Source organism: Cyanistes caeruleus, chromosome 6, assembly GCF_971803275.1.
Source record: "Cyanistes caeruleus chromosome 6, bCyaCae1.hap1.1, whole genome shotgun sequence".
In the NCBI taxonomy this organism is placed as follows: domain Eukaryota; kingdom Metazoa; phylum Chordata; class Aves; order Passeriformes; family Paridae; genus Cyanistes; species Cyanistes caeruleus.
In genome coordinates, this window is record NC_141706.1 from 67,685,938 (window position 1) to 67,807,471 (window position 121,534).

Below are 121,534 nucleotides of genomic sequence, written 5' to 3' on the forward strand. Positions count from 1 at the left end.
AAACTTTTCCCCCTGCGTGGATCATTTTTTAATTAAGTTTAAAATAAGGTAATTGCCCACCTCGGTTGTTTGGATTCCCCAGGGGGCACTGTCAGTGCTAACAGTGATTATCAGCACAGGGAATTCCAAAGGCAGCATTCCAGAGTGACCCGGGATGGGCTGGAGCTCCTTGGCCAGTGTCACATCCTGGAATGTCTCTTTGGGAATCTTAAAAACGAGATTCACTTAATAAATTATAAAAAGAATTTAATATAAACAAAAGACAATTAGGAGACAAAAGAAATAAAGCAAAGGGTTAAAACGGCCGGGTGCCCTGGCAGGTTGCCAGGAACACACCTGGTATCTCAGGAACACTCCTTTTATCCCATCCTTGCTGTGAGAGGTTGATGCATATTCAAGCATGTCCCCTCCCTGGTTCCACCTTCTTGAATCATGTTTTTTTACAATTTGATTTTCTTCTGGTCAGCATAATTTTTGCTGGTCATCATTATTCTAGCTGGTCAGCATTATTTTGGAGTTTGGTTTCCTTTTTGCTGCAGATGGTCACTTGTTGATAACAGCCTGGGCCCCTCATCCTTCCCCTGAGGGCAGCTGGTCTTCATATCTTCCACTGATAACAGTTTGGGCTCTATTGTTCTCCTGATAACAACTTGGGCCCCAGTGTCCTTCCCTCTGGGGTTCCCTTGCCTTGTACCTAGGAAATTCTTTTAAACTTAAGACTTGTTAGCATAGCTAAAAAGTATTTAATATATATATTCATCTGTGAAAGCCAATATCACGATACAAATTTATAACAGGAAGATTCAGAGGCAGAAAGAGACACAAATGTTGTGGCTGGGGAAGTGAAAACTGAGGGAAGGAGCAGGGAAAAGCACCTGGATCGTGCTCCTGGCCAGGAGAGGCCAGGGATGAGGGATCCCTCCAAGGTCACCTGTCTGTGCTTGGGCTTGTCCCCAGCCCAGAGCTCCGAGTGCCACCTCCAGCAATTCCTGGGGCACCTCCAGGGATGGGCACTGCAAATTTCCGTGGGCACTTCCAAGGCCTGAGCGCCCTTTTTTAAAGAATTTTTAGAGGCATTTTTAAGGAATTTTAGAGGAATTTTAAAGGGATTTTAGAGGTATTTTAAAGGAATTTTAGAGGAATTTTAAAGGAATTTTAGAGGTATTTAAAAGGAATTTTAGAGGCATTTTTAAGGAATTTTAGAGGAATTTTAAAGGGATTTTAGAGGTATTTTAAAGGAATTTTAGAGGCATTTTAAAGGAATTTTAGAGGTATTTTAAAGGAATTTTAGAGGTATTTTAAAGGAATTTTAGAGGCATTTTTAAGGAATTTTAGAGGAATTTTAAAGGGATTTTAGGGGTATTTTAAAGGGATTTTAGAGGTATTTTAAAGGAATTTTAGAGGTATTTTAAAGGAATTTTAGTCAACCTGCTCTGTGGCTTTTCTGTCCAAAATAATTGAACTTTTTTGCTGCGCTTTTAGATTTTCATATTCCTTAAGCTTTCCTTCTGTAATTCCTTGTTTGAAACTCAATCCACCTGCAGCACTTCCATCACTGCAGAGCCCAGAGCCAGGATTTGTCACCCAAACCTTCCCTGTCCTCCAGCACAGCTCCAAAGCTGCCACAGAATCCCAGAATTCCAGGATGGGCCAGGCTGGGAGGGACCCAGAGGGTCACTGGTGCTCCAGCAGATCCCAGAGCATGGAATTGTGGCTCTGGAATATCCCAGGGAGAAGATTCCAGATTATTGTGGCCCTATTTCCACAAGCTTTGCTCCTGCTGCTATCACAAAGAGTTCCACCAGCATCTCCATAACAAACTCCACCAGCATTTCCATTATAAACTTCATTTTCTGGAGTTTTTAAGTGAGGCAGAACAATTCACCGTGTGCTGGAAGTTCTCATGTTCACACCACAGAGGAATCTGCTTCAGCATCAACCCTGAAAAACAACAGCACAAACGATTTTTGCTGCTCCAGCAGGGCCATCCCAGAGCCCAGGGCATGGAATTGTGGCTCTGGAATATCCCAGGGAGGATTCCAGCCCTTCCCTGGGCTCTGGAGCAGAAATTCTCTGGAATTCCTGGGATCAGCCCCTGCTCCATCCTTTCAGATCCCGTGGGGATCAGAGGTATTTAAAGCATGGATATAAAATGGAAATCTGTGTTTGTCCCGTAAAGGCCGAGCTCACAAACTCCTGCTCATCTGGAGTTCATCTGGAGATCTCCAGGGAAAGCTCTCCCACTGTTCCCAGCCTATGGGAAACGTTTCATTACACCAGACATCATCATCATCATCATCATCATCATCATCATCATCATCAACAACACCAAAACCACCAGATGCAAATTCCCCCATGTGTCTGAAATGGAACAAAAAGATGGCAAAAAACGTTGGCTTTGTTCTGCTGCAATCCAGGCTGCACCTCCACAGCCAGAGGGGCAAAAACACAACCAAGGGAGCGGCAAATGTCACCTGCCAGGAGGAATTTCATTTTTCCAGCCCTGGAATTGCAAGAGAACAGTGCCCCATCCAAACCTAGCTGTGGAAATGGAAGTTTAACTCCATTATTTTGGAATTAACTCGTGGTCACCCAGGAGTCCAGAGGAGGATCCAGGGTGATCCAAGGGATGGAGCAGCTCTGCTGTGGGAAAGGCTGGGAGAGCTGGGAATGTTCTCCTGGGATGAGCTCAGGGTGGCCTGGAGGAGCTGACAGGAAAGATGGAGAGAGGATTTCCAAGGGAGGGAGGGACAGGAGCCAGGGAATGGCTCCCAGTGCCAGAGGGCAGGGATGGATGGGAGATTGGGAATTGGGAATTGCTGGCTGGGCTGGAATTGCCAGAGCAGCTGTGGCTGCCCCTGGATCCCTGGCAGTGCCCAAGGCCAGGCTGGACATTGGGGCTGGACACTGGGACAGTGGGAGCTGTCCCTGCCATGGCTGGGGTGGCACTGGGAGGTTTTTAATGTCCCTTCCCACCCAATCCAATCTGGGATTTTAGGATATTTTTTGCCTTTTGGCCTTCTGGAACGCACAGAGGCCGGGACCCAGCGGCTCCCACGGCTGCAGCCCCTGGCCAGGGGTTTAAAGCTGGGGGTGGCACAGACCCTGCCCTCACTGCAGGCCTCTCTCTGAAAATCACTCGAGGTATAAATTCCATTTCAGGGCTGCTCCTCCCGATTGCTGCTTGCAGAAAACCATAAATAATTAATTGCATTAGAGAAATGCCACTCAAGCCTGGTTTTGCTTCACCTGATGTGAAAAATGACCACTTGAAAGACAAAAAAATCGTCAGGCTCTTCATCTTCCTGCCCCTCTGTCTGTTCCCCTGCTTTATCAAAACCCAGTGTCTCCACCTCACCAAGTAATTATGTTGGAAGCCATCCTCAGGCACGGTGATTTATCCATGGCAGGAGGATTTATCCCAGCCTGACCCTGCAGAGGAGGAGGAGGAGGTCATGGATTCTCTTAGGAGCGATGTCAGCTCCCTGAAGATCTACAGAACTTTTGCCAGGACTCACCCACTCCCAGAACAGCTTCGACCGTTTTTGGAGGGCACAGAAAAGCTTCAAGCATCAAGAAAGCCCCAGGATCTGGAGGTTTGGTTAAGTGCAACCCCATCCCCATCTCCAGGGGTTCCTTGGGATCATTCCTGGAGCATCAGTGATGGGATCCAACCCTCCCCACGAGGGTGAAGAGTTCCCAGGAACCGGGAGGAAATTCCTGGTTTTATGTTCCAACAGCTTTGGTGTGTCACCCCTGTGAGGAACACACCCTGCTGGGGTCTCCTACTCGAGAAAATTGAGTTTTACACCCAAAATTTGCAGATTTAAACCCAAAGAAGAGCAGAGCTAAAGTGAAAAGCTGGAGATGGCTGTGCTGAGCTCAGCTCTTGTGGCTCAAGGAGCCTCTTGGAGCAGCAGGAGGAGGTTTCTCCTCCAGGGAGAGCTCAGGGATGGACTCACAGCTGCTTTTTTTGGGTGGAGGAAGAGCTGTTGGGCTGGAAAGGGAATAATTCCCATGAAAATGCCGTGCCAAGAGACCCCAAAGCGCCGGTGCTTTGCTCTGTAAGCGCAGCCTGGGCTTTACTCCATGTATTAAACCCCTCTAAAATCCATATTTTTCACCTCAGCAGCATCCTAAACATTCTGCTACTTTCTACTTAATTTTTTATAAATCCTGGTTGACCATGGGATATTTGGAAGCCTTTCTGTCAATGGCAAATAGGATTGATACTTTTTTTGGGAGGACAATCAGAGAAATGTCTCTCCATTTCTGGATTCCAGCAGGAACTGGAGACACTTTCAAATGAGGATCTTTTCCATCTCAGCCCAGTTTTGAAGGTGGCTGGAACTTCATGGGAAAATCTTTCCATTTCCAGCCAGTTCCTGCAGGAATCCAGAAATGGAGAGACATTTCTCTGATTGTCCTCCCAAAAAAAGTATCAATCCTATTTGCCATTGACAGAAAGGCTTCCAAATATCCCATGGTCAACCAGGATTTATAAAAAATTAAGTAGAAAGTAGCAGAATGTTTAATATGCTGCTGAGGTGAAAAATATGGATTTTAGAGGGGTTTAATACATGGAGTAAAGATGGAGGAAAAAAGGTGTTGTTTTTAGTTTTTCTTCTTCTTCTCCTGCAGTTTTTGGGAGCACAAAGAATGTTTGGTTGAAAGTTAGTCACAGTTTTAGTTACATAAGTAGATATAGAAAACTTATTTGTTAAAATTTAAAAATACATATAAATAAAATAAAATAAATACAATAATAATATTATAATGTTATTATTTAATAATTATTATAATAATTATAAATATATGATATATAATAGATAAGAATTATTATATAATAAAAATACATATAAATAAAATAAAATAAATACAATAATAATATAATAATATTATAATAATTATTAGAATAATATTATTATTATAATATTGTTATTTAATAATTATTATAATTATTATAATATATAATAGTATAATATATAATAATTATTTATATTATATAATTATATAATAAAAATACATATAAATAAAATAAGTAAAATAATGATATTACAATATTATTATTATTTAATAATTATTATAATAATTATAATATATGATAATATAATATATAATAATTATTATATAATAAAAATACATATAAATAAAATAAAATAAATACAATAATAATATTATAATGTTATTATTATTTAATAATTATTATAATTATTATAATATATTATAATATATTATAATATATAATAATTATTAATATTATATAATAAAAATACATATAAATAAAATAAAATTAATATAAAAATACACATGAATATAGTTAATAGGGTAAAAATGGATATAAAGGTGAAGTAGCTGCGTGGTTTGGGGTCATTTTGTACCCTCAGAGCAAAACAAGCCAGGTTGTGGTGAATTGAACTTGTGCAGATAGTCTGGAGGTGATAGCAAAAGATTTTAAAATCATAGAAAATTCGGGGATTTAAGAAGAAATTTGGGCTTGGCAAGCCCTGGAAAAGTGTTAAAGGTAGGTCCTGGAAATGTTAGGCCTTGTGCTTGCTAAAGATCAGGTGAAACTGCACCTGTGTAGTCAGTTATATCTTATATTAGATATATTATATCTAATATATATAATATATTAGATATAATTATAATATATAATAATAGTATATAATTACATCAGTTATATCAGATATATTATATCTAAATGATATAATTGTTAGATGTGATTCATTATTGTTTAAAGAACATGAATTATAGTTTAAAGAACATGAGGAACAATGTTAGGGGTTTGGGGGAATCATGAGAAATCCATGCTTGGGTAAAAACAATGCATACAACAAAACAATGTAAGTTTAATAATTAATATGTAAGTTGTATAATGATAGAGTATAAATAAAACATGTTGAACTGAAAACCAAATCGGGGTCAGATTTGGGTCTGTGTACCCCTGACATCCAGAGCTCCTTCAAATAATCTTAATAATGATTAATAACGCTTAATAATGCTGAATAACGCTTAATAAAGCACCTTCATGTAATCATTCTGTGATTATGTGTTCCTGAACTCTAACAGAGTTCTAACAGACCTGCCAAGTTTTGTGATGACACCTTAATAAACACGAGAAACGAGATTCCAACGAGTTTGGGAGTTTCTTTCAAACCCAGAGAACTGAGATAAGAGGGACTCCCCACGAGGGAGGATCCCAAAGGAGCTCAGCCCAAAGGGAAATCCAGGAGGAAAGAAAAATAAAGGAGAAATATGGAAAAAGCGAGGGAAGAAAAAGAATAAGAGAAGTTTCAGTTCCCTGTGCTGCCCCTGTGACCACAAGCCTTAAACCAGGTGAGGAAGATGCTCCAAGGAGCTTTGGCCCAGCCTGGCATCACTTCTGCTGCCTGACCTGATAAATGGGGCTCCTCACACCTCCCATCCGCACTGGAATTAAACTCTTCAGCCTCTCTGCGCTGCCACGAATAAATTACACGTTTGTTTGAAGGGAAATTTCCCTCTGACAAATTCTGAAGGTATAAATAACCCCTGCAGCCTCGCAGGAAGATGAACAGCCCCGTTTTATCCATCATAACTCACCCAGAAAACGGAGCCCGCGTTTAAATCCCGGCCCAGAGGAGCGGGAGCAGCGCTGGGTTGATGCTGGCCTAAGCAAGCCGGGCTCAGCTGGGTGCCAGGGTGCAGCACTACTCTGAGAGCTCTGGATCCATTCAAAATTCCCAGAGGAAGATCCTCGGGCTCTTCCCCTCATGCCTTTGCATCCCAGCTCAAGGGACAGAGCCCCACCCTGGATTGCTCAGCCTGGGGTCAGAGCCAGCCAGGCAAAACCCAGATTCCCACCAGGAACCATCCCTGTGGCTCTGGGGTTCTGGGATTGTGGAATGGTTCCTCTCTCTTGGAAACCCTGAGCGAGCTCCCTGCCCACCTGCAGCCTCCTCTGGCTGGGGAGAAGGACCAGCTGCTCTAAAGGGTCAGAGTTTCTTGGCCAAGGAGCAAAGCAGGGCACCCACAGCAGCAGCCCTGGGCTTTATCCCCCTCCTGCATGGAGCAGGAATGAGGATTGAGACTGGGAACTGCAGAACTGAAACCTCAGCAATGTCAGTCAGGGGCCAGGGGTAAAAAAACAAACCCAGCAATTCCATCATCAGTTTCCTTGTCCTGAGTCTCCCACCGGTCTTTTCTCTCTCTTCCATCCCTGAACAACTTGTGAGCGGCCAAAATCAACCTTTGGCTTCAGTGAGAATAGGTCAGTCTCGCTAACAAAGGCAGGCTCACATTCCAGAGCAAATAAAAGCATTCATATTTCAACTGGCAATAAATTCAATTTCCCTGAAGGACTGATTTTCACCAACTTATGAGATCTGACACTTGTGCTATTAGATAACTCTGTTGCCTTTTATTTCTGGGTTTGAGACATCAAGTGGCAAAAGGGGAAATAAAAATGGCAGGAAAGACAAATTGTTCCGAGGACAGAACGGTCCATTAAGCAAAAATTTAAACCAACTCATCTTTGGCTCTCTGTGGCTCAAATGCAATCATGCTCCTTCCCTTCAGGCTGTTATTAACACTGTTATAATGAGTAACTAAAATCAAACTCCAGTGAATAAATATGCTCAAAGGCATTTTGGTATTTGTGCAATTAGAGACAAACTGCCACGGTGGAGCTAAAAGCTTTTGGGAAATCACATCCAAGGAAACCGTGCCAGGACTGCAGCCCTTGGGCTGCTCATAGAACATAGAGAAATTCCTGGGAAAGAGCTGGAACCCCAACCCCAAAGCCATTTATTCCTTGTGTCTGCTCAGGTGGGAAGTGGTTCTGGAAGGGGAGAACCCAGTGCTGCCAGGTCACCTGTGTGTCCTGGGGAAATTCCCACTGGATGTGTCCAGGGCAGGGAGCGGAGCTGGGACAGGGCTGGGAGGGGCTGAGGGAGCTGGGAAGGGGCTGGAGAATTGCTGAGGGAGCTGGGAAGGGGCTGGAGAATTGCTGAGGGAGCTGGGAAGGGGCTGAGGCTGGAGCAAAGGAGGCTCAGGGGGCCCTTGTGGCTCTGCACAAGTCCCTGGCAGGAGGGGACAGCCGGGGGGGTCGGGATTTCTCCCAGGGATCAGGGACAGCACAAAGATGGTTTCTGTTGGATATTGGGGAAATTTCTTCACTAGAAGGGTGGTTAAGCAGGGGCTGCCCAGGCCAGGGCTGCAGTGTCATCCCTGGAGGGATTTCAGAGCCCTGGGGATGTGGCTCTTGGGGACATGGTCAGTGTGGCCTTGGCAGGGCTGGGCACAGCCGGACTCAGCCTTGCAGGGCTGTTCCAACAAAAACCCAGCCGTGATCCCAAGGAGCCTCAAGCTGCTGGAGGACAGGGCTGAGCCTGGCCTGGGCCTGGGAGCTCTCGGGGATCCCCAGCAGTGCTGGCCTGGGTTGGGATCGGGGGGCAGAGCTGGCTCGGAGCTCAGCACCCCCTGCCACAGGGCCCCGTGCCCAGCGCCGCAGACAACAATTACATTGACTTAGCAGTCATTTATCCCAGCAAAACCCAAAGGGGATTTATCCTTGCAAGAGACATGGTAATAAAAGGGAAAGGATCAGGCAGGCAGGGTTTAAAAAACCCTCATTTCCTCCTGTGACTGGCTAACAGGCTTTTGGAAAGCAGGAGACAGTAAATGTCATTTATTTTGACTTTAATAATGCTTCTGAGGCTCTTTGGCGTGACATTTCCGAGCGAGCCGGGGCAACAGGGATAAAACAAAGCCGAGGTAGGAAGCCAGAACATCCTACTGAGAGAGCAGCTGCCCGTGACCAGGGGACAGCTGAGTGTGCCCCTGCATCTCCCTGGCCTTTCCCTGGGCAAGGAAAAGCACCACAGGCACAGCCCAGACTGACCCAGGCTGGTCTCTGAGCAGCTGGGGCAGCCAGGCTGAGAATTCAAAGGGTTCCTGACAACTGGAAAAGAGATTGGAGAAAATAATTTCAGTTTCTGTTGGGAAGAGGCAAGTGTTGCACGGAGCAGGACCCGCTGCACAAGCACAGGCTGGGGACACAGGAAGGCAAAATGGGGTTGAGGCTGCCCCTGGATCCCTGGCAGTGCCCAAAGCCAGGCTGGACACTGGGGTTGGAGCAGCCTGGGACAGTGGGAGCTGTCCCTGCCATGGCTGGGGTGACACTGGGTGGGATTTAAGGTCCCTTCCAATCCAAATCCTTCTGGAATTCTGGGATTAAAACTGATGCACACAGGTCTAAGACACGTGGAGAGGAATTGAGCTGCTTCTTCCCACTGAACTTCCACAAGTGACCAGAGTGAGCCACCCCCAGCTGGCAGCAGGACAGGGTTGGAGCAGCTGTGACAAAATCATGGAATATCCTGAGCTGGAGGGACCCCCAGGGATCATCCCAGCCCCTCCCAGCCCCCCCAACATCCCCCCAGGGATCATCCCAGCCTGGGCATCCCTGGCAGCGCTGCCCAAACGCTCCTGGAGCTCCGGCAGCCTCGGGGCCGTGCCCATTCCCTGGGGAGCTTTTCCAGAGCTCATTCCACCCTCTGGGGGAAGAACCTTCCCTGATCTCCAGCCTGAGCCCCATCCCTGGCCCAGCTGCAGCATTAATTTCCCGATGTACCGTTAATTCCATTAACAAATCCATCACTGCTGGGTTTGGTGATTGCTCTGGGCCATGGGCAGGGTGTAACCGGTCCCTGCTGCACAGCCAGGTTTGGTTTGTGGCTTTCAGCGGGGCTGGGACAGGCACTGCTGTGACCTGTGCGCTGTCAGGGATGCAGATCCATCCTGCAGCATTCCCACAGCAGAACAGGCTGCTCCAGGCTCTGTTTCCAGTCCCCCTCTCCTCCCAGGCTGGAATTTGCAGGGAGTCACTGCAAGGTGTCCGTGGGTGCTGCAGAGGCAGCTCTGCTCCGATGCGATGTGACACATCAGCTGACACCTTCTGTTGGGGCTGGCACGGCCCAGCCTGAGGAGCCACAAATGAAATCCCAGCTGCCAAGCACCCAAATTAAAAATAAATCACTGCACTGACCCCTGAACCCTGGCTGACAACTCATCCCTCCCAGGATCCCATCCCTCTCCCGCGCCGCTCTCTGCCATCATTCCTGACTGCAGCTATTTCCAGGCCTGGCTTGGCAAAGCTCTGCCCTCCTTAAACTGCTGGGGCTGGGGGTGGGGTGGGGAGAGATGGGATGGGATGGGATGGGATGGGATGGGATGGGATGGGATGGGATGGGATGGGATGGGATGGATGGATGATGGATGGATGGATGGATGGATGGATGGATGATGGATGGATGATGGATGGATGGATGGATGGATGGATGATGGATGGATGATGGATGGATGATGGATGGATGGATGATGGATGATGGATGGATGATGGATGGATGATGGATGATGGATGGATGATGGATGGATGATGGATGGATGGATGGATGGATGGATGGATGATGGATGGATGATGGATGGATGGATGATGGATGGATGGATGGATGATGGATGGATGGATGGATGATGGATGGATGGATGGATGATGGATGGATGGATGGATGGATGGATGGATGATGGATGGATGGATGGATGATGGATGGATGATGGATGGATGAAGGATGGATGGATGGATGGATGGATGGATCTATGGATGGATCCATGGATGGACAGATGTCCCACTGTCCCAGGCTGCTCCAGCCCCAATGTCTAGCCTGGCCTTGGGCACTTCCAGGGATCCAGGGGCAGCCCCAGTTGCTCTGTGCAGCCTCTGCCAGGCTATCCCAGGTGATCCAGGGGATTTCCAGGGCGTGTAAAGATGATTTATTGATGATTTTTGATGATTATTAAATCATTAAAGATGATTTATTGATGCAGGTGATTGCTGAGCTGAGCAGGGGAGATGCTGTGTTGGACCTGTGTTCACAGCAGGAAGAAAACTCCTGGATGATGCAGGATGGATCAGTGACCGTGGGAAATGTGGAGTTCAAGAGGAGAGAGCAAGATAAGCAGTGGAAATGCATCTGTGGGCTCAGAAGGGAATCATTTTAGCCTCTCTGTGGGTTTGACTGATGAAAAGACATCCGTGGGGGGTGAAGGAGAGCTGGGAGATGCCCAGGACAGCTCCTGGGGTGCCATGTCCAGCTCTGGGCTCCTTGCAGGTGAGGGATGAGGATGTCCCTGCTGCCTGACCTGCCCCAAGCTCACTTTCAGTTCTCTCTCTTTTCCTGCTGAACCGAGGACAGATCTCTCCATAAATCCCACGGTCAGAATCCCCCTGAAATCACAGCAAGAAGCAGCAGTGCTGGAACAGAACTCAGCCTGTACCCACTGACCGCGGGATCGTGGCCCCAGCCGAGAGCTCTGAGCTGTGCTTTCCATTTCAGACACATCCTCTGAGCAAGAAAAGCAACTCCTTTAGATATATATTAATAATGAAGCTCATTGAGAACTCCTGTTTCCAGGTAAATTCTGTTAGGATGTTTGGCAGCATCAAAAAGACCTTCAAACAGCCTATTTAGCAAATAGCCTTGTCTATGAGAGCTGAAAGATTTGGCAACGCTTCGTAATTTATGTCCTGCTTTTCTTAAGGGGAGCTAATAAATCACAGAGGGTGTTTTACCTGGGGAGAGGGAGAGAGAGGGTGCTCTCTGCTCTGCACCTTCATTATTTGTCTTCAGCTTCAAAGCCTGGAGCTGCTGAGAGCTCTGAGAGGGACAGATAATGATGCCCCGTAATCAGCAGAGTAATCACGAGATGGCTCTGTTACATTCCTCTCCCCGGAATATTAATGGAGTGAGGAGGCTGCAGACTGATGTGCAACAGGGCTTTCAAATCCTTCCAAATGGCTCCTCAGACCATTACTTCTGCTGCTGTTCTCCTGGGGGAGGGAGGTGCAGCCTCGGCTCCCTTCTCCACAGAGAGGCAGAGCTGTGTGCTGGAAACGACGCAGCTTTAACCTCCAGAACTGACCCTGGCCTCACCCAAGCAGCCAGAAAATGCAATTCCTCCAGCTGGGGTCACAGCAGCCGTGCTCTGCTGTGTCCTGTGGGCACCCCCTGCCCCCCTCAGCACCCCCAGAGGGACCCGGAGCAGCAGGGCTGTGCTGTTGTCCCCTTGTCCCAGGGTCTGTCCCCCCACCAGGACAGCACACGGGGACTGAGGGGCTCACACTGCCCTGACTGCCAGGGGGGCACTGCCAGAAAATCCCACAGGATCCTGGAGCTTGGAAAAGCCCTCCCAGATGGAATCCAACCATTCCCTGAGAGCTCCCACGGCCCAGGCCAGGCTCAGCCCTGTCCTCCAGCAGCTTGAGGCTCCTTGGGATCACGGCTGGGTTTTTGTTGGAACAGCCCTGCAAGGCTGAGTCCGGCTGTGCCCAGCCCTGCCAAGGCCACACTGACCATGTCCCCAAGTGCCACATCCCCAGGGCTCCGAAATCCCTCCAGGGATGGCACTGCAGCCCTGGCCTGGGCAGCCCCTGCTTAACCACCCTTCCAGTGAAGAAATTTCCCCAATATCCAACAGAAACCATCTTTGTGCTGTCCCTGATCCCTGGGAGAAATCCCGACCCCCCCGGCTGTCCCCTCCTGCCAGGGACTTGTGCAGAGCCACAAGGGCCCCCTGAGCCTCCTTTGCTCCAGGCTCAGCCCCTTCCCAGCTCCCTCAGCAATTCTCCAGCCCCTTCCCAGCTCCCTCAGCAATTCTCCAGCCCCTTCCCAGCTCCCTCAGCAATTCTCCAGCCCCTTCCCAGCTCCCTCAGCAATTCTCCAGCCCCTTCCCAGCTCCCTCAGCAATTCTCCAGCCCCTTCCCAGCTCCCTCAGCAATTCTCCAGCCCCTTCCCAGCTCCCTCATCCGCTCCTCCCAGGATTTGTGCTCGGAGCAGGGTGATTCTCAGGCCAGGGAATCTCTTGGGAAACACCAGTGCTTTCCCAGAGGATTTCAGGTGCAGGGATCCACAGGACTCTGCTGGGAGCATTCCCAGGTCTGGGCTGCTCAGGGATGCAGGATGGGCACACAGGACCTGGCAGGAAGGGATCTGTGCCATCCCAATGGGAGATTGAACACCCTGGGATGAGCATTCCAACCTAAATTAATTAATACCCTTAATCATGGAATATTAATTAATTCCCATGGGTGGGAAGGGGCCCCCAAGGATCACCCAGCCCAGCTGGATCTGCACAGACACCCCAACAATCCCCCCTGAGAGCCTTGTTCAAACACTCAGCGTGCCCTGGCAGCATTTCCAGCCTTATCCAAACCTCTCCATTTTCCCAGGAAGTGTTGAGGTCATCCCTTGCCACACTCTGCAAAAAATGTTATTTCCAATTTCCCCCCAGAGTAACCACAGAAATTATTCAGTTATTCCTGTAGCTTAATTCAAATTAATTTGGCCAAGAGAGGTTTGTTGGGTTCAGTCTGGTTATTTATCTCAGTTCAACTGAGTAACTCCAGTTTTTAGCGGCTTCCTCCTCCCCTGAGGTCAGGCAGGGCTGTGAGCAGGTACCAGGGACCTGAAGGGACAGTCCCTGACCTCTTTATCTTCCCTGCAGCCACATCTCCTACCCGAGCTAATTTATTCTCCACAGACTGATAAAAAAATACAGAAAACAGCAAATCTATCACAGGAGAGGTTTAATGCAGCTGAAAACTCCAAGGAGTCCCTGGCAACTCATCCTTCCAGTGTCTGAAGGGGCTGCAAAGAGCCTGGAGAGGGATTTTGGACAAGTGATGAAGGGACAGGAGAAGGGAGGATGGGTTCAAAGTGACAGAGGGGAAATTTGAGTGAGATATTGGGAATTGCTGGCTGGGCTGGAATTGCCAGAGCAGCTGTGGCTGCCCCTGGATCCCTGGCAGTGCCCAAGGCCAGGCTGGACACTGGGGCTGGAGCAGCCTGGGACAGTGGGAGGTGTCCCTGCCATGGCAGGGGGGGATGAGATTTAAGGTCCCTTCCAGCCCAAACTCTTGGATTCTGTGAATTCCTGCCCCAGACTTTGGGGCACGAGGTGAAACAGCTGGAGCAGAGCACCCATGGGAACCTCCCAGCTCAGCTGAGGAGCTCAGCAGCCGCTGCCTGCACTGACTTCAATCCGTGGCTGCCCTGGGATGTTCCCTCCAGGATGGAGAAGGTTGGGAAGGCTGTTCAGAGGGACAAAGCCCAGGAGAGCGCTGGCAGCAGGAGCACAGGAGGAGCTGTCCCACCGGGACAGACACAGCTGGAACAGCAGCTCCAGGGCTGCTCCCGGCTCATTCCTGCGGCTGGGAATGAAATCTGGGAACGGGAGTGAAATCCGGGCTGGGAACGGGAGTGAAATCCGGGAATGGGAATGAAATCCGGGAATGGGAATGAAATCTGGGAACGGGAATGAAATCTGGGAACGGGAGTGAAATCCGGGCTGGGAACGGGAGTGAAATCCGGGCTGGGAACGGGAATGAAATCCGGGCTGGGAATGGGAATGAAATCTGGGAATGGGAATGAAATCTGGGAATGGGAATGGAATCCGGGCTGGGAACGGGAATGAAATCTGGGAATGGGAATGAAATCCGGGCTGGGAATGGGAATGAAATCCGGGCTGGGAATGGGAATGAAATCCGGGCTGGGAATGGAAATGAAATCCGGGAATGGGAATGAAATCCAGGCTGGGAATGGGAATGAAATCCAGGCTGGGAATGGGAATGAAATCCGGGAATGGGAATGAAATCCAGGCTGGGCCCGCCACCTGCTGCTCCTGCTGGCAATTACAGGAGAAGGGAAAGTGTTCAGGATTCCCTGATCCACACGGGAATGGAGAGAGAACAACCCTGCTCCAGGGCAGTCCTGGCAGAGGACACAGAGCATTCCTGCTCCTTGGGACGGAGGGAATGGCAGGGACAGCTCCCACTGTCCCAGTGTCCAGCCCCAGTGTCCAGCCTGGCCTTGGGCACTGCCAGGGATCCAGGGGCAGCCACAGCTGCTCTGGCAATTCCAGCCCAGCCAGCAATTCCCAATTCCCAATCTCCCATCCATCCCTGCCCTCTGGCACTGGGAGCCATTCCTGTGTCCGTGGCCTCACAAAGTCCCCGTGTCCCGTCCCCGTGTCCCTGTCCCCAGCTGCAGTGCCCACACACCCAGAGATCTGCACGGGGGTCCCTGTGGCAGTGACATCCCCAGGGTTTCACCAGTTCTGTTTCCAGGAATGTCTTCGTTCCAGCGTCCATCTGTGTGACTGCACAGCTGGGACGTGACCCTGTTCCACACATTCCAGAGGGCTGGGAGCTGGGAATGCTGCCCCAGCTGTGGCCTCAGGCCCCTCTCTGTCCATGTGGGATCTGCAGCTTTCACCACCAAACCCACACCAGGAGCATCCCTGGGCCTGGGCACCGGCCCCTGCTCGGCTCTGACAGCAACAAAGCAGCAGCCAGCCAGGAGGGCAGAACCAGCATCTGGAGCAATTCAATCTGAAATTAATTACATAAATGATGTAATGAGAAAAGATGAGCTGAATTAGTGTTCCAGCATGAACCCGGAGAGCGCGCGCAGAGCCTGAGCCGCGAGCCCACGGCTCCTGTGCTGCGGCGGCTGGGAAACATTTCAGCTTCCAGCCAGGGAATTTCTGTGTGCAGGCTCCTGCTGGAATCGCTGCTGGCTCCTGGGGGAGGCCAGGCTGGCAGTGCCAGCCCCAGCAGGGCTCTGGGAACAGCCAGGGCCAGCCTGGGGCACGGCCGACCTTGGGCTCTGCCCGCGGGGGCAGCCGAGCGGAAAGCTGAAACCATCATTTTCCAAAGAGACTGGAGGTAAAAAAAAGCCTCAGGGACAATCTTTTGTCAGCTGGTGAGACTTGATTAACTGCCTTAATTCCACATGATTAATGGCTCTCGGATCTCGGGAGGCTCCGTGCACGTGCTGGGACTGGAGAGTCTTCCATCCCAAGCTGCTCCAGAGGCGCATTCCCGGATTCCCTGGTGCTGCTCCCGTTCCTTCTGCTCTGCAGAGGGAATCGCTGCAGGTGTGAGCACGGTGCTCAGGGCATGGCTCTGGGTTTCCACATCCCTGAGTCCTCCAGCAGCGCCACAAAAACCACCCAGAAATTTCATCTCCGCAAAAACCCACCCAGAAATTTCATCTCCACAAAAACCACACAGAAATTTCATCTCCACAAAAACCACCCAGAAATTTCATCTCCTGTGGTCACAAAGTTCCACAAAAACCACCCAGAAATTTAATCTCCACAAAAACCACACAGAAATTTCATCTCCACCAAACCCACCCAGAAATTTCATCTCCGCAAAAACCACCCAGAAATTTCATCTCCACAAAAACCACCCAGAAATTTCATCTCCACCAAACCCACACAGAAATTTTATCTCCACAAAAACCACCCAGAAATCTCATCTCCACAAAAACCACCCAGAAATTTCTTCTCCAAAAAATCCACCCAGAAATTTCATCTCCACAAAACCCACCCAGAAATTTCATCTCCACAAAACCCACACAGAAATTTCTTCTCCAAAAAATCCACCCAGAAATTTCATCTCCTTTGGTCACAAAGTGCCACAAAAATCTCCCACCCTGCCCACAAACCCTCCTGAGGGTTGTGGCCGGGGTGGCTCCTGGCAGCGTGGACACTGGGATGGGAAAAGATGGAAAAAGGTGGAAAAAGATGGGAAAAGATGACTGAAAAAGATGGGAAAAGATGGAAAAGATGGAAGAGGATGGAAAAAGATGGAAAAAAGATGGAAAAGGATGGAAGAAGATGATGGAAAAAGATGGGAAAAGCTGATGAAAAATGATGGGAAAAGATGGAAAAAGATGGAAAAGATGGACGAGGATGGAAAAAGATGGGAAAAGATAGAAAAAAATGGAAAAAGATGGAAAAAGATGGGAAAAGATGATGAGAAAAGATGGGAAAAGATGGAAAAAAATGAAAAAGATGGGAAAAGATGATGGAAAATGATAGAAAAAATGGCAAAAAATGGGAAAAGCTGATGGAAAGTGATGGAAAAAGATGGAAAAAATGGAAAAGGATGGAAGAAGATGATGGAAAAAGATGGGAAAGGCTGATGGAAAATGATGGAAAAGGATGGAAAAAGATGGGAAAAGATGTCACCATTTCAGCACCACCTTTCTGTCACACGAGGACAAGAGTTTGCCCTGTTTTTTTTTTCTTATTTATATTCTTATTTATTTATTTATATTTATTTTTATTTACTTTTATTTTTTTATTTTTATACTTATATATTTCTTTCTATATAATTTATATTTATTATATATTATATTATATTAGATTAGATTAGATTACATATAATAATATATATAATATATATTTATTTATATATATATTTATATATATATATTTATTTCTATATAATATATAACTCCACACCTGACACTAAATTTCTGCAGCTATTTCTATTTCTATTTCTATTTATTTTTATTTTTATACTTATATTTATATATTTATTTATATTTATATTTATATGTATATTTCTATTTCTATTTATATATTTATTTCTATTTCTATTTATATATTTATTTCTATTTCTATTTATATATTTATATTTATAATATGTATATGTATATGTATATTTATAATATGTATATGTATATGTATATGTATTGTATATTTATATTTATATTTATAGTTATTTTTATTTTATATTTATATTTATATTTATTATATTTCTATTTATTTATATTTTTATTGTTTCTATTTATTATTTTTATATAAATCAATGGGGTTTGGATTCTCAGAGTGAAACCCCAAACCAGGCTCTGTGCAAACAACTGAACTGCACCGGGCAGCCTCTCCCACGTTCACTTCCACCAGTTTCCATTAAATGTCTCCAGGTTTTCCTTGGATTGCTGCTCAGGCCAGGAGCAGTCAGGTCTGGCTGACACCTCTGCAGTGTCCCAGTGTTCTCCCCATGCCTCAGGGCTGGCAGGATCCTGGCAAAAAGAGTTTAAATTGGAATTTGGGATCCCTGCCTGGGCATTCCCACAGCGCCTGGCCCCGCTCCCTGCAAGGCAGAATGGCTGAAAAAAGGAGGATACCATTGGATTTCAGGAAATTTCCTGGTGTTTCTCACTGCAGGACCTGTCCAGTGCTTATAAACTGGACAAGGTTTACATTTTCTGTGCCAGGTCAGCCCAGGCTGATCCTCCTGGAACATTTTCCCCACAATCCTCAGGCTGATTCCCATCCCTGGCAGTGCCCAGGGCCAGGCTGGACCCTGGGACGGTGGGAGGTGTCCCTGCCATGGCTGGGGTGGGATGGGAGGGATCTGAGGTCCTTTCCAAACCAAACCAGTCTGGGATCCTGGGATTCTATTTCTAAAAACAACTGCAGGTAAAAAAATCAAGGGAAGGTGAAGGGAGGGTGGGTGTGGGACCTGCACACACTCAGGGTCTGCATTCCAGAGCTCTCCCAGCAATAAATTGGGAATTTCCTTGTGCCATTCCCAAAATCACTCCCATTTTCCAGGCAATATGGAAGAGAGAGATGCCAGGGAATGTCCATTTACAGCCTGGAGTTCTCACAGGCTTTTTATGATCCTTGTTTCATTGGGAATTTTAGTGCCTGCCCAAATTAAATTCATTTTACAATATGTATTTATTTCTCAGCTTCTTAACAGAATAATTTGGAAACATCCCAGAGCCTTTAAACAACAAAACTGTTTTTCCTTTATGGCAAAAAAAAAAAAGTGGTTTTGCCTTTCTTTTCCCAGGGAGAGCAGCCAGCAAAGGCCCCCTTCCAGCTTGCACAAGGATGGATTTTTTTCCATACAAAACTTCAGCAGTTTAGCACTTCCAAGCTGTCATTGTCACACCACAGTCAGTTAATTACATTTACAATTCCAGAAACATGGGTGGTAAAAATTGAATTTCAAGTAAAAGACTTTGTCTCCCAGACAGTGGGCAAATAAAACTTTGCTTATCTCGCTGTAATTTCACGATGCACAGCATGAGGTGGTGAAAAATCCCTCAATAATGTAACTTATCACTAACAGGGAGTGCTGAACTCTTTCTTCCTTTCATATTTCTCGTTGGCAAGGCTGTGAAAGGCTCCAGCAGCTCCTCATTCCCTCTCCCCACACCACCAGCCAACCTGTGGCTCCTCTTCCCAAGCTGTTCTCCAGCTGCTTCCCCATCCTACGTGTGCCAGCCATCTCCTCCAGGCACCCCAAGTGATTTGGGAAGGGAAAACACCCTGAGATGAGGGGAATATAAAGATGAAATGAACTCCTTGTCCTGCTGTCCTCCTGTCACCGTGAGTGAAGAGCTCGAAGTGCCATCAATCCTGCAGGAGTTGGGGATTCCGTGGGGAAGGTTGGTTTTCCCTGCTGGTGGAAGGATTGCCAGGAGATCCTGTGGAAATTCACATCCTGTTTAGTTTGGAAAAGGTTCTGTTCCCTCGGGAGCAGCTCAGAGCCTGGCATGGCTCGGACAGCTCAACAAGGCACGACTCCAGAGCTGAGTGGAGATAAAAAAGGCAGGGATTTGTCCTGGGATCGTTATCCCAGCCCAAGGAACATTTCCTGTCACACAGGGACGGCTCAGCCACAGCTCTGGGGCGCTGGGAACACACAAACAAAGCCAGGATCGAAGAGCAAAAATAAAAAATGGGGTTCTTGGCTTGGGTTTACAGAGAGGACCAACACAGAAAGGCAGGAATCATCCCAAATTGGGTTCTTGCTTTAGGTTCCTGCCCCTTGCAGGGTGCACTGAGCATATCCCAAGCTCTGTCCACTCCCACAAAAACAGGGAATGGGCTCCAAGGTGCCACAGCTGCCCTGGGAGCAGTCACAGAACCACGGGGATGGTTTGGATTGGCAGGGAAGTGTCCGAGGGCAGGGCTGGGAGCAGCCTGGGACAGTGGGAGGTGTCCCAGAGTGGCACTGGGGCGGATTTAAGGTCATTTCCCAGCCCAAAGCATTCCAGGACGGTAAGGAATGGAAGTTATCCTCAGGAGGATCAGCAACACCCACCCAGTGTCAAACCCTGCCAGTGCACTGTGAGAGGAAATAAAAATCACCTCCTTGGCACTGCCCAGGTGAAGCAGTGCCTGGATCCCACATTTTGGAGCTGGCAGTGGGGAAAATGTCACATTTCTGCTTCCTCAGCTCTGCTCCTGCTGCTCTCTGTGATCCAGAGGAACCCTGCCAGTGGGAGCTGAGGTAAATACATCCCAGGGGTGACAGAGCAGTAATTCCAGTGAACAGCACAGACCATGAAGCTGTAACGCTCTGAAATCCTTCACAGCTCCCGAGGAAAGGAGCTGCTTGCCCAATTTAACCCATCAACCCTGAGGAAAGAGACCTTCCAAGGGCTGCTTTCCCTTCAGCAGGCAAACAGAGATTTGATCTGGCAGCATCTGTATCAATCAAGAGCTCGTGCCCTGCTGTGGCCAGGAGAGATCAGCAGCAGGAACTCAAAGGGCAGCACCAGGCGAGGTGTGAGTGTCTGTGAGAAGGAAGGGCTCGGCTTTATTGCACCTGACACCTCGAGAGAATAAAAGCACTTAGCAAGGAGCACCATCCATCACTTCCTAACACAGAAACCTCCCCTTCTGCAGCCTCTGAAAGGCGAAAATGTCAGAGTGTCTTTTTAGACCTGGTGCTAATGCTTCAAAAAGAAGACAGAATATTCTAGTAATTTCCTAGTTAGCCTGTAATCCAAATTCTGCTCCTTCCCTTTTCTTGATTGGGAAAAATCCCTCTTCTTCATTGGCAAAGCTGATTTTCATCAAGTCCCAGAAAGGTTTGGGATGGAAAGGATGTTAAATCCCCCCCAGTGCCACCCCTGGATATGCAGGGACAGCTCCCACTGTCCCAATGTCCAGCCCCAATGTCCAGCCTGGCCTTGGGCACTGCCAGGGATCCAGAGACAGCCACAGCTGCTCTGGCAATTCCAGCCCAGCCCCTCCCCACCCTCCCAGCCAGCAATTTATTCCTAATATCCCATCTAAACTCCTATTCTGTCAAATCACTCCAGCTCCCACGAACATCTCTTCCCAAGCTTCTTTAGCACCAGACCCTGGTGGAGGCCCCAGGATTCTCTCATGGAGCACAGGGATCCCTGCAGGAACAGGGAAGGGGGATCAGGGACAGCACCACTGCAGTAACAGATTGTACAAATCCTGCATGAGGCATGCTGGAAGGGAACTGAATTCCTGAAAATTGAGGGTTCCAGGTGTCACCCCTCCTTCCCGAGGGAAATGTGCTGGGCAGCAGCCCCAGAGACCCTTCCCACGTCCCACTGAGCTGCTCCTCATCCTCACGAGCATCTCCAAAGCCCACCCTGCCCTCCTGGACACCCCCAGTGGTGGCACTGAGGGTGCCTGGAGCTGGTGGCTCAGCTCTGGAATGAAGCCATCCAAAGGGACACGGCAGCCACACCATGGAGTAGCCATGGCAACCCACGGTGGCTCCCTGCTTCCCTCCTCTCTGCATCACCGCTTCCCTCTCAGCTCCTGGTTTTCCAGCCTCCTGGATAATTCCCAGGCCCAGCTGGGACACCAATGCTCTTGGAAAATAATTTTATTAACAGGCTTTTCTTCTTTCTGTCTTGAAAGTGCTGCAGTAAAATCAGATTTTATCAAAACAGGAGAGAGGTGATGGAAAAAGATGTTACCAGTGCTGAGGCTCCGTGGATGGAAAGCTGGGATAGCCATAAAAGAGTGCAGTAAAAACTCCACACTAAATTCCAGCATAAATGGACTGATGAACTTCAGCCTCACAGGAGAAAGGGCAGATTTGGCTGCCCCCCACAGAGTTTTAATGGCTTATTTATTTGTTCATGACTATTTTTGCGGGATGTGAAGAAGAAAAGCAGGAAATGTATTTGAAATCAATAATAACGTGTACTCCCTGTAACCCTGCATGGAAATTCTGCCAGGAGAAAATTGAATTGGGAATGTTGGAATCACTCAGGTTGGAAAAGCCCTTCAAGGTCACCGAGTCCCAGCTGTGCCCAGTGCCCACCCTGTCCCCAGAGCTCCGAGTGCCACCTCCAGCAATTCCTGGGACACCTCCAGGGATGGGCACTGCAAACCTCCCTGGGCACTTCCAAGGCCTGAGCGCCCTTTCCATGGGGAAATTCCTGCTGCTGTCCCCCCTGAGCCTCCCCTGGCCCAGCCTGAGGCTGTTCCCTCTCCTCCTGTCCCTGTTCCCTGGCAGCAGAGCCCGACCCCCCCGGCTGTCCCCTCCTGCCAGGGACTTGTGCAGAGCCACAAGGGCCCCTGAGCCTCCTTTGCTCCAGCCTCAGCCCCTTCCCAGCTCCCTCAGCAATTCTCCAGCCCCTTCCCAGCTCCCTCAGCAATTCTCCAGCCCCTTCCCAGCTCCTTCAGCAATTCTCCAGCCCCTTTCCAGCTCCCTCAGCAATTCTCCAGCCCCTTCCCAGCTTCCTCAGCTGCTCCTCCTCATGTCCTGAACAGATCATGAGTTCCCTTTGGGACCTTGTCAAACCTTCCCACTCTTTGTGATTTTAGGAGAGGAGAAGTCTGGAATTTCCTTAAATTCCAACAGGAAGGTAAAGGTTCACCTCTCCAGTCCAGAATCACCACCTTGGTGTCCCCAATGGGTTGGTGACTGCAACCTACACAATTTGGGATAATCCATTACTGAGCTTCTCCTTGTAAACAGCAAATCACCCTCTGGAACCTCATCAATCCAAACCCCAAACACATCCATGCTGCCTGACGTCCCTGCTTCATGCACAGTAACCCTCTGTGCCCAAGAACCCTTCCATGCAGCCAGTTTAAAAGCCTTGTTTGCAGGGAATTCTTGCAGGAATCTGAACGTGTTCCCTCTCCTTTCCCTTGGAATTAGTATGCCATTGTGAGGATCAAGGCCATTTGCAGGAATATAAAATATTCAATTAATAAGGCTCTGGAATATTTAATCATGGCATTGAAATGCTAAGGAGTGCATTAACATTTATTATTCCCTATAAAGGATGGATCTCCAGCTCTGTGCCTGTTCCAGAACAGCCCTGTGGAGCTCCAGGTGGGGTTTTGGGCTCCTTCCTAAACCGATGCTAAAAGGCAGCATTAATGCAGATTAGGCTAAATCTCATCACCACTGGAGTAACACTCCAGGAGAGAATGAAATTACCAGCTCTTGCTCTAAAGAACAGACAGGAACTTTGTTTTCCCCATTTCCAGTTAGCAGGGAATCACACAGGGAGTCTTTCCAGCAGTGGCTTAGGCCTTGGTGAAGAAAATCCAGACAGGAAAAGCAGAGGGCTCTGCCTTAAGCACTGTCCCATTTTACACCATTTTAGTTCAGGGCTTGCTCAGATGCACGAGTTTGAATTATTTGTTATTTCTGAGGTGATTTCTCTTCCATGAATGGAAACACTGCAATTTCACTGCTGGGAAATGACCACCAGAGAAAGAATCCTCTTTAAAACAGCCTGAGTTATGAGCCAGGAGAGTTTTTTATTTCCTTTGTTACTTCTGTGTGACTTCTTGCCAAATCTTGGCACTGGGAGAACATCTCACCTTGCAGGGAAATAATGTCAGCCTCTGGTGGTTTAACCCCAGCTCCTCGCTCATTATCCTCATCCTGAACCCAAATCACTGTCCCAGCTCCTGGGAAGGAATTGAACTCTGTCCCAGCCCAAACCAGGACTCTCCATCATCACAATGTGCTCTGTATTAATAACAGGCACAAAAAAAATCTGTGTTTTAAAAAATCAGCCTTGCAACCAATGGAGATCAGAGGGATCACTTAGCAAAAACACTCAAAAGTTACAGAGATGAGTAAAAATACAACTTTACTAATAAGAGAAAGGACAACAAGGATGTTTTAAAAGAATAACAGGGGAAATGATTGTAATAGCTTGAATCTGTTATTGGGAATCAAAACAGTAACTCTTAGAAAATGATAAAACAAATATTTATATTTTGTGCTTGTAAAGATGCTGAGGGGAATATTCATTTTTGGTGATAGTAACTAAGTATTTTCATTCAATCACTGGTTAAATAAGATTATTAACTGACCACAACCTGAGCTTATCACAGAGAACTTTCACAAAACTTGTGAGCAGCCCCAGAAAGCTCCAGAAGGTTTAAAAGGACAGACCAACACGAGGCAGGCTGCTAGTATATATATAATATATAGTGAGGGAGCTTGGCTGGCAGATTAATTACCAGGATGGTGATTAGAAAAACGACACCTGAATGCCCCATAGAAACATCTTGAGCCAGAATTATAATTAATAACCAAACTGGAAATTCTCATTCTGAGGCGGTGCAGGGGAAGATGCTCCCCAGGAGGACAGGGAATTCCTCCTGCTCCTGTGCAGGCACAGCTCCAAATCCCAAACTCAGGGAGAAACTGGTCCAGAAGCAGTGCCTGGCTCAGTGCTTCCAGCTGGGACAGGCTGGGATTGTTCTCCAGGGACAACCTGGGAAAGGAGAGAATCAGTGGGCTAAAGGAACCAGGAGTGTGTGGACACTGAAACAAGAAAGCAGCAGCCAAGCAGTGCAAGGAATGTTAAGGAATGCACTCCAGGAAATGAGGTGGGTTAAAAATGAGCTCAGGTTATGACAAGTGTGGGGCAGGACTGAGGGCAGTGCTCAGGAGCCCTTGGGGTACAAGCTCCTAAGGAAGGTGCTCCTCACTCCAGCTGGAAACTCAGAAAGCAAAACCACTCCAGGCAGGAGGGAAGGAAGGCAGAGTTTTCTCACTGAGGTGACAGCCACCAGAACAGCTGCCTAAGAGCTGGGGCTGGTTCCTTTTCAAATCAGAGATCACTCGGAGAACCCCAGAATATCCTGAGCTGGGACCCCCAGGGATCATCCCAGCCCCTCCCAGACCCCCCAACAATCCCAGCCTGGGCATCCCTGGCAGCGCTGCCCAAACGCTCCTGGAGCTCCGGCAGCCTCGGGGCCGTGCCCATTCCCTGGGGAGCTTTTCCAGAGCTCATTCCACCCTCTGGGGGAAGAACCTTTCCTGATCTCCAGCCTGAGCCCCATCCCTGGCCCAGCTGCAGCTGCTCCCTGGCTCCTGTCATGCCAAAGTCATTTCTGTGCCCCACGTGGCAGCAAAACCCAGCCAAAACGCTCCTGTGGTGCGGGATCCGCGAGCAGGGGAGCAGCCGCAGTTTTCCCGCCCCACATCCAGGGAATGCTCGGCTCACCTGTGCCGCACACCGCCCCTTTCCCGCCCCACATCCAGGGAATGCTCGGCTCACCTGTGCCCCACATCCAGGGAATGCTCGGCTCACCTGTGCCCCACACCGCCCCTTTCCCGCTGCTGTTCCCGAGCATCCCGGGCTGCCGTGGGTAACCATGGACAGCGGCGCGGAGCGTGCGGGAAGGCGGCTCCTGCCACCTGCTGGGGACAGCGCTCCTCTCCCACCGCACCTCCGAGCTCTTCCTAACCTCTGGAATCCTGGGCAGCTTCTCTCGGGGTGCAGAAATGTTCCTTCACAAGGGGAACCCCAGCCCGGGCACAGCCGCTCATTAGTCATCGTTTTCTTCATTATTTTTCTGCTATCCCTAAAGCACGGCTGAAAACAGAAATAATCCTGAACCAGAGGAGGAAAATAAGAAATAAGAATAAAACACCACAAGTGCAGTGTGGGGTGTTCTGTCAGTCCGAGATACAATAAAATCCAGCAGGAAAAGGTTTCCTTAGGTTTAATGAAGATTATTCTGTATTTCTGCATTTTAAAGCCACTAATAAACCAAGCCTTTATATATATAAATATATGAAATACAAGTATTTTCTTCCAGCTGCCCCAAACAAAAGAAGCATTAGTGTTTTGCTTCTAGACATGCAATTAATTGATTTAAGGCCTTTGCAGTAACTCCTGATATCCACGTGGATAAATCCAAATAAAATCCACTTTTCTCCTTTTAAACCCACAGCACAAGCAGCTGATGAGGCTGAGCAGTCACTTTAGAGGCCTTGAGCTAAATTTGCATTTATTGTCTCCAGGTGCACCTGCTCTGCCCCAGAACCACCCACAGTTGCTGGGCCAACCACACTCAACAAAAATCAAATTAACTCTTTTATCCTCAACAGCTTTTCCCACTCTGGGTTGGTCTTTCTTCTCTGAGTAATGGACCTGATCTCTTCCTTTGTGGAACAAACAGCAAACAAGCTTAAAAATCATTCAAGAAATGCTGCTTATTAAAAGAGAGTATTTCTGCCAGAGAGGAAATTTAGATGGGATGTTGGGAATTGGGAATTGCTGGCTGGGCTGGAATTGCCAGAGCAGCTGAGACTGCCCCTGGATCCCTGGCAGTGCCCAAGGCCAGGCTGGACATTGGGAGGTGTCCCTGCCATGGCAAGGCTGGAAATGGGATTTAAGGTCCCTTCCCACCCAAACCAGTTTTGGATTCCATTTGGGAAGCTCCACCGGCATCTGGTAACACAAACAAGATGGGATCTGCTCAGCCATGCTAACAAATCCTAGGAATTCTAACAAAACTTGCATGAATTCCACAGCTCTCCAAATTACATCCACAAATTTCACACACACACATTTGTTCCTGGAAGGAAGGAATTTCCCCTCGACTTCCTGGGGATTCTATTTTGTTCCTGAAAGGAGGCACAATGGTGGCTTCTGCAAGTAACTGGAACAGAACGAATTTTCTTTGCTTTTAATGATTTAGGCAAAAACTGAGCAGCTGAGGAGTTAAGAAACTATGGGAACACTAAGACATCATTAAATATGAGGGGTAAATTATGGCTTGAATGGGTTTTTCTGTGGTTTTTAAGGACAAATAAACCAAATGAAGCTGTGCCATCTGTATGAAGTCACTACATCAGAAACCACAATGAGACCTTGAAGTGATGTAACACCTGAACACCGCTGTTCCTTGTTATCCCTGTTGTAACTTTCCCACCTTCTCCTTCCCTCTTTCAGCCACAGGAAGGAATCTGCCAGCCCCATTCCTTCCCTGGAAGGCTCCAGCAGAACCAGCACAGAGGTTAAGGACAGAAATCCAGAGCCACCTTCTGTTTTCTGAGCAGCTCATGGCCCCCTCCCCTGGCACTCACCTGCCTCTGATGCTCACACTGCATCCCTGCGTTCCTTCTCCTGAGGTTTTGGAAATCCGGGGAGCAGCAAGCACAGCTCCCAGTCTGCCCTATTAACTGGGCTGCTAATTAGCACATGCATCTCCTGTAATGAACCTAAAGTCTTTCATTACTGTAACAACCTGCGAAGTAGCAAACAGGAGCCCGAAATAACAACTTGTTTTTTGACGCAGCTGTTTATTATTAGCAGGCACACACTGAAGTCAGTCCTGACCCAGAGCCGAGTTTCTAACCCACCTGCTGGGACTAATTTAGACACACCTGATCCCACTGCGGCTGCTTGTTAGCACGGAGAGCCAGGCTGCTGGGTACACCTGCGATTGAGATTTATTGTTTATTTTTTATGCATTGTTCAAGTAACTTCCCGTTTCCCACTTGAATTATGAACCCCTACTACAGAATCTTCCAGCCAGGACAGACCAGAGCCTGCTAGGCCGCCAGAACTCCAACTAAATCCGCTATTTATCAGTTAATAGCGTGCATTTAAGGCGCTTTTCACAGCCCCGCACGCTCACTCCAGCCAGGACACCGCTCAGCCGTGTTCAGCCCCTCGCAGCTCTCATTATTCACCTGCGGCGGCTCCTTCGAGCCCGTCCGGCCGCGCTCGGGGCTGGGGCAGCCGGGCTCTGCCTCAGCCCGGCCTCCGCCCGCCCGCCTGCCCAAGGCCCCAGGGAGCGCCGGGCTCTTTATGAGCTCCGGCCTTTCCGGCGGAGCCCTTCCCTGGCCCGCCCCGATCCTGTCTCGCCCCGCCCCGGCCCCACCTCAGCCCGGCTCCGTCTCATCCCGCCCCAGTCCCGCCTCAGCCCGCCCCGGCTCCGCCTCAGCCCGCCCCGGTCCTGCATTAGCCCTCCCGCCTCAGCCCCTCCCGCCTCAGCGCCAACGGCCGCGGATCCCGCCCACGGGCGGGCCGAACCACTACGCCGAGGAGAGGGGAGCTCGGGCGTAGCCGCGGCCTGCTGCTGTCTGCCACAACGCCGCCCGGTAACGGCTGTTTCTGGACACCCCCCGCACCCGCGCGCGATGGTCTCGGCCCGCAGTTGCGCTCTCTTCCGCCAATCGGCGCGCGCGGAGGCTGCGCTCGAATCTGCGCGCGGGGCGCCGTGAGGGGAGCGGGGCCGGCCCGGGAGCGCCGCCGGAGTGGCGGGGCCGATCCGTAGCCATGAGGGGACCGGGACCCGCCCGCGGCTGCTGCGGGGGAGCCTGCGACATCATCACAACCCCCAGCCGCCGCCCTGCCGCGGGAGAGCCGCCGCTCCGCTCGGTGTCCCTCAACAGCATCCCTGCGGGGACGCTCACCCCGCTGAAGCAGCTCCTGCGGGGCCAGGACACCGTCGCGGCTGCGGGGAGCCGTGTGCCGGGCCCGCAGCTCGCGGGACCGAACCGCCGGGCTGGCCCCGACACCCGGCCCGGGCCCATGGGCGAGCAGTGCCCGATCCTCCGGGCTGGCCCCGACACCCGGCCCGGGCCCATCGGCGAGCAGTGCCCGATCCTCCGGGCTGGCCCCGACACCCGGCCCGGGCCCATCGGCGAGCAGTGCCCGATCCTCCGGGCTGGCCCCGACACCCGGCCCGGGCCCATGGGCGAGCAGTGCCCGGTCCTCCGGGCTGGCCCCGACACCCGGCCCGGGCCCATGGGCGAGCAGTGCCCGGTCCTCCGGGCTGGCCCCGACACCCGGCCCGGGCCCATGGGCGAGCAGTGCCCGATCCTCCGGGCTGGCCCCGACACCCGGCCCGGGCCCATGGGCGAGCGGCCGCAGAAGCGCCGCGCTCCGGGGCCGCCCGGGCAGGAGTCACCGGCCAAGATCTTCCAGCGGATGAAGGCGCGGGCGGAGCAGCGGCGCAGGGTCGGCACCGATGTGATCCTGAGCCCCGCGGCCGGGCAGCACTGGCCCGGCACGGCCTGGACGGGGGGCAGCGCCCAGGCGAGACCAGGTGAGTTCCGCGGACCTTCGGTGACTCTGTGGGAATGGTTTGTTTGCCTTCAGAATAGCCGGAATAAAAAGCACAGGGATGTAAATCTGAGTTTAGTTCATGGAACTTTCAGGCATCTTGTGCTGCAGTAAGTGACGTCCCTGATTTTCACACATTCTCCTAAGCCTTTTAGTTCTTTGTTTGTACCATTCCACAATCCCAAATGACAGGAGTTATTAATAGTTCCTTTTCCCAAGCGGTTATTTTGGGACACTCTGGAGTCACCTGTTGATAGGAAAGAGCTCTCAGCTGCAGCCAATTGCCTTAATCCTTCTTTCTTGGAAGGCCCACAGAGAGGACAAAGCCCCTTGACCAGCACCCATCAGTCCAGAGCCTGGGCATAATTTGGAAGCAATGACTGTTCCACAGCTTCTCTTGGAGAGCTGTCTCAGGTGTGAACGTTTTCCCTCTTTGTCCCACTCATGGCTCTTTCAGGATCTGGAAACAGCAGCCAGAGCACCTTGGTGGGTGTAAAAAACACTGGCACCAGCCCTGTGGGGGTGACACCTGGAACCCTCAATTTTCAGGAATTCAGTTCCCTTCCAGCATGCCTCATGCAGGATTTGTACAATCTGTTACTGCAGTGGTGCTGTCCCTGATCCCCCTTCCCTGTTCCTGCAGGGATCCCTGTGCTCCAGGAGAGAATCCTGGGGCCTCCACCAGGGTCTGGTGCTAAAGAAGCTTGGGAAGAGATGTTCGTGGGAGCTGGAGTGATTTGACAGAATAGGAGTTTAGATGGGATATTAGGAATAAATTGCTGGCTGGGAGGGTGGGGAGGGGCTGGGCTGGAATTGCCAGAGCAGCTGTGGCTGTCTCTGGATCCCAGGCCGTGCCCAAGGCCAGGCTGGACATTGGGACAGTGGGAGGTGTTCCTGCCATGGCTGGGTGGGATGTGATTTAAGGTCCCTTCTCACCCAAACCTTTCTGGGATTCTCGGGGGGTTTTTTAAATAAAATGTATATTAAAAAATCACATTGCTTACTCCCAATGAAAATGTTTTTCTTCCCCAGATTGAAAGATGGTTTTGGGCTTTTTTTGTCTGTTTATTTTGCAGAGCCAGTTTGGCCCCAGGCTCCCAGGATGGAGCCCCTGGCAGTGCTCCCTGCAGAGCCTCCCGTGCTGGAAACCCCCCAGAAGTTCTTCCTGAGAGTGAAGTGCCAACTGCAGCAGCAGCACAAAGGTACTGGGGTTGCTCTGGAGAGCACAAAGCTCCTCCAGCCAGAGAACCGTGGGATTGCTGAGCTTGGGAAAGCCCTGAGACCATCACTTGTTCTCCCAGCACTGCCCCATGACCCCAAGCCACATGCACAGGGCTTGAAATCCCTCCTGGCACAGGGGGCTCCCCCTCACCCCAGGCAGCCTTGCTCCTATGCTTAAATATCCCTAATTTCTTTGGGTTTTGTTTTGTTTTGTATTTTTCCTTTAAATGGACAGCTACACCACCTTTAACCCAAACCCAGCAGAATATTCCTCCTTCCACAACTGCAGAGAATCCTTTTGTCCAGCCTGCTTGTGCTGAGCAGCCAGGGAACGAGCCTGCAGAGGATGTGGACACTGGGAATGATGATGTGGATGTTTTCCTTGTGGAATCTGTAGAAACAGATGCTGATGAAGAAATATCTCAAAGTGTACTGGCTACTCCTGTGCAAGTAAACTCCACCCCTTGGGGAAGCGGGGATTGGGTAAAAGGAAGGCGGGGAAATGGAGAAGAAAAACACGCAGAGCTTCATGAGGACAGGAGAGAGCTGCAGCCTAGTAAAAAACCAGCTGCTCCAGCAGTGGAAAAGGCACCAGAGACTGATCCTGACAAGCCCTCCCAGCAGTTCTGTAGCATCATGCTCTCCTCTCCAGTCCACATTCCAAGGAAGCAGAAGCGGGCAGAAGACCCCAAGGTCCCTTTGGATAAACCTCCTGCTGATCAACCGGCTGGCAAAGCACACAAAGAGGTGGGAGAAATAAAAAATCCTTTAGGGAAAATGAGAAATTCCTCTGGGCTGATAGCTCAAAGTTATTCTTTCTCTTGTCAAAAGCAAGGAACACTCAGAAGAGAATAAACTGTTCCAAAAGAAAGGAACACTCAGAAAAGAATAAAAGAGGTTTTATCAGTAAATTTTCCCATGCAAAGGGTTCCTTTTTTTCCATACTCCAAGATGATGAATGTTCAGGCTTTGGGGTTTTTTGTCTAAAAGAAGCACTTTTGGTTTAGTGTGCACCTGCCATGGTGTGATCATGGCCCTGCCAGCTCCTGCCTGCCTGCTCAGGTCCAGGGAGGAGAGACTTTTCCCAGCTGGGCATGAATCCATCCAGGAATGTGCCCTGCTGATGGGGAGGTGAAAGGCTTGGCTTTCCTGTGGAACATCCACATTCCTGTTCAATTTAACTGGAGCAGAATCTTCTCCTAGGAGAGCAGCGTGCAGCCTGCAGCATTCCTCCCTTTCTGAATAAATCCTAGGAGAGCAGTGCTGCATCCCTGGGGCCCCCTGGGAGCCTGGCACAACCACACCTGCCCAAGGCTTGGGTTTGTTCCCTGGGGAATCTGGGATTGCAAGGCACTTGTTCTTTTCTCCCTCACCGTGGCCAAGAGTGTTTGTTGTGTTTCCTGAATTAAACCAAGTTACCTTTAGGACTGAGCCAGGGGTCAGATATCCTCTGGTATTGGAGATTTGTAGCTTAGAAGGTGCTGAAAGAGCTGGTTTTTTTATTGGATCTGGATGGCAATAAATACTTCTAAATTATTTTTTTATTTTTTTGTTTTCTGGAACAGAAAAGCATCTGCCTGAGCAGCTGGAGGATTAAAGTGCTGGCTGGAGACAAGGAAATCTGTGTGGAAGGGAAAAGGAAGTAAGAACCAGTTTGTTATTTAATTGCAAGGTAAAGCATGGACACCAAACACCAGGTTGTGGTGCAGAGCCTAAACTGCTTTATCAAGGAAGAGAAGTTCCTTTGTGTGGGCAGGAGGGGGAGAGCCAGCACACAGGGAACTGCTGCTGAAATCATTCCAGAGTGCTGTGCTACCATAACCAGAAAGCTTCAGAGAAAGAAATATCAGATAGCTCTGGACAGTTTGGGTTGGGAGGGACCTTAGGGCCCGTCCAGCCCCAGCCCTGCCATGGGCAGGGACACCTCCCACTGTCCCAGGCTGTACTGAGCTGCCCTCAGCCCAGCTGATGTCCCATGAGTGACACCAACAACAGTGACACGTTCAGTTTGTCCCTGCCCCAGTGCGAGGCTGAGAGAGGAAAACCCAGAGCACATCCTGCCAGCGCCTGACTCCTTCAGAAAACAGGGGTCACCCCCTCTCCCTGATGGAGTGTCAGCATTCCAGACTGGAATCCCTTCTGGAAGTGATTCCTGTGGTTGCTGCTGTGTCTTTTTCCAGGGACATGAGGCAGCTGCTGTGGCACAGCAGCGCCATCACGGAGCGCGTCAGCCACAACCAGGTGAGGACCTCCTCGGGCACTGTCTACCTGCTGCAGGGCAAGATAGACTCAGCTGTCATGAGGAAGGAAGGTGAGCTGCTCATTCTGAATGCCTTACAAATTACAGACTCTTTCAGCTTGCTTTGGAGCATGTGGGATATGTAGGGAAATGGGATTTCCACGCAGATGGAAATACAGGATTTGTTCTTGCTCCGTGTGCTCCACTGGCACGTTTGCTGGGAATGAGCTGATTGTCACAGACAGCTCTGAGGACACAAAGATACTCTGTGGCATAGGTGGGATAAATACTTGGAATCATGGAATATCCTGAGCTGGGAGGGACCCACAGGATCATCCAGTCCATCCCCTGTCCCTGCCCCGCTGCTCAAATGCTCCTGGAGCTCTGGCAGCCTCAGGAATGTCACTGTTCCCTGGGGAGCTTTTCTAGAGCTCATTCCGCCCTCTGGGGGAAATAACCTGCCCTGATCTCCAGCCTGAACCCCCATTCCCATTCCAGCTCCAGCCATTCCCTCAGCATCACTTCCCCTAACACAGGTGTGCCCCAGGTGTGCTACACCGTTTTTTACCCAACACACCTTCACTGTTGGCTCTTTCAGGCCCAAAGATGTGTCTGTGGCTTCAGTGTTTCCTTCTCCCTTGCAGCACTGGGCTCCCTGCTGATCAATACCTGATCTGGCTGCTCTCCGACTTGAAAATTTTATTGCTTCCTTTGCTAAGAACTTACATTTGTTTCCATTTTAATATTCTGAGAAGGAAAAGTAGCAGCATAAGGCTTGTGAGCAGAGTGGCTCTAGTGCTGCAGAGCTTTCCTAGGCCTAAGAGTGACAGAAGTGTGGTGGACAGAATTGTCTGGGTCAGTTGCTGTGATGTTTGGGTTGAAGAGGCTGCAGGGGGTTCTTGTGTCCCCTGAGGGAGTGCCAGCCCTGCTGAGCTGCTGCTGATGCCCCCTGTGCTCCCCGCAGGGTTCCCCTTCCGCTTCATCAAGAGATTCACCTACGGCTTCTCCCGAAGGTGGAAGGAGTATGTGAAGGAGCTTCTGGAGGGAAGGAGGAGGTAATGTCTTTGGAGATTCTCTTTCATTGCAGGGTTCTAAGTGTTCATGGAGACTTTGCTTTTCAAGGATATTACACCAGAGGAGTGTGAAATGTTTTAGATGTGGGAATGAAGCCACTCTGCTGCTCTGGGCCACCGGGCTTCTGCCCTCCAGGGCTTCACACCTTCACTGTTTGGCAACAAACAGCTTCCTCAGTGGTTGCTGTTTCTTGTCTCAAACTCCAAACCATCAGGAAAGAACGAATTCAAGATAGTGGTGTGGAAGAAAATGAGGAGAATGGCTCTGTGGGGGGAACTGATGTGCTGGAAACCGCTGGAGGCTCAGCAAGGGCGGCAAGGAAAGCCACGCTGAGGAACTCCACCTATGAGGTATCACCAGGGAATGATGAGAACATCTGTGAGTATTTTTTATCAATCCTTTCCTTTGGAAAAGACACCTGGGGGTGGCTGGAGTGGGCTGTGGAAAGGTTTATAATGTTGGTTGTGTTCCCAGGAAATGGCTGTAAAGCCGTAAAGGCCCCCTGGTTTGGCTCAGCCTTCGAGTGCAGTCCCTGCCTTGCCACGGGCATTGACAGCTTTGGGGTTTAGCTCAGAGTTTTGCTGGGGTCTTTGTCCAGTGGGCCTTTCCCAAACCCCTCTGTGCAGTTTGTTACTGCTGGAATCAGATCTCCTTGCTACCACTATAAAAGCTTTTACATTTTCCTCTCATCGCTCCCATTTATTTTTCACTCTCATCTGTCTCAGTGAGCAGCTGTTCCATGTGAGAGCTTTTCTTTATCATTCTCCCTCCTCAGATGACTTTCACAGTATTAAAAACATTCTAAACAAAATAAAACATTCTCCACAGTAAATTTTATAATTTGTGAAGATTCTTACTTCAGCCCTGTTATTTCTATCACAATGCTTTGAAAAGAACAACTTTGGGTATGTTTTACATTTCCCTTGTAGTCTGGTTTAAACACAGCATTGTTCCTCTGCTTGTGAAATCTGAAAAACTGAATTTTCCATGCAATATTTGGGACAAAACTCTTCTTTCTTTGGGCTTTTTTCCCCCCTTGCAGTCATAACACCAGATCACAGCTCCAGGAATGACTTGAGCAAGGTCTACACTCGCAGCGGGCGCCTTGTCAAACCCCCCATGAACTTCTGGTGTGGGCAGAGGGAGTTTGTGGATCAGAACCTGAATGTCACCATAGAAAATGGAGGGGTGGATTATCTGAGCCTGGTAAGATCCTCTGAAATGTGACTTAAATAGAATCATTAAGCTTGGCCAGGGGAACAGAACAGGTGCAGACACACGTGAAGAGGAGGGAATCTTGGAAAAGTTATCAAAACATTAGAAAACACACCAAAAAATAGTCTTATGTCCATATTGCCAGATAATTGTGGCCTCTAAATCTGACATAATGGGGAATTGTTTCTGGGGAAAAAACTGGGTTTTTTTTTTAAGATAATTGTAGCAGACAGGAATTTGGTGAGGTCCCACCTCAGATCCTGGGGTCAGTTCTGGGCCTTTCCCTGCAAGGGAGACTCTGAGGGGTTGGAGCATTTCCAGGGAAGGGAACAGGGCTGGGAAGGGCCTGGGGCCCCAGGAGCAGCTGAGGGAGCTGGGAAAGGGGCTCAGCCTGGAGAAAAGGAGATTGAATTAATTTTAGAGCCAATTGTTTTATTTTGAAGATGCTTAGTAGTGAAAAATTAAAAAGAAAGACCAGTTTCATCTCCAAGAAGAATAAACCAAAGGAAGACATGAAGACAACAGAGGAAATGCCAAAAAACCAAAGTGAAGGTAAAAACTAAATTTTTTTTTCTATTTCCAAGTTATTGATGGAATCAGTGGGATTGTGAGTGGGTGCTGGAGCAGTAGGGTTGGGTCTGTTAATGCAAAGAAATTATTCAAATATTTTAATGGTCAGCTGCTTTTTCTTTGAAGAATCAGCAGAGTAGCATTTGTGTGGAGTTTCACAGCTCCAAACAAGAACTTTGTTTGTAAATCACTTTGTTAATTGCATAAGAGGAACACAGGGATTTCATTCTGGAAATTGAAATGAAGGGATTTGGACTTTTTAGAGTTCACCAATCCAGTGACCTGGGGGCCTGGCTTTGCTTTTTAATGTGGATGAAAGAAATGAAATATTGGCAAAAAAAAAAAATAAATCTATTAACAGAGTTTTAAATAAAAATTTGGTTGCAGTAGAATCTGGGAGGTGCTAGTAGCCTGAGAAGAATGTGCAATATAAAGCAGAAGTTTCTCTCTTAAAGCAGCTGCAATGTTTCCTGCAGAAAAGCTCTCTGGAGCACGAGCAGAGCTTGGGGGATGTGCCTGCTCAGTCAGTAGAGTTTCGGAGAGCCCCTGAGAGCAGCTCTGAGTTTGTAGTTTGGCAGGTAAAGCTCTGGCAGGGGGTGCAGATCCCTGTGCTGCAAGCACAGCAGGACCCACCCTGCACCCCCTGACGGGCTCTGGCTCCGCCTCTTCCAGGGAAAAGCAGCGGGAGAGGAGCCGCCTCCAGAGGGGACTCCAGGTCTGCCCGCAGCAGGGACGGCAGGCGCTTCCCTTCGGACGAGGAGGAGGATGAGCTTGGCATCACGAGAACCAAATCCCAGCTCCGTGCCAGGGGGAATTCCTTAAACAGCACGGAGCAGAGCAAGCCCAGCAGGGCAGCCCCGGAGGCGCAGCGAGCAGCAGGCTCTGCAGGGCTGAGCATGTACGAGCAGGGCTACAGGAACTCCCTCAGGTCAGCCAGACAGCGCCTCCCGGGAAAGGAGAGCATTGTCCTCAACCAGGAGCCCTCAGAGGATGAGGGGGAGCAGTCCAGCGAGGACACCCCACTGCTGATCAAGAGGAAAAAGAAAACTATAATAAAACCAGAATCTCGAAGCTGGAAACCTTCCTCTGGCTCCAGAAGTTCCCAGGATAGTGCAGACAAGTCCTGTGGCCAAAGGACAGGAAAGCCCTCCCAGAAAGTGCTGGTGAGGCTGAGTGGGCCCGAGTCCAGCGAGGAGGCTGAGCTCTCTCCTGAAGGGAAAACATCCCGTGAGTCCAGTGCTTCCCTCCTGCCTGCCCGGACCAGGAGGGCACAGGGCAGAATCAGCCCTCCCCGGGGCTTGCTCGATTCCAACACCGAGCCCGAAAGCGGGAAGGAGGAACTGCACAGAAGGGACAGGAATGCCAGAGCATCCCAGATGGAAACAAGCAATGGAGTCTCCACCAGGGCCAGGACTTCAGCAGACAAGCTGAGAGAGCACAAGAGGCCAAAGGGGCAGAAACCTCTGGAACTTTTTCCAAGAGAAGCTGATGGTTGGTCTGAGAAGGAATTGCAGAAGCTTCACAGGTAAGGGCTCTTTCTGTGTTCAGAGGAAAAGTTTCCCTCAGGAAATCGGGAGGGGTTGAATGGTCTGGATTGGGTGTTTTCAGATCCTGATTTCCCAGGTCTCCTTTGTTTTCCTTTCCTTTGTTTTAATTCCCTATTAGAAATATTCAATATTTAATTCCCTATTTTTATTCCCTAATAATGATTAGAATTATTATTCCCTATTAATTTTCTTCACAAGTGAAACATCAGTACAATGTGGTGAAGGCCACAGGTGAGAGAGGGAGCAGGTTCCCTGCCCAGATTGCAGTAACAAGTTAAACATGACAGGTTTCTGTGAGCAGGTTTGGTAAGGGGACCTTAACTGCAAGACTGTTTAATTAATCCATCATCCAATTAATTAAACTATTTAATAGACACTTGGAGTGAAAAATGGCTGTGTTTGGGTTTAGCTCTTTTAGATGAGCAGGAGCTCAGATCTGAGGGATCTGTGCAAGTGAGCAGGAAATTTATCTTGGGACACATCTGGAAGGTGTTTAAATAAATTTGCCTGTTCTGAAAACACCACAGGATCCCAGAGGGGTTTGTGGTGAGGGACCTTAAATCCCACCCATCCCCCCCTGCCATGGCAGGGACAGCTCCCACTGTCCCAGGCTGCTCCAGCTCCGATGTCCAGCCTGGCCTTGGGCACTGCCAGGGATCCAGGGGCAGCCACAGCTGCTCTGGGCAGCGAGAGATTCCCTCCAGCCCATTCCACGGCCCAGGCCCATCCCAGGTGGGTTCCAGGGCTGTGCCCCACGGGTGACACTGTGCCCGTGCTGTCCTGGCAGGGCCATCGCGGCGTTCCCGAAGCACAGGAGCGGCTTCTGGCAGAACGTGGCTGTGGCCGTGGGGTCCCGCTCGGCCCAGGAGTGCCAGGGGAAGTACCTGGAGGAGCAGCAGGGGAAGGGCTCCAAACAGCAGCACAAGAAAAACACGTCAGGAAAATCGAAGCAGAAAGGTACCGGAGTCTTGTTTCTGGGAGTTGTGGGGTTGGTAAATGATTTGGATTCAGACACTGAGGGGCTGGAGCGTGTCCAGAGCAGGGAAGGGAGCTGGGAAGGGGCTGGAGAATTGCTGAGGGAGCTGGGAAGGGGCTGGAGAATTGCTGAGGGAGCTGGGAAGGGGCTGGAGAATTGCTGAGGGAGCTGGGAAGGGGCTGGAGAATTGCTGAGGGAGCTGGGAAGGGGCTGGAGAATTGCTGAGGGAGCTGGGAAGGGGCTGAGCCTGGAGCAAAGGAGGCTCAGGGGGCCCTTGTGGCTCTGCACAAGTCCCTGTCAGGAGGGGACAGCCGGGGGGGTCGGGCTCTGCTGCCAGGGAACAGGGACAGGAGGAGAGCTCAGGCCTCAGGCTGGGCCAGGGGAGGCTCAGGGGGGACAGCAGCAGGAATTTGCCCATGGAAAGGGCGCTCAGGCCTTGGAAGTGCCCAGGGAGGTTTGCAGTGCCCATCCCTGGAGGGATTTCAGGCCCTGTGCTTGTGGCACATGGGGACAGGGGTCAGTGGTGGCCTGGGCAGTGCTGGGGAAGGGCTGGACTCGATTGGCTCTGGGGGCTTTTCCAGCCTCACCAATTCTGGTTCCATGGGATAAATCCACAAGTGCACATCAGGGTGTGCCAGTGAGCCAGGTCACCTTTTGGTGTGCAGGTTGGAGCATGTCATGAATGACTGAGGTGATGAGAAGGGCTCTTTGTAGAGTTTTCCAGTTGTTGGCATGAGGGGAAGACTTTAACTGCCCTTGACCCCTCAGGGCAAAGAGCTCTTGACATCCTGAGGGGCTCCTGGAGGCCCAGCAGGTCAGGGGCTCCTTGCTGAGCTCTGGCCAGATGGGATTTTGGCAGAGTGGAGTCAGCACAGCCGATTCCCATTCCCTGGTGTTTGCCAGCCCCACACTGCAGCTCCATCTGGGGCTGGGCTGCACTGAGCTTTGCCAGGGGTACAGGTGGAGCTGAGCATTCCCTGAGCCTGGCTTCACTCAAAGTGTCTGAGCAGCAGAGACTTGGTCTGAGCCTGGCTGCTCCTGCCATGGGGCTGCAGCTGTGGCCTGGCTCTCTGCAAGGCACACGTGAGCATGGCATTGTCACAGTGAGCATGGCATTGTCACAGTGAGCATGGCATTGTCACACTGAGCACAGCCCTGTCACACTGAGCACAGCCCTGTCACAGTGAGCACAGCCCTGTCACACTGAGCACAGCTGTGTCACACTGAGCACAGCCCTGTCACAGTGAGCACAGCTGTGTCACACTGAGCACAGCCATGTCACACTGAGCACAGCCCTGTCACAGTGAGCACAGCCGTGTCACACTGAGCACAGCCCTGTCACAGTGAGCACAGCCGTGTCACAGTGAGCACAGCCCTGTCACACTGAGCACAGCTGTGTCACAATGAGCACAGCTGTGTCACTGAGCACAGCCCTGTCACACTGAGCACAGCTCTGTCACACTGAGCACAGCTCTGTCACACTGAGCACAGCCATGTCACACTGAGCACAGCCCTGTCACACTGAGCACAGCTCTGTCACACTGAGCACAGCCATGTCACACTGAGCACAGCCCTGTCACACTGAGCACAGCCCTGTCACAGTGAGCACAGCCCTGTCACAATGAGCACAGCCCTGTCACACTGAGCACAGCCCTGTCACAGTGAGCACAGCTCTGTCACACTGAGCACAGCCCTGTCACAGTGAGCACAGCTGTGTCACAGTGAGCACAGCCCTGTCACAGTGAGCACAGCTGTGTCACACTGAGCACAGCCCTGTCACACTGAGCACAGCTGTGTCACAGTGAGCACAGCCCTGTCACAGTGAGCACAGCCGTGTCGCAGTGAGCACAGCCATGTCACACTGAGCACAGCCCTGTCACAGTGAGCACAGCTGTGTCACAGTGATCACAGCCGTGTCACACTGAGCACAGCCCTGTCACACTGAGCACAGCCCTGTCACAGTGAGCACAGCTGTGTCACACTGAGCACAGCCCTGTCACAGTGAGCACAGCTGTGTCACACTGAGCACAGCTGTGTCACAGTGAGCACAGCCCTGTCACACTGAGCACAGCTGTTTCACAGTGAGCACAGCTGTGTCACAGTGAGCACAGCCCTGTCACACTGAGCACAGCTGTGTCACACTGAGCACAGCTGTGTCACACTGAGCACAGCCCTGTCACAGTGAGCACAGCCCTGTCACACTGAGCACAGCCCTGTCACACTGAGCACTGCTCTGTCACAGTGAGCACAGCTCTGTCACACTGAGCACAGCCCTGTCACACTGAGCACAGCTGTGTCACAGTGAGCACAGCTCTGTCACACTGAGCACAGCCCTGTCACACTGAGCACAGCTCTGTCACACTGAGCACAGCTGTGTCACACTGAGCACAGCCCTGTCACAGTGAGCACAGCTGTGTCACACTGAGCACAGCCATGTCACACTGAGCACAGCCCTGTCACAGTGAGCACAGCCGTGTCACAGTGAGCACAGCCCTGTCACAATGAGCACAGCCCTGTCACACTGAGCACAGCTGTGTCACACTGAGCACAGCCCTGTCACACTGAGCACAGCTCTGTCACTGAGCACAGCCCTGTCACAGTGAGCACAGCTCTGTCACACTGAGCACAGCTCTGTCACAGTGAGCACAGCTGTGTCACACTGAGCACAGCCCTGTCACACTGAGCACAGCTGTGTCACAGCACAGCCCTGTCACAGTGAGCACAGCTCTGTCACACTGAGCACAGCTCTGTCACTGAGCACAGCTGTGTCACACTGAGCACAGCCCTGTCACAGTGAGCACAGCTGTGTCACACTGAGCACAGCCCTGTCACAGTGAGCACAGCTCTGTCACACTGAGCACTGCCCTGTCACAGTGAGCACAGCTGTGTCACACTGAGCACAGCCCTGTCACACTGAGCACAGCCCTGTCACAGTGAGCACAGCTGTGTCACACTGAGCACAGCTCTGTCACACTGAGCACAGCTGTGTCACACTGAGCACAGCCCTGTCACACTGAGCACAGCCCTGTCACTGTGAGCCTGCAGTGGCTGTGGGGGCTCTGCAGTGACCCTCCCCCTGAGGATGGCCTGGGGAAACTGCTCTGGAAAGCAAAAATTGTCTGAGAACTCACCAGGATCCTAAAGAAGCTGTAAGAGATTTCACCAGGGGAGGGACTGGGCTGTGGCACTGATGGCAGGCAGTGAATTTTAACCCCATAGCTGCTGTCTCAGACAATTCCTGTTTAGATCCTGCAGGTAAGAAGGAGGCAGTGATCACTGCCAAGGTGGGCACCCTCCAAAGGAAGCAGCAGATGAGGGAGTTCCTGGAGCAGCTGCCCAAGGACAACCACGACGACGTCTTCACCACAACGCCCTTCCAGAGAAGGAGGGTCCAGGTAAACCTGTGGGACTGCTCTGCAGCTGGGTGTGCCTGGGGGCTGCTCCAGTTCCACCACTGAAATCCTGGGAATCTCTGGGAAGAGGCTTCTTCCCTTCACGTGCTGTTGGCTGGTGGCAGTGAGAAGGTTGGACAGGGTGGGAGGAGCCTCTGAATGGTGACAGCACCCCCTGAGTAACCTTCCTGAGCAGTGCTGGGCAGCTTGGAGCTTGCCATTGTAACCAGAAAGGATTTTCTGAAGGTGTGGCAGCTCAAAACCCCTCAGCCAAGTGCTGGGCAGGGTCTGGAGTGCAGACACTTGGAGCAAGGTGGAGGTGTGGGGTCATGTCCAGCTCTGGGTACGGGGCTGGGGCTTTGTCCAGCTCAGGGGCTGTGTCCAGCTCAGGGGCTGTGTCCAGCTCTGGGGCTGTGTCCAGCTCTGGGGCTGTGTCCAGCTCAGGGGCTGTGTCCAGCTCTGGGGCTGTGTCCAGCTCAGGGGCTGTGTCCAGCTCTGGGGCTGTGTCCAGCTCAGGGGCTGTGTCCAGCTCAGGGGCTGTGCCTCAGCAGGGCCAGGGGGAGTTGGATCCAAGGCAGGGAGGAATGCAGGGAGTGCTGAGAGGGGGAGAGGCACTCCAGGCTCGGGTGACTGATGCTCTGGGGTGTCTCTGCAGCTGCCAGCGCTGCGAGGGAGCCACGACGAGGACACTGAGGCTTTCACCCTCTCCGAGTTCCCGCTCACCCCCGCCTCAGGCCTCTTCTCCCCTCTGAAAACCCCGCAGTGTGAGCACATCAGCCCGGGAATGCTGGCCCCCATCAACAGGTAGGAGCTCCTCCAGCAGCCCTCCTTGAGCCTTGGCAGTGGCCCAGGATCCCTTTTGCTCTGAGGAAGGTGCTGGGACAGCAGCTCCCTTCCAGCCCCTCCTGCAGCCTTGGTTTGCTTGGGGATAGCTTTCTGTGTGCTGCTGGAGCTGCTCAGCTCCGTGTGGGCAGCAGAGGCAGCAATAGCAGCTCCTGCTCCAGCCCTGGGAATGGCCCTGGCTTGGGCTTCAGCCTCAGCAGAGCCTTCAGTGCTGGGCTCAGCTCCCAGGGCTTCAGCTGTGCCCGAGTGACTGGAGCCACCAGGAGCCTGGAGCCAGCGGGGATCAGAGCCAGTCTGATGGACATGGGCTGGCCCTGGGAAGGGAATGAGGCTTTGTGTGATCCCTGGGATCTGCAGCCCGTGACCCAGCCCAGCTCCTCCTTGTGCTCCCAGGGCAGCTGCTGTGTTCAGTTGTCCAACAGCAGTTCCTCCTGGTTTCCCACTTTTCTCCAAGGAAATCTTTTCCTGAACCAGGTGGGGAAGGGGCCACTTGAATCTGCATTCTAGAGGGACCCCTTTGGAAGTTTCCTCCCAGATTTGCCCTGAAGCAGGAGCCCCTGCTCATTCCCTGTGGGAGCTGTGGTGTGTGTGGCTGCACCCAGAGGGTGCCATGGCAGCGTTCCAGCCCTGCTGAGCCCTGCTCCCCTGTGTCCCAGGAAGGACTGCGACCGACACATGTTCCACATGCAGAAGAACTCTCGGGGCAGCAGAGGCACCTGGGACAAGGTCAAGAAGAAGTCGGTAATGCTGCTTTCCTTGCACTCTGCCACTTCCACCTGAGCCAGGGACAATCCTGGGATCACAGCCCCCTGTGAGCAGGGCATGGAAAACGGGAACCCTCCCTGGGGTTGGTGTCTGCTGCTGGGGAGAGAAGTTCCTTTGTGAAGAGGGAGCCCTTTATTGTCAGGATTAACTCCACTGCTTTTGGTCAGCATTTGGAATTGCTTTGGAATTCCGTGATCTTTAGGTTCTTGTTAAATTCTTCTGAGCAGTGGGAAAAGGAACAATAACCACAGAGCCATAGAATATCCTGAGGTACCCATAAGGGCCCCACAGGGATCATCCAGTCCAGCTCCCAGCAGTGACCAGAAGTCACCTTGTGTCCCAGTCCCTGATTCCTCCACTCTCCCAGGCTCTGCAGCTCCTTTGGCTTTTCCACAAAACCCTGTGATCCCAGGAGCAGCTTGTGCCTGTGCCTCAGGGACAGCAGTTGTGGAAATTGTGGGAAATGGGGACCCTGACCTCTTTCCTTCCTTCCCTCCGTCAGGCCGGAGCTGTGCTGGAGACGCCGGCTTCCTGCAGAACCAAGAGTGAGTATTCCTGGCTCCTTCTCCTCATTTCCAGCTCCTTCCCTTCCTTCCCCATCACCATGAGCTGTGTCCCATCAGCCCTTTGCTCTCTGAGCCTTCCCTGCTGCCGTTCCCACTGGGGCAGCCCCTGCTGACCCCTGGTTTATTGCAGGAGTGACGGCGGCCGCGGTGGTGGGGAAACTCTTCACAGCTGAGACTCGAGACTCATCCAGTGAGGAGCAGGAGGATTCCTACTTTTCCATGTGATGGATTTGGTGGATGTGTTGCTCAGCACTTGTTCAGAGCACGGGGGTTCTGCTGTCCCTGGCCCTCTTGGAGGGAATGCTGGAATGATGAGTTCAGTTTGGAAAAGCTGCCCTGCCATGGTTTTATGTGTTTTAACCCCATTCCCACCCTGCCAGCAGTGCTTGGCGTTTCCGTGTGTACAAAGTGGCACTTCCTTCTCCAGGCTCCTCCTCTCCATGTCCCGTTTCTCCTGGGGAGGAGAAATGTACATAGAGACCGATGACTGCCAAGCTGTGTTTCATTTTAAGCTAAAATATCTTCCGGGATATGGCTGTGGAATAAACTCAGGTGCAGTCTGGAAGGAACTGAAATTGCTTTTTAATTTACTCTAGAGAGGGCTTGAATTTTTACATTTCCATAATGTAATAAACAAAGACAAGCGTTTTTTATTCACAGATTACTCGGATTTGTTGTGGGGCAGCAGAATCCAGGAGCTGTCCAGCTTGGAATGGTGCCTGCAAGGCTTCATCCTCTTGGTTTGGAATCCTGGAACACTTTGGGTTGGAAGGGACCTCAAATCCCACCCATCCCACCCCTGGATGTGCAGGGACAGCTCCCACTGTCCCAGGCTGCTCCAGCCCCAATGTCCAGCCTGGCCTTGGGCACTGCCAGGGATCCAGGGGCAGCCACAGCTGCTCTGGCAATTCCAGCCCAGCCAGCAATTCCCAATTCCCAATCTCCCATCCATCCCTGCCCTCTGGCACTGGGAGCCATTCCCTGTGTCCTGTCCCTCCATCCCTTGTCCCCAGTCCCTCTCCAGCTCTCCTGGAGCCCCTGCAGGCCCTGCCAGGGGCTCTGAGCTCTCCCTGGATCCTTCCCTTCTCCAGGGGAACATTCCCAGCTCTCCCAGCCCTGGAGCAGCTCCGTGGCTCCTCTGGGCTCTCCGGGGCTGGGGCAGCTCTGCAGGTGGGGCTGGCCCCAGCTGCCCAGGACAGCTCCTGTTCCAGCGCTTGGTTTCTCCCTGTCCCAGCCTTCTCCCGGGAAGTGCTGCTGCCCGAAGGGACAGGAATTCCCATCCCGATCCTTTTCCAGCTGGTGGCAGCAGAGGCTGCGGCGGCGGGGCTGGGGAAGGCTCCGGCGCCTGAGCCCGGGCAGAGGCACCGGGAGAGGCAGCGGGGGCCGGGGCCCCCAGAGCCCCGTCCTGTCCCGGGAGCAATTCCCGATTTACCCTGGAACCGCGGGCTCGGTGCGGGTCCCTCGCCCTCGAGCCATCATTGTGGATTTTACAGGAATTTCGGGGTGATCACCCCCAGAGCCGCGCCCTCCCCGGCCCAGGGACCCTGCAGACACACGGGACAGAACCGGGGCAGAACCGGGGCAGGGCCGGGGCAGAACCGGGGCAGAACCGGGGCAGAGCCGGGGCAGGGCCGGGGCAGAACCGGGGCAGAACCGGGGCAGGGCAGCTCCCACAGCCCGAGGTTTGCCGAGTGTTTGTTTATTTACATCATTTACATCCGATCCCGAGCGGGTAAAGTGCAGTGCAGGGCCCGGAGTGCCAGCTCAGCTCTTGCCCCTGGCGGGCAGCGGCAGCAGCTGCGGGTCAAAGTCGTGGTGCAGGAACCGATGGAGCTCCTCGGCCTGGAACCGGCTCAGCCGCGCTCCCGCCGCCAGCGCCGGCACCGAGCTGCAAGAGACGGAACGGGAGGAGCCCGGGATGGGACAGCACCGGGAGGAGCCCAGGACACACTGCCCGGGATGGGGCAAGGAACGGGAACAGCCCGGGATGGGACAGGAATGCTGCGGTCAGCTCTGTACAGGTGCCCGAGGGCTGGCAGCACACCTGAGCAGTGAAAACAGGGAATGGCAGAGGGAAAGAGAGGGTGGGGCAGCAGGAGAGGGGATGGAAGCAGAGCCCGTACCAGTGCCCCGGGCTGCTCAGCCGGGAGAGACTGGAATGTGTAAAGAGCTGAGATGGGACAGGAAAGCTCCTGGGAGAGAGTGGGAAAGGCTCTTCCCGGGCAGCGATCCCGGCAGGAAAGGTGCAGGAAGGAATTCCCTGAGCAGGGATCCCGGCAGGAAAGGTGCAGGAAGGAATTCCCTGAGCAGGGATCCCGGCAGGAAAGGTGCAGGAAGGAATTCCCTGAGCAGGGATCCCGGCAGGAAAGGTGCAGGAGGGAGGCTCTCCCTGGCTCCAGGGGAGGAGGAGGAGCGGCTGGCCGGGCTCCGGAGGCCCTGCCGGGCCCTGTGCTGGCGTTACCTGTTGGCCACGGCGGCGATGGAGCCGAAGGAGTGGCAGAGGTTGAGGGCAGCTCCGTAGCTGAGGTTGGGAATGCTCAGGTAGAAGTTGAGGATGTCCCGCCGGTGCCCCTCCGGCTCGGTTGGCACCTGGATGGCAGCGTCCTTCCTGTGCTCCAGCAGAGCCAGGTCCTTCAGCAGAGCTGCAGTTTCCTCCTGGCAGGAGCTGAAGAGGATCCTTATCCCAGCCTGGACCAAGGCCGAGAGCACTCCATCGTAGTACTGAGTCCTCTGGAAAAACCGGGATGTTTCTCCTGAGGAGTGGAAGAACAGCAAAGCAAGAGCCTGTTACTGTCTAGTGCAGTCATTTCATTGCAGAGTTTGGATTTCTGGATTATCTGGGCATGGATAAAACTGTGCTTGTTCCTGACAGGGAATCCCAGAATGGTTTGGGTTGGGAGGGATCCTAAATCCCCCCCAGTGCCCCCTGCCATGGCAGGGACACCTCCCACTGTCCCAATGTCCAGCCCCAATGTCCAGCCTGGCCTTGGGCACTGCCAGGGATCCAGGGGCAGCCACAGCTGCTCTGGCAATTCCAGCCCAGCCAGCAATTCCCAATTCCCAATCTCCCATCCATCCCTGCCCTCTGGCACTGGGAGCCATTCCCTGGGTCCCATCAGGGCACTCTGGCAGCACCCACCTGGCCTGACCCTGTCTGTCTCCACAATCACACAGATCCTCTGGAAGATGCCCTGCAGGCACTGCAGCCTCCGGCTGAGTTTGTTCCTGTTCCCGGGGCTCTGCAGCTCCGACTGGAGCACCCTGTCCACGGCCAGGCGGTTGCTGACGATGTAATCGCTGGTGCCCAGGGAGCAGATCTGCACCCGCAGCCCGTGCACGGCCCGCAGGCACGACAGCACCTCCGGGCCCGAGCAGATCTCCCGGCTGTCTGCCAGGATGCACAGCGACAGCCTGGGATCCCCAGGAGCAGAAATCCCAGCCAGGGACAGCCTGGGATCCCCAGGAACAGAAATCCCAGCCAGGGACAGCCTGGGATCCCCAGGAACAGAAATCCCAGCCAGGGATGGGCTGGGATCCCCAGGAACATGGGAAATCCCAGCCAGGGAGGGGCTGGGATCCCCAGGAACAGAAATCCCAGCCAGGGACAGCCTGGGATCCCCAGGAACAGAAATCCCAGCCAGGGATGGGCTGGGATCCCCAGGAACATGGGAAATCCCAGCCAGGGAGGGGCTGGGATCCCCAGGAACATGGGAAATCCCAGCCAGGGAGGGGCTGGGATCCCCAGGAACACGGGAGATCCGAGCTGTGGCTGAGGAAGGCTTTGGGACAGCAGGACACGCCGAGCCTGAGCTGCTCCCGTGGATCTTCAAAGAGCTGCACACCTGTGAGCGCTGAAAATCACAGATCACGGGGTTTTACATCAAACCAACAAAAGGATGTTCTGCAGTATCAACACTTTCAGACTGGCACTTTAATCCCTCATCAGTCTCCCCGCTGAGCTGGGCTGATTATCCCAGAGTCTGGATGACAAAAGCAGCAGCTTTCACTAAAAACCTGGATCCTGGAAAGGACAGAGATCAGGAGCCCAACCTCAGGGAGGTGCTGAAAGCCCTGAATTCAGACAGTGAACCAGGATTTGCTAACTACAAACCCAAAGGATCAGTGGATGCTGCTGTTCCACACAGACCCACGATCCTCCATGACTGTCAGACCCAAGGAGAATCTAATCCCAGCTTTTATTTGTTCACCCCTAAAATACTCCAGGTTACCCTGGGAGTACAAAGCTTTGAGCAGCAAAGGAAAGGGAGACGGTCCCTGGAGCAAGCTGGTCTATGGAAGGTGTCTGCCCATGGCAGGGGTGCAGAGGGATGGGCTTTAAGGTCCCTTCCAACCCAAACCATTCCATAATTCCAGGACTCCCTGACTCCTGCTGCTCACAGCCCTCAGAAGAGCCCTGGCACGGGAATTCTTTCCCACAAGGAAGCTCCCTGCTTTCCCTGCACACTGACCTCACCAGCAGCCTGCAGATCCGTGTTCCTGCAGCCAGAGCCAGCTGGGGGGATGGATCTGCTCCTGCCTGGAGGCTCTGGGGGAAGATCCAGCATCCCAGACACTTCCAAGCCCAGCAGCCTCTCCGTGTCCTGTCCCCCAGGCCGAGGAGCTGCCCCAGCCCCGCTCCTGAGCTGGGCAGAGGGGGCTGAGGGCAGGGCCTGGGGGAGCTGCCCCTTGCCCTGCCCTGCCCCCAGGGGCTTCTCCCTGCTGCCTCCCGTCTCCTCCTCGCTGGAGTCGCTCAGGACAATAATTCGGGACGGTTTCTTCCTCTGCAGCGGGGCAGGAGCGCTCCCTGCCAGCCCCGCCCGCTTCAGCCTCTTCCTGCGCCGGGTCAGGTACCGGCTCCTGCTGCAAGCCTCGAGCACATCAAAACTCACAGCCACTTCTTCCTCCTCCTCCTCCTCCTCCTCCTCCTCCTCCTCCTCCTCCTCCTCCTCCTCCTCCTCCTCCTCCTCCTCATCTCCCACACAGAAACTGTCCTCAGCGTAAGCCTCGTCTTGCTCGGGAATCTGGGGGAAAACAGACCCAGGGAGTTCTGGAAAACTGCAGTGGTTTTAGTGCCCCATGCCAGCCTTGGCTTCTCCAGCCCTCCCCACACACAAATGCTGGGGCTGAGGGGCTGAAATCTCACCCATCCCTCCCTGCCATGGCAGGAACACCTCCCACTGTCCCAGGCTGCTCCAGCCCCAGTGTCCAGCCTGGCCTTGGCCACTGCCAGGGATCCAGGGGCAGCCACAGCTGCTCTGGCAATTCCAGCCCAGCCAGCAATTCCCAATTCCCAATCTCCCATCCATCCCTGCCCTCTGGCACTGGGAGCCATTCCCTGGCTCCTGTCCCTCCATCCCTTGTCCCCAGTCCCTCTCCAGCTCTCCAGGCCCTGCCAGGGGCTCTGAGCTCTCCCTGGAGCCTTCTCTTCTCAGGGAAGTTACAAGTTTAGTGTTGGAATTTGTAATTTAGCAATAAAAGGTGTAAGTGCTCCTCAAAGCAGGCCAAGAACCTCACTGTTCCACAAGGGGAAGTCCCCAGGGAGGGGAGCCCTTGCCCTTCCCACCTGGGAGAAGATGACCGCGGGGTTGAATTCCCGATGGATCATTTTGTATCTGCTGCCGAGGGCGGGGCTGCGCACGGAGCTCAGGTAAACTCCCCTCATCTCAGAGTCTGGAACAAACAGGAGGAAAAAGAATCAGGATTAGTACAGATGGAATTTTTAATTCATAATTGTTACACTGGATATACATATTACTTTAGAGTTTCCCAAAAAATCTGGATTTCCCAAAGCAAAACTCTGCAGTTCTCCAGCCCTCTCTGGAAATCCCAAAGGCCAGGCCTGAGGGTTTACAATGAAGGGCAGGGATGGGTGGGAGATTGGGAATTGGGAATTGCTGGCTGGGCTGGAATTGCCAGAGCAGCTGTGGCTGCCCCTGGATCCCTGGCAGTGCCCAAGGCCAGGCTGGACATTGGGACAGTGGGAGCTGTCCCTGCACATCCAGGGGTGGGATGGGTGGGATCTGAGGTTCCTCCTCACCCAAACTAACCTGGGATTCCAAGTGCAGCCAGCCCTGTGTCATGGGAGCTGCCATTCAATCCCAGAATATCCTGAGCTGGGACCCCCAGGGATCATCCCAGACCCCCAACAATCCCAGCCTGGGCATCCCTGGAGCTCTGGCAGCCTCGGGGCCGTGCCCATTCCCTGGGGAGCTTTTCCAGAGCTCATTCCTCCCTCTGGGGGAAGAACCTTCCCTGATCTCCAGCCTGAGCCCCATCCCTGGCCCAGCTCAGCCCTTCCCTCGGGATGCAGGATGTTTTCCAGGCAGGCAGAGCTCTGGGTGCTGTGCCAGGAGCAGCTCTGGCTGAGGAGGTCCCGGCTCCCAGCTCCCACCCCAGGGATCCCCTGGATCTGGGATGCTCTGGGAATTCCCCACTCACCATTGAGGGCCTGGGTGGGTTCTCCATCATCGTTGAGGAACTGGGCCAGGGACGGGCTCAGCTCCTCCCCGGCCCCGTCGCTCTCGTCCGACGAGATCCCCTCAGCATCCAGCGGGGACAGCTCGGCCTCCTCGTCCAGGAACTGCCTGCCCATGGCCTGGGGAACCGTAATTAGTGCCTCTAATGAACCCAGAGCTGTGGGGAAGGGAAGGTTTGGGAAGGTTTGGGAAGGGAAGGTTTGGGAAGGTTTGGGAAGGGAAGGTTTGGGAAGGTTTGGGAAGGTTTGGGAAGGGAAGGGAAGGGAAGGTTTGGGAAGGTTTGGGAAGGGAAGGTTTGGGAAGGGAAGGTTTGGGAAGGGAAGGTTTGGGAAGGGAAGGTTTGGGAAGGTTAGGGAAGTCCAGGGAAGGGAAGGGAAGGGAAGGGAAGGGAAGGGAAGGGAAGGGAAGGGAAGGGAAGGGAAGGGAAGGGAAGGGAAGGGAAGGGAAGGGAAGGGAAGGGAAGGGAAGGGAAGGGAAGGGAAGGGAAGGGAAGGGAAGGGAAGGGAAGGGAAGGGAAGGGAAGGGAAGGGAAGGGAAGGGAAGGGAAGGGAAGGGAAGGGAAGGGAAGGGAAGGGAAGGGAAGGGAAGGGAAGGGAAGGGAAGGGAAGGGAAGGGAAGGGAAGGGAAGGGAAGGGAAGGGAAGGGAAGGGAAGGGAAGGGAAGGGAAGGGAAGGGAAGGGAAGGGAAGGGAAGGGAAGGGAAGGGAAGGGAAGGGAAGGGAAGGGAAGGGAAGGGAAGGGAAGGGAAGGGAAGGGAAGGGAAGGGAAGGGAAGGGAAGGGAAGGGAAGGGAAGGGAAGGGAAGGGAAGGGAAGGGAAGGGAAGGGAAGGGAAGGGAAGGGAAGGGAAGGGAAGGGAAGGGAAGGGAAGGGAAGGGAAGGGAAGGGAAGGGAAGGGAAGGGAAGGGAAGGGAAGGGAAGGGAAGGGAAGGGAAGGGAAGGGAAGGGAAGGGAAGGGAAGGGAAGGGAAGGGAAGGGAAGGGAAGGGAAGGAGCAGTGTGCCCACCTCAGAGCACCCACAAACACCACGGGCACCCTGGCACATGAATCTACTCATTTCATGCGCTTTCAAAAATCTGATTTCCGAGTGCTGGGCTCCTCCAAAGCCAAGCCCATCAGGAATTTCAGAGCCAGAGCCCAGCCTGGCTCACCCTCTCCTGCTCAGGATTTGGGACTCATCAGACAAGGAGGCCCTGGCACGGTGCAGCTCAGCCCAGGGAAGATGAGGCACTTCCCATGTGAGTGTGGTGCAGGAAACTTGATCCCAAATTCCATCAAAACCAGGCAACAAAACATTCCCAAGCAATGGAACCAAAACAAGAGAACTCAGGAAGATGTTTTCTCTGAGACACTTTTATAAAGTTCATTTTTCCCCTGTCATTTCAGCTATAAAGTACTGGAGTAATTAGCCACAAAGTAATTCTGTAGCTCCAGGCCTCCAAGAGAATGGTTTGTTTGCCTTCAGAACACTTGGAATAAAAAGCACAGAGCTGTAAATCTGAATTTAGCTCCTGGAACTCTCAGGCATCTGCTGCTGCCTCCCTGATTTTCACATTCTCCTAAACCTCTGAATTCCCTGCTCACAGCAGCCCACAGCCCCAAAGGACAGGAATTATTAACAGTTCCTGTTCCCAAAGGCCTTGGATCATTTGGAACACTCAAAGCTGCAGTGCAAGGACACCAAGAGCCGTCAGTGCCGAGCCTGGGCACCCCTGGGAGCCGATTCCCGGGGTTCAGGGCCAGGGGATCTCCTGAGATCCGGAATTCTGCCCTCTCCAGCACTGGGGGTGCTGGGGGAAGCTGAGGTGTCAAGGCAGAGGGGAATTTCCTAAGCTGACACACTTCTCTTCCTTTTGCTCTCACATTAAAAAAAAATAAGTTTAAACCCAACTGGAAAATGGATTTTACTCCACCTCCTTCTTTGTACTCCAGAACATAAAACACTGACACCGTTGGGAACTCTTAATAATAAAGATTATTGTTAAAAAAACTCAAAATGTCCCACATATTGTACCCTGGAGCCCTGATTATGGCAATTTCTGCCCAGGGCAACCACAGCCATGAATATTTCAGAGTTTTCAGCTTCAATAAATCTGGTGCTGCCTCCATCCCTGCTGAAGTGTTAAACACTGAGCAGGACTGAGGCCATTAGTGGGGATTATTATTACTGTTATTACTATTATTACTATTATTACTATTTTTATTATTATTATTATTACTACTACTATTATTATTACTATTATTATTATTATTTTATTATTACTGTGTAATATTAATAATAATATTTTACCATTATATTTTGTTAAAATGTATTGATATGATATAATTATTATTATAATATACAATCCTATAATACTCTGATCTGGAAGGGTTTCACAAGGAATAATATAATATAATATAATATAATATAATATAATATAATATAATATAATATAATATAATATAATATAATATAATATAATATAATATAATATAATATAATATAATATAATATAATATAATATAATATAATATAATATAAATCATATCATATAATATTTTTATATTTTTACTATAATTGGTTATTATTTATTATTTCATTATTATTATTATTATTATTATTATTAATAATAATAATAATAATAATAGTTATTATTATTTCTTCTTCTTCTTTCTTCTGGACAGGACCCTGAGCTCTCAGGGCTGACTCCTCTCTGGGTATCTCTGGAGTCACCCTCTAAGCTGTTTTATATTATTTATAATATATAATTATATTATGTTATATAATAATACTATAATTATTTTATTATAATATAATTATTTAATAATAATTGGAATATATGTTTGTTATATTCTGTTATATTTTTTATATTAATCTGTTACTATTATTGCCATTATTGTTATTATTAAATTATTAATATTGTTATTGGGGTTTTAGGGTTTTTTTTGTTGTTATTTTGTGCTCTGGACAGGACCTGGAGCTGTTCCCAGCTGTCCCAGCCCTGCCTGTCAGGCTCCAGAGCTTTCCAGAGTTCCCCAGGAGCTGCAGTGGCACAGCACAGCCCCAGCAGCACATTCCAGCTGCAATTCCAGCTGCAATTCCAGCCCCACATTCCAGCTGCAATTCCAGCTGCAACTCCAGCCCCACATTCCAGCTGCAATTCCAGCTGCAATTCCAGCCCCAATTCCAGCTGCAATTCCAGCCCCAATTCCAGCTGCAACTCCAGCCACAATTCCAGCTGCAATCCCAGCCCCAATCCCCCAATCCCATCCCCAATCCCAGCCCCAATCTCCCAATCCCAGCCCCAGTTCCCCAATCCCAGCCCCAGTTCCCCAATCCCGGCCCCAGTTCCCCAATCCCAGCCCCAATTCCCCAATCCCGGCCCCAATTCCCCAATCCCAGCTGCAATTCCCCAATCCCAGCCCCAATCCCAGCCCCAATTCCCCAATCCCAGCCACAATTCCCCAATCCCAGCCCCAATCCCCCAATCCCAGCCCCAATTCCCCAATCCCGGCCCCAATTCCCCAATCCCAGCTGCAATTCCCCAATCCCAGCCCCAATCCCAGCCCCAATCCCCCAATCCCAGCCCCAATTCCCCAATCCCAGCCCCAATCCCCCAATCCCAGCCCCAATCCCAGCCCCAATTCCCCAATCCCAGCCCCAATCCCCCAATCCCAGCCCCAATTCCCCAATCCCGGCCCCAATTCCCCAATCCCAGCCCCAATTCCCCAATCCCAGCCCCAATCCCAGCCCAAATTCCCCAATCCCAGCCCCAATTCCCCAATCCCAGCCCCAATCCCAGCCCCAATTCCCCAATCCCACCCCCAATTCCCCAATCCCAGCCCCAATTCCCCAATCCCAGCCCCAGTTCCCCAATCCCAGCCCCAATCCCAGCCCCAATTCCCCAATCCCAGCCCCAGTTCCCCAATCCCAGCCCCAGTTCCCCAATCCCAGCCCCAATCCCAGCCCCAATCCCCCAATCCCAGCCCCAATCCCCCAATCCCAGCCCCAGTTCCCCAATCCCAGCCCCAATCCCAGCCCCAATTCCCCAATCCCAGCCCCAATTCCCCAATCCCAGCCCCAATTCCCCAATCCCAGCCCCAATCCCAGCCCCAATTCCCCAATCCCAGCCCCAATCCCCCAATCCCAGCCCCAATTCCCGCTGTCCCACCTTGGCTGTGTGCCCGCCGAGGCGCCGCTGCCGTTTGGCTGCTCCTGGCCGGCTCCTGGAGCTGTTCCTGCCCCGCTGGAAATCCCCACTGTCCTCGCTGGACGTGTCTGACTGCAACAGGGAACACGGGATGAGGGGAGACAGCTCCAGGGATCCACTGGATCCCACATTGCCGGGGCTGGGAAGGGACCTTAACGCTCCTCAGAGCCGCTAACAGGGCAGAGAAATGGGATTTGGAAGAAAAATCGGGTCAAATGTGGCATGAATTGGCTTTTTTTGGCTCAGAGCTTTGTGGCAGGGAGGTGATTTCACCCTTCCTGGCTGTTGAGATGTTTTGGTGCCAAACAACAGCTCCAAAATCATCCAAGCCCCGATCCTGGAATGTCCCAGGCCAGGCTGGACAGTGGGAGATGTCCTGGCTGGGATCTGAGGTCCCTCCAGCCCAAGGCAGGGCGGGATCCTGTGCTGTGTGCAGACCCTGGGGAGGAGCTGAAGGGAAGCAGGGATGAGTTCCCACTGCTCCTCTCCCGTTTCTCTGCTGACCACGTTCCGAGGGCGCCGGCGCTTCCTGGTGACCCGGGCTGGAGACTCCAGGTCGCTCCCATCCATCCCCTGTGGGAACAGGATGAACATCAGGCCACAGAGCCATTGTGTTCTGCTGTTCAAATTCCCATTTCGCTGCCCTTGGCTATTTTTTCCCTCTAAGACTCACATCAGGAGACTTCAAAACATTCTTTTTTATCCTTTTTTTCCTCTGGAAAACGATCTCTTCCTCGCTGTCACTGCTGGGTCCTGCAGAAAACAGAATAAACAACATTCACCAGAATTGCACAGTTTCCAACACAATTTTGTTATAGCTGAGCAATCAAACCCTGCCTCTCTCAGAAAAGCACCTCCAAAGGAGATTATTTATTGATCTACAGGACAAATATTGTTCTCTTCAGCCTTGTTAATCAAAAGAGAAGATGTCCAGCTGGGATGGACAATAAATCCTGCTTCCCTGGAGAGCCCCGGGGGGAAGCGATTACCCCAGGCAGCGGAGAGGCAGAAAAGGGAAGCAGGAGAGCAAGAGAAACCCTTCAAAGCTGAGCAACAGGCAGAGCTGGGGCAGCACTTTGTGACACAAATGTCTGTGACAGCACTGAGTGGGGCCTGCAGAGAGGCCACAGGGCTGGAGCCAGACTGGGAGAGCTGGGAATGCTCACCTGGAGAAGGGAAGGATCCAGGGAGAGCTGAGAGCCCCTTGCAGGGCCTGAAGGGGCTCCAGGAGAGCTGGAGAGGGACTGGGGACAAGGGATGGAGGGACAGGACACAGGGAATGGCTCCCAGTGCCAGAGGGCAGGGATGGATGGGAGATTGGGAATTGGGAATTGCTGTCTGGGCTGGAATTGCCAGAGCAGCTGTGGCTGCCCCTGGATCCCTGGCAGTGCCCAAGGCCAGGCTGGACATTGGGGCTGGACATTGGGACAGTGGGAGCTGTCCCTGCACATCCAGGGGTGGGATGGGTGGGATTTGAGGTCTCTTCCCACCCAATCCATCCCAGGATTCCAAACCAAGAGGATGAAGCCTTGCAGGCACCATTCCAAGCTGGACAGCTCCTGGATTCTGCTGTCCCCTCACTGACCCAACAGCCATTATTCCTCTTCTTCCAACCTTCCCAGCTCAGTCAGAAATCCAAAGTGAGGATCCAAAAGCACTGGATCCTATTTCCTAACCACAAAGGTATAACAGCTGTCCCACCAAATTCCCTACCTGCAGCAGGAGACCCACAGGATCCACGGAGTTTGGTGTCTTCCAGGCCTTCTGTCCTCCCTGAAGGGGAACCCATGGCTGATCTCCCAAAGTTCTGCCTCCGTGGGCTTTCTCTGACTTGCCCTACAGGAGACACCTCTGCAATTTGCTCCCTGCCATTCCAGAAGACTTTCATAGGAATTCTTCTGACAGCTTTGATGTTCACACCTTTCCTCCTTGTTGGGGTCAGAAATGGTGAAGCTTCAGGGGGTTCCCTTCCCGTTCTGCTGCCTCCTGAGCTGAGGCCAGGCCCTGCAGCAGGAGCAGCCTCGGTGCCTTCCCCGTCACCGCTGGCCCTGCCCTGCAACGCCGGCGCTGTGGACAGGTCCCTCCTCTCCAGCCCTCTGCAGCCCCAGCCTGCCCAGGCTCCCAGCCTGGAGCCATCACTCGGGGAGGTTTTTACATCCTTGCTGGATCCAGCCCCGTTCAGTCTGGGGGTGTCAGCACCCCTGGCCTCCTCCCAGGTGTCATCCCCACTGTCCTCGATGGAGAAGCCCAGGTCGAAGGTGATGGAGAACAGGTCCTGGGAGCAGTCGTAGGAATCACCCACTGCTGATGTTCCCATGGATTCCCTGCTCCAGGGCTGCTCCCTGCAGGGCTGGCTGGGGCTCCCAGGGGGGAATTCCCTGCCTGGCTCTCCCTCAGTCCCAGGGATGGTCCCAGCTGGACCTGCCCTGGCTGGAGGCTCCGAGCCCGCGGGGCTGCCCTCGGCCGTGTCCTCACCGGCCTCATCCTCGAACAAATGGAGACTCTGCTCCCCAGCAGCAGCTCCAAGGGCAGCCTCTCCCGTGTCCTCGGGTTTGGGAGGGCCGTTTGGCAGGGGGTGGTTCCTGCTGGGAGCGTTGTTTGGGATCTCAGGGAACTCCTCGCTGTCGAACAGGCCATCCAAGCTGTCATTCCACAGCTGCTCCTCCTCCTCCTCAGCAGCAGCAGCAGCCTTGCTAGGTGACACAGTCTGGCCCAAACAGGGACTTCTGGAGGCACAGAATTCCCTGGGAGCTGTCACTTTGGGATTTTCCAGGAGCAGCAGTGAAGGATCAGTTTTTGGGGAGACGCTGTCCCGCAGTGCCTCTGAGCGACCATGGGGGAGAACCTGTGGGGCAGGAGATGTGCTTCCTTCACCCCTCATCACGCTCTCCAAAGCCTCCAGCTCATCCCCAGAGGGAGGGGACTGGGACAAAAGCCTTTGCACCTGGGAGAATGCTTGTTCCAGCCCCGGGGGCTCCTTCAGCTGCGGGAAGGGATCCCTGCAGGATTCGGGGAGATAAAACAGGTCGGAGGCCACGGGGGAGGTGCCGTACCCCGAATCCCTGCGGATGCTCCCGCTGGCTTTACCTGCAGGGCTGTTCTCCCGTGCTGCTGGACTGGCAGGGGTCTCAGGGCTGTCACTGTTGTCACACAGGTCAATAAATGCATTTAAGTCAAATGTCACCTCCAGCCCCTCGTCCCTGTCACTGCCCAGGTCCGAGTGTCCGGCCACAGCAAGCCTTGTTCCCGAGGGAGAGGCCGAAGGATCCTCAGGCAATGCAGGAACCTCCCCGTGGAGTCCAGGAGCTCTCTTGGGAGCCCTGGGTTTGGTTATTTTAAAGGTGGTCAAGAACTCACTCCCATCATCACCTGTATCAGGTGGGAACGGCTTTGGCTTTGGCTTTGGCTTTGGTTTTGGGTTTGGGTTTGGTTTTGGGTTTGGTTTTGCCAGGTCTTTCCCGGAGCAGCGAGCTCTCTGATCCCAGGGCGGGTTGGCCATGGAGAAATGCCTTTTGTTCCCTGGAATATCCACATCTTCCATCCGCAGGTGAGGCTGGAGCTCCTGCCCATAGCTGCAGTCTCCCTGGGGACACAGGGCAGTGGTTACCAGACACACCCCAGGGCTGCCCCCAGACACTCAAAACAAGGGACAAAGGTTTTGTCCTCCTGAAGAACTTCCCACAGACTCTGCATTAATTTTTCATGGATGTCTATAAATCTGCTGCTCAAAAGGCAACCAGCTCTGTTAAACACCCTCTTGGGAAAAGCACAGTGGACCTGGACGTGCAGGATGGGAACAGAACAATTATTTTTTGGCAGATGAATCCCTGGACTCGTTAAGCCCTGAAATTACACGAGGTACCTTTGTAGAGGGTGGGAATAATAATAAAATAAATATAAATATATATAAATAAAATAAAAATGACCTTTACAATGAGACTGGCTCATCTGGAGGTATTTCAGGAAGCAGGATCCAAAGCCACCTCCCAGGAATTTGATCCCTAACAGGGTTGAGGATCCTCTCTGGTTGCAGCAGGCAAAGCAAACTGTGCACTTTTAACAGATTTTGTCATTAATCATCATCATCATCATCATTTCAACACCAATTTCACACAGATGATGATGCTCACACCACCCTTTAGTAGAGATACACAAAGAAACTCCAAGTCTGGATTTTTTAACTAAAGATCTCCAAGGAGATCCCCAGACTACACCAGCTGCCTTAGGAGAAGGTTTAACAGAAACCAGTGAGGAAAAGAGGATTAAAGGATGGTTTTGATCTGGCAGGTTGTAAATAATTCCTTTTCCTCCAGCCTGGTCAGAGCACAGACTCAAGACATGGAATTCTTTGTCTGGAATCCAAGAGGAACAACAAAGCTGGGTCCAATTCAGGTGTCCCCTGAGCAGAGGGAGCACTGGGGTGACAATAACGGGGCTGGTCTGGATCTCTTGGGGCTCACAGGAACAACTGCCCCTTGCACAATGGCTCAATTCCAGCATCACACAAACAAGACAGAAATTAAATGGATTAAGGATTAATTAACCAAACCAGTGCCTGTGAGTGAAATGGGAGGAGGTGCTGCCCTGCCCACCCCACACAGCTCTGATCACTGATCAGGAGTGGCCCAATATTGTCCTGCAACCCAAAATTAACCAAAGGACAACCCCCAAAACCTACAAACCAAATCAAACTACAACCCCCAAACCCAAAACTAGCCAAGCTTCAAACCCCAAACCCCACAAACTCAAAACCAATCAAATTACAATCCCCAAAGCTCACAAACCCCAAACCCATGAAACTACAAACCCCAAACTCATCAAATGACAACTTCCAAAACTCACAAACCCAAAACTCAAACTCCAGCCCCCAAACCCTCCAAACTCCAACTCCCAAACCAATCAAAATCCAACTCCCAAACCCTCCAAACCCAAACTAAATCAAAATACAACCCCCAAACCCTCCAAACGCAAACTAATCAAAATCCAACTCCCAAACCCTCCAAACTCAAACTAAATCAAAATACAACCCCCAAAAGCTACAAACCCAGAGCCAAACTCCAACCCCAAAACCTACAAACCCTAAACAAAACTACAACCCCAAACCCCTCCAAACCCAAGCCAAATCAGACTAAAACTCCCAAAATCTACAAACCCAAATCAAAATCCAACCTCCAGATCTTCTACACCCAAAACTCAAACTAAACCCCCAAGCTAATCAAAATCCAATCCTCAAAACCTACAAATCCAAACCCACTCCAACACAACCCCTAAAACCAACAAACCCCAAACTAATCAAGGTTCCCAGAGCAGCTGTGGCTGTCCCTGGATCCCAGGCTGGACACTGGGATGGTGGGAGGGGTGGGAATGGGATGGGATTTAAGTCTGGGATTGTGGGATTCTAGCACAGGCAGCGGGATCAGCGAGGAATTTTCCCAGGAATGTCCCCAGGTCCCTCCACACCCCCCTGGCTGCTCGGAGCCTGGCGGTGCTGCTGGGGCCAGGAACAGCCCAGCTGCCAAATTTAGCATCTAGGCCAGAGCTGGGTGGCCTGGCTGGGGTTATGTAAGTGCCCCATTTCCTGGGAATACTCCCAGGAATTCTCCTGACAGAGCTCCCTCCTCTCCAGCCAGGGCACCTTCTGGCCTGAAATGCACAACTTGTGGAACCTTAAATTCCCTGCTCAGCTGCCCCTCTAACCCAGAGAGCTCAGGGTGTACCAGCTCCTCAGGAAATAGGTCAGGAGCAGGAAAACAGCATCCGAGATTATTGTCAGTCAATGCCCCTGCCTGGAGCCACTGATTCGCTTTAGAAAACAAAATCTATTTTAGCATAGGAAATAGAAACAGAAAAGGAATTTTTTACTTTTTATATTGATTTTTTTTTTTTTAATTTTTAATATGTAAATATATCTGTAATTGCACCCATTCTGTTTTCCAGGATTTAAATTTAAGGCATCAAGTAGCAAAACTGGAATTGCCCCTTCTCTCCTCAGAAGCTGCTTTGGATGCACAAGATTTATCTGCCTGATGAAACCCTGGTGATGCTGCTGTTTGAAAATGGATGATCACTCTGTAGACAGCTACAAAGTGGATTTTTAACAATTAAAACTCCTTTAAGTGGAAGCCTGAGTGAAACCCTGCAGAATTCCCCCCTTTGGTGTGTTCTCAACCCCTCCCATTCCCCCCTCTCCTCCAGGGCCTTGGAACAGCTTTCAGCTCCTTTCCAAACCTTTCTGTGGTTCCAGGAATTTTTTCTGATTATCTTTTCCATCTTTTACCAAAATTGCTGCTTGGTACAGCACCAGTGCCCCGTGTCCAGAGCACCCCCAGTTCTCCCTGAGCTCATTTACTCATTTCCCTTTCCAGGAACTGAGGAATGAGCAGAAGAATCAATCCCTGTTCCACCACTGCTCCCTTTCCAGAACACACTTCAGGGGAAAAAACACTGTCAAAAACTCGGTTTTGGAGGTTTAAGTGTATTACATGGGATGATCTTTAAAATTTTATTTAGTTGAGTCACAGAAGAAGCCTGAGGGACACAGAAACCCCAATTTCCTTCTACCAAACCGAGATAATTCTCTCCCTCATGGCATCATAGAATTGATGGATCTGCTCATTCTGCTGGGTTTTGCTTTCAGCTACCCCCAAAAAAAACCAGCCAAGATCCCTAAAAAATGATTACAAAATCCAGGATATGTGCCCTGGCAAACATGGGAACAGGATCAACAAAGAGGCAGAGGAGGTGAATGTTCAAGAACATCAGGGAATAAATGAGGGTGCCCAGATTTGCTGTGGCTGTCCCTGGATCCCTGGCAGTGTCCCAGGCCACGCTGGGCAGGGCTGGAGCAGCCAGGGACAGTGGGAGGTGTCCCTGCCAGGGCTGGGGTGGGATTTGAGGTCTCCTCCCAACCCAAACCACTCCAGGATTCCACAAAAACGACCCCATTTACTGAGAACATGTCCTGTCCCTGCTCTCTGTGCTCAGCACGTGGAGCTGGAAGCTCAGGCCATGGATCCATGGAATGGTTGGGGTTGGAAGGACCTGCAGGACCATCCAGTCCCACTCCCAAATCCCTCACTGGGAGCACAGCCCCAGCAGCAGGAAAAGCACCAGGCACCTGCAATTCCAGGTCTAAACAACCCACCCTGACCTCAGTTAATGCTTGGACTCCAAAGATTTGGCAACAAGATCAGAAGAAGCGATTCAAAGGAGCTGCTTTAATTGGAGAGCTGAGATTTTGGGGCTCCCTGACACCTCACCCTCCAAAACCAGCCCAAAGCCTTCCACCTTCTCTGGAATCAGAAGTTTTGACACATCTCAGAAGAGGATTTTAATCAGAGAGAATTTACTGGCAATGAGGGTCTAAAAACCCCAAATAAAACCGTTTCATTGTCCTTACTTGAACCATTTTTAACTTCTCATTCAGGCTCTCCTGAGAAAAAAGATCCAGCTGAAAATTGGTGAAAAATCAAATTTTCCCCCAAAACACATCTGATTTAAAACTCTAAAAGCTTGGGAAGCCTTCTCAGGTCCACTGGGATTCTGGAATGTCCTGGGAATGTTTCACCTGGAGGATCCTGAGGCAGCTGATTTCAGAGCCAGAGGTTCCAGGCTCATCCCAGGCCTGGGACATGTGACAATCCCAAAGATTTTGGGATTTATTTTGTTCTGCTTGTGAAAAGCTGGGACTTCCCACTGCCAGCTTGGAAATGGGAAAGATCCAGATGAGCCTCCCATTCTGGACACTAAAACGAAGCATTCCTCTAAATTTAAATGTTTTAAACACAAACAAAGCCCTGGCACTTCCCTGTTCCCAGAGAAACCTGGGCAAATATCATCCCACTAAAGGGATTACTCTGCCCGGCCTTATTTCCAAACAGCACAGTTTAATTTGCAAAAAATGCTTAAAAGAGATGGAATTATTTTGCAGAAGGACAACTTGAAATGTTCCCATGTTGCACCAAAAATCCCCCTGGCAGTAAATGCGTTGCTGTAGCAATAAAACCCCCGGGGCATTAAAGGCTTTGCTGGATGTGCCTTTTCCAGGGGTCACATTTGGGGCTTCTTTGACTTTTTTTTTATTTTCTTTTCACCAGGCCAACCTCTTCTCAAAGATTTTTAAGATGTAAATACAATAGAATTTGTTTTGCCACCCATTTTCACTTTATCTGTTATAAATAATCAAAAAAAGCTTTTAAATTGACTTTTTTTAAGCTGTTATGGAAACACAAATTTCTTGAGTCACTGAATGAGTACAAGGAAAGGAAAGCCACACACATCACTGAATTTCTTCTTTAACAGAAAACACCCAAAAAACCCTGCAAATGCCTCTTGTGCTGGCTTGTATGAAGCCATGAAAAATCTCTGAATGAAATTCTGCCCAAGAAATAACTGAGCAGAAATTTCCAGATCATTTGGTTATTCACAGTGAAATCGTGATTTCCCTGATTTTATGTTTTATTCCCCAGTAAGAAAATCATCAATAAATCTGAGGTTTGAGGTTCCCTCTCTTGGGTATTTAAGGAAAGAGCTTTGACCTGTATTGGTGTTAAACCCCTCTGTTAATTAAGCACCGTAAATGAACGTCAGGAGATCAGCTGGGTGTAATTAGCCATGGAATATTTATAGCAGGAGCCTGGATGCACAGCACATCCATGCAAACCCTTCCAGCAGAGAATCCTGGAATGCTTGGAAAGGACCTGAAATCCCATCCTGCCATGGCAGGGACAGCTCCCAGTGTCCAGCCTGGCCTTGGGCACTGCCAGGGATTCCCAATTTCCCATCCCAAACCATTCCCTGGCTCCTGTCCCTCCATCCCTTGTCCCCAGCCCCTCTCCAGCTCTCCTGGAGCCCCTTCAGGCCCTGGAGGGGCTCTGAGCTCTCCCTGGATCCTTCTCCTCCAGGGGAACATTTTGGATTCCAGTGGGAGCATTCCCTGCCGTGGGAACACGGTCAGGGGCTCTCAGGGAAGGCAGGGATGGTTTCAGGGGATGTTGATGAAAGTCAGTCAGGAGCTCAGGGCAGAGCTGATCAGCTCAGTGCTGCATCTCCCCCTCCTGTGGAACACTCCTGGTGCAGTCTGGTGTCCCTGACTGCACTGCTCGGTGTGAGAGGGACCCCAGAGGATCTGAGGTGTCGAATCCTGGCTCCTGCCAGGGCTTTGCTTTTCCCTAGGAGGGTCCAAAGGGTGAGTGCTGGGCTTTGTGTCACCCCTCGTGCTCCTGGGGACACCCTGGCAGGACTGTGAGGGAGCTGCACCCCTGCACCTCTGCCTGGGCCACAGCTGGAGAAGGCTGGAGGCCAGCACAGCTGGATCTCAGCCAGCAGGGCACCTGGGGGGGCTCAGCCTGGAGAAAAGGAGGCTCAGGGGGCACCTTCTAATTCTTGAACCATTTCTGTCCTCCTGCCATCCTTCCTGCCCCATCCCTCTCCCTCTGCAGCTGGGGCCAGGGACCCTCAGAGGAGCCAGGGCTGTCTGTGGTGGGGTGGAGAAGCTTTTCTGAGCTGGGCAGGTCTGCTCACAGCCTCGGGAGCACAACTACAATGTCTCCATTCTCCTCCTCCCTTAGTCCTGCTGTTAGCCAGGAAACTCTGGCAGCTTAGCAACAGCTTCTGATGACCTAAAAAACCTCCACGTGCTGCAAGGCAACATTTGGGGAGCTCAGCTGGAGGGAGAAATAATGTGGTGAACCACTGAAGCCTCCATCCACCCCTACAGACACTTCCCTGTGCCTTCCAGAAGGATTTCTGTACCCATCCCTGCCAGAAAACAAAATTCCCATCTCCCAGACCGTTCCCATCCACGTTTGTTTGGCTTAGCTCCTCTTAGCCCTTAATTCTCAGGAATAATTCGCTTTTTAGTTCAGAAAAACAAACCCAAAGAGCCTGAAAGCACAAATCCCCTCAAACATGCCCTGTGTGCTCCTGCAGGACTGTTCTGGGATGCTTTGATGGACACACGACACCAAACTCTTCCCAATTCCTGGAACAGCTCTGGTTTCCCTCCTGTTGCCTTTGCTCCTTGTATTTAATGTCATTCTGTCATAAACTGATACTGGAATCCACTAAAAAAAGGCTGATTTAAGGGTGGGGTTGTTTTTCCAACCTAGGGAAACACATTTTTTAAACAGTTTTAAACAATTTTTCTGTGGAAAAGATTAGGAATCACAGCATAGCAGTGGGGGACATTCTGAAACAAGATTAAATACACATAATACATTATCGGTTATTTTCTTAAAAATAAAATTATTATTGAAAATAATTATTGGTTTGGTTTTTTTTTTTTTTTTTTAAATTTCATTATTTTTAAACTGTTCTAGCTGTGTATCCAGTCCCTGGAGAGGATTTTTTTACCTGCTGGTGCCTCATCAGCTCCATCATTTCCATGGCATGGATGAAGAGGTGACAACGATCCGAGTGATCCACCAGGGATGTGGGCAGAGGCTGATTCTGCCAAATTCTCCACTCTGACAAGGAGAGCTCCAGAGCTGCCCCCTCCTCGGGCTTCTGCAGGGGGAACTGGGATGGGAAAGGAGATTTTCAGCAAGGAATTGTTTAAATGTTATCAGACAGGTTTCAGTCTGGTCCCAAATAAAAGCATCAGGAGCAAGCCGGGCTAGGGGAAGGTGCCCAGGTGTCCCTGCCCAGGGCAGGGGGTGGAATGAGATGGGTTCAAGATCCCTTTAAACCCAAACCACCCTGGGATTCTGTGGATACAGCATCCTGCATGGAATTGTTAAAATCAGGAGCAGAACTTAATGGATACTGAGACTTCCTAATACATTTTTAACTCATTGACCCAATTCTTAATCTACAGACCTTTTTACTTACAGGCCCAACCTCAAAGAGCCATTTCAAACATCCCATTACAAAATTCTTAACCTCAAGAACCCCCATGTCAACCTCAAAAAGGCATTTTCTAACAGGCTTCCTCCAAACCCAGCGTTAGCTCTGGCATTCCCAGCAGCTGGTGTCAAAGGAAAGGTTGCATGGAACTCACTGGTGTTTCTTGCAGGTTTTCTAAGGTTTCAAAGTGAACTGGAGGCAATACTGGTTCCTTTATCCCATCACTTTCCTTAATCCTGTAGAATCTGTCCCATATCTCAAACTCCTCAGGAGACAGGGCCCAGCTCTCATGGGAGCTCATTTGCTTTTGGCCTGTGGGAAAATAATCAAAGGGAAATGTTACCTGCTGTGGCAATAAAAGAACTTGGTGTGGGACCAAAGAAAACATCTTCCCTCAGCCACAACCAAAACCAGATGCAGAGAATGTGAAGCCAGGGACGGGCATCCAAAGAGTGTTAATGTTTTATATGGATAAATATCATTAAGCTGCTGGTTTGGGGGAGGACATCATTTAAAATAGAGACAGATATAAATCCCCATCCCACTGCCAAGTCCCTTAAACAACCCTGGAAGTGATTCCAAAGAATCAGAGCTGAGAATGTGATTTGTTTTCAGGCCAGAGGTGTGAAGCTGGGAGAAAAATGACCAAGGTAACTGGCCAGTGTCTGTACAGACAGGATTTGGGGAGGATGTGCAGCCCTGGCTCTGGTGGGAATTAATTCCACACAAGAGGAATCAGAATCAGCCTGGATCTCTCAATCCTCTCAAGCTGCAGCTGCCAGGGGCAAACCCTGAGCCCAGAGCCCTGCTGACGTCCTGGGCAGGAAAACCTGCAGAAAGGAACCAGCAGTGATGGTTTTAATCACTAAACAATCCCAGACCAACACTACAATGAAGAATTTCTGATTCAAGGGTAGGAGATGTCACATTCCTGAGGAGAGAACAGCCAGGGCAAGGACCTGGCAGAGGAGGGAAAAAGAGACCTGAAGGAAAAGGAAAAGGAAATGAAGAACAATTCTTAGAGAAGCATTTGGAACCAGGGAATTGTTGAGTGGGAAGGGACCCACAGGATCACAGAATCCCAGAATATCCTGAGCTGGAGGGACTCACAGGGATCACAGAATCCCAGAATATCCTGAGCTGGAGGGACACACAGGATCACAGGATCAGGAATATCCTGAGCTGGAGGGACACACAGGATCACAGGATCAGGAATATCCTGAGCTGGGACACACAGGATCACAGGATCAGGAATATCCTGAGTGGGACACACAGGATCACAGGATCAGGAATATCCTGAGCTGGGACACACAGGGGTCACAGGATCAGGAATATCCTGAGCTGGAGGGACCCCCAGGGATCATCCCAACCCTGTCCCAGCCCAGACCCCCCAGCAATCCCAGCCTGTGCATCCCTGGCAGCGCTGCCCAAGGGCTCCTGGAGCTCTGGCAGCTTTGGGAATGTGCCCATTCCCTGTTCCTGAGGATCTGTTGCCATCCAGCCCCAGCAGGGCACACTGGGAACAACGATGACTTCAGAGCTGCGTTCCTGCGGGACGGAGACGAGATGATCCCGTGATACCAGCCCAGCTGAGCCAGGCAAGGAGCCATTCCCAGATGGAATCAACAGATCATTCCCAGAGCTCTGGGCTTCCTGCAGGGGAGCACAGGGAGGATTGTGGCTGCTCACATTTCCCAAGCACAGAGAAAGAGGGACCTGGACAAACAGGAGTGCAGGAGAACATTCCCACCCTGAGTGGGGCTGTTTGGATCCAGGGCTGGGAATCACCACGTCCTGCAGTCCCTGGCACAGCCTCTCCCCTGCCTGGGAAGCAGCTGGTGCTGTCCCATGGGTAATTATCATTAAATTAAAGATAAAATAAAGAACATTCCCAGTTAGGGATGCCAGGCCCTACCAGACACAAACACAGCACTCAAATCATCCACACCATTCTCCTCGGTTCTCTCCAGAAACAACAAATTTTCACTGGGAACATTTCCCCACCTTCTTCAGCTGGGAAGAGAGCAAGAATTATCCATGGGAAAGGCATGAGAACCCAACAGAGGACTAAACACTAAAGCAGGTGCTGGTAATCTCAAAAAGCGAGTCCAAACCAATTCTCATTAGGATAAAACCAGTAATTATAACGTGAAATTGTAAAATCCAACAAAACCCACGGTTATTGATGACTCCAAACTGATCCCTCTGACATGAGGGAGTAGAAGAATTGTGGGGAACCAGCAGAAGAATTAACAAAATGAGATTTCATCTGGATGAAAGCAAAAAGGAATTTCTGATAGATTGAAATGAGATTCAGCTCCCAGGAACAACAACACAGACACGCTCCTCACCTGAGCAAACTCTTAAAAAAAACCCAAAAAAAACAAAACCCAAAATTCAGGGAGAGGAAAAAAAATCTTAAAATACAAGAAATGATATATGAGGTTTATGGAGTAAAGGGATTTTTTGCTGGACTTTTTGAAGGAGAGCTGTGAAAACTGAAGGACACATTTGGTTAAAGATGGGGCAGCACAAGCTATTGGATCCTTCTGGGGCCGACAGACAAAAGTTATGGAAGAGGTTCTGAAGTGAAAGAGGGGTGTAAAATCAATAGAAATTGGATCAAATTAAGAAGAACAGAAAATGTATATTTTTTTCAGGTAATGGGTGACAGGACCAGAGGAAGGTCAAGCTGGAGCTGGGCCAGGAGAGGCTCACACAGGGAGGAATTCCTTCATGGAAAGGGTGAGGGCTTTTCCAACAGAAAGGATTCCATGATTGGATTTATTTTGACATGAAAACAAGGTCAATGTTTGAAACTTCTATGATAACTCAGCCCATGACAGCTCAGGAGAAACCTGAGGAAGAACTGGACCTCCACAGAGTGAGAGCAGAGGTGAGAACACACCCAGCTCACCCACTGCTGCCAGCTTTACCCATTTTTTATTGTGGAAATGGGCACTAAAATGAAGAGAAAACGTGGAAAAGTCAGCTCCTTTCTTTGTCCTCTTTTGGAGCTTTATCCTGAGCGTCACTAAAATCAGGAGCAGCCCCTGGGTCACCCAGCAAGGAAGGGGAATCCACAAGGCTGTGCTCAGTGCCCTGCACAGGGCACGAGGGCCACTGAGCCCTGGCCACCCTGGGGCTTCTGTCCTGGCCACCCTGGGGCCTCTGTCGTGTCCTGGCCACCCTGGGGCTTCTGTCCTGGCCACCCTGGGGCCTCTGTCCTGTCCTGGCCACCCTGGGGACTCTGTCCTGGCCACCCTGGGGCTTCTGTCCTGTCCTGGCCACCCTGGGGCCTCTGTCCTGTCCTGGCCACCCTGGGAACTCTGTCCTGGCCACCCTGGGGCCTCTGTCCTGTCCTGGCCACCCTGGGGCCTCTGTCCTGGCCACCCTCGGGCTTCTGTCCTGTCCTGGCCACCCTGGGGACTCTGTCCTGGCCACCCTGGGGCTTCTGTCCTGTCCTGGCCACCCTGGGGCTTCTGTCCTGGCCACCCTAGGGCTTCTGTCCTGGCCACCCTGGGGCCTCTGTCCTGCCATGACCACCCTGGGGACTCAACCCTGATCATCTTTGGCAAATCAGCCCTGGCCCCTTTGGGGACCCAGCACCCCCAGCCCTGGGGAGCTGCACTCGTGGCTCACACAGAAGGCACTGGGTAATTCCAGCCCCTCCCACAGCAGGAACATTCCCAGCATTATCCTTTCCTTTATGCCCTCCCTGCTCGTTTCTCCTCTCTAGGACAGACCAACAAATGCTCCAGAATGATTATTTTCATTCCACGTTGTGCTCTGATTGGTTTCCAGCAGCTGTGTCTGTTTAATCAGAAATAAGAAGTTTCCCAAGGCTTTGAGTTTCTTCTTTCAAGAAGTTGCTGTTGTTCTTTACAGAAAGCAGTAAGGAGGAGATAGAGCATGAAAATTTCCGAGTATTTATATAAATATATATAAATTCTTGAGTATTTATATAAAAAGCAGCTCTTTTGTCCCTCTCTGAGGATTGTATTCAGTTTCCTGAGCATTCCTGTGCCACTGAACTGCATCAGCTTAAAAAGCCTCCAAGAGAATTTTATGAATTTTCCTCCAAGAGAATCTGCACAATTAATAAATATCCCACCCTTGATTTCTCCTTTTCCTCACATCAAAGTCCCTCACTTTTCAAGCATTTCTGTTTTATTGTCATTTACAAAGCCAGAGAAAGCTGGCAGTGTCCCAGGCCAGGCTGGGTGGGGTTGGAGCAGCCTGGGACAGGGGAAGGTGTCCCTGCCCACGGGGACTTTAAAGTCCCTCCAACCCAATCCAGTCTGGGATTTTGGGATTCTGTGATGAACATTTGCCTCCTGTGCCTGCAGCTGGAGTGTCTGACCTCCAGTGAGTGACTCCATGGAGAAGGATGAAGAAAGGCCTGGCTCAGGGCAGAGCTGTGAGGATGCCCAGGAAAAGCCCTGAGCTGACAGAGTGACCCTGCAGAGCCACAATCCCCTGGGAAAGAGGCTTGGAAAGGCTGGAAACACCATCAAACAGCCTCTTACCAGTGCCACAGGCAAGGAGAGCAGATCTGTGCTGCAGGGAACTGGATCTCCTCTCTTTGGAAAGCATCCTTGAGCTGCTGGGCTCCTGTTCCTCAGCACTGATAAACATTTTGTGCACTTTGGGATTGATGCCTTCTGGAACCATCCGTGGGCTGTGCTGGTAGAAATGAAGGGTTTTGTTCCCTGAAATGGCTTTGTGGATGCTCCTTTTGTTACACTGGCTTTGGTTGTAGGTCTGAAAGAGAAGGTAAATAGAGAATTGATTGTTTTCTCACAGCATTTGATGAAAACAAAAAGAACAGCTCAGTGTCTGTGGGGTTTCTCATTATTTCCTGTTCCCTCAGAGAGGTGTTGTTTGGTTTGGGGTGTTTTAATGGACCAGCAGCAGGCACAGCACTGGAGAGTGAGAAAGGAGCACAGCCCTTGCCTGGGGGAAGTTGCAACCTGCCACTGATACAGGGATGATGGAAATTAGATTACATGGGAAGCAGGGAAAGGAGCTCAAGAGGAAAAAAAAGGCCTAGGATGATTTGTTGATGTCAGGAGTGCTCTGAGTGCTTTTAATTACACTTCATTGTGCAATGGAGAAACCACTGCAAAGCTGGAGAGAGTGAGGAGAGAAACTGGAAGTGCCTCCCCCAGGGAGGTTCTGTGTTCTTCTCCAGTCCCCTGTGAGACCCTGAGTGCTCCCAGGGCCACAGGGCAGCTGCCACTGCCAGAGGGGACTGCAGGGAGCAGAAAGATGCTCCTGGATAAAACTGGAACAGGCCCACAGCCAGCTCTGATAAACCCCTCAGGCATTCCAAGAATTAACTTTTGAACCCTAGGAGAGTCAAACCCCGGTGTTTTTATGGCAGAGAAACGTGGTGTTACCCAATCACCAGCATCAGAGTTGGCACATTTTGGTGGCTTTTCCTTCCCCTCTGCTTCCCTGGGCTGAGCAGCTCCAGGGAACATCCCAAACCCCATCCCAGCAGTTTCAGGGAACATCCCAAACCCCATCCAACAGCTCCAGGGAACATCCCAAACCCCATCCCAGTAATTCCAGGGAACATCCCAAACCCCATCCCAGCAGTTTCAGGGAACATCCCAAACCCCATCCAACAGCTCCAGGGAACATCCCAAACCCCATCCCAATAATTCCAGGGAACATCCCAAACCCCATCCCAGCAGTTTCAGGGAACATCCCAAACCCCATCCAGCAATTCCAGGGAACATCCCAAACCCCATCCCAGTAATTCCAGGGAACATCCCAAACCCCATCCAGCAATTCCAGGGAACATCCCAAACCCCATCCAACAGCTCCAGGGAACATCCCAAACCCCATCCCAGCAATTCCAGGGACCCTTGGGAGCTGCCCTGTGGAAAGGCTGACCCAGGAACACCTGGGAGCCATGGAATAAACCCTGAGCTCATGGAAATTCCTGCCAATGTCACAATCCCAGACCTGCACTGAGCCCTTTCCCCAATAAAACATCTTCAAAAGCTTTGTGATTGACCTGAAGTGATTTGATTAAAAACAACCTCAAAACTAAACCAGGCAAAACGAAAAAAGCCCTGAAAACAAAAACAAAGAAAAAAAACCCACACAAAACCCAATGAAATGCCCATAAATTAATACATGGACATTAATTATTTAGCTGCAAATTAAGTGATGGGGAAGAACCTCCACACTGAGTCTCTTCCCAGTTCTGCTAAACATAAAAACCCCAAAAAACACCCTCAAGAAAAACCAAACAAACCCACCAAGACAATATTGGTTTGCAATTAAACTTATTTCCTGATCTTAAATTTAAAAAAAAAAATGATATACAATGACTGTTCTACCTGGGGGGAGGTTCTGCTTCAAAGATATCTGAGAAAATCTGGACAACACAATAATCCAACTACTTAAGTGAAGCTCCAAGGAATTTAAGGGACTATTTTATATCCCATTACAGAGCAGAGCTTTCAATAGTAACCGGCCTCCGTAAGCAGCGTGACAAAATATCTATTTATGAGCTCTGCTCAGGTTTATCATTTTTAACTCTCATCCCTTCCAAGGGGAAACATTCTTCTCCTCAGGGAGGATTCTTTGGAGTCCCATTCAGAATTAAATCCCTGCCATCTGCAAATCCCAGTGATTGAAGTAACACCAAGAGTGGGAAATCCTGGGTTTGGATTTGGGTTGGATTTATCCATCTGCACCCTTTCAGTGGTGATGGCAGCAGGGGTGTCCGTGTCACCCTGCCCAAATCCTGTGCCATTGGCAGGACCTGCAGGGTTTGCAGCTGTGGTGGCATCCCCGGCTCCAGCAGCTGTCCTGAGGGACAGTCTGTACTCAGGGATCATTAATTACTCTCTGCTCCAGAGCTGGGCTGCAGGAAGCTGCACAAAGTGGATTTGCACCTAAGCCGATCTCTCCATCCTCACACGCAAGAGCGCGGCCGCTAAAGCCAGCTCTGGGCTCCGGTGGCGTCACCGGCCCCGTCAGCGCCAGGGAGAGCCAGGGGCACCACGGGCACTCCCAGAGCCCCCTCCAGCTCCTCCCTGCCCACACCTTCCTCTGCACCCCTGGAAAACCCCGGGAATCCCTGGCTGCAGTTTGACATTTGGTGACGTGGCAGGCTGGGAGAGCTGGGAATGTTCACCTGGAGAGGAGAAGGATCCAGGGAGAGCTCAGAGCCCCTGGCAGGGCCTGAAGGGGCTCCAGGAGAGCTGGAGAGGGACTGGGGACAAGGGATGGAGGGACAGGACACAGGGAATGGCTCCCAGTGCCAGAGGGCAGGGATGGATGGGAGATTGGGAATTGGGAATTGCTGGCTGGGCTGGAATTGCCAGAGCAGCTGTGGCTGTCCCTGGATCCCTGGCAGTGCCCAAGGCCAGGCTGGACACTGGGGCTGGACATTGGGACAGTGGGAGCTGTCCCTGCCATGGCAGGGGTGGCACTGGAGGATTTTTCAGGTCCCATCCAACCCAAACCATTCCAGGGCTCTGTGCTGGAGTTCCCTGTAACAGAGAGGGACGGGGCTGGGCAGAGACTCACGAGGGCTGCAGCTCCTCCCAAGGGAGAGCTCTGGTCTCTGCTCCTGGGACAGGACCAGGGAGCAGCTGGAGCTGGACCAGGGCAGGCTCAGGTTGGAGATCAGGAAAGGTTCTTCCCCCAGAGGGTGGAATGAGCTCTGGAAAAGCTCCCCAGGGAATGGGCACGGCCCCGAGGCTGCCGGAGCTCCAGGAGCGTTTGGGCAGCGCTGCCAGGGATGCCCAGGCTGGGATTGGTGGGGGTCTGGGCAGGGTTGGGATGATCCCTGAGGGTCAGGCAATCCCTGATTGATTCCCTGGCCGTGCCCCACTCACCCTCTCCTCGCGGCCCTGGGCCAGGATGACGACGATGCGGCCGTGGCGCCGGCGGCCGGTGCGGCCCATGCGCTGCACCAGGCGCACGGGGCTGCGCTGAGCGTCGAAGCACACGATGAGATCCACCTCACCGATGTCCAGCCCCTCCTCACCCACACAGGTGGACACCAGGGTGTTGTACCCCCCCTCCCGGAACCGCCTCACCACCTGCAGGGACAGAGGGAAGGGATTGAGCAGCTCCAGGGATCCCTCGGTTGGAGCTTTGCTGTTTGCAGAGTGTGTCATTGTGCAGAACTCTGAAGTGCACACAAAGTGTCAGCAGGGTCTCCTCACAGCTCAGCACACACAACAATCCTTTTTTTACCCTAATTTTTACCCAATTAACAACAGACACGTATATTATTTTTCTTAATGAGCCAATGACCCATCACCTCTGTGCTGCCCTGTGGCATTCTCTGTCCAGTCACTCAGTGTCACCCAAAAACCTCCAGGAGAAGAACATGAAGAAGAAAGAAGAAGGACAAGAGACAACACCCAAAATCCTCCACCTTGTCTCTGTTCTCTAAACTGACCTTTTCCACACAGGGATTCAAGAAAACTCTCTAATCTACACACTCACACTTTTAGCTTTTCCTATCTGACTTTAACATTTGTTCTCATGTATCACCATGAAAACACGGCCATGAATTCCATATTCTATGAAATTCAGTGTTTTTCTGGATCTCATAAGTAAGGATCAGAAAGAAGGGCACACACTCTGGATTGCAGACTCCGAGAGCCAGCCCCAGCAGCAAGGGCAGCGCTGCAGCCTCAGCCCCAACAAGTGCAAGCAGCAGGGAATTGAGGAGAGAATCTGGGAGGATGGGCCTTCATCACCTGAGGCTGCAATTGCACAATGAACCCAAGGTGGAAATGGAGCAAAACTGATCCCAGTGTCCAACTCCTGACCCATCTTGGCTGGAGCCAGGGCCGGGCTCTTGCACTGCCCAAGGTGATCCTTGGAAGGCATCACAGCCAAGAAAACTGATCTGTATTCCAAAACAACAAAATTTTGTCTTTTTTGATTTCCCAGCTGCTACCTCAAACATCACACCCCAGTGTGACCAACATCAGCATTTCAACTCTTTAGCTCTAAGATAAAGGGCAAAAAACCCACACCTTCTTCTGTCTCCAACCATGGCATTCTCATAAAACTCATCCCCCAACTTAGCAAGTAAATATTTTAGGGGTTGTCTGTTTTTCAGTTTTGCTAGATCAGAATTTAATGCTAGATCTTAGCTTTCCTACCTAGAAGAAAAAATAAAATATTGGCATATTTCCCCAGATTTTTGATATCTAAATTTAGCAGTTAACACAATGTATTAATTAAATTAAATCAATTTAATTCAATTAATTAAATCTATAAATTATTGATCTATTTGTTATCGATCTGTTTTTTTCCCTGAGTATAGTTTTGGGCACTCTGGACTCCACAAGGATTTCCTAACGACACTTAAAGCTCAGCCACATAGTCCTGGAGTTATTTCCACAATTAATGCTCGTTATCACTAATTGCTAGCCCAAAGCTCCTCTTTCCTCACCTCCAGCTGCTCCTTCTGGGTGAAGCCCTTGGTGCTCTTGCCCGAGGAGTGTCCCACGAAGGTCATGGCCCGCACGGCCGGGCTGAGCCGCGCCAGCATCTCCGCGATTTCCTGCACGCTGTCCCGGAACGAGGAGAAGATCATCACCCTCGTGTCCCCAGGAGAGCTTTCACTCTTGTCTTCACCTGCTGGATTTGAAAAAATGGCAGCTTTTAATGGGATTATTCATAGGAATGGTAATAGTATCGAGAAAAGGATTGTGAATAAAAATTCGCCCCCCACAAGTTACGCGTTCACAGCTCTGGTCTCACTTAAAGGGAAGGGAAAATGGGCAGAAAATGCTCCAAATGCACCTCCTTGAACAACTCCTCTCTGCATCAAAGCATGCTCTAATTTTGGAGAATGTGAGAATGAGAATTTCCTTATCTGAGGCACCCTCACTGAAGTCACTTTGAAAAGCTGGGCTTGGATGGGAAGTGTTTCCAAGAGAGAAAAAAAGTGTTCCAAGAGAGGAAAAAACCACAAAAAGAAAGAGGGAAGGACAGGTCAGAAATTATCAGAACAGCACAGAGATCCAAACAGGCAAGATAAAAAATGAACAAGATGCTATTATTACTCATGTAATCATTCCAAAGGCTGGAATCAAGAAGCTGGAACATCCCAAAACCAAAGAGATCTGAATGATGTCTTCATTGAGATGAAAAGGAATGAGAGGCAGGTGAATGTAACTGAAGGGTTTGAAGCCCAAATTGATGCCTCAGAGTTGAGAACTCTTATCCTCAGGCTGGATATCAGAACTTTTATCCTTCAGGTCCTCAAATGTGTTCTGCAGCAGGGCCCTGAGGGGAGGCTGCCAGGACAGGACCAGCAGGAAACGTGGCAGCCCCAGGAATGATGAGTTCCCTACCCCTGTTTTATTCAGCTGTCAGAGCAGTTTATATCAAATCAATAATGAGAATTTACAGAAGTTTTATCTTACAGAAATCTTATGGTGAAGTTCTTTGAGAGGGGAGGATGCACAAACAATCAGAGCAATAAAGCAGCACAAAGGAGGAAACCACTCAGGAGGGAATTCCTTGTTTCCATTCCCAGGTTTTCCTCTGAGTTGTTGGTGCTCACCAGAACATCCCTGTTTCCAGGATTCAAAGTGTTCTATTACAATTTCTTCCAATTTCTTTAATTTTGGATGGCTGTAGACAAATTCCTTTTTCTTTTCCAATGCTGGAAAGGAAATAAAGAAATGAAAGATGTAAATAAACCTGCAACAAGCAGGAAGGTTCAGTGAGCTTCATTCCCTCCTACAGTAATAATCTGAGCCAGACCCAAATCCTGATATTGGCTCTAAACAAAACAGAAAATAAAATAAAATAAAATAAAATGAAATAAAATAAAATAAAATAAAATAAAATAAAATAAATAAAATAAATAAAATACAATACAATAAAATAAAATAAAATACAATACAATAAAATAGAATAGAATAAAATAGAATAAAATAAAATAGAATAAAATAAAAAAATAATAAATCAATAAAATAAAATAAATAAAATACAATACAATAAAATAAAATACAATAGAATAAAATAGAATAAAATAAAATAAAATAATTAATAAAATAAAATAAAATAATAAATAAAATAAAATAAAATAAAATAATTAAAAAAATAAAATAGAATAAAAAAAAAAGAAAAAAGAAAAGAAAAGAAAAGAAAAGAAAAGAAAAGAAAAGAAAAGAAAAGAAAAGAAAAGAAAAGAAAAGAAAAGAAAAGAAAAGAAAAGAAAAGAAAAGAAAAGAAAAGAAAAGAAAAGAAAAGAAAAGAAAAGAAAAAAAAGAAAATGCTGACAGAAAACAACTGTTAAACCTGGTTTTTGATAAAAGTGCTGTTCTTTTTGTTAGAGTCACACTGGAAAAGATTTACACTGAAACAGTTGCATCTTAACCTTCATTTTAGAGCAAATTAAAAACTTCAAACATAAAAAAACTTGCTTGAAAGTAGCTAAAACCACGAGGGAAGAGCGAGAGGGAGACAGAATATTGGGAATTCAGTCTGGAATAAAGAGCAGCAGCCAGTGCAGCACAGCTTTTAAAGAGGAATTTTCTGGGAATCCTGACCTGCCGTGCTCTTGCCAGCACCTGCACTCTCAGGAGCCACGACAGTGTCTGAGAACACGTCCTGAAGCTGCTGGTAGAGCTTGATGAAGTCCTCGTTGCGCCCCAGCTCACTCTTGGTGCGGGATAACCCTGTGGAGAGAGCTGGAACAACTCAGGATTCCATGAGCTTTCCAACACCAGGGAACAGAACAGGGAATCCATCTGCAGCCCCTGACTCTGTCAGGTGTTTGGTGCCAAAGCGAGTGAGGTGTGTGAAGGGAGGGGCTGGAGCTGGAAGGAAGGATGCTCCTGAGGACACTTCACCTTTGGATCCATCCATGATTCCCCACAGGTAGATGAACAAGGAGCGGATTCCCATCTGCAGCAGCAGCTCGTAGCCGTGGTACAGGCTGATGCAAAGGGCAAAGTCTCCCTCAATGATGCCTTGATGGATTCCCTGGGGGAGAAAAGCAGACCCTGGCTCAGTTAGGAAGTGGCTGAGGAGCAGGAATCCATCCCACTGCAGCTCCTGCCCAAAGCAGAGCGACACCTGAGGAGCAGAGCAGACCCCAAAGCGATGCCCAGGAGCAGTTTGTCCATCAGAGCCCTCGGGGGACAGACTGCACAATGCTCAGGGAAGGCAATCCTCCTCCACCTCCAAAATACCTCTGTTCTCTCCCCCAGCTACCCCAGACCCTGCCAGCTGAACCACCAACATCTGGGAAACCCAGGGATTCCCAGCACATGGATCAAGTCAGGAAAGTTGCCTTGCTCACAGTGAAGGAGATTTCTCATTGCTCTTTTTTTAGGCAATTTTCTTTAAGTTTATAGAATTTGATCATTCCATGAGGATTTACCAAAAAAAGCCAGGAGCAGGAATATATCTTTGAGGGGAAAATGAAAACTTGGCTGTGAGTGATTACAATGTAAGTTCTCACATCAATTTCACTTAAATGGATTTCTTGATCTTTTCCTTAACTCTTCCATACTGGCATCCAGAAACGTGGAAAAATTAGTAATATTTTATTGATTTCATAAATGATCTTAAACATCCCTTCCATCCCAAACCCTGCTGTGATTCTATGATATTTTATTCTTAACTCTTCTATACTGGCATCCAGAAGTGTGGAAAAATTAGTAATATTTTATTGATTTCATAAATGATCTTAAACATCCCTTCCATCCCAAACCCTGCTGTGATTCTATGATATTTTATTCCATGGCAAAAAGCAGAAAACTACTATGGATTATTCTTATTTATTCACTACTTTAATAGCACAAAATAAATAAAGAACTTACTGCATGCTGTGCAGAGGGGTTCTTCCTGTACTGATCCCTGGCCAGGATGATCTGGTACTTGGTCAGGCTGGGAATCTCCCTCCTGGATAAAACTCCCACCTTAATCAGGCGCCCAGCAAACGCTTCCAGCACCTGCAGCCAAAAGCCAGCACAGGTGAAGGGGTGGATGAGATTTGAAATGATTTTATTGTTATAGATCCTACAGAACATGGGCAGCTCGTTGGTTTTATCTGAGACACAGGTATGTTTGAATTCTGAGTGCTTTGGTACTGTACCAGGTGCTCTCCAGAAGCAGGAGAATTCCCAAAATTCCTGCCAGAGCACTTGGACAAGGCTCCCAGGCACAGGATGGGATTGTTGGGGTGCCCTGTGAAGGGTCAGGACTTGGCACTCCATGATTCCTGGGGGTCCCTTCCCACACCCTCCTGCCCCAGTGTGAAAAATGGGGTTCACATAAATTTTTATAGAATGTCAAAGTTTAATAAAAAGACAATTAGGAGATAAAAAATAAAGTAAAGTACCCAGATCTGGCTGGGTGTCTGTGCATTCACCTCACTGACAAAGGATTGTCCCTTAAAAACAGAACCCTGCTCCATATCCAGAAATTCTCACACATATTCAGACATTCTTCTTAAGTTTTTTGTGTTCTTTGTTTAGTTTTTCCTTTCCCCCCTTCCCAACAGATCAATCTTCTTGGCCCCACTGGGTTTTATGTCCTTTGATAACAGGTTCCATAAATATTTCCTTTGCAGGGCTCGGAGAACTGCTTGTCTCCATCTGCACAAGACAATCTTAGGATGCAGGGGGGTCTCTGACTATTATTTTTTTCTTTTAGCCTCTGGGTTATATAAACAAAAAGTAGTTGGTGCTTTAATATCATGTTACAGCCTAACATATATATGTATTATATTATATTATATTATATTATATTATATTATATTATATTATATTATATTATATTATATTATATTATATTATATTATATTATATTATATTATATTATATTATATTATATTATATCACTATTTCTAAGTTTTATCAAGAACAGAAATAAAGGAAACTATATTAATACAACAAAATTTTCTAATCTTCTACATATAACATTCATTATCATGTTTGTGAAAAGCCAATAATATGAGGAAGGTTTGGGAAGGTTTGGGAAGGTTAGGGAAGGTTAGGGAAGGGAAGGGAAGGGAAGGGAAGGGAAGGGAAGGGAAGGGAAGGGAAGGGAAGGGAAGGGAAGGGAAGGGAAGGGAAGGGAAGGGAAGGGAAGGGAAGGGAAGGGAAGGGAAGGGAAGGGAAGGGAAGGGCAGGGAAGGGAAGGGAAGGGAAGGGAAGGGAAGGGAAGGGAAGGGAAGGGAAGGGAAGGGAAGGGAAGGGAAGGGAAGGGAAGGGAAGGGAAGGGCAGGGAAGGGAAGGGAAGGGAAGGGAAGGGAAGGGAAGGGAAGGGAAGGGAAGGGAAGGGAAGGGAAGGGAAGGGAAGGGAAGGGAAGGGAAGGGAAGGGAAGGGAAGGGAAGACATGATCACAGCAGTGTGTCCCGTTTCCTGCAGAACCCACCCCAAAACTTGTTTTTAAACATCACATGTACCTGCTTTCCACCTCGCTGCAGCAAGGACAATGACCTGCACTAATGCATCTTAATCCTGTTTTTCCTCTTTGTTTCCTAGCCTTAGGTGGTCAGGATTTTTCCACAGACTTAGTTTGGCCTGAGCACTAACTCTGTCATAATTGCAGTAATCAGATTTGTCCCACAAACACTGCTCACAGCCTGTTGGCCCCCTTGGCCAAGGGCCCCAGAAACATCCCAGGGCACAAGAACAGCTTTCTCCAAAGCTGACAGACAGTTCCCCATTGCTTTCTTCCCAGGTTTTGCAGGCACTCCACACCGTGCCCTAAGAGGGTATAGTGTAACAAATGCTTAATCCCTTTAGTGTCCCTTCAGCCCACTGAAAAACATCCAACTAAACCAATAAAGCCAGGCCTAAGTCAGGCTTCCAACACTGATCCCAGCAGGCCTGGAGCTGCTGGGGAGGAAATGTCCTGACAGGTAAAGAACGGCACGTGTAGAACTCAGCCTGTGTTTATCCCTGAGTAAAAACATTCCATTTGTTACTCCAGGCACTGCTCCTCTGCTGGCTTCCCAGATCCTGGAATATCCTTGACAAGCACATTCTGCTGATGCTCTGGCAGTGCAGGGACAGCTCAGTTTAACTTCTGTCTGCTTGCTTTGATTATTCCTAGAGTTCATAATAGAATTTATTTATAGGTCTTTTATCTTCTTACTCTATGTGCAGAACCTGTGTGGCATTAAAATGAAAACAGAATGACAGAATGAAATGGTTTGGGGTGGAATGGACCTTAAATCCCACCCATCCCAGGGACAGCTCCCACTGTCCCAATGTCCAGCCCCAGTGTCCAGCCTGGCCTTGGGCACTGCCAGGGATCCAGGGGCAGCCACAGCTGCTCTGGCAATTCCAGCCCAGACAGCAATTCCCAATTCCCAATATCCAACCTAAATCTAATCTAAAATCCTAAGGAATGGAGTGGGAATAATTGCCATCATCAATGACAGCAGCATTAATTCCCCAAAGAATCAGAAATGCCAGGAGAAATTTGGAAGGGTTAAGGAAAGCTGTGGCAGCCCCAGCTGAGCTGGGGGAGCTGTGCTGGGGAATTTCCACCCTGGCCATCCGTGCCCACAGCTCACTCCAAAAGCACACTGGGGCTGCAGGATAAGCAGCTTACAGCAGATAAAGGAAATCCCAGCCATGGAGCCAGAATTCTGAGTGTTCTGGTGCATCTTGGGCTGCTCCTCTCCCCTGGCAGGGTGGGGAGGGGCTGGGCTGGGATTGCCAGAGCAGCTGTGGCTGCCCCTGGATCCCTGGCAGTGCCCAAGGCCAGGCTGGACATTGGGGCTGGACACTAGGACAGTGGGAGCTGTCCCTGCACATCCAGGGGTGGCACTGGGGGGGATTTGGGGTCTTTTCCAACCCAAACCATCCCAGGACTTCACCCTGGGCCATCCCCCCGTGCCCCTGGGTCAGGCCAGCTGTGGGCACAGAACACCCATGGGGCTCCAACACCTCCCCAAGCCCTGCCCGGGTCCCTTCATCCCCAGGGGAGCTGGGTCACAGCCTCTGGACACTCCAAACCCAGGCATTCCATCTAATTAAAGCTCATGGATTAATTAAGCCAAATAAACCACTAACACCTCTAACACCACCAACAAGCAAACACCAACTGGAGGCTCCAGTAGTGCCAGGAATTTCTGGAGAAAAGGGGGAGAAAACATGAAGAACTCAAATGTTGTTTTCTTAAAAATAAAACATTCACCAAGCCACTGGGAAAGCTGAATGCACAAGGAATTAATTTCTCATATTAGTGAGAACAAATTTAAAAGTGCAGTTTCATTTTAAGGGTTTAAAACTCAGAACTTGGTGTTTTATCACAGTTTGTTACTGTTCTGTTTTTCAATCCAGGCTGTTCCTGACGAGTCCCTTTTAAAGGACAGAGACAGAGAGGTCTGTGCCTGCTTAGAGGAAAAGTCATTTACCAAATAAACCAAAATAGTGACCATGAAGGAAGGACTCAGTGCTTTTTATTTGAATGGATACATTGCCCTCCCATCAAACCCCAAAGAGCTGGACATGAGCACACTCGAAATGCTGCAGGTGAAGCTTAAACTGTGTCTCAAGCAGTGGAAATGAAGTCAGGCTTTTTGTTCCTCTTGAAAAGAAATTAATATTTTCATTAAAAAGCAACGACCACTAAATCTAATATTTCAGCACTGATTTATGCTTTCCTACAATTGTTGCAAAGTTGTTTTTGTTTTTTTTCTAAAAAGCAATTCCCATTACCTGTACTTTTCTGTTTCATCCCTTGACCTAGTTTCTAACATATAAGAAAAAGATATTGTCCCTGTTTGCTCAGTGTACACCCCTGTCTGATTTAATCACCCTCTGCAAAACAAGCAGTTATGAAAGACAGCAGGATCCTGGAGTCACCTGGAGCTCCACAACTACCAGGGAACAGTAAACACAACCTACTTAGGAGAGCCTCAGCAGCAGGCACTGCTCACTGATTACACTGATCTTCCCTCCATACCTTCATTTTTAATTAAAAAGATAATACTTCTGGAAAAGTCCCCTCGGCCTTTCCAAAACACTCCAGTGTCGTGTTACCCAAACACAGCCATAGAGTTAATTCCAATTAATTGCTCAGGAGAGCTCGTGGCTTTCTCCAGCTCAGTAAGTGGAGTTGGGAGCTGACAGATTTACAGGCAGCAGATAAAAGACAACTGGCAGAACTATCCCATCCTGCACTGAACCTGCCAAGAGCACAAAGACTTTCTGTGCTCCCAGGTATCTCCCACAGCAAACCACAACGAGTTCTTGGAGCCCACAATGAGCTTAGAACCTGTTCTTGGAGCTCTGACAGGAGCTGAGGACTTGTGTACAGGGCAAAGAGCTGTTCCTGTGCCAGCTACACCTCACTAAAAACTGCTCCTAATCTGTTTTCTGTTGGCACAATAAAAAACAAAGGCTCTAAACTAACGCCCTGACCTAATTATTTTAGTGCAGATTTGCAGGGGTTCTTTAGCAAAGAAAAGCACCCATAAATAACTGTTGGAGTGGCTTTTCTTTCCCAGGGGAGAAGGAGGGGTGGCACAAACCTGCTGCCAAGCAGACAGGACCTCCACAAGCAGGGACTGCAAAGGTGCATCCCCTCCCCGGGAGCTCCCCGAGTGCTCCCCTGACAGCCCTGACTGGGTTTTACAGAGCCACACTGGGCTGAGAGAGAGCTGCACCTTCCTCCACCCTGCCCTGCCCTCCCACAGGACACAATCCCAGACTGGTTTGGGTTGGAGGGACCTGAAATCCCACCCATCCCAGTGGCCCCATCCAAGCTGGCCTTGGCGATGCTGGGGATCCCTTCCCAACGCGCTGGGGCTGAGCTGGCGTGGAGGGAACGAGCCCAGGCAGTGCCAGAGAGGCAGCAGCACACCCCAACCCACTGCTCTGTCCTAAAGGGATCCCCCAAAGCAGAGCAGGGAGGAACCAACAGCTCCAGGACAAATCCAGATCCGTGCTCATGGACACAGATCCTGGAGAGAGCAAAGGGAGCAGCGCAGGCCAAAAGGAGACTCTGGGGCTCAGGAGGGGCTCCCATCCCCAGCATCCCCAGCCCAGGGCACAGATCCCACTGCTCCAGGGAAGGGCAGAGCACGAGCCAGAGCAGTTCCCATTTGTTCCAGCACTGAACCAGCCAGCTTTGCCTTCCCCAGGTGCGATACCTTGAGGAGTGTCCATGCAGTTGCCAATATTCCCAAAAGAAACTCCCAGGAGCAAGTCCCAGGAGCAAACCAGCTGGGGGAGCCTCTGGGGCTCTGCCTGGCACTGAGGTTTAGTTATTCTCCTGTAAAACTTCAGAGTCGTGACAAACTCACTCAGAACCAGGCAGAAAAGTGCATTTTGTGCAATTTGTGTCTGATGTTTTCTCAGCTGGCCAATAAAGGAAGGGAAGCAGCAGGCACACAGCAGGGTGGGGTGGGTTTTAGCTGATCTTGTCACTCTCCAAACCCAATACTGATCAGCCCAGTAATGATTTTGGCACTAAAGCTTTGTTTTAAGTTTATTTTAATCCATTCACACCCTTCCCAGTCTTCCCGAGACACACTGAAAATCCACTGTTCTTCTCTGGAAGCTGGGATCCATCCAAAAAAATCCAATACTTTGTCTTTTTCTAACAGCTGAGTCTTCTCCTGTCACAGCATTTCTCTTTTCCTACAGGTTATAAAACAAGAGCTCCAGTTTTTACTTCTCAACCAATTTCACCAAGAAGAATTTCACTTTTTATGGAGAAATGTTAAGAAAGAAGTGGATTTTCTACATGAACCTGCCACTCAGTGAGTGACTGTCAGACAGAAGGGAGCATCCCACTGAGGATGGTTTGGATCTGAATTTTTAAGGCTGCCAGGAAAGCACCGAGGACACAGCACTACCAAAACTGTGTTTTCTCAAGAGTGCCTGTTTATTAGGCAGAGCCCATACACAAAATTAGCAAGTTTGGGGAATAAAACCCAACAAATGCAACAAAAAATCAGCTTTTTTCACCTGCAGTAATGACTAGTCCCTCTGTTATCTATCCAGACACAGCCCATCACATTTTCAGTACTTTATCAAATGCAGTAATTACCAAACTCATCAGGAATAAGAGACCAATTAAATACACACAGAGTCATTTGTACAGATGGATTTTTAAAACAGGATTTTAAACTCCTCCCAGCCTCTTTCTCATAGGCAATATTCTGTGGCATTTCACATAAATAGAGAAATTTAGCTGTGATTTTAAACTCTTTTTCTGCTGGTCAGTTTTTCTTTGTCTTTTCTCTCATTTCCAGCAAAGATGCTTAATATTTAGAAATAATTTCATTTAAGCAACTATTAATTCTCATAATTAATGCGTAAGCAAAAGAGTTGGGACTGTTTTCCATAAATTATTTATGCAGGATGGGCAGAAAAAGAACCTCCAGACATTGTCTCAAAGAGGAATGCCAGTTCCTGGAAGAAATCTCCAAGAAGCAGGATGCCCTCTCCGGGTACTTAAAACCCAACTGCCAAAATTCAGTGGAAAATTCTTTATTTCCAGAGCTGGAATGGGATTTACCTGGGGCAGGGATGGGTTCAGGCAGCTCTGAGAGGGAAATGTGGTCAGAAATTGCCTGTTGTGAGGGAGCAGTGAGATCAGAACCCACCCAGACGTTTAAACGAGCAGCAGCTCCAGCCTTGCTCCAGGATTTCAGTGAATTCCAGAGCTTCTGCTGCTGATTCACTGCCCAAACCCCCCTGGGCTTCACTCCCTGCAGCCACTGTACCCCAAAAAACCCTCCCAGGACATTCCCACTGGAATTGCCCAAGGGGCATCTCCCAGGAGCAGCAGGATTTGGTTCTGCCCTGCCAGAAGCACAGTCAGGACTGGCACATCTTGGCTTCTGAGACAATCCAGGGCTCATTTGCACAGCCAGCTCGGCTCCTGGGGCTGGGGAGCCACAGCTGAGCCTGGAGAAAGGGACTGTCCAGAAAAAGGGAAACAGAAGCACCACAAGAGTCACAACCCCAGCCTCCAGCTTTCCCTGGAAGCACCAACAGTGCACAGGAAAGGACTATTTTCCTATTATTCTAACCCCCTAAATGCCCTGAGATTCCCTTTCCTGCCTGCACAAAAAGGGCCACAGCAGCCATTTCATGTTAAATATGGAATGAAAAACAACACAGAGTCCACACAGACTCCTGATTCAAATCCAGATCCTGCTTTAATTGCCATACCCACCCCATAACGGGGCTGCTCATCCCCCTTGCTCACACCAAGGCTTGTCTCAGCAACTGCAAAATTACACAAAACTTCCAAAGCTGGAATTCACTAAGGAAATATCCCAGAGTTTTTGCACTCCTAATATTTTGGAAAGACCTCAGAGACCTCTTAAATAAAATGAAAGATCTGTCTTTAAAGTGTGGTTTGAAATCAGCAAAATAAAATGACAGTAAGGAAGAACTAAGGGGACAAGAAGAGCCGTGAGGAAAAGAGGAGGAAGAGAGCAGCTGGGAGAGAGGGAATGAGTGGGAAAGCAGAGAGAACACAAACCCTGTGAGGAGCAGCTGAGGGAGCTGGGGCTGTTCAGCCTGGAGAGAAGGACACTCAGAGGTGACCTTACCACCCCTGAAGGAGCTTGTGGGGTCAGCACTGACAGAGCCAGAGCACACAGCCTCGAGCTGCACCAAGGGAAATACAGGCTGGAGGTTGGGAAGAGGATTTCCAGAAAGGGTGATGAGGTGCTGGAATGCTCTGCCCAGGGAGGTGCTGGAGTCACCATCCCTGGATGTGTTTAGGAAAAGCCTGGATGTGGCACTCGGTGCCAGGGGCTGCTTGAGGTGTCAGGGCTGGGAGGGACTCGATGATCTCGGAGGTCTCGCCCAACCTGGTGATTCTGTGGGTCCCCCCCGGTCCCCCTGCCCCCAGACCCTTGACAAGGCATCTGTTCATCCATCCCCGGCTCTGTCCATGCCCGGGCTCCCGGCACCGAGCAGGCAGAGATGGGATCCCCATCCCTTCATCCCCGGGCTCCCGGGTGCCCTGCCCCGGCATTGAGCACACAGAGACAGGTTCCCCATCGCTCCATCCCCGGGCTCTCGGCACCGAGCAGGCACAGGCGGGTTCCCGTTCCTCCTGTCCCTCCCCGGGCGGGCAGGGGAGGGTTCCCCACCCCTCCTGTCCCTCCCCAGGCGGGCAGGGGAGGGTTCCCCACCCCTCCTGTCCCTCCCCAGGCGGGCAGGGGAGGGTTCCCCGCCCCTCCTGTCCCTCCCCAGGCGGGCAGGGGAGGGTTCCCCGCCCCTCCTGTCCCTCCCCGGGCGGGCAGGGGAGGGTTCCCGTTCCTCCTGTCCCTCCCCGGGCGGGCAGGGGAGGGTTCCCCGCCCCTCCTGTCCCTCCCCGGGCGGGCAGGGGCGGTTCCCCAGCCCCCCCGAGCCGATCCCTTGATAAGCCGGCGTGCGGAGCGGCTCGGCGCGGCGATGGAGACGGGCGGCTGCCGCATGGGCGGAGCGGGGCCCGGCGGCCCGGCCGCGATCACGCTGGAGGAGCTGGACGGGCTGGCCGAGGAGAGCCCCGACTCGGCTTACCACAGCCACGGCAGCAGCCTGGAGGAGGAGGCGGCCGAGCGCATGGAGGACGAGGAGCAGGAGCGGCTGCTGAGCTACTGGCAGAGCGTGGGACGGGGGCACCAGGTGGATGTGCCCCGCGGTAAGGCCGGCACGATCGCTCCGGGCAGCGGGGATGGCGGCGGGCTGGCCCCGGGGCTGCGGGAATGAACGGCCAAGCAAGGTCCCGAGTGAGTCTGAGCCACACAAACCTGGCTCTGCGGCAGCCAAAGCTCCAGCCGGGGCCAGGCAAAGCTTTCCGTAAGGCAGGGAAGCGGCTGCAGCGGCACTGGGGTGACTCGTTCACCCTAAAAACAAGCGGTGCGAGTTCTCAGCCCTCTAATTAAATATTAAACTGGCTTTCCTAAGAATATTCTTCCTAAGAATATTCCCTACACACCTATATAGTTCTTTAAGGGAAGGGCTGTCTTTAAAAACAGAGTAAACAAGGATTGATCTGCTTTTGACAGCGAGGCTCAGCTTAGTCAGAGATCGGTTGTTTTCAATTTTAAGAGCGAGCGGAGAATCTGAAAGACCGATGAGTCAGAACTCCTAACAAGCAGCAGAGTCAGGCTTTAACCGTGCCCTGTCCTGGCCGGAGGAGCAGAGATCTGCAGCATCTCTGCCCTGCAGGTAACTCACCTGCCCCGAGCTGGGGAGAGCCAAACCTTGCCCAGGCTGCACTGGACATGACCGCTATGAAATTATTATTCTTTAAAAAACTTTCTATATCCCAACCCAGCAAATTGAGCCCATCTTCCTTTTCCAGCCACACCTCGGAGTCTCAACTCTGTGAAGCTTTAACGATGACAATTAAGGTGCTAAAAGAAGGGTGTGAACAGAGCTCCCTGCCTTGTTCCCGGTGGCCCTGGAGGGGTCTGTGGATGCCCAGTGCCACCCTCGGTGACAGCCCCAGGGCACGGAGGGTCTCTCTGACACTCCTGAGTGCAGCAGAAAACCACAGCCCTCGGCACAGAATTGTCTGTTCTGTTCTGTTCTGCTGCCTGGTGCAGGAATTCCTGCGTTCCCCAGGAGGGATACAAAGCCTGAGGAGCTCCTTGTAGTTACACAGGTTTGCTCTGGGGCACTGGGCACGTGCTACAAAAATCAAGATAGAATAATACAAGACTTTTCTTCAGGTCCTGTCCCGGCTGAAGGAGGAGGGGAGGCAAGGGAGGGGATTTTCCAGGAGGAGGAATCCCCCTGTGACAAGGAACAGACTCTGTCCCTGCCTCTGTGCTCCCTGGGACAGGGACAGGACCCTGGGGCTGGAGATCAGGAGAGGTTTTCCCCCAGAGGGTGGAAGGAGCACTGGGAAAGCTCCCCAGGGAATGGGAGCTCCCAGGGGGATTGCTGGATGATCCCTGTGGAACCACGACAGGGAACACACACCCATCCTTGTCCCTCTGCCTGGCCCTGTGCAGGTGGAGCTCCCCAGAACGGGACAACACAGAGCACAGAGCCATAAACTGCAGGATAAAACTCCCCAAAGGACTTTAATCAGTTGTAATCCTTATCCTCTGCATTAATATGGAATGAAAAAAAAAACACATAACCCCCCCACTAATTGATAAAGTCATCTAAAAATAGAGTTAACTTTTCTAGAGTCCTGAAAGCTTTCCTAACTCTTGGAAAATTCAGCGCTGAATTTATTTTTGCCTCCAAAGAGACTCATTTATATGTCAGTAGTTACATTTTAAACGTTTCCCAGGGACATATTGCAAAGAAAAAGTGTTTACACTTCACTACAGTGTAGCTTTCTCCCCTTTATTTTTTTCCCTCCCCTTTGTTTAAGGATCTTTACTATTCCAAATAGTCTTAAAGCTATTTTATATCCCCTGCACTGGATGCCAGGAGAGGGAGGTTTGATTCCCAGCTCAGCTACAGATTTACTGAGTGACCTCGGCCAAGTTAATTCTCCTGCATCTTAATTCTCCTCTCAACCATGGGTAATACTCTCTTTCCCATCACCCTGCCTCTTCCACCGAGACCCTGAGGCACCTCAAACTCCAGAAAAGGGCTCTGGGAGCTGAAACTCCTCCTGTTCCTGCATGTCCAGTGCACCCTGTGGGGCAGCAGGGCAGGAATTCACATCCAGACTCTCAAACCCTGCACAGAAAATTGAGTTTCTAATCCTCTAAGTACACAAATGCTTTCATCACTTCAGCTTTGGAAGGCACAGGACCAACTCTTGTGGAAGAGTTCCACTCCTAACCTTGTATCCACAGTTTCCAAGCCTGTCTGCCAGGGATCAACTCCTAAGCAGAATTTATTCACGCCCTTCAGCTAGAATTGATGTCAGGGCAACCTATTAAACTGGAAATACACCTTTAGACATTAAACAGCCTTTGGAAATTAATTCCCACAGCAGTAATTCCTTGAGGCTGCCAACAAGAGCAGCCAACCTAATTTATCTCACGGGGATACTCCTGAATCCAGCAGCACAGGAGTTACTGGGATTGGGAATGTTCCCTGCACAGGGCCAGGAAATGGGACACAGCCAAAAGCTTTCCATGGACACTTGGGTAGCTGGAAATTCAGGGAATGGCAGAGGGAAGCCTGTTCCCAACAGCACAGGGGCAGGACACAGGCAACCTCCCCTAGGAAAAGCCTTTTCCTTCCCTAGGGAAGAGCAAACAAAAGCAGGCACAAAGAACCCATGGGAATGGAGCACATTGCAGGGGACTGGAGCACATTGCAGGGGAATGGAGCACATTTCAGGGAATGGAGCACATTTCAGGGAATGGAGCACATTTCAGGGGACTGGAGCACATTGCAGGGCAAGGAAGCACATTTCAGGGGATTGATGCACATTTCAGGGGACTGGAGCACATTTCAGGGGACTGGAGCACATTGCAGGGGACTGGAGCACATTGCAGGGGATTCAAGCACATTTCAGGGGATTGATGCACATTTCAGGGGATTGATGCACATTTCAGGGCAAGGAAGCACATTTCAGGGCAAGGAAGCACATTTCAGGGCAAGGAAGCACATTTCAGGGCAAGGAAGCACATTTCAGCGGATTCAAGCACATTTCAGGCTCATTCTCACTGGGAACTGTGTGTTTGCTCTCTTGCAGACATGGCAGAGCCCATCCAGCAGCTGACCAGGAATAACAACCCCCAGGAGAGGCAGAGCATCCCCTTCACCCTGATCCAGCGCAAGGAGAAGGTACTGCTGCCCCTGCCAGCTGCAATCCTGGCTCCCACTAATGGGGCTCCTTTTAACCTTTTGGGGTTTGGAACACCCAGCACAACCACTCCCCCTCATTTGGAACATCTCATCCCTTGCACATGTGTCATTTTCTTTTTTTGCAAGGTAGAAACTCTGAGGAAAGCCAGAAGCTGGCCAGGAATTCCAGCCTTTGAGGCATAATTAATTTAACAGAAACCCCTCTTACTTTGCCATTTGAAATAAAATGCCCATTTTCTTCACTTGAATTGGTGCATTTGCTCCTTTACAGTCACGTTGCTAAAACCTTAACAAAGAGTACTTGAAAGAGATGAATATCTGAATTTAAAACCAAAAATGTACTTCTGTATCATGAATCATTATCAAACAAAGCAGCAATTTAGCAATTTATTATTAAATTTATGGGTTTAGCAAACCCATCTTATCCTCTAATGAAAAACTGAAATTAATGTACAGCAAATTGATTCCAGCTCAGGAAATGGGCAAACAAATGTCTAACCTTAACTCAAAACCCATGAAAACCTTTACTGACCATCTGTAAGGACTTTCTGGCCACATTTCTTTTAAATAGATTCAAATAATTCACACTTACAAATACCATTATTTGAGTGGGTTTCATCTAAACAGTTTGGGACTCTTGATTGTTTATGTTGAAAGCATTTTTTAGTGTTACAGTGCTACTGTAACAACTCCAGCTAAAAAAATAAAGATTATTCAGTGTTAATTGCAACTAAATGTTTAATTGTGCCAGTCCAAAAGATGACAGATCCTTCTTTTAAAGCAGAACTACCTGGAAATCTGCTGAAACCAATTTTGATCCAAAATCAGCAGAGTATTCCTTGCTTTATAGGAGGAAGGATTCAAATTCATGTTTCTTTGAGCTGAAAAGATGCAGTTCTTGTGCTCAAAATGTATTTGTTTGGTTGATGTCTTTAGATGATTAAATTAAAAACCTGCTGCAGTAATAAGCAGGCAGGACTCAGTTTCTTCATGCAGAAAAAGCCAATTTTTAATGTTACAGCCCATTTTTGTACAGTTTTCCAGACCTTGTGTCTAACTCTAATGGGTTCATCCCTTTCCTGCCACTCAATTCATTGGTCAGTAAATGACATTTTATATGTCTGTCAAATCTTTCTGTTCCTGGACAGTTTACACATTTCCTCCACTGATTCTCAAGGGACAGGTTTCTGCTGTCTCAGGTGTGGAGGGTTCTGTTCCAGAATAGATTGTTGTGCTTTCATTCTGAGGATTTTTCACACGGCAAGTCACAAGCAAACTGTTAGATTAGCTGGAGCAGCAGGGCTTAAACCATATTTTATAAAGCTTTTTTTTTTTTATAACATCTCTACCTGTCTGCAACAAAATCCCCTGTGTGTCTGCAGCTGGGAGATCTGCTCTACGAGAAGAGGCAGTATGGGAAAGCCAAGTGGGCTTGTATCAGAATGAAAGAGAAGCAGTACGAGCAGAGCATCTGCCTCGGATTCATGAAGCTCATGAGGTACATCTGTGAGCAGAACTCCTCAGGTAATGCACACCTCCAACCCTCCAGGAGTTACAAAATCGTATTTCTGCCCTCACTCCTAATTAGGGAGCTCCTTTGAAGAGCTTTTCCCAAATCTACACCCTGTAGGGATGTTTTTCCATGATACAGCCTTGCCAGAAAAATCATATTAATGGTGGGATGGTTTAGGTTGGAAGGAGTTTAAATCACACCTCCACTGTCCCAGGCTGCTCCCAGCTCTCTGCTGTAAATCTGGCATTTGCCACAGGATTTTCAGGGTTTCATTTTCACAGCAGCACTGAAATCAGCTGGCAGAGTGTGATACCAGAGTTTTCTGCCTCCTTTCCTTTAGTTCAAGATATTAAATTGTCCCTGTCCCAGCGGACACGACAAATTTGTGGTTGAAGCACATTTTCCAGAAACATAATCCAGTTTTAACTCAAAATAATGGCAAATCCACCATGTCCTTGAGAGCTTGTGCCTGCCTGTGAGATGTGCACCTGGTGTCCCATCCAATTTAATCTGGTTTTCACTCCCAGACATCAGTTCTTGTATTTTTCATCCTCCAGTTACCATCAAGTTTTGCTGTGCTCAGTGCTCTGTGCTGTAATTGACTCAGCCCTTAAGTGTCTTTCCAAGAAAATACAAACACTGATCACAAAAACTTTTCCTTCCTCAGGCACCTTCCCCATTCTTTTAACACTTTAAGATGGTTTAAAAGTAATTTTAGCTCCACAACTGCAAGGTTTTTATCAAACTGTACAGAAGCAAAGCCATCTCTGCCTCCTGCAGTCCAAACCATGTAAATACAAAAAAATACTGCAACACTTCTAACAGCAGCAAACCCTCAATGAATTCACAGAGCAGCCCCTTCTCTTGCCTGCAGTTTTGTCACCACATTTTGAAACCATGACACGAGGTCAGTTTGAAGAGAAACACTTCCAGGAGGGAGAAAAAGACTTCAGGCAAACTCCCTGCCCTGCATGGAGAGGGGAGAGCACACACCAAGCACAGTGAAATCATGGAATCACAGATGCTTTGGGTGGGAAGGGACCTTAAAGATCTTCCTGTCCCACCCCTGCCATGGCAGGGACACCTCCCACTGTCCCAGGCTGCTGGGGTTGTGCTCCCAGGGAGGGATTTGGGAGTGGGACTGGATGGTCCTGCAGGTCCTTCCAATCCCAACCATTCCATGGATGCATGGCCTGAGCTTCCAGCTCCACGTGCTGAGCACAGAGAGCAGGGACAGGACATGTTCTCAGTAAATGGGGTCATTTTTGTGGAATCCTGGAGTGGTTTGGGTTGGGAGGAGACCTCAAATCCCACCCCAGCCCTGGCAGGGACACCTCCCACTGTCCCTGGCTGCTCCAGCCCTGCCCAGCGTGGCCTGGGACACTGCCAGGGATCCAGGGACAGCCACAGTTGCTCTGGGCCCTCACTGCCACTTCCAAATGCCACTTCCAGCTTGGAACACCCCCCCTGCTGGCTAACCCATCCCAATGAGATCCCTCCTCTCCATCCCAGGGAGATCCCTCCATCCCAGGGACATCCCTCCATCCCAGGGACATCCCTCCATCCCAGTGAAACCCCTGCCTGAACCCCGTGGTGCTGGTTTAAACCATCCAGCACAGCCTCAGCAGGCGAGCAGGGTGTGCAGAGCCTGTCCCCTGTGTGGCCAGGGCTGTACCTGGGGATCACCGTGCCCATCGTGACCATCGTGCACACCAACGAGGCGCAGTCGGCGATGACACAGGCGGTGACAGTGGCCTATTACCTGCCCGAGGTGCTGCAGGACGAGCCCCCGCACCCCTTCGACTCCGACATCATCATCGAGGAGTGGCCTGCCACCATCGTCTACAGCAGGTGAGAAATGCTTCACCTCTGCTCTGCCAGGCAGAGTTGTAAAACTCTCTTGTTTTCAGAAGTTGTAAAAGCTGCCTGTTTTATGAATAGGGTGCTCAGGAAATAATGGGTACCGATTTAGGTTCTTCCCCAGAGGGTGCTGGCACTGCCCAGGCTCCCCAGGGAATGGTGAGAGCTCCAGGACATCCTGGAGTGTTTGGACAGCACTGCCAGGCTGGGATTGTTGGGAGGTCTGGGCAGGGCCAGGATTGACTCCACAATTCCTCTGGGTCCCTTCCAGCTCAGGTTATTTTACATTTATATGAATTACTTGGTCAAATGATGCATCTGTAAATGTGTGATAAAACTCCCTCAGACTATTCTGTGTAGTTGGGAACAAAGTGTCTGACATGGCACAGAAAATTTTAAGGAAAAAATGGTTTGGGAACAATCACAGTACCACTGGTGAAACACGAGCAAGCAATTCAGAAGGTGCTTCTGGGCTCTGGAAAACCAGTGGGTTTAAAATGAATGAACTGGGTTGGGAAAGACCTTTGAGATGGTTGAGTCCCACCACCACCTTGTCACCCAGACCACAGCACCGAGTGCCACACCAGGCTTTCCTTGAACACCTCCAGGGATGGTGACTCCACCACCCCCGTGGGCAGCCCTTTCCCATGCCCAGGCACCCTTCCTGCGAGGCCTTTTCTCCTCATACCCAGCCTAGACCTCCCCTGGTGCAGCTCAGGGCCATCCCCTCGTGTCCAGGCTGCTCCCTGGGCACGGAGCCACCCTCTCCTGCCAGGGAGCTGACCCGAGCTGACCGCTGCAGGAGCTTCCGAGGGATCACCAACGAAGATTCCATCATGAGAGAGATCAACCTGCTGGCAGCCATCCTGGAGAGCCCCGAGCTGTGCCTGCAGGACACCTTCATCATCGCCGGCTACACCAACCCGGCTGCTGCCAACCGCCACAACGAGATCTGGTTCCTGCAGCGGCCCTGAGCTGCTCCTCCTGCCCCTGCCCCATGGAGCCTGCTCCTGCTGCTGCCCCATGGAGCCTGCTCCTGCTGCTGCCCCATGGAGCCTGCTCCTGCTGCTGCCCCATGGAGCCTGCTCCTGCTGCTGCTGCCCCATGGAGCCTCCTGCTGCTGCTGCCCCATGGAGCCTGCTCCTCCACCTGCTGCCCCATGGAGCCTCCTGCTGCTGCCCCATGGAGCCTGCTCCTCCTGCTGCCCCATGGAGCCTGCTCCTCCTGCTGCCCCATGGAGCTTCCTCCTGCTGCCCCATGGAGCCTGCTCCTCCACCTGCTGCCCCATGGAGCCTCCTCCTGCTGCCCCATGGAGCCTGCTCCTGCTGCCCCATGGAGCCTGCTCCTCCTGCTGCTGCCCCATGGAGCTTCCTCCTGCCCCACAGAGCCTCCTTCTGCTGCTGCTGCCCCATGGAGCCTGCTCCTGCTGCCCCATGGAGCCTGCTCCTCCTGCTGCTGCCCCATGGAGCCTCCTCCTGCTGCCCCATGGAGCCTCCTTCTGCTCCTGCTGCCCCATGGAGCCTGCTCCTCCTGCTGCTGCCCCATGGAGCCTCCTTCTGCTCCTGCTGCCCCATGGAGCCTCCTTCTGCTGCTGCCCCATGGAGCCTCCTCCTGCTGCTGCCCCATGGAGCCTCCTCCTGCTGCTGCTGCCCCATGGAGCTTCCTCCTGCTGCCCCATGGAGCCTGCTCCTGCTGCTGCTGCCCCATGGAGCCTGCTCCTCCTGCTGCTGCCCCATGGAGCCTGCTCCTGCTGCTGCCCCATGGAGCCTGCTCCTCCTGCTGCTGCCCCACAGAGCCTCCTCCTGCTGCCCCATGGAGCCTCCTCCAGCTGCTCCTGCCCCACGGAGTCTCCTCCAGCTGCCCCTGCCCCATGGAGCCTGCTCCTGCTGTTGCTGCCCCATGGAGCCTCCTCCTGCTGCCTCTCACAGGTGAGGCCGGGCAGCCCAGCTGTCCCCACCTCACAGGTCAGCACCGGGGCTCTCAGCTGGGTTAGGAACAACCAGCCCAGCTCAGTCCCCACTCACAGACCCCTGTGGTGACTCTGGCTGCTTCTACACACATTTAATTGAGGTTTTTAACACTTTAAAAGTTCACCTTATCTATTTTTTTGACGAGGTAAGAGAGGCACAGACCTCTTCCCTCAGGCACTTATTGGCACCTCCAGCCTGCCCCTGGCTGGGATGGGGACATCCATCCCTGGGGACATCCTGGAGCCCTGCTCTGGTGCTGCACAAAGACCCTGCCGGGGCTGGCAGTGTGACACACCAAACCCACCTCACACAGGCACAGAAAGAATGTCCAGCTCTTCGTTCCTACCCGATTCAGCCCACTGGGATTAGAGTGGAGGCAGAGCGGGCCAGTGCTGACAGCACACAGATCCCAGTGCTTACCTCACACAGCTCCCAACCAAAGCACCCCGAGGCTGGAGAGAGACCAAAAAGGCACCACAGTCCTGCTGCTCATTCAAGTGTTGACAGTAAAATGATGGGTTCCCCTCACCACATCCTCCCAGAATCCCAGGGCTGGCTCTGGCATTCCTAAGGAGACAATGGTTATTTTTAACTGCAGTTTTCTCAGCAGGTCATTCACACAGCTCTGCTGGCTGTTAGAGTGAGTGCTCAGTACTTCTGGCACTCCCATGTTGATGGCATAAGTGGCACAGAGAAGATCTCAGCTGGGAGTGAGCTCAGGAACCCCTCTGCTGAGAGCAGGGCCAGCAGAGAGAGCTGCCCCAGCAGCACAGCCGGCTCTGAGCACCCCAGGACGGGGAGCACACAGCTCCCCAGGGCCCTGGCCCAGCTCCTGACCACCCTCACTGTGAGAGCTTTTTCCCCCTGACATCAATTGGTTTGTCCTTCAGCCCTCAGCTGCCAGCCTGGCCGAGCAGAGGCCGAGCTCCCATGTTCCAGAGCCCCCAGAAGGTCTGGGAGCAGCATTCCCACCGTTCCACACAGCCCAAGAGCACCTACTGCACTTTAGAGTCAGGCTGAAAAACAATTCTGCTCTCCAAAATCCCTCCCTAATGGCTCCCCTTACTGACATGATGGTAGAGTTTATTCTGGATACAAGTAAATGTCTTTTTATATAAAATTCACTGAGTACATCACCAGCATTATTTATTGGTCACAGGATTCAGGGTTCCATCAGAGCTTCTGTGCTCTTTAATTCTAACACACAGACCAGCAAGCAGAGCCAGTGGCTGCTAACTCACAGCAGGGTGAGAAAACAGCTCCAAAAATGGATTTATGAACCCTGCAGCCTCCTGGTCCCACAGGGAGAGCTCTGTGCTCAGCCCAAAACCTCTCCCTGAGCAGCAGGATCAGAGTGGCCCTGCCTTAAACAGGACCAAGGTGCCCTCTGGTGCCTGCTGTGCACAGAGATCCCTTGGGAAGCAGCAGGGAGAGGGGGAAAAGGAAACAGAAAATAAAAACTGAGGCACAAAAGCCTCAGTTTTAACACAAAAAAACCCCAAGAGTCTTTATGGAGAGGGAAAAAAACCCCCAAATCAGCTAAAATGCAATACAGTGTCACAGCCTGGGAGAAGGAAAATTACAAATGCCAGCCAGTATTAAACTAAAAGCTCTTAAATAAAGAAAAATGGTAAAAATATTTTTAAAACTGAGTTGAGTAGAAGGCCCAGGGAGGAATTAAATAAAAGGTTTTGTTCTCATATCCTCCCCCAGATTTTTTTAAGAACCAATAAAAGTAATTTTCACCTTGGACAAGATTTTATGGCAAATTAAAGAAGTTTTTGCCATCTGATTGCTTCTGCCAGTTAGAGGAATTCTTGTAATGCTGTGGCACAGCAGATGTTGGATAGCTCCTGGAAGCAGTGAAATCCTCTCACCACAGAGCACCAGTTTGTACATAACTCACATTTCAAAGCTCTCCTGCAAAAGCAGCTGCTGTGTCTGATGTCCCTGTCAACCCCTCCTGTGGCTCAGCTCCCCTGGGGGATGTTCTAGAACCATCCCTGAACCTGGAGCAGATCTGAGTGTGTTGATTTCCCACCTGCAGCCCAGTGCTCCCTGCAGCTTTTGGCAAACTGTCAATTCCAAGATAGTATTTATTTATTTTGACTTCTGTTAGATGGCTTCTGTTGCTGAGAAAAAAAAAAACAAACCCAAAAACAAAGAAAGCTATTTCAGCTCCAATTTGGAGATACACTTTATGGCTTGGTACCAACAGCTGTCACTGGCCACACTGCTGGCACAGCTCCAGTGCTTAGCTGACACAAAATACAGTTTGTTTAGTTGTCACACCAGTGAATGCCAAGCAAACATCACTGTTCCTCAGATCTGAATGCCCAGAACAGGTATTTAGTTATCCACCCGTGGCTCTACTTTGGGAGCCACTCATGGGTTTTCAGTTCTAATGTGAAGTTATTAGCTGTCCACTCATGAAAGGAGATAATAAATCAGCATTCACCCCTATTTTTGGAAGATAAAATGATGTAGCCTTAACAGAAAAGCGTTATCCTGCATACTGTGTATTTTCCAAACCAGAGGTAGTGCCTAAAAAGTTTATTCCAGCTATTGTGATACTCAGGGCCTTGCTTATTGTACGTAAAGTCACGTCCCCAGAGTTCCTCTGGCACTGTTGCGCTGTGCTGACACTGTCCTTGGTTCACACTGAAGTGTTGTCTTGTTTACTGTTTGTCACAATTAAAGAATGATTTTACTGTGCACAGGACAGCTCTCGTTCTTGCAGCATACACAGGGTGTGTGTCCCGCCCTCCTGCCTTGGATGCTGCTCTGCTTTTACAAAGCCCCAAAGCTGAACTGGTCACCTCAGGATGCAGAAGCTGAGGTTCCCCGGGTGCTGAGCCCTCCGTGCCTGCAGCCCTGGCTGCTGCTAGAAGTTGTGTTCTCCAGGAAAGCAGCAGCAATTGAAATGCAAATCCAGAGCAGAGGAAGGAAACAGCACTGCAGGCAAGGCTGCTGGAGCCCAGCCACCGTGCTCACTGCAGCTGAGAGCCCAAGTGAAACACCCCAAAGGAACCCCCTGCACTCCCACAGCCTCCTGTGGTGATGCAAAACTACTTGAAAGTTTCTCTTTCTCAGAAAAGTTCCTCATTTAAACACTCTCAGGTCACTGGGCTGAAAACAGCTGATGCACTCAGGAGTTTGCCTTCCAGTGTTCCTCACAAAGCTACACCTGAATCAATCAGCTTGAACCAAAACCATGCCCTGAGGCCAACAGTCTGATGTATAACTTAATCCTAACTTTTTATGCCTCTAAACAAACAAAAAAAGAGCAGATATTTTAAACTTTTCAGAGTGGTATTTTATGTAACATCATTTGCCTGCAAGTCTCTCACTGGGAAGGCACAGATCACCGAGTTACAACTGGCTGACAAACAGCCCTGGCCCCCAAAAATCTCTCTTATATTTGGACATAAAGATTAAAAAGAAAATCATCATCATCATAAGAGAAATAGGCAAATAAATAAAAAGGCCAAATAAACCTATTAAATAAAAAAAACCTCCAGGAGAACAAATTACTCAGATGAATTAAAGCTCTAAAGAATATTCTTAGTCAGAGGAAATATTCCAGTCCACACACAGATTCCTTAAGGCATTCTCAACATCTTAATCCTACTGAGTTCAGCCAAATGCAGAAACCTCAGCCTAGGTCAGGTGTCAATTCTGCAAAGACTCCTGAAAGAGGGTGAGGAAAATTCAGCTGCAAGTTTTCCACCTGAGCTTTTCAAGTCACTGCAAGGGAAAAGGTCTCACTGGTGCAAAGTGAAACTGCAGCTGCTGGATTGAAACCATGTTGTTCAATTTACCCTATAATCACAGTTAATTACATAGGAAAGTGTTGCCTTTATAAACACTGCAAGTCTAGACAGAGATGATAAAACATTTACTGGCCACTGACCAAAAAAAGGAAATGCAGGCACTCACCTTGATGTAAGTGTTCTGAATTTCTACCAGTTCTTCCCCAAGTGGAACTACAATTTTTTCCACTTGTCTCTCGTGAGAATAAGGCTGAATTTCTGGAGAATCTTCAGCACACACCTCTATCTGAGCTATCAGCAAGTTGGAGATAACTTGTTGCACAGCCTGGGAGAGAAGCCACAAAAACACAGTAACTATTGCTGTATTTTAGCAGGGGTTACATAAAATTGTAAGGAAAAGGCACCCAGAAAGGTCGGGAAACAGAATTCCAGACTGGTTTGGGTTGGAAAGGAACCTTAAATCCCTTCCCATCCTGCCAAGGCAGGGACACCTCCCACTGTCCCAATGTCCAGCCTGGCCTTGGGCACTGCCAGGGATCCAGGGGCAGCCACAGCTGCTCTGGCAATTCCAGCCCTGCTCCCCTCACCAATAAATAATTCATGGTTCATAGCATGGGAAACACCAAAACTTATCAAGTAATGGATTGTAAATATCAGTCTTGATGTGGAATTCCTTTTTCAGAGGTTTCAGGCAAACAGAGGTTCCACTGAACCCTGATTATTTAAATCATACTTTAAAGGTAGCTTTGGCTCACCTTGGTGTCACTGCCTGGGGTGGCACTCAGGGCCAGGACTCGGAATTGATTTGTGTATTTGCTCAGCTCCCTCACCACCTAAGAGCAGGAAAGCTTCATTAATATCTTTAAAGAGGATTATTTCCTTGTACAAACTACACCAATGAAAATACCCTCTAAGTAGGAAAGGCTTAACAAAACACTCTAAAAATACTAAATCAGAATGGTTTGGGTTGGAAGGGACCTTAAATCCCATCCCATCCCACAACTCCCACTGTCCCAGGCTGCTCCAGCCCCAGTGTCCAGCCTGGCCTTGGGCACTGCCAGGGATCCAGGGCCATCCTGGAAATGCACCAAGAACAAGCTGGGAAAATGATGAAATTATTTCTCACTTGATTTAACAAAAGTATTGACAGCTCACTAACTCAGGTGAGCTGCCAAAAAGTGACTCTGAAGAAAAGCTCTTAAAAAATGTAATTCATGGTTAATTAACCCCATGTAATCTGAACTCCACAAATATCCAGGAAATTTCTTCAGTGTATCAAAGCAACTTCTTAGGTCACCTATTCCTCTCAGGAGCTTAACCCATGATAATGCAACAAAGCCTTGGCTAATCAACACAAACTCCAAATTTAAAAAGAAATCTTGAACTGACTTGTCTTTACTAAAGAACCTTAAGAAAAAAACATTTTTTTTAACACTGCCCAGCCAGAAATATAAAAACTAAAATTTAAACTAAAATTAAAATTTAATGGAGGCACTGAAAGAAATCCCTGACATGTATCACTAATAAACAAGGTAGAGGCAACACACAGGAGTGTTGGATCTGTTTCAAAGTTGAGGCCCTCAGGGACAATCTCCCCTCAGCAATGATGCTTTATGGAGACCCTGTGAGCAATGCTGGGGAAGGGTTTGGTAACTGGGAGAGAAGAGCAGGGCAGCTCCAGCCCTACCTGGCAGTAGGCATGATTGCCAAGGGCTTTGTGGGCTTCATCAATAACCAAACATTTGATGTCCACAGCAGGACAGGTCCCACGAGAGAGGTCATTGACCATGATCTGAGGTGTGAGGAAAAAGACTCTCTTGGTATTCCACAGCTCCCGCCGGCCCAGAGCCTGCGTTCCTCCTGGAAAACAAAGGAGCAACATTAGGGAACTGTTCTGCTGAGAACAAGGTATGACCCACGGCCTGAGAGTGACAGGGCTGGCAGACACATAAAATCATTCCATAAAATCATGGGATTTTATTCAAGGGTTGGAAAGGGACCTTAAATCCCATCGCAGGGACATCTCCCAATGCCTGGGATCCAGGGACAGCCACTGGACACCTCTGCAGGGCTGCCCTCCCTCACTGAATACAACGACTAGGAAGAGATTTTTTGCATTAAAAAATTAAATTCAGAACCATGGGAATCAAGGCTGGGAAGCTCAAGATGCCTCATAGCTGCTCACTGCCCTAAACATCATTTAAAACACCTCCGGGAAAGGCCTGAGCTTAAAAACAAGTCATGGGTTCAGTCATTAAGGCTGCTGCCACAGTGAGGAATAAACTGCAGCTCCGGGGGCTGCAAGAACTTCACAGAAAGGGGAAAGGAAAGTGACGAGGAAAGTGACGAGGAAAGTGACGAGGAGGGAAGGAAGCGGCTATAAAATGGATTAAAAGAGTCATTATTTTTTGGCTTCAGCATCACGCAGAGCGCTGTGTGGTGCACGCTGGGGCCCACAGGGCTGCAGACCAGCGCTTCACCCTTTACACAGGTGACCTGGGGTTTTAACCGCGAAAGCAGCAGTTTTAACCACGAAAGCAGCAGTTTTAACCACGAAAGCAGCAGTCAAACAGCTCTCAGTGTTCCTGTGGCTGTGCACACCGGCTGCAGCCGTACCTGTCATCTCCGCCATGTCCCGCCACGGGATGCCCATGAGGCGGCCGCACGCCTCCATCTGCTGCGCCACCAGCGGCTTGGTGGGGGCGAGGAACAGCACCTTCCCCGAGGGGAACCAGCGGTAGAAGTTGTACATGACCACGGCGGCCACGAAAGTCTTGCCCAGCCCCGTGGGCAGGCACACGAGCGTGTTGGCCAGCAGCGCGGCGCCGGCCATGCGCTCCTGGTAGGGCCGCACGGGCAGGTTGGTGGGGTAGATCCAGATGGCCCCCGCCACCTCGCTGAAGCCCCGCAGCGGGCCGGGGTCGGCGGCGGCCGCGGCCGCCAGCAGGAGCTCGTCATCGCTGTCACCGCCCGCGTCCCTGCGCTCGGCTTCGCTGCGGGACCCCCGCCACAACTGCGGCAAAGTGCTCTGCCGGCCGCCGCTCATCCTGCCCCGCCCGCCGCCATCTTAGCCCTGCCGCGCCGCCGCCGCTTGAAATCGCCGCCGAGAGGGACGGGGAGCCGCCTCCCGGCCCTCCCCTCCTCCCCCGGCCGCCTCCCGGCCCTCCCCGAGCCCGAGGCAAATCCCGCCGCTGCCGCCGCTCCCCGCGCTCAGGGCGGGCCCCGAGGCGGCGCCATCTTGTCCCTCCCTCGGCGCCCGTCCCCGAAATCCCCCCGGCGGCCCCGCCGAGGGTGAAGGGGAGGGTCGGGACGCCGCCTTCGGAGCCTCCCCTTCTCCCCCGGCCGTGTCCCGGCCCGCCCCTTCTCGCTGCCGGGCGGCTCCCAGCCCTCCTCTCCGGAGGAGGAGCGGGCGGTGGGTGGGAAAATGGCGGCGGCCGCGGGCCCGGCGCAGCCCTGGAGCGCCGAGGAGCTGCGGAGCGAGGCGCTGGCCAAGAAGGAGATCATCAAATTCCTGCAGGAGCACGCGGCGCAGGCGGTAATTCCGGGGGATAATCAATGATTTGGAGTCGTGGGGGCGAGGTTTGGCGTTTCTTTTTGTTTCCCTGAACGTCTCGCACGCGTGTCCGCAGTTCCTGGCGGAGCACAAGCTGCTGGGGCAGGTGAAGAACGTGGCGAAGACGGCGAACAAGGAGCAGCTGATCGCGGCTTACACTCAGCTCTTCCACACGCAGGTGAGGGGCTGGGCCGGGCAGGGCTGCGGGGAGGGATGGATGGGGCTCCTCATCCTTCCTCATCCTCCCCTCGCAGCGCTTCAAGGGCACGGACGGCGCCGAGAAGGCGGCGGAGAAGGCGAAGCCGGCCAAGGCGGAGGAGGCCAAGGGGAAGGCGGTGAAGGCTGAGGAGGCTGCGGAGGAGGTTGGTGCCGTGCCCTCAACGCGCGTTTTTCGCCTGGAAAACCAAATTATCCCGGTCACTTGTCCCGGGGTGAGGGTTAGGGGGATATCGGGGAAAGGTTCTTCCCCCAGAGGGTGGAATGAGCTCTGGAAAAGCTCCCCAGGGAATGGGCACGGCCCCGAGGCTGCCGGAGCTCCAGGGATGCCCAGGCTGGGATTGTTGGGGGTCTGGGCAGGGACAGCACTCCACGATCCTTGTGGGTCCCTTCCAGCTCAGGAGATTGTGTGATTCTAAGTCTTCAAAACCTGGTTACAGCAAAAAATCTGGTCTTTATGCCTCTCATTAGCCTGAAGCTGCATTTTCCCCAAATGTTGCAGCCTTGCAGTAACATGAACACTCCACTCACTGAGTGTCTCCTTTGATACCTTAAACTCAGCAGCTGTTCTTGCATATCTGAGGCTATTTAACCCACCAGTCATAACTCTCTTTTTATCACCCCAGGGGCCACCAAAGTACACAAAATCCATTTTAAAGAAGGGCGATAAAACCAACTTCCCGAAGAAAGGAGACACTGTCCACTGCTGGTACACAGGAAAGCTGCAGGATGGGACAGTCTTCGATACCAATATTCAGTCAAGTAAGGTTATGGGCATAAAGATGTGCAGATAAACTGCTGGGGTTGGCTGCAAATGCTCCTGGAGGGGATTCCCTGGGCTCCTCCAGCAGATGTGGGCAGGGGTTTGTGTGTGGGAGCGCTCCTGACAAACAGCTTTATCATGGTGCTGCTGAGCCTGCTGCCCTGCAGCGGATCCTGATTTTCCATGAGGTAGCAAGGGCAGTATTTTAGGACTGGCTGGTGTCAAGTGACACTGCTGCATCCTGCCAGCCCTGGCTTCTGGCATTCCAGGCCCCGGGAATGTGGAATGCAGGGAGTCAGAGGGGAGATAGTGCCTAAGGAACTCTGACAGCAGCAGTGCCCTGGTTTTCTGTAAATAAACACATCTTGGGGCCTTTCTGTGGGAAATCTTTAAAATGGAGGCACTGGAATGAGAGGGATTTGAATACTCTGGTGTGCAATATTCCCTGCTGGTGCTTTTGTGACAGATCAGAGGATTTAGGGGTATGAAACTGTGCAATACTGGAAAGGTTTTCCCAGCAGTGATGTCCCACACTCAGGAACAGTATTCCAGAGTCACTGGAATACTGTCTATAATTCCTCATGCTTGTGTGTTCCTTGTTGACTTTCCTTGGTTCCTGAATATGCCCATGACTTGTACAGTCAACTTGAGTAATTCAGGAATGAGTCTTTGGGGTTTGAAAGATGCTTTGATGCAGCTTGAACATTTAATGATGCTTTTATTGCACAGTGTTAGTATTTCCCCTGAAGATCTGATATTGGGCTAAAAATAATGTTAGAAGAAGAGCTATTTATGTAAGGCATGGTTGTAATGACAGTTTTCTACAGGAGTGTGGAGCGTGCTGCTGTGGTGTTGAGGCAAATGAACATAAAACTCTTTTCCAGGTTCAAAGAAGAAAAAAGCAGCCAAGCCCTTGAGTTTCAAAGTTGGCGTAGGAAAAGTGATCCGAGGTGTAAGTAAAGCCTTCAGGGCTCCCTGTGAGTCCCCAGGCAGTTTCATTCTGTGATTTATGACTGGGCTGCGGATTTTGGGGTCTGTTTCTCATGGAGGCAGACTGGGGATTGCTCTGGGAGGATGGAACGTTCATCCTCAGAGTCATTCCCTCTCCAGGCAGTGCAGAGAACACAGGCTCTGCTCCCTGGGGTCAGCCCAGCCTCGGGCTCCTGTCAGTCTCTCTCAGCAGCTGAGGCTGATGGGATCCCGGGGCTCCTCCCATCCCTGTTTGCATTCCCTGGGCTTTTCCATGGGGAAATTCCTGCTGCTGTCCCCCCTGAACCTCCTCTGGCCCAGCCTGAGGCCGTTCCCTCTGCTCCTGTCCCTGTTCCCTGGCAGCAGAGCCTGACCCCCCCGGCTGTCCCCTCCTGCCAGGGACTTGTGCAGAGCCACAAGGGCCCCCTGAGCCTCCTTTGCTCCAGCCTGAGCAGGAGAAATTCCTGATGTGGGATGGGATTGGAGCTGGGAAGGGGCTGTGGCTGTGGCCCGGGTTTATCCCAGTGCTTATCCTGGTTTGTGGGTGCCAGAACCTTCCCTCAACAGGGACACAGCACCAAGCCCTGGGCACTCCCTGGGAAGGGAATACTGGAGCTGGGAATGCTGATGGAATGCGTGTTCCCATTGCTCTCCGGTCCCATCCCAGCCCGGGAGCAGGGCTGGGGAGGATGCCTGGGGCTGTGGGTATTCCTGGGAGCCAGAGGAAAGCTGGAAGTGCAGAGGCTGCTGTGGCAGCACTGCCTGGAGCTGCTGCTGTCGTTGCAGTGGGACGAGGCCCTGCTGACCATGAGCAAAGGAGAGAAGGCCCAGCTGGAGATCGAGCCCGAGTGGGCCTACGGCAAGAAGGGGCAGCCCGATGCCAAGTATCCTTCCATGACCTCTGACTCCTAAAGAAACCTGGGAATGCTGGGGGCAGGAGCTGCTTTATGGATGGGAACACAACTGGGGCTCCACCTGTCACCCACAGCAGGCTCAGGACGTTCCCACCCCGAGTTCAGGGCACTTCCTGGGGCTGCAATTGCTCTTTTCTTTTGGAGAAGAACTCGTGCAGGGGGAACCTGCTGCTCTTTTCCACCTGCATTTTTATCCCAGTGCTTCCAAGTGCTTCTGCCTGATGGGGATCCTAAGCAGGAGCAGGGACAGTTACATCAGCTCTGGGACACAGCTGAAGTAGGGGCTGGAGGAGTCATCCCGTGGTGGTTTATGCAGCCCTGTTTCCTTTTTCCAGCCCTTCTGGAGGAGGGCAGGGGATTGTTCTCCTGTGCTGGAATCCTGTGAGCTGAAGGGCTGCCTGGACACCTCTCCCCTGTGCCAGGGGGACAGCGTGGCCTCCCCAGGCACTGGGGCAGTGAGTGAGGAGCAGGGTGTGCCAATGAAGGTGGCCCTGGCTCCCCACAGCTCCCGCTGGGTCAGGATCAGCCAGGGAGGGACACAGGAGAGGCTGGGGAGCAGCTGGGGACTCCCTGCCCAGGGAGGGGACACTGCAGGGGCTGCTTCAGCTTCCTTAACATTTGCCAACAGGATCCCACCAAACGCAAAACTCTTCTTTGAGGTGGAGCTGGTGGATATTGAGTGAAGAATTCCCTGAGCTGCTGGGAATGCAGAGCTTTCTGCCAGAGCTTCCTGCTGGGTCGTTGTAACTCCTGGCTCCGGTGACAGCGGAGCCTTTGTGGAGATGAGTGCTGAGTGTTGTCCCTGCCCCGCTGCTGTAGTGACAGCCCCACCACTAAAGCAGAGTTTGTACCTGCCAGTGCCTCCCTTCTTTGTGTCTGTGCTCCCCTCGCTGAGCAGCAGGGCCCCACACCCAGCCAGGGCTCCTTCCCTCCTCTGGAGCCCAATCCCACACAATTCCCATTCCATTGATTTGACAGCAGCTGCGCTCGCAGAGATCCGAGTGTTCCACAGCCCCTCCTGTGACCACCAGAGCTCAGCTCAGGCATTCTGTTCTCCCTCCTAGCTCGAGTGAGGCAGTCCAAGAAAGCTCAGAGCACTACTGAATTCCTCGCTTTTATTACAAAAATGGGAATGATCACTTTGATCAAAATGAAAAAAGTTTTGCTCACACCGTGTACATGAAAAACTCTAAATACAAAACTCATCCCAAACACAGTTTGTGCTTTTAAAAAAGAACGAAGGTGGTTTAATCCCTGCCCCTCCCACACTACAGAACCCGTGGGGCAGCTCTGCCAGGCCCCCAGCCCCAACAGCCCCGGCCTGGAACGGCTGGGCCAGGAGCAGGACAAGCCCTGGCCCCAGCCCTGGGCCAAAACCAACCCCAAAGCCCACAGCTTCGCCCACTCAATTATGGAATCAAGAGACCGACGAGAATTCTTCTGATACTCCATAAATTAGTGCAGGGAATTAAAAAATTCATTTATGGTAAATGAGAATTGTACAGAGACCATTTATCAGTTACCAGCACACGAATCTTGCTTCACACATACCCCGTGAGCAGCAGCTCGGTTCACATGCAGAGGACCAAAAGCAGGTGGCACAACAGTTCCTTCACAGCCCAAAATTAGAAAAATATAATTTTTTTTTTTTTTTAATTCCATCTTTGTTGAAACTGCAGCACAGTGAACTCCACTCCCTGCGGGGATCAGGTTGTGTGGTAATACTGTCCGTAATTCCAGGCGTTCTGGTAGTTGTACTGGAACAAACACAGCAGCAGCATCAGCCAGGATGTCCCTGCTGCACACACAGAGCTCCCCCAGCCCCTGTGCCCAGCACAGCCCCCTGGGATGCAGGCCAGCAGTGCCATTCCCTCTGGAATGCCTGGGGAAGGCAGGCAGGGGTGAGGTACCGTGCTGCCACAGGACAGATCCTCATCACAAAGTCACAAAATCAAAATATCCCCACTTGGGAGGGACCCCCAGGGATCATCCCAGACCCCCAACAATCCCAGCCTGGGCATCCCTGGCAGCGCTGCCCAAACGCTCCTGGAGCTCCGGCAGCCTCGGGGCCGTGCCCATTCCCTGGGGAGCTTTTCCAGAGCTCATTCCACCCTCTGGGGGAAGAACCTTCCCTGATCTCCAGCCTGAGCCCATCCCTGGCCCAGCTCCAAGGCTGCCATTGCTGCAGTGCTGTGTGAGGCTCAGGGCATCGCTCCTGGCACTGGGCAGTCTGTGCTGGATGAGACTCCTGGCACTGCCTGGCTTTGCAGAGAATTCCCAGCCTGGCTGCAGGCAGTCCCAAGGGCTCCCCAGGGGTTGGGCCCCAGTGGTACCACGGCTCTCCCAGCTCTGGGGGCTCTGCACAGTCTAAACAACAATTTCCATAAAACCACTTCAGAAGCTCCATGGATTTAAAAGACACGTGGCTGTGGCAGTAGGGCCATGGGTCAGTGGTGACCTGGGCAGTGCTGGTGGAACAGCTGGACTGGATGGTCTTAGAGGGCTTTTCCAACCTCAACAATTCTGTTCCAAGCCAGAATGCCCTAGAGGAAGAGCCCCAGGGGCTGATTTTGTTGGTGCTGTGTACCAGCAGAACCCACCCCAAGGCACTACAGGAAGTACTGCCTGGAGAGTCACTGCCAGGCACACGGGAAAGGGGCTGACCCCAAAGCCAGTCTGGGCAAAACAGTTCCACACACCCGGCCCTGCTGCCCTCCCCATCCCCTCCCTGTGTGACAGGACAGGCACCAAAGCGCTCCTCGCTCCACGTAACGCGTGAGGAGCACACCCAGGAGGGATCAACACCCCACAGAGTCGAGGAGTTTTCCTCCCCAGGAGCTGCAAGAGTGCAGGCTGGCCCGGGGCAGCGTACCTGGTACCAGGCGTTGTAGTTGTAGGCGGCCTGGTTGACCTGCATGTCCCCGTCCATGAGCTGCGCCGCCGCCAGCCCCGCGTCCTCCGTCAGCAGCTTCTTCTCGTCCGGCTCCTCCGAGCTGCAAGGGAACACAGCCTTGTTCTGGCACCCTGGAACGCTGCACCAGCCTCAGCTGTGCTCAGCTGGCTGCCCCGGCCCAGCGGGGTGAGGGAACTGGGCTCAGGGAAGGGCAGCTGGTGTTGTGCTCCAGAGCAGGCTGGGTTTAAAGCAAAGCAAAGGCTCTAAGTTCCTGCTCAGAGACTGAGTTATTTTACCAGCTCAACAACTGCTTTGGCTCAACAACTCAAAAACTTATTTTCCAAAAATGTTTCTGTCCCTGGAGGCATCCAAGGCCAGGATGGATGGGGCTCTGAGCAGCCTATGGAAGGTGTCCCTGTCCATGGCAGGTTTTAGGGCTTTCCAATGCAAACAATTCTGTGAATATTTAAGGCAGCAGAGCTCTATTCAGCACACACTTTAAAGGACTAAAATGAAGTGATTCTATCCTCACATCAGTGGGTTCAAAGCTGACAAAAGACTAAAGAACCCCCAGAGTGAGCTGCTGGGCTCAGTCCGTACCCGTTCTCCGCCCGCCGCTTCAGCGTCTCCTGCTCCTTCAGCAGCGCCTGGTGCTCGTCGTAGGCATCCAGGAGCCTGCAGAGAGCACAGCCAGTCAGGCCTTGCCAGGATTCAAAACTCCTGAGCAATGCCCCCTGCAAGCTCTAACACTACAGCAAACTGCAGTGCCACCAGTTCTAATGAGTGACCCACCACCAGCAGGGGAAAGCAGCTCGGTGCCATTCACAACAGCTCCAGCTCCCAGCCTGCTGAACTTCCCTCACACCTGATGCAGCTTTTATCAAGTTCCTTTATAAACAGGTGATTTGTGATTCAGCTGCTCCTTCAGAGCCTGCTGGTGATGCCACCCACAGCAGCACAGAGATGTGGGAATCATTATTTGAACACTGGAAATGATTCCAGTCCCAAAGCAGCACCTACAGCCTTTCCCCATCCAGCAGGGAAGAACGAGGGTGGTTAATGCAGCACAGGAGAGTCCTGGCTAAAATTCCCACAGATACTGAAATACCCCCTCATCTGCAGCATCCCACAAAACCTGCAGCTTCTGACAGTGTGCTCTGGGTCAAGAGCTCCTCGTACTCATTCTGTGCTCTGGGATTATTTGGGAACTGCAAAATTCCTTGTGGTTGATCTGTCTCAGATCCCAAACTTGCACTGACTGGCTGCCACACAGAGGCAGCAGAATTTAAGGAGGGCTATTGTTAAAAACATACAAAGCAGGAAAACTGACTTGTCATTAATCCTTCCGGGTTATTTAGCTGCAAAATGTAAATAAAAACAATAGATAATTAAGAAGAAAAACATACTTTGAGGCATTGAATTTAAAACTTGCATTTCTGGTGTATCCTCCCACCTAAGGGCACAGTTGTTAACAGTGCTGAGCACTGAGAAATCCAAGCAGTGCAGTTCTGGAAACTCCCAGGGAACAGTCTCAAAGGACACCTGAGGCCTGCCCCATTCCCCTGGGGAGCACCTCCCTTCACAGGGCTCAGCAAGGGGAAACCAACCACAGCAAAACCTGGCAGGGCAGCACAGCTCTGCTCACTCAGTGCTGGGCACTTCAGATAAAAAGGGGCAATTATCTGACAACCTATTCCTGTTTAAAAATCTATTCCTGTTTAACATCAGGAGGTTGGTTTAGAAGGGCAGCTGTTCCTTACAAAGAGCTGATGGCACAAAGGAAACGATTTTACAGAAGTCTCTGCTCCCACCCTTTTCCCAGCACTCTCCCAGTGACCCCAGTCTGGCCGCTGCCCACAGGACATCTTACTTGTTCACATCAGACCCAAAATCTTCCAGGAATTCCACTTTTCTCTGTGAGAACGTGATCCTCATTTTGATGGACAAGGCCCCATGGATGGCCTTGTCAAAGCAGCTCAGGATGTTCTCCTCGTTCTGCTTGAGGTCACCACTGTACTCCATCTCCAGCAGGTTCAGGTACAGTTTGGTGTTTTCCTGTGCAGAACAGGCATTAGGAGGGGCACACCCGACCCTCACAGCAGGTATTTAACTCTGCTACACACCGCAATTCACCCCATAAATACACACAACAGCCAGTAAAGGGATTTTCCTCTCTCCCTGCGCTGGTTTGTGGCACAAACAGACCAGGAGTGACCAACACCACAAACCCAGGTGCTGCACTTGGCTGGCAGCATCTGAGTGCCAGATATTCCTGTGCTGACACCAAACCACCACTGCCCACACCAATAACACTGAACACAGCGAGAACGTTTAAGGTACTAGAAAATTAAAATAGAGGTGCAAAGCACATTGTGTTTCTGATGGGAAAAGGGTGCAAGCATCCAGATTCCCAGGCTGGGACCTTGGCAACGTCAGTTTAGAGGGACTGTTGTCTCCATGCAGTAATGGGACATTCCATGCAGTTACAACTCCTGTCATCACTGTTGCCATGTTTTACAAAAGGCTTCAGAAAGAGAGAAAGACACCGGGGTGGTTTGAGTTTTGGGTAAGACAGCCAAGAGGGAACACATACTTTGTCCAGTTCTATGGCTTCTGACAGCACTTTTCTTGCCTTTGGCAGGTTTTTCTGCACTTTGAAGAGGTGCCGGGCGAGTTTGATGGCATAGAAGGAGGCTTCACTGATGGACTTGGCATTCCTGACTGCATCTTCCAGCAGCTGCTCCGCCTCCTCCATGTTGCCGTGCCGGCGCTCCAGGCTCACCCTGCGCAGGCGGATCATGGCCAGCCCCAGGATGCACTCCTCAAACGTCTTCAGGATCCTTCTGGCTTCGTCAATGTTGCCTGCAAGGGCAGGGAGATGCTTTAGGACAGGGCAGGTGGCAGAGCTCCCCCAGCAGAGCCCCCCGAGAGGCAGGGCTGCCCTTACCCTGCTGCTCCTCGAAGGCTGCCCACAGCATGTGCACCATGGGCTTCTTGGGCAGGTGGATGGTGCAGGCCCTGCTGTACACGTGCCTCACGCCCTCGATGCTGTGGTTCTCCATGTATTTGGCGTACTAGGGTTGGAAACAGAGCAGAGACCAGCCAGGTTAAAGCTTGTATTTGTCTCCAAGAACATGCCAGAACGATAAAATTCTTTTGTTTAAACCCATTCAGCACCTTTATGGAACCACTAGACTAGTTTCTGTAAGGAAGGACGTAGAGAGGCAACGCAGTTGGCAAATGCAGCAGTCAAATCTGGTTGCAAGCAGACCATCTCCTAATGCAACAGATATAGTTATAGATGAACAACGTTCCACAGGGTACAAGGGTTAGTCACCAGGTCAAGGTGTGCACCAGCAGAGCCGTGAGCTGCCTCCCTTACCTTGATCCAGAAGTCCTCATAGAGGGCACATGAAATGACACATCTCTCAAAGAGGACCACGACTCGCTCGTGAGTGCCATTCTCTATCTCAAACTCTAAGTACTCTTTCCAGTTTTTCAGCTGAATTTTCTCCAGAGGTTTTACATGAAAGTAAGGCCTCTTGATCTGCAAGAGTCACAGGATGCAACTGGTGATTACAAACACACCGCCACGGGGGTCCACACAACCAACAGCCACACAACCAATACTCAGTTCCTGCCATTTCAGTGATCAGGGCTCCAGTGACACCTCCTCATCTACTCAATCCAGAGTTATCCAGGTATGGATCAAGGGATTTACTCCAGTGACATTCCAGACTAGAAACCTCCTTCCCTAGAGAGCTTTTGGAGTGCAAGTGTTTCGAGCTGCTGGCAGAGGACCCAGGCAGCCCAGTGTCAGTGACATTATGGACACACTGGACACTGCCCACATCCATCCACACAAGTGCTCACTGTAGGACACCCAGCCCACAAGTCCAACTCAGCATTTTGGTTGGGAATCATGGCAAGGAAAGACAGGGGACTGAACTGGACTTCCTATCAAATATTTACATCAATCTGGTTATAGCAAGACCACAAATTTAGCTCCATCGTGGTGTTATTGATGGCTGCAAGAGGGGCTGGGTGGGACAGAGCTCAGCACAGAAAATTAAACATTGCTCTGTTTAAACTGAAATTCCTTTGTCTGGTACCTTGCCAGAGATCCTTTGCTTTCCCCTCACCATCTTTAACTGCATTTGATTATGTCTCTCCTGTGCTGCAATTTCCTCTCAGATCCAAATCCATACAAATGGATGAAGAACTTACAGTAATTAAGGAGAATCCAATTCTTCAAAGCCACCTGAAATTTAAAGCCAATCCCTGCTCCATGCTCCTCACTGACCCCTGGTGTGGCAGCCAACACTTTGTGGCCATTTTGCCCAGCTCACAGTCCCACTCCTGCTGAAAACAGCTGTGAGCCATGGCCAGCCCTGGGTGGGCTCTGTCCTTCAGAGCCACGCTGCCCCGTGCACGGCCAGCTGCTGCCAGCCCCTGCTGGACTGACTGCTAACGAGGCACTCTGCACACCCTGCTGCTAACCAGAGCACGCTGTGGCCAGCAGGGAGGGACTCTCATTTGCCCAATGCCCACAGCTGCAGTGCTCTCCCCAGTCCCATGGGTTTGCAGTTTTGGGTTTCCCAAGGCAGGAACCTGGGGTGCTCTGCTCCTCCTGCCAGGGTCACTGGCACAGAGCTCGCTGCTCCCCACGCTGCTTGGGAGCTCCTGGGCTGTGGGGACACCTGGCCCAGTGCAGCAAATCACCCAACACACTCAAACCTTAAAATCTGGCCCAGATGGGTAACACAGTGGACTCTTTAGAATAAGAAGTAAATTTAAAACAAGGACCATGTTTGACAGGAAGAAAAATATAAACACTGAGAATTAAAACCTCACATTGTTTTTTCAAACAGAATCCAACTTAACTCTACAGCAAAAGCTGTATATTTGCAGTGGTCAAAATATTAGTTTAATTAATTACTTTTAACACATTATACATAGGAGGTCCAAAACAAAAGTTACCTGATTAAGTGTGTAATGTTAAAATACAGAAGCACAGGAATTTTGTTCTCCTCTGAGCACAGGCTTACCTTTCAAAGGGAATCCCCTCCATCCCCTCATGCCTTTACACCACCCCAGGGCACGAGCAGCACTAACTCTCAGGACTCACTTAGCAATCATTACAGCACCTTGCCTCTCTCCAAACACTGCTCTGAGATCTTTACATCATCAGGTGCCAGGTGCCTCTTCACAAGAAAAACGGCAGAGAAATGAAACTGTTCCAACTCTGAGTCTCTGTTCAATCCCCCCCACAGTAGTTTTAGTTAAGTTTCACAGAATTCCCAGCTCCCAGACCTGTTCCCAATCCACCTGCTCGTGTTGGCTCACACAAACCCCACTTACCGCTTCCTCAAACGTCCACCTCTTACTGACTTCATGCTCGTTGTGGTTAAATATCTCCTGATGGATCTCAATGATTCTGTGCCTCATGTTCTCTATCTCAGTGATTAGCTACAACAGAATAGAAAATAAATATATATAAATAAAATACATTAGAGAATATAACACAGGCAGACATGGTATCACCTTTGTGACTGCCTCCTGTGCCAGGGATGTGCGTGGATTCTCCCTGAGCAGCCAGGGCAGGGCTGGGACACTGCCTGATGGAGCCCTGGCCCTCAGCACACACAGCTGAACTGGTTTTTATCCCATGCTAAAGCTGATTTCAGATTAAGGACGGATTTGGATCCAAGTCAGCCCCGGTTTCAGTGTGTCTGTGTTTTCAGCATCAGCAGTTCCTTTGGACAGCTCCAGGCTTTCCTAGGCCTGTAACAGTCTGAACCTGCTCAGGCCACTGCTGATGAGGAGCTTTCTTAGACCACAGATCCCAATCTGCTGACCTGGAATAATTACTATTTGTTCCTAAGGTTTTGCACAACGCTTCTTTCATTTTATAACTCATGTCTTTAACACCTCTGCCAGCACTGGAAGGGGCTGTCCTGTTACCACAGGAGCCACAGGGCAGGGATGTGTAGGAGCTGTCTGGGCACAGCTCGAGTGGCTGCGGAGGAACCCCTGCCCCAGAGAAGGACAGGGTGCCAGTGCCCACCCCATGCAGGGGCCTTGGTGGGGTCAGTGATTCCTCAGTGCTGCAGGGCAGGGATGTGCAGGAGCCGTCTGGGCACAGCTCGAGTGGCTGCAGAGGGACAGGGAAGGACAGGGATGGTACTCTGTGCCCACCCCGTGCAGGTACCTTGGTGGGGTCGGTGATGCCCTCAGAGCTCTGTGGGCACTGCCCGGCTCCAGCAGACTGAGCTGGCTGCAGAGGAAGGCCTGCCCCAGCCCCAGGGAAGGACAGGGGTGGTACTCTGTGCCCACCCCGTGCAGGTACCTTGGCGGGGTCGGTGATGTCCTCGGTGCCGCAGGGCAGCTCGTCCCCGTCCTCGCCGCTGTGGCCGCTGGCGGCCGCCAGCTCCCGGCGCAGCTGCACAAACTGCTCCGTGGTCAGGAAATCTCGGGGCAGGTTGTTCTGGATGTGCTCTTTAAACCTAACAACAGCCACAAAGAGCATTGCAAAGGGGTTGTTTCACGCTGCACTGCTGCCCAACGGGGCACAATCCAAAATCCCAGGGGGTTGTGCTTTGCTTTGTGGCTCCCACCCAAAACAGCCTCACCAGTGCCATGTCTCAGAGGGCAGCATGGCAGGCTGACAGAACCCTTGCCATGGAAAAGAGATGGCAAAGGACAAGATCAATTATAAAGGAAATACTTCATTTCCCACACCGAGATCTGTGGAAGTTTTGGGGAAGACTGTGCAGTTTAACTGAGGGTGCTGCTCAAGTCTCCCTACCAATGCAGAATCCACCATCTGAAACTGAACCAGGATTCCTCTTCAGTCAGTTAAATTGGTGCTTCTCCACACATGGGCACTGCACAGCTATTAAAGTCCAAAACTGCTCATTCTGATTCCTCAAAGACATCCTCTCCTCTTCCCCACACTTCCAAGGCTTGTCCTTACTCCACAACAAAACCTCTGAATTTACTCAAAACCAAATTCCTCAAATGTGCACCAGTACTCAAAAACAATCAGTCCAACTGCCCAAGTAGAGAAGTAAGTAACCACATAAAACTGTTCCAAATCTTGTGCTGAGTATTTCCACCCCTCACACGGCATTAACTCCCTGTTTTCCCTTTACCTCTGGAAGTGATGGCTGTAGAGCTGCGTTGGGATTCCCAGGATGCGGTCATAGATGGATGTAACTTCCCTTAGGTTTCCCTGGTCATTTTCCCAGTTTATATACATTTCCCAGAGTCTGTCAGAACGGAAATCTGTCCCAGCAGCCAGCACTGCGTGTTCATAGGCTCTGGAAAAGGAAATTGTTTTACACTGGTTTCTGGATTCTGGGACAGAACAAGGAAGGAAAGTCCTGACTCTTATTAAATGTTATGAGCACCCTCATTTATTTGAAACTAGACTTATAATAATTATTTACATTCTTCAAAGTGTTCAGATATCTGCAGCAAGGTGTCTGGAGACTCTGAAAACTCACTCATTTTTTTCCTCCAGCACTTCCACAACAGAACAAATAAAGGCAACAGCAAAAGCCGCTGGCCAGAACACAGGATATTAGAAAAATACACAACCTTTACCAACTTTTGTTTTGTACAGACTCCACACCCACCAGTGCAGCAGTGCAACACCTCAAACCTGTGCAGCAATTCTGCAGCTTGATTCAGATTCAATTCCAGTGCAATGAAGCCTTCTGATCAAACTTGAGTCCAACCCTTTAAGCAGGTCCACTGCCAGCCACAGCGAGCAGACAATCCTAGCCATACCCTGGAAACTCCAAGGAATTAAATTCCAAGATTCCAAATGCTGCACTAAGTATTTCTTAACATCCAGTCTGAAGTTCTCAAGCCACAACTTTTGCCCCTTGTACCACACTGTGCTGTCTCCCCATTCTTACGGAATTTGGCTCCACCATCTCTTAATTTAAAAATCCTTGAAGTGACACGGGGTTGTTATGAATTTTCCCCTTTTTAAAAACACAAGAACCTGATCCCGGTGGTGTGCATGGATATCAGGCTGCTCCCAACTCACCCCCGGATGGTACTGTTAGTTTCAGGATCAGCAGGGTCCAATGTCTCCTTTAGGAAGTTTATATAATGTATCCAAAGATCAACACTAAGAGGAATTGCCTGAAGCCCTCGGCGATAGACCTATGAAGAGAACATGAACTGTACTTCAAATCCTTAATGGGGTCCTAAGAGAGAGGCAACACTGTGTTATCCGGTGAACCTTAGAAATACTAATTACTGGAATTTTGTTTAAATAATCTACCATTACCATTCGGGTGGAGGTTGGATAGAACATGGCAATGTTCTGATCTCCACGTGCAGAGTCTTGATCTTCAAAGCGCAGCGGTCCCTGCATTCTGACCAGGTTGTGTGGGCAGGCTTTGGGGTACAGACCATAGGGCACAGACCCATTAGAGCATCATTGACAGCGTCTGACCAAAAATGCAATAAGATGGAGCAATTGTGACCAGCAAACCAACTATATTGTTTTGAAAATGAGTAATAAATGGAAGTGACAGAAAAGCCCTGCCCTACTTGTTAAGCTGCAGTGTAATACAGAGGCTTGCACTGCAAAGCTTGACAAACTGTAGAGGTTTAACGCACCTGCCAACAAAGAGAGAGAACATTAGCTCCAAATGCCACAGCTGTGACACGTGCAAACACGTCCCTCGAGCCCTGGCCGTGCAGGGCAGGCACTGGCAGCCCAATGACTCGCAGTGGGACAGTCATTGTTGGCTTTGGGACTGGTGGCAGCGCTGGCCCCGGGCCCTACGTACCTCGTCTGACTGCTTGACGTTGTCGTGGCGCTTCTCCAGGTCCGCGTACTTCTTCCAGTACCCATAGCAGTAGGGGTAGTGTGAGAAAAACCTGTCAAAGGCTTTCCTGGCTGCTGGCAAGTGGTTCTGTGGGAAACACAGAGCGAGCACAATCAGTGCTTCCCTTAGGAACAACTTCAGGATATTTTAAATGCAATCATTAACACTGTCAGAAATGCCTGGAGTTATTTTGACACTGACACCCTGGGCTACTGGAAGGTGGCCCTGCACATGGCATCAGCTTTTAAAGGTCACTTCCAACCCAAACCATCCTGGCATTTTATGATTAAATGACAACAGTGGCAAGGACAGCTGCCTTAAATCAGCATCTGTGACAGCCTGATGGCCATCCTACGTTTGCCACTGGAATTCCATGACTTTAGCTTTTCTTTGTTTATTTATTTCAGGGAGACCGAGGGGAAAGGGGCAGGTACTAACCTCCTGCTCCACGTACTGCAGTAGATAAACCCATCCCGTGAAATCCTGCGGATTGTCCTCTACTACTTTCCAAAACTTGTCAAAATCCGGAGGGAAGTCAGCCTCAAGATCTGTTGTCTGTAAGCTCTCAATGTTTGGAATTTCGCTCTCCTGCGTGTTGTCCTCGTTGAGGTCCGGGGAGCTGTCCGGGGACTGCTCCATCTCGGTGACACTCATGATCTCGGTGCTGAAGTCCATGTGCTGCTCCTCGGCCGCGCTCTCGGCGCCGGGCTCCGCGCTCTCATTGCCCACAGTGGGCTGCTCCTCCTCCGTGCTCTCCGCGTTCTCCATGGCACCGCTGTGCGACTGGATCCTGCGGGAACACCGCTGCTCAGCGCTCCTGTGCCACAGCTCGGCTGGGAGCTCACAGTGTGCCAGTGCTCCAGGGGTCCCTGTACTGCACCACAGCCCTGCTGGCATCTGCCTCGTGCATCAGCCTTCTTCAGCAATAAAATATATCAACAGCAGTCACAGATTTTCACATCTGCACATACAAATCCTTGGGGGGGTTCTAAAAAACTGTCACAGGGAGCTACCGAGGTATAAAAGTGAATCAATACAGTTTTCCTGCAGGAGTCCACTGGAAGTTTATTCCAAATAAAGAATTATGTTCAAATCCCATAGAAACATTCAGGCTGGAAAAGCTGCCTGGGACCATCAGGTCCAAGTTACTCCAGCAGTGCCATGGTCACTATGGACCCATGTCCCTTAATTCATTCAATTTTCCTACTTAGTACAAGTCAGTAAACTTTTTATGAAATAAACAAATGTTAAAAGGTGCCCTCAACACCAGGCTAAAGCAAAGACAAGAATTACTGTCAGCACCAACTCAGTCCCCATTAGGGATGTCCAAACACACCCAGCAGCACCACAGGGCCACAGAAATGCTCTGGCTGCCCCTGACCTGCAGCCCCTCACTCCCACCCACACCCAGTGCCAGGTGCTCCCTCCTGCCCCTTGGGACAGACTCCTGCTTCCTCCCACTCCTCCTGTGATGTCCCTGCCAAGAGCCACAGCCCAGCCCTGCCGTGCCAGTGCCAGGCCAGCCTGACCTGGCTGGGTGCCACCGAGCCTCGGCTGATCCTGGCCTTTCCTCCCGGAGCAGGGACACTGAGCTGAGCCTCCTCCAAACCCCTGATAGCTCAGGGATCCCAGCACCCCACAGGACACAACAGCTCCCAGCTGTGAGTCTGGCTGGGGTGAAGGATGAAGAACAGTGTTGCACTGTCATCCTCACAGGCTGCACTGCCACTCCTGGTTCCTCCCGTTCTCCTCGGAGCAGGTGGCAAATGCATTTGGGATTTAAAAGAAAAAGCAGAAGTCCCCACCCCAGAACTCTCCAGAGTCCTTTCACACTGAAAGCCTGAAGAGACAACACCCAGACCACTACTTTCACTTCAGCAAGGACATGGATAAGACACCACTATATACTGGGGTGAAGTTCTTGCCAGAAAGGAAAAATCTCTCTCCCTTATCCTCAGCAGCTTCAACTCCTGGGATACCCATTCACGTTTTCCCAGGAGTTCATCAGGCCAAGGAAATTTGGCACGATGTTCAAGAGTCCCTGAGGTGCACCCTGCAGGTTTTCTAATAACAGATTTTTTAAGGATTTCTGCCCTCCATCATTAGGCAACCACAGGCTTGGAGCAACCTGGGCTAGAGAAAGGTGTCCCTGCTCATGGCAGTGGGTGGAACTGGATGGGCTTTGAAGTGCCTTCCAACCCAAACCATGCAGTGACACTCTGATTTTGAGAAAAAACATAATTTTGTAACATTAAGTATCAAAGAGTATCACTGTGCCTTTACCAGTGCAACAGGCAGAGACATCAATCACTCAAAGGCTGCTGCACTTCAGAGGGTACCTCCTGCAGGTTCTAAAATCGAGGGGTAAGAGCAGGGAGTGACACTAAGTGCAGCCCCAACATCAGAAAAAACAGTTTAAAGGCTATTTACAGTTATAAAATTCACATATGATATTACAAAATGACATAATGGTGAGAGGGATGAGAGAAAATGGCTTCAAGTTGCACCAGGAGAAGTTCATGTTGGATACTGGGGAAATTTCTTGATGGAAAGGGCTGTCCAGCCCTGGCACAGCTGCCCAGGGCAGGGCTGGAGTGCCCATTCCTGGAGGGATTTAAAGCCCTGTGGACCTGGCAGTTGGGGACATGGGGCAGTGGTGGCCTTGGCAGCAGTGCTGGGGAGAATGGTTGGACTTTACGATCGGCCTTAATGATTCCATGGGTTCTGTCATGCAGTAATTCACGACCTAAAGTTACTCTGATGTTTAACAGATGCTTTCTCCCTCTAGCTGATTCAGAAGGCATATTCCATCTTAAAAAACCAGCTCTCCAAATCCAGCCATCTCTGGATTAAGAGAGGAAAAAAAAGAATGAGGGAGAAGCTGTACTGAGCTGCACACGAGGTTTCAAACTGAATCCAAGTCTGTCTGACAGCTCTTCCAGACAAATGTCTTCCATTCTGGTCCCTAGCATATCTCAAAACCTGACAGCAACCCACGGTTTAAACCAGCCAATGCAACAGGCCATGCCCAGGTCACAAAAGTCCATGGGAGGGCATGGGGGCCAAGAAACATCAGGAAAACTTAATTCCGGGCTTTTCACCTAAATTCCAAAGGGTTTGACATCACACAGGCTAAACAACTGAATCAGCGTACCAGACAGCTACACACACACACACTGCTATTAAATAATTGATGCTAACATGTATTATTCAGCCTGTTACCAGCAAAGGAGTGCTGTACACAAAACTGCCGCTCCTAAATGTGAATGAGCTCATGGCAAACAAACAGGGAAACTGCAGAGGGGCAGGAATGTGGAGCCTTGTGTGAGCTCTGCCCAGCACGCCTCACTCACACCCTGATAAGGCGCTGCTGGAACCAGCCGGGGCAGGGCCGGCGCTGCCCGGGCCCAGCGCGGCTGTGCCGGGATTAGGTTTGAATCACGGAATCATTTACTGGAAAAGCCCTTCAAGGCCATCGAGTCCCAGCTGTGCCCGATGGCCACCTCGCCGCCAGCCCGGAGCTCTGAGTGCCACGTCCAGGCCTTCCCCGGACACGGCAGGGATGGGGACTCCAAAGCTCCCTGGGCAGCCCCTGCCAAGGCCCGACCACTCTTTCCATGTGGAAATTCCTGCTGCTGTCCACCCTGAGCCCCCCTGGCCCATCCTGAGGCCGTTTCCTCTCGATCGGGGCCTCTCCGGGGCCCGGTCTGAGCAATAACGTCACAAACCGCGAGGCGCGGAGCGGCTCCGCGCGGGCCCGTTACTTGCCCAGCGGCCGTTCAACGCAGAAAACGGGGATACAAGGACACAGCAGGGATACTGGGATACACCCGCTCGGCAGACTTCACCTCTCGGGCGGGCCCGAGGCCCGGCAGCGCCCGCGGGAGACGACGGGGCCGACACGGCGCTCGCAGGGCCCCGCGCGCGGCCCGGCCCAACCCCCGCCCGCCTCGGCCTCCCCGCCCAGCTATCCCCTGGCCCGGCCGCTCCCGGCCGCTCCCGGAGCTCCCCGCTCTCCTCCCCTCGGCCCCGTGCAGCCGCAGCCCCCTCGCCGCTACCTGCCGGGGCCGCCACAGCCGGGGCCGCCACAGCCGCCGCCGCCGCCTCGCCCGGGCCTCACGCACCGCGCACGCGCACAGCGCCCCGCGCGCGAGCCCGCCTCCCCCGCGCGTGCGCGCCGCACGCAGCGCCCGCCCCTTCCCGCCAAATGGCGCCGGTGCCTGAGGGGCAGCGCTGAGGGCCAGAGCCCGGTACGGGAATATACACACCGCAGTAAAGGGAATCAAATAAATATAGCCTCATATGGAAACGTCCTAGAATTATTTGGGTTGAAAGACACTTCTAAGATCACCCAGTCCCACTGTCGCCCTTAAACCACTAAACCAAGTCACCCACACCACCTCCAGCAATTCCTGGGGCACCTCCAGGGATGGGCACTGCAAACCTCCCTGAGCACTTCCAAGGCCTGAGCGCCCTTTCCATGGGCAAATTCCTGCTGCTGTCCCCCCTGAGCCTCCCCTGGCCCAGCCTGAGGCCTGAGCTCTCCTCCTGTCCCTGTTCCCTGGCAGCAGAGCCCGACCCCCCCGGCTGTCCCCTCCTGCCAGGGACTTGTGCAGAGCCACAAGGGCCCCCTGAGCCTCCTTTGCTCCAGG

At 50.9% G+C, this 121,534-nt stretch overlaps 5 protein-coding genes, 2 long non-coding RNA genes and 1 other non-coding gene across 23 annotated transcripts; 3 read left to right on the forward strand and 5 right to left on the reverse strand.

The window, feature by feature from the left end:
* Positions 1-23,727: 23,727 nt before the first annotated feature.
* LOC111929628 (uncharacterized) lies at positions 23,728-27,791 on the reverse strand. Of its 2 annotated transcripts, XR_015287980.1 has the most exons (5): positions 27,593-27,791; positions 27,260-27,336; positions 26,984-27,144; positions 25,200-25,484; positions 23,728-24,377 (listed from the first exon to the last, which is right to left on the reverse strand). It is a non-coding gene; the product is annotated as an uncharacterized LOC111929628 (long non-coding RNA). The 2 variants fall into 2 exon arrangements; XR_015287981.1 differs by lacking the exon at positions 26,984-27,144 and having other exon boundaries at positions 27,593-27,698.
* Positions 27,792-28,063: 272 nt separating this feature from the next.
* MIS18BP1 (MIS18 binding protein 1) lies at positions 28,064-44,035 on the forward strand. 4 transcript variants are annotated; one of them, XM_086892912.1, is made up of 17 exons: positions 28,099-28,440; positions 28,809-28,953; positions 30,047-30,172; positions 30,427-30,938; positions 31,757-31,833; positions 32,372-32,502; positions 33,395-33,485; positions 33,719-33,882; positions 34,547-34,710; positions 35,163-35,271; positions 35,962-36,814; positions 37,624-37,793; positions 41,059-41,207; positions 41,860-42,008; positions 42,704-42,788; positions 43,315-43,357; positions 43,509-44,035. In XM_086892912.1, exons 2-17 carry the CDS (start codon positions 28,836-28,838, stop codon positions 43,601-43,603), a joined length of 3,036 nt encoding a protein of 1,011 aa, XP_086749038.1. In that variant the 5' UTR covers positions 28,099-28,440; positions 28,809-28,835; the 3' UTR covers positions 43,604-44,035. The 4 variants fall into 4 exon arrangements, with proteins under 4 accessions (XP_086749035.1, XP_023782984.2, XP_086749038.1 ...); XM_086892911.1 differs by having other exon boundaries at positions 28,412-28,501; positions 28,719-28,953; XM_086892909.1 differs by having other exon boundaries at positions 28,064-28,953; positions 41,044-41,207.
* LOC147652812 (uncharacterized) lies at positions 35,135-40,391 on the reverse strand. Its single transcript, XR_015287988.1, has 2 exons — positions 39,482-40,391; positions 35,135-38,987 (listed from the first exon to the last, which is right to left on the reverse strand). It is a non-coding gene; the product is annotated as an uncharacterized LOC147652812 (long non-coding RNA).
* Positions 44,036-45,061: 1,026 nt separating the features above from the next.
* FANCM (FA complementation group M) lies at positions 45,062-101,890 on the reverse strand. Of its 5 annotated transcripts, XM_086892904.1 has the most exons (24): positions 101,339-101,872; positions 100,410-100,582; positions 99,478-99,555; positions 98,889-99,047; positions 77,723-77,854; positions 76,748-76,880; positions 76,445-76,573; positions 75,451-75,552; positions 74,332-74,519; positions 72,752-72,958; positions 69,416-69,650; positions 65,041-65,198; positions 64,395-64,559; positions 55,962-57,624; positions 55,755-55,877; positions 54,715-54,794; positions 54,546-54,614; positions 54,003-54,113; positions 49,817-49,973; positions 48,942-49,048; positions 47,848-48,399; positions 46,518-47,229; positions 45,840-46,131; positions 45,062-45,266 (listed from the first exon to the last, which is right to left on the reverse strand). In XM_086892904.1, exons 1-24 carry the CDS (start codon positions 101,766-101,768, stop codon positions 45,143-45,145), a joined length of 6,279 nt encoding a protein of 2,092 aa, XP_086749030.1. In that variant the 5' UTR covers positions 101,769-101,872; the 3' UTR covers positions 45,062-45,142. The 5 variants fall into 5 exon arrangements, with proteins under 5 accessions (XP_086749030.1, XP_086749027.1, XP_086749028.1 ...); XM_086892901.1 differs by having other exon boundaries at positions 55,755-57,624; positions 101,339-101,890; XM_086892902.1 differs by having other exon boundaries at positions 55,755-57,624; positions 74,332-74,516.
* Positions 86,082-97,666, forward strand: LOC111929625 (heme-binding protein 2-like). 5 transcript variants are annotated; one of them, XR_015287985.1, is made up of 6 exons: positions 86,126-86,517; positions 89,494-89,585; positions 90,989-91,130; positions 92,787-92,970; positions 93,782-94,166; positions 94,500-97,666. XR_015287985.1 is itself a non-coding variant. In XM_023927215.2 (5 exons), exons 1-5 carry the CDS (start codon positions 86,289-86,291, stop codon positions 93,951-93,953), a joined length of 819 nt encoding a protein of 272 aa, XP_023782983.2. In that variant the 5' UTR covers positions 86,082-86,288; the 3' UTR covers positions 93,954-96,741. The 5 variants fall into 5 exon arrangements, 1 of the variants encoding a protein (XP_023782983.2); XR_015287984.1 differs by having other exon boundaries at positions 86,134-86,517; positions 93,782-94,218; positions 94,365-97,666; XR_015287987.1 differs by having other exon boundaries at positions 86,159-86,517; positions 93,782-94,637; positions 94,691-97,666.
* FKBP3 (FKBP prolyl isomerase 3) lies at positions 101,554-106,349 on the forward strand. Its single transcript, XM_023927122.2, has 7 exons — positions 101,554-102,257; positions 102,352-102,453; positions 102,530-102,637; positions 103,118-103,253; positions 104,139-104,206; positions 105,010-105,107; positions 105,766-106,349. Exons 1-7 carry the CDS (start codon positions 102,147-102,149, stop codon positions 105,818-105,820), a joined length of 678 nt encoding a protein of 225 aa, XP_023782890.2. The 5' UTR covers positions 101,554-102,146; the 3' UTR covers positions 105,821-106,349.
* PRPF39 (pre-mRNA processing factor 39) lies at positions 106,236-121,049 on the reverse strand. 4 transcript variants are annotated; one of them, XM_086892913.1, is made up of 14 exons: positions 120,941-121,049; positions 117,321-117,672; positions 116,844-116,969; positions 116,090-116,208; positions 115,185-115,352; positions 114,380-114,536; positions 113,392-113,499; positions 111,413-111,577; positions 110,978-111,104; positions 110,624-110,892; positions 109,901-110,085; positions 108,631-108,705; positions 108,010-108,130; positions 106,236-106,894 (listed from the first exon to the last, which is right to left on the reverse strand). In XM_086892913.1, the coding sequence occupies exons 2-14, from the start codon at positions 117,648-117,650 to the stop codon at positions 106,844-106,846; spliced, it is 2,001 nt and encodes a 666-aa protein (XP_086749039.1). In that variant the 5' UTR covers positions 117,651-117,672; positions 120,941-121,049; the 3' UTR covers positions 106,236-106,843. The 4 variants fall into 4 exon arrangements, with proteins under 4 accessions (XP_086749039.1, XP_023782982.1, XP_023782981.1 ...); XM_023927214.2 differs by lacking the exons at positions 117,321-117,672; positions 120,941-121,049 and adding an exon at positions 116,336-116,498 and having other exon boundaries at positions 116,844-116,936; XM_023927213.2 differs by lacking the exons at positions 116,844-116,969; positions 117,321-117,672; positions 120,941-121,049 and adding exons at positions 116,336-116,498; positions 116,602-116,672.
* LOC111930033 (small nucleolar RNA SNORD127) lies at positions 110,455-110,540 on the reverse strand. The gene has a single exon (XR_002865001.1). It is a non-coding gene; the product is annotated as a small nucleolar RNA SNORD127 (small nucleolar RNA).
* Positions 121,050-121,534: the final 485 nt, after the last annotated feature.

Excerpts from the sequence above, each read along its gene's own strand:
- MIS18BP1 (XM_086892909.1), top strand. The coding sequence starts at position 28,182 with ATGAGGGGACCGGGACCCGCCCGCGGCTGCTGCGGGGGAGCCTGCGAC. Across the intron at positions 35,272-35,961 it reads GCCAAAAAACCAAAGTGAAG|GGAAAAGCAGCGGGAGAGGA; the intron begins GTAAAAACTAAA and ends CGCCTCTTCCAG. Across the intron at positions 41,208-41,859 it reads TCCAGAGAAGGAGGGTCCAG|CTGCCAGCGCTGCGAGGGAG; the intron begins GTAAACCTGTGG and ends GTGTCTCTGCAG.
- LOC111929625 (XM_023927215.2), top strand. The coding sequence starts at position 86,289 with ATGGAGACGGGCGGCTGCCGCATGGGCGGAGCGGGGCCCGGCGGCCCG. Across the intron at positions 86,518-89,493 it reads CCAGGTGGATGTGCCCCGCG|ACATGGCAGAGCCCATCCAG; the intron begins GTAAGGCCGGCA and ends GCTCTCTTGCAG. Across the intron at positions 91,131-92,786 it reads CTGTGAGCAGAACTCCTCAG|GGCTGTACCTGGGGATCACC; the intron begins GTAATGCACACC and ends CTGTGTGGCCAG.
- FANCM (XM_086892901.1), bottom strand. The coding sequence starts at position 101,768 with ATGAGCGGCGGCCGGCAGAGCACTTTGCCGCAGTTGTGGCGGGGGTCC. Across the intron at positions 69,651-72,751 it reads CCCAGGGCCGCGAGGAGAGG|ACCTACAACCAAAGCCAGTG; the intron begins GTGAGTGGGGCA and ends CTTCTCTTTCAG. Across the intron at positions 49,974-54,002 it reads TCGGCGGGCACACAGCCAAG|GCCATGGGCAGGCAGTTCCT; the intron begins GTGGGACAGCGG and ends ACGGTTCCCCAG.
- FKBP3 (XM_023927122.2), top strand. The coding sequence starts at position 102,147 with ATGGCGGCGGCCGCGGGCCCGGCGCAGCCCTGGAGCGCCGAGGAGCTG. Across the intron at positions 102,638-103,117 it reads CTGAGGAGGCTGCGGAGGAG|GGGCCACCAAAGTACACAAA; the intron begins GTTGGTGCCGTG and ends TTATCACCCCAG. Across the intron at positions 104,207-105,009 it reads TAGGAAAAGTGATCCGAGGT|TGGGACGAGGCCCTGCTGAC; the intron begins GTAAGTAAAGCC and ends CTGTCGTTGCAG.
- PRPF39 (XM_086892913.1), bottom strand. The coding sequence starts at position 117,650 with ATGGAGAACGCGGAGAGCACGGAGGAGGAGCAGCCCACTGTGGGCAAT. Across the intron at positions 116,970-117,320 it reads TGCAGTACGTGGAGCAGGAG|AACCACTTGCCAGCAGCCAG; the intron begins GTTAGTACCTGC and ends TGTTTCCCACAG. Across the intron at positions 106,895-108,009 it reads ACTACAACGCCTGGTACCAG|TACAACTACCAGAACGCCTG; the intron begins GTACGCTGCCCC and ends TGTTTGTTCCAG.